This window comes from Pygocentrus nattereri, chromosome 1, assembly GCF_015220715.1.
Source record: "Pygocentrus nattereri isolate fPygNat1 chromosome 1, fPygNat1.pri, whole genome shotgun sequence".
NCBI classification, from domain to species: Eukaryota; Metazoa; Chordata; class Actinopteri; order Characiformes; family Serrasalmidae; genus Pygocentrus; species Pygocentrus nattereri.
In genome coordinates this window covers 19,310,834-19,433,169 of record NC_051211.1, presented here as the reverse complement: position 1 = coordinate 19,433,169, position 122,336 = coordinate 19,310,834, and the positions used below count along the sequence as shown (strand labels likewise).

Genomic DNA, 122,336 nt, shown 5'->3' with positions numbered 1-122,336 from the left:
CTTCAGTGCATGAAATCAGCCTATCACCATCTCATTTACATGAAGCACACACTAATTCATGCAAATGTTTCTGTAGCCAGTGTTTGGCATGAAAGCGAATGGGTGGAGTTTGATGTACAGCAGTGACATATCTCTGTAACTATCATAATTTTGGGGCTTTAATTGTTGTCCAATAGATTTTATTTGTGATTTAGCAAATTGATATGCAGTTTATTTTCATGTGTTGAAGTTGCGTTTAACAGTTTTTAACAGTGTTTGTAAGTCTTGGTTCATCAAGCTACAGAAACACACTGTTGTGTTTAAGGCTGAGACCCGGTGAGACAAATTACAGAATTTTGGAAACTGTGGTGACGGAATGAATTCTGTATTACAGCATGAAACAAACTGGAACTGCTACAATTAATGCAAGTTATTATTAACACAAAGGAGTACAAATGTAAGTGTAATGAAACAGTGTAATATAAGTTTGCAGTAGAAAATCTCAGAACAAGCCAACCAGATTTCTTTGACAGTTGGATTTGCTTAAACATGAAGTGCTAACACTTATTATAAAGAACACACATTACTCTCTGTACTGAATCTGCACTGGTGCACTGTGTTAAAGACTGAGTTCAGTTTGTGCTGCAATAATAGACTCACATCACCAAACCATGTCACCACACAGAAGCTTTAAATAGGTTCATTTTGGGCAGCCCACTCTCTCTCTTTCTCCCCCCCCTCTCTCTTTCTCCCCCCCCCCCCCCCCCCCCCTCTCTCTCTCTCTCTCTTTCTTTCTCTCTCTCTCTGTCTATCTGTGTCTCTCTCTCTCTCTCTCTCTCTCTCTCTCCTTTCTTTCTTTCTTTCTCTCTGTCTGCCTCTTTTTTTCTGGTGCATTTGTTTTACCAAAGCAACAGACTGAAATTTCAAAATGGAGAATCAACTATTTGGAAGAACATGCTTAAGAAAAACAAATAACTGTTAATCTTAGTGTCAAACTTTGCAAAATTGCAGAATTGTAATTGTAGAGTTGTTATTTTAAACAAATTGGATAAAATAAAAATAATAATACATTTTTAAAAAGCTCTCTTTTTCTGTCTCTTTTCCTCTGTGTTCCAGTAATGTGTTCAATGCATTTATTTATGAATGTTATCATTGTTCATTCAATTCTTAGATATTAGGTGTTTTCACACAATTAATTCTCTCTCTCTCTGACAGACACACACACACACTTAAGAGGAGTGTTCTATTCTGTCTCACACACACACACTGAGGAGTTTAGATTAGGCCCAAATCCAGCGTAGAGCGGTTCAGTGAATGTGGAGTGGAATGTGTGTAGGTGTGTGAGTGTGTGTGGATCAGAGACGCTGTAGAACGACAGAGTGCCGGCCCCCCAGTCCACATACACTCCCACTCTCTTAGATCTGATGAGCTGAGGGGGGATCACAGTTTTCTTATTATTGTGCCAGACAGAGTGACCTTCATCAGAGCAGTACAGACACCACGACTGATTATTTTGTCCAAACCCACACTCACTGTGTCCTTTCCTCTTTATTCCTCTGTAAGTCACTGCTATATCAGCTTCATCTCCACTCCACTCAGCCTCCCAGTAACAGCGTCCAGTTAAACTCTCCACACACAGAACCTGACACCACACATCAAATCTGTCTGGATGATCTGGATACGGCTGATGTTCTCTCACAAACAGCACCTTCCTGTTCTCCTCAGACAGAGAGAGGTACGTGTGTGCTGTGTTTGAGTCCAGAGTGAGTTCACACACATCTAAACACACAAACACAGATTAGAACAGAACACCAACACAGACACTGTGTGTGTGTGTGTGTGTGTTGGTGTGTGTATGTGTGTGTGTGTTGGTGTGTGTGTATGTGAGTGTGTGTGTGTGTGTGATCTTACATTTCCTCAGACTCGGTTTGATCCACATTTCCCCGTCATTCTCCACCCTGAAGAACACACACACACACACACACACACACACACTGAGTATATTAAACTTTTATCCTATATTCACTGAAAATCTGAAATGACACAGTGAAATAAAAGAGCTGTGAACAAATATGAGAGTAAACAGGAAGTGAAAGTTCAGTGATGTAGACTGTGATGTTAACATGATGCTGTTTTACTGCAGACAAGAAAACAGAGAGAAACACATTTAGTGATCTTCTGTCCCATAAAACACTCAGATAGACGTGTCTGATTTCTCTCTCTGTGTCTGTCTCTCTTTCTCTGACTTCTGCCTTTCTCTCTCTCTGTCTATCTCAAATCAAATCAAATCAAATCAAATCAAATATGCTTCACTGGCGTCACAGGACATGAGACCTATATTGCCAAAAGTATTAATACATGTTAAATTTAATTGTTATTAAAATATAAAGGAATAGAAATACATGAATAAAAATAATGAAAAAATTTCATTATATATATTATTATTATTATTATTATATTATTATTTCATTATATATATTTCATTAGAGTTTGTCTTTGTTTGTTATCTTTGATTCTGATTAGATAATTGGCCAATGATTATTCCCGACCAAGCATTCCATAACATTTGAGTTTATTTTGTTAGTAATTAGGTTTTTCCAGCTGTAATCTGCTCTACTATTGTCTTCAGTCTCTCTCAGTGTGGAGCACTCAGCTGTGGGGTTGACCTCTACATTCTTTATCTTGGCTAGCTGGTTTAGTGGGTGGTTTGGGTCTGTCTTGTTGCTGATGATGGCTTTATAGTGAAGGGAGTTTGGATCTGACCAGGTCAGGTGGTACCAGAATTTATAGCATCTTTTCTAAATGTCCAGAATGAACGGAAACCTGCCCAGCTCTGCTCTGCTGGCCAGATTGGAGACACCTCTGTTCACCTGCAGGACATCTTTGCAGAATTCAAGATTAAATAGTTCTTTGGGTGTTTTGTCCCAAATTTCATAATTTTGTGTTCTTCCTAGTCCCCAGATTTCACTGTCATATAACATGACGGTTCAATTACTGATTTAAATCGTTTTAACCAGATTGGAACGGGGGACTGAATTTGGAAATTGATTTCTAATCTTATAGTAAGATCTGCTTACTTTTTCCATCAGTAATGTATCCACTGGTTTCAAATTTCCTGCTGAATTTAATATCACACCTAAATAAGAGCAGTTGGTTGTGTGTGATATTACGGCATCTTTAAAAGTAAACTGGTATTTCTTCTCCTGTAATCTGGCTTTATTTTGAAAAATCATTCATTTAATTTTGTCCATATTCACTGTAAAAGCCCAATCTTTAGAGTAAGTCTCCAGTATGGATAGGTCTCTCTCTCTTTCCATGTCTGTCTGTCTCTATCACTCTCTCTGTCTGTGTCTATCACTCTGTCTCTCTATTTATTTCTCTGTCTCTATCTGTCTATTTGTCTCTCTCTGTTTCTCTCTGTCTGTCTCTCTATTGCCCTTTATCGCTCTTTCTCTATCTATCTGTTTCTGTCTGTCTCTGTTTCTCTGTCTATCTCTCTGTCTATCTTTGCCTGTCTTTCTCTGTCTATCTCTCTGTCCATCTCTCTTTGTCTGTCTCTCTGTCTATCTGTCTGTCTCTCTTTGTCTCTATCTCCCTCTCTGTCTCTATCTCTCTCGATCTGTCTCTGTCTGTCTATCTGTCTCTCTCTCTCTGTCTATCTATCTTTCTCTCTGGTTATCTCTCTATCGATCTTTCTATCTGTCTCTCTGTCTCTATCTATCTTTCTCTATCTATCTTTGTCTATCTATCTCTCTCAGTCTCTGTATATCTCTCTGTCTATCTCTGCCTATCTTTCTCTGTCTTTCTCTCTGGTTATCTCTCTTTGTCTGTCTGTCTCTCTGTCTCTATCTATCTCTCTCTCTCTGTCTCTATCTATCTCTCTCGATCTATCTTTGTCTATCTATCTCTCTCAATCTATCTTTGTCTATCTATCTCTCTCTGTCTCTCCGTATATCTCTCTGTCTATCTCTATCTGTCTGTCTCTCTCTCTCTCTGTCTTTATCTATCTCTCTCGATCTGTCTCTGTCTATCTATCTCCCTTTCTGTCTCTCCATATATCTCTCTGTCTATCGCTGTGTGTCTCTCTCTCTCTGTCTCTATCTATCTCTCTCTGTCTCTATCTATCTCTCTCGATCTGTCTCTTTATCTATCTTTCTCTCTGGTTATCTCTCTATCTCCCTATCTGTCTCTCTGTATATCTCTCTGTCTATCTCTCTGTCTATCTCTATCTGTCGGTCTCTCTCTCTGTCTCTATCTCTCTCAATCTATCTTTGTCTATCTATCTTTCTCTCTCTATCTCCCTATCTGTCTCATTGTATATCTCTCTGTCTATCTCTCACTCTCTGCCTGTCTCTCTTTCTGTGTCTGTCTCTATCACTCTCTGACTCTCTTTCTATCTCTCTGTCTCTCTCACTGTCTGTCTCTATCTCTATCTGTCTCTCTATCTCTCTGTTTGTCTCTCTGTCTCTATCTCTCTGTCTCTCTCTATATCTCTATTTGTTTCTATTTCTCTATCTCTGCCTGTCCCTCTCTGTCTCTCTCTCTCTGTCTGTCTGTCTCTGTATCTCTCTCTGTCTATTTCTCTGTCTATCTCTCTCTGCCTCTCTCTGTCTGTCTGTCTCTATCTCTCTCTGGTTCTCTTGCTCTCTGCTTGTCTTTATCTGTCTGTCTGTTTCTCTCTCTCTCTCTCTCTCTCTGTCTCTCTCTCTCTCTCTCTCTCTCTCTCTCTCTCTCTCTCTCTCTCTCAGTTCAACAGTGCTTCAATGGCATGAATGTAACAAAATACCTTGCCAAAAAAATAAAATGCCAAAGCAAACAACAAACACATGAACATAAATATGGGAAAGATAATTTTATAGATACAATAGCACATTTGAGTGACTGTATTAAGTACAGTATTGTCAAAGTATTATAACAACAATAATAATAACAGCAACTTTAACAGATAACAATAAAAAATGATAAAAACTATAATTACAATTATTCTGATAGCACAAAATATATAAACTTTTTTATATCTGCCCTTTTCTGTGGCCAGACTATGGTAACTGAGCATGTACTTGGTCAAGATGTCTGTTTTTTTTTCCTTTGTCAGTCAGGAGACAATCTTTCATTTCATGTTCTGTTTTTAGCTCCAGATGATATTCAAGTCTGTGTTGAGTTTTAATTTCATTTTTATAAAGTTTCCAATAATCAGTCTTACTGTGTTTGATGAGCTGATTAATATTTAGTTGAGGGTAAAGGGTAAATCAGTGCTGTAGTGAGGCTGCTGTGTGTTACTGTTACAGGGTTAATAATCCACAGACCCAGCAAACAGAACAAACTCATTTCAGGGTTCAGTTCTTGGCTCTGAAGCAGTGTTTCTCTGAGATTTGTGTTCAAGTGCACAAAAATATAGGAAACCTTTTGCATGTTTACTGACAGAGGAAATTACACCCTGCATGTATTAGTTGGTCTTTTTCTTAACACTGGTAGGATCATATGACAAATTTCTGCAAGCAGGGCTTTTGTTGGCTACTTGTCTCATCTAATGTAGCTGTGCTTATTGAGTGAACTCCATACCTCCATCCCATACAGTGTAATTGGCTGAATCACACTACTACAAATTGAAATGAAGTGTCAGTACTGTAAATCATCTTCCTAACTTCAGACAGTGCTCAGCCAGTTCCTTTACTGTATCTACTGCTAGTTATTGAAGTTATGAGTCTTTGACTCCAGATGTCAGGAGTACAGTCTGAACACAGTATGAGGTTGAATAATTTAAACACTGTCCTCTGCAGCTCAGCTGTGCTGTTTTTAAGTGCTCCCAGAATTGTATTTTATAGAAACTTCAAAGATTTGATGAGTTTTATTTTTATAGCTTGCTTTATTGATTTACATAGATTTGGATTCAAAATCAAACCACTTTTCTGTTTCTTTTCCTTTTTAATTTTGTACAATTAAAGGTTCAAGGTAGCTACTTTTTGAAATATGCTCTCTCTCTCTCTCTCTCTCTCTCTCTCTCTCTCTCTCTCACTCTCTCACTCTCTCTCTCACTCTCTCTCTCCATACCTGAGTGTGCAAGGTGCGCAGAGTGGATCAGAGAGAAGTTTCACTCCGGACTCTCCTGGCTGATTGTAGGTGAGATCCAGTTCTTTTAGTTTGGAGGGGTTTGATTTCAGAGCTGAAGCCAGAGAAGAACAACCTTCCTCTGTTACTAAACAACCAGACAGTCTGCAGAAAGGAGGACAAACAGGGAAATTATTTTTAGAAGTTGCTTTGTCAAATATAAAATGTAAAGTATGATTACTATGGCTGTGAAATAATTAAAATAATTCACCAGGATTAATCACATTCTTTTGTGTAGTTAATTGTGATGTAGAATCACTAAGGTGCTCAAAAGATTATAATCATTCATAATGATTAATCACATTCTTTTTGCGTTTAGTTGTGAATAATTTGTCTTATTACTTCAAATTTTACCCTAAGGAAAGATTAATTTAACAGCAGGTTGTTAAAGATACACAAATACACAAAATTAGCTTTTATCAAAATGTTTTTATTACTTTCAACAATTCAAGAATATTCATTTTAGTTTAAAATTTTCATCACTGACATTCCACAGTGCACATTCCAACTCCTCTGTGATTGTAGTATCTTACATGTTTTGTGTAGTTTTCAAGGGTATATACATATATATATATATATATATATATATATATATATATATATATATATATATAATTCCACTTTGCAAGGAGCATCACACAAGCTGAAACTCTGAGGGAATGATCCAATTTTCTACATTTAAAGGCTATTTTAAAACTCCACTCAATCAATTTTTGTGCAGTAATCTCACTCTTCACCCAAGGGTAAATATTGTGTATTTATTTAGATTTGTATGTCATTTATTTGTGCTATCATGATTATTGAAAATGGCACTTACTTATTCACTCACTTCTACACTAGGTTACACTGCTGCTACTTTTCTTTAAAAAAAGGCTAAATCTTCTCTGCTTCACCTAAAAAAGGGCATAAACTAAAATAATATAAATACTTTAACTTTAACTATAAAAATACTTTATCCACAATTAATTTATTAAATTAAATTATTAAATTATTAACTTAGAGAAACCTGATAATAAAGCCACAGATGAAAGGAACCTGCCAACATGGTGACAGCTGTATATAAAATTCACACAGCTTTTCTTTACTAATATTAAATAGGATGCTGTGCTATCACAAGTCACGACAAACTAGTGAGCCAGAAACCTAAGCAAATAGATTCATGGAGGAAATTATGACTATATTTCTCAAATGCACCTAAATGTGTATAATTGATTGCATGTCATTTCCCCATGTTTGAAAACCACTTCAGCAACATATTGTTCATCAACTGTTCAGAACAAATGTGCGCAGAGTGCCCTGAGCACCTGTACCTGCTGCTGTGAACCGATTTTATCAGGCAACTATTGAAAGAAACCACTATCATAGTGAAAGGAGGGTGTGCCTTAAGGTATGATCTATGATATAATTAGAAGAATAGGTTTGACTGATATTCTAAAATGACCATAACTACATATGCTAAAAATAATAATATTAAAATAAAATAAAAATATGAAAAATACAGATGCCAAAAATCTGGTGGGGCATGTACCCCTCCCCACAGCTCGAATGGGCATGGTGCCCCTGCACTTTACTATTGCTCATGTTAACTTCTCTCCCACAAACGCTGTCTAGTGTAGTTTGGTGAATTACTGATATTGCTGCATTACTGGAGTGTTTTGATGCATAAGTGGTGAGTTTGACTTGTAAATGATACTAAAGACATGATCTACTTTGGTCATAAACAAATTCATGGTATTGCAGTAGCTATCAGAAACACTGACACTGATAGAAACTGCATTACTACAACTGTGGAGTCATTCATAGTAACTGCGTGAAAAATACAAGTGCACAAGCAGCCTGGCTTCATGGTGGAATTATGAATAGTTCAAAATGTCAAACTAGGTAAATACACTAACATTCTAAAAACAACAATGGCATTATTTATCATGTTAATGCTTTTATTAATGTATTAGTTTTGACACCACTGATAGTTACATAAGTACATAATAGGTATGTAATTTACATATGATTTACATTCTGTATTGACAGGTTTAAGACAGGTTTAATTACTGCTGATGATTACTGATTTTTAAGGAAAAGTTAATAACATTTTTGAAAGCACTGAGACGAAAAATGAAAGTGTGCATGAAACTACCAGTGTTTCCAAACGTGCATTCCTCATATTCATATATTTAAGCATGAAAGCTGCAACTCTTTTATAGATAGATTATAGAATGTTTGAGATCTTTTTGAGAACTTGGTCAGAAAGGGCTCATTCTTAGGATTATGAAAATATTCATTATATGCACAGATGTTGATTAATTGTAGGATAATAATAATAATAATAATAATAATAATAATAACTAGAAAAGTGCATTTCCTGAAACGTGCAGTGGTTGCACAGCAGTTACTATGGAAGTCTATAGGAGGAATGAGGGAATGAGTGTTTAATAAATATTGCATAAGCAGTATTTATACATATGTACTATATATATACCTGACATTATGATATCACTATGGATGAATTATTAATTGGTCAGTACTAATTAATCAATCAATTGATTATTTAATTGATTCATTAATAAATATGTTATGGCAAGCCAAACAGGATATATTTAACAAACACTGCCAAGAGCAGCTCTATGGTCAGAAACCTTTGAAGGGCTTGAGCATGGCTAACACAAATAGTTGCTGAATGAGCATTGATCTATATTTAATAAACATTGTTATATTATTAATGAACATTGATATATACATAAATGAACAATTCCCTTTTATGAAATAATCTTGATTTTTAATATTTACAGAGACTACACATCTATGATTGCATAATTTTTCAGCAACCCTCAAATTCTATCCAAGGAATCATTGACTATACATACTGGCCACTTTATTCAAAACCTCTCCCTTTAAGCTCTGCCTGGTGTTTATTGATGGCCATTTGTTGTCGGACAGATGTTGTTAGCCATTCTCAAGCCCTTCAGCAGTTTCTGACTACAGAACTGCTCTTGGCTGATTATATTTGAGTGATGCAACATTCTCAACCTAGCAGGCAGTGACAATGACATTTGAAAACCTCAGCATATCTGTGTTGTGTTTGTGGTCACGACAACTTGCTGGAGTGCAGGCCGAGCATCAGAATGGGGGAAGAAAGGGGATTTAAGTGACTTTGAACATGGCGTGGTTGTTGGTGCCAGACGGGCTGGTCTGAGTATTTCAGAAACTGCTGATCTACTGGGATTTTCACACACAACCATCTCTAGGGTTTACAGAGAACGGTCCGAAAAAGAGGAAATATCCAGTGAGTGGTCAGTTGTGTGGACGAAAATGCCTTGTTGTTGTGAGAGGTCAGAGGAGAATGGGCAGACTGGTTCCAGATGATAGAAAGGCAACAGTAACTCAAATAACCAACCAGAATCTCTTTCAACAAGGAGTTTCCAACACCTTGTTAAAAGTATGACACAAAGAAGTTCTGAAGGCAAAAGGGGGTCCAACCTTTTACAAGCAAGGTGTACTTAATAAAGTGGCAGATGAGTGTGTGTATATATATATATATATATATATTCCCATTTTAATAACTTAATAATGAATTTAACGTAAACATTTACCTGAGTATCTCCAGTTTACAGTGTGAACTCTTCAGTCCATCACAGAGCTTCTGTATGCCTGAATCCTTTAGGTCATTCACACTAAGGTCCAGTTCTCTCAGAGAAGAGTTTTCCAATTTTAAAGCTGCTGTCAGATTTTCACAAGATGCTTCCCCCAAATTACAAAGAGCTAATCTGGAAAGGGAGAAGAAAAATCATGCATTTTATCAGATACTTTCTTACTAAAATATTTACTTTAGGATTTTACCTGAATTCACTAAAAAAAATAGATTGATAATTGATTATTTATATCTGTGTATAGACGGCATCACTGACTCCCCTGTCTATTTTATTTTATTAGGGTGTTACATAAAGTGACAGAAGAAGAGAACTGAGTTCAGACATGTCTTTATTAACATCACAAATGTGTTGTGTCCCTTTGAATGACAGAAGAGTAAATTTAGCAATAGGATGCACAAAAGTAAAGACTGGGCAAATTGAACACTGATATTGATGTTATCTTTAGTAGTGAAGGCTTCCGTGTACTTTTCTGTTAAATATATGCTTCATTATTCTGATAAAGGAAACAAATAATTTGTATTTAATAGATGATATAAATTAAATAAACAAAAAGGTGTGTCTCTGACAGTCCTATACATAAATAAAATGTGTTTTACCATTTAATGAAGGAGTAATATAACTGAACTGTAATTGTTTTAGATCATGAATGACTTCGCAAAACGTTTACCTGAGTATCTCCAGTTTACAGTGTGAACTCTTGAGTCCGTCAGAAAGTACCTTCACACCTGAATTCTGCAGGTCATTGTGAGTGAGGTCCAGTTCTTTTAGGTGAGTGTTTTGTGTTTGTAAAGCTGGTGTGAGAAATTCACAGGACCTTTCAGTGAGATTACAGGCAACTAATCTGCAAAATAGGGAGAAAATACAGTACAGAATTTAATTTAATCAAGTCAAACAGACTGTAATATTGTTCAAATCAAATTTATTTGTTATATATTGTTAAATATTATTAGTTAGTTTTTACTTTAGTCTGTATGGTTCAATTTGCATTTAATGATGAGATTTAAATGTGGAAGCTTCACGGTTCATCTTTAGGGAAGTGCTTCCCTTTGTTAGAGCTGAGTTTCTCTGGAACTTTACAGTAAAGACTTATGAAAATGTAGTTTTCAGTTCTGAGGCTTACAGAGCAGAACGTCCTCTGGTGATTGCAGAAGCATAGGTTTTATACAGTTCTAGCAAGAGCACCGTGATTAGGTATGACATAAATCACAAGACCATCTAGATCATTCAACAGTGAATGTGGTCTGACTGTAGACAAAAAGCTGTTCTGTGAGGACGGAGACTTCCAAATGGTTGATAAAACTATTACAATTATAATAAAGTAGTTCCTGATGTCCTGTATAAACATCATGTATCTAAATTAAATAAAGCAAAACATCTGATTAATTATAGTCTGATAATACAGAACCTACCAACTGCAGCAGATCTTTTTTGTCCCACTCCCTCTCTGAATACAAACCTGCTTGTGTGTATTTGAATTATAAATGAGATGCTCAGGTACTGCTGTACCTTAAAGGTCCTGCTGAAGAGTATTGTTGTAAATTCTGGACACGTTTTGTTGATTTTTTAATTAAAAAGAAGTAAAAAACAACTTATTTTGTACGCCTTCTGGTGTTGCAGAAACAGAATCTGTCTAGAATCTGTAACTGTAATTCTTCAGAATATTAGATTAGAATTAGTAGATACATCTGACAAATTTGAGTATGTACAATAAATAGGTGCTTAATAAACTGGCAATTCAATATAAATTTCTTACACAATGTTGTATGATGACTTTGGTAGAAGTCATTTTAGGGTTTCACTGTTATTGAAACATTTCACAATATTTTTGTTTTTATATAGCTTTATTTACCTGTTAAGAAAAATTATTGCATTAATTTAAATGACTTTTTATATCAAGAGTTGCCTCACAGATCTTTTTTAAAAGGCATGCATTCCCATGTGAAATACTGTGGTTACAACAACTGGTCAGACAGTGGCACTGGACTGTATACAAGGAGTGGACATCACACAAGAAAAAAAGTGGTCACGTTCAGGCTCTGAATCTGTGATAGCTGAGATGGGGCTCTTTTTCTGCAAACTACGCCACATACACCGTGGATCAGAGCAGGGTGCAAATCCACAGATACATTCTCCTCAGTATTGGAACTGCAAGGCCAGCTCTTTTGTTTTATCTGTAGACTGAAGACATTTGAGTTTAAGAACAAAAGATGAATATGAGACGATAGATCAGACTTTCACATTTTATTTCCTGATATTTATATCCAGATGTGTTAAACATCTTAAAACATGGCACCTTTGATGTAAATTAAATAACACTTAATACTTGGTTGACTATCACTTGTGCACAGTAAGTGCATAAAATTGAATTGGCTGACAGAATGTTTCTGTAAAATCCTGAATTCATTCTCCTGCTACCATCATGAGTTACATCATCAATAAAGATAAATGAGCCCATTCCAGAAGCAGGTATGCTTGACCAATGAACTTGACCAAGGAACCAATACATTTTAGATCATGAGCCGATTTTTCCTTTCTCCATACTTTGGCCTTTCTATCCCTTTGGCAGAGGTTTATCTCAGCCTCATCAGTCCATAAATCTCACATAAACATAAAACTTTTGTGGCATATCTCTGTATTATTCCAACTCTGCTAATTCTAATCTGACTGTCTGATTCTTTCTGCTGATAATGGTCTGTATCCAGTGGTATGACCTGCATATTTCTGCTCTCAAAGGCTTCTTCTAACTGTATATTGTGAAATCTTCATCTCTGCAATGTGGAGGTTGTTGATGATGCCAACTGTTGTTCTTGGGATTTTCTTCACAGCCTCACAATGTTTGTCATCAACTGTTGTTATTTTCCTTGGCCAGCCTGCTGAATACCTGGCTGTTGGTACATTTATTTCTTTTTCAGGACATTCTTAATTGTTGTATAGGCTATGACCAATGCTTATGTAACAGCTCTGAACAATTTTCTCTCTTTTCTCAGCTTCAAATTGGCAGGCTCTGACAGACAGCTCTCTGGTCCTCATGTTTATTTATGATTCCTAAGAACAACAGCAGTCTCCGCAGGTGAATCACAGGACTCAAACCAAGATTAGACATTCAGAGCTATTAACTATTTAAACAATCTATCTAACCGAGCACACCTGGGCAACAAGAAAAACCTGTGAGTCACATCTTTCAGTATTTTTGCTCACTTGAAAAATGGGAGGGTTCAAACAAAAGATGGCAAGTTGTCTAACACATGTAAATGTACTAATCAAGAAATAAAAGCTTACATTCTGATTTATTGTCTTATTTTCAGAAAGAGAGCCGAGTTATGGTTCCAATTCAAATCAATTCCTTGATTACAGTAAAGGGGCTGGAGCCAGCATAAGACGGCTCAGTCAGCATGAATATCATCTCTGCAACTAAGGAATAGATTCATAGAACACTTACCTGAGAACCTCCAGTTTACAGTGTGAACTCTTCAGTCCAGTAGAGAGCTGATTCACGCCTGGATCCCCCAAATTATTTTTACTGAGGTCCAGTTCTTTCAGAGTGGACTTCTCTGATTCTAAAACTGACCTCAGTGTATAACAGGATTGATTACAAAGTTTACACAAAGCAAGTCTGCAAAAGGAGAATAATTGAAATAAATATTACTATAAACACCTAAAAGAAGATTTAAGTACATTTAATTTATGCACATTTTACATGTTTCTAAAGTGTCAGTATAATATTCCAAAATTAAGTCAAATTAACATTAATACTAGCCTGAGTATCTCCAGTGTACAGTGTGAACTCTTCAGTCCAGTAGAGAGCCAATTCATGCCTTGATCCCCCAAATTATTTTTACTGAGGTCCAGTTCTTTCAGAGTGGACGTCTCTGATTCTAAAACTGACCTCAGTGTATAACAGGATTGATTACAAAATTTACATAAAGCAAGTCTGCAAAAGGAGAATGATTGAAATAAATATTACTATAAACACCTAAAAGAAGATTTAAGTACATTTAATTTATGCACATTTTTACATGTTTCTAAAGTGTCAGTATAATATTCCAAAATTAAGTCAAATAAACACTAATACTAGCCTGAGTATCTCCAGTTTACAGTGTGAACTCTTCAGCCCATCTGAGAGCTTCTCCAGCCCTGAGTCCTCCAGGTCATTATAACTGAGGTCTAGTTCTCTCAGGGAGGAGTTTTCTGATTGCAGAGCTGCATTAACAGTTATGATGGACAGTTCAGAGAGATTACAGCAAGCAAATCTACAAAAAGGGAAGAAAGAAATCAATTAAAACATTCCAAAACATTTGCTCCTGAAAAATGAAAATATGGAAAAAAAATGCAATCCATTCCCTTTTTCAAACTCCATACACAGCTAATTCACAGTCACACAGTCATTATGACTGATAATGTCTGATTTTGAAGCATTTGTAAAAAAAAAAAAAAAAAAGTTCAGCTTTTATATCAGCACATACCTTATTCCTTGTAAATCAGGGTTATGTGGGAATGTGAGTATTTTAGAATTAGAATTTAGAAGAAAAATACATTTTGAAAATAATCTTCTTCTTTCAGCTGCTCCCTTTAGGGGTCGCCACAGCGGATCATCTGCCTCCATCTTGCCCTATCCATTGCCTCCTCTACTTTCACACCAACCATCTCCATGTCCACCTTCACTACATCCATAAACCTTCTCTACCTCTTCTCCTTCTACCCGGCAGCTCCATCTCCAACATTCTTTGACCAATATATCCAATATTCCTCCTCAACACATGTCCAAACCATCTCAACCTGGCCTCTCTGTCTTTATCTCCAAACTGCTCCACCTTCACTGTCCCTCTGATCTGCTCATTTCTAATCTTGTCCATCCTTGTCACTCCCAACGAAAATCTCAGCATCTTCATCTCCGCCACCTCCAGCTCAGCCTCCTGTCTTTTAGACAGAGCCACAGTCTCCAAACCATACATTTTGAAAATAATAATCATTATATATTAAATTAGAAAATCATGCAAATTGAAGCAATACAACTAGTCGTCCCAGATTTTTGGACCCCACTGTATATCCAGTGACAGTTTTTTTGGCGTTTACATGCAATTCTTAAAATACCTAACACAACTCATAATGGGCATTTTAATGTTGGTTGTTGGATTGCTCTCCAGAGTTACTACACCCCCAATTCCAATGAAGTTGGGACGTTGTGTAAAACATGAATAAAAACAGAATACATCCATCCATCCATCCATCATCTTCCGCTTCTCCGGGGTTCGGGTCGCGGGGGCAGCATCCTGAGCAATGAAGCCCAGACCTCCCTTTCCCCAGCCACTTCCACTAGCTCCCTGGGAGGGATTCCGAGGCGCTCCCAGGCCAGCTGGGCGATATAGTCACGCCAGCGTGTCCTGGGTCTTCCCCGGGGTCTCCTCCCCGGTGGACTTGCCTGTGACACCTCCCAAGGGAGGCGTCCAGGAGGCATCCTAACAAGATGCCCGAACCACCTCAACTGGCTCCTCTCGACGTGAAGAAGCAGCGGCTCTACTCCGAGTCCCTCTCGGATGACCGAACTTCTCACCCTATCTCTAAGGGAGAGTCCAGCCACCCTGCGGAGGAAACTCATTTCAGCCGCTTGTATTCGCGATCTCGTTCTTTCGGTCATTACCCAAAGCTCATGACCATAGGTGAGGGTGGGAACATAGATCGACCAGTAAATCGAGAGCCTTGCCTTATGGCTCAGCTCTTTCTTTACCACAACAGACCGGTAAAGAGCCCGCATCACTGCTGACCCAGCACCAATCCGCCTGTCAATCTCCCGCTCCCTTGTACCATCACTCGTGAACAAGACCCCGAGATACTTAAACTCCTCCACTTGAGGCAAGAGCTCATCCCCGACCCAGAGAGGGCTCTCCACCCTTTCCCGCGTGAGAACCATGGCCTCGGATTTGGAGGTACTGATCCTCATCCCGGCCGCTTCACACTCGGCTGCAAACCGATCCAGTGAAAGCTGAAGTTCACGGCCTGATGTCCCCAATAGGACCACATCATCTGCGAACAGCAGCGATGTGACCCTGAGGTCACCAAACCGGACACCCTCCATCCCCTGACTGCACCTAGAAATTCTATCCATAAAAATTATGAATAGAATCGGTGACAAAGGGCAGCCCTGACGGAGTCCAACTCTCACTGGGAAAAAGTCTGACTTACTGCCGGCCATGCGAACCAAGCTCCTGCTTTGTTTGTACAGGGCCTGAATGGCTCGTAGCAAAGAGCCATGTACCCCGTACTCCCGAAGCACCTCCCACAGAATACCCCGGGGAACACAGTCGAATGCCTTCTCCAAATCCACAAAGCACATGTGGACTGGTTGGGCAAACTCCCATGAACCCTCGAGAATCCTGGAGAGGGTAAAGAGTTGGTCCAGTGTTCCACGACCAGGGCGGAACCCGCACTGCTCCTCCTGGATCCGAGGTTCGACTATAAGCCGGACTCTCTTCTCCAGTACCCTTGCATAGACCTTACCAGGGAGGCTGAGGAGTGTGATTCCCCTGTAGTTGGAACACACCCTCCGGTCCCCCTTTTTAAAAAGAGGCACCACCACCCCAGTCTGCCAATCAAGTGGCACCACCCCCGATGTCCACGCAATGTTGAAAAGGCGTGTCAGCCAAGACAGCCCCACAACATCCAGAGCCTTGAGGAACTCGGGACGGATCTCATCCACCCCTGCAGCCCTGCCGCCAAGGAGCTTTTTAACTACCTTAGCGACTTCGGCCTCAGTAATGGACAAGCCTATTCCCGTGTCCCCAGACTCTGCCTCCTCACTGGAGAACGTGTCGGTGGGATTGAGAAGGTCCTCAAAGTATTCCTTCCACCGCCCAATGACGTCTTCAGTCGAAGTCAGCAGCACACCATCTCCACTATATACAGTGCTAGTGGCACACTGCTTTCCCCTTCTGAGTCGCCTGACGGTTTGCCAGAATCTTTTCGGAGCCGACTTAAAGTCACTTTCCAAGGCCTCACCGAACTCTTCCCACACCCGGGTTTTTGCCTTGGCAACGACTGAAGCCGCAGATCGCTTGGCCTGTCGATACCTGCCAGCTGCCTCTGGTGTCCTACAGGCCAACCATGTCCGGTAGGATTCCTTCTTCAGCTTGACGGCATCTCTCACCTGGGGTGTCCACCACCGGGTTCGAGGATTACCGCCCCGACAGGCACCAACTACCTTGCGACCACAGCTACAGTCAGCCGCTTCAACAATGGAGGAGCGGAACATGGCCCATTCTGAGTCAATGTCCCCCACCTCCCCCGATATCTGGTCAAAGTTCTGACGGAGGTGTGAGTTGAAGATCAATCTGACAGGTTCTTCTGCCAGACGTTCCCAGCAAACCCTCACTATACGTTTGGGTTTGCCTGGTCTGACTGGCATCTTCCCCCACCACCTGATCCAACTCACCACCAGGTGGTGATCAGTTGACAGCTCAGCTCCTCTCTTTACCCGAGTGTCCAGTACACATGGCCGCAAGTCCGCTGACACGACTACAAAGTCAATCATTGAACTGCGGCCTAGGGTGTCCTGGTGCCATGTGCACTTATGGACATCCTTGTGTTCAAACATGGTGTTCGTTATGGACAAACTGTGGTTTGCACAGAAGTCCAAAAACTGAACACCACTCGGGTTCAGATCAGAGAGGCCATTCCTCCCAATCACACCCCTCCAGGTCTTACTGTCATTGCCCACATGAGCGTTGAAGTCCCCCAGTAGGACAATCGAGTCTCCAGGAGGAGCACTTTCAAGCACCCCTTCCAAGGACTCTATGAAGGCTGGGTATTCTGAACTGCTGTTCGGTGCATAAGCACAGACAACAGTCAGGACCCGTTCCCCAACCCGAAGGCGTAGGGAAGCTACCCTCTCGTCCACCGGGGAAAACCCCAACATACAGGCGCCGAGTCGAGGGGCTATGAGAAAGCCCACACCTGCCCGCCGCCTCTCACCATGGGCAACTCCAGAAAAGAAAAAAGTCCAGCCCCTCTCAAGGAGATTGGACCCAGAGCCCAAGCTGTGTGTTGAGGTGAGCCCGACTATATCTAGTCGGTATCTCTCGACCTCGCGCACCAACTCGGGCTCCTTCCCCGCCAGTGAGGTAACGTTCCAAGTTCCAAAAGCCAGTTTCAGCAACCGAGGATCAGAACGCCAAGGCCCACGCCTTCGGACACTGCCCGATCCACAATGCACCGCACCCCTACTACTGCCCCTCCCATCGGTGGTGGGTCGATGGGAGGGGGGACTCATGTAGCTCCTTCGGGCTGGGCCCGGCCGGGCACCATGAGTGAATGCCCGGCCACCAGACGCTCGCTGGCGAGCCCCTCCCCCAGGCCTGGCTCCAGGGTGGGGCCCCGGTAACCCTGATCCGGGCAGGGTACACGAGTCCTGCTTTGTTGTCCTCATAGGGGTGGTTATGGATCACACTTTGTCTGGCCTGTCACCTAGGACCAGTTTGCCATGGGAGACCCTACCAGGAGCTTTTGCTCCAGACAACATAGCTCCTAGGGTCCTTCAAGCACACAAACCTCTCCACCACGATAAGGTGGTGATCCATGGAGAGGAAAACAGAATACAATGATTTGCAAATCCTTTTCAACCTATATTCATTTGAATACACTACAAAGACAAGATATTTAATGTTCAAATGGATAAACTTTATTGTTCTTTGCAAACATTCACTCATTTTGAATTTGATGTATGAAACACATTCCAAGGAAGTTGGGACAGGGGTATGTTTAACACTGTGTTACATTACCTTTCCTTTTAAACAACTTCAATTGCTCAGCAGTCCGGAGTCTCTGTCGTCGTATTTTGCACTTCATAATGCGCCACAGGTTTTCAATGGGAGACAGGTTTGGACTGCAGGCAGGCCAGTCTAGTACCCGCACTCTTTTTCTACGAAGCCACGCTGTTGTAACATGTGCAGAATGTGGCTTGGCATTGTCTTGCTTAAATAAGCAGGACGTCCCTGAAGAAGACGTTGCTTGGATGGCAGCAGATGTTGCACCAAAACCTGTTTGTACCTTTCAGCATTAATGGTGCCTTCACAGATGTGCAAGTTACCCATGCCACTGGCACTAACTCACCCCCACACCATCAGAGATGCTGGCTTTTGAACTTTGCACTGGTAACAATCCAGACAGTCCTTTACCTCTTTGGCCCAGAGGACACAACGTCCATGATTTCCCAGAACAATTTGAAATGTGGACTCGTCAGACCACAGGACACTTTTCCACTTTGCATCAGTCCATCTCAGATGAGCTCAGGCCCAGAGAAGCCGGCGGCGTTTCTGGGTGTTGTTGATATATGGCTTTCGCTTTGCATGGCAGAGTTTTAACTTGCACTTGTAGATGGAGCGACGAACTGTGTTCACTGACAATGGTTTTCTGAAGTGTTCCTGAGCCCATGCGGTAATATCCGTTACAGAATGTTGTCGGTTTTTAATGTAGTGCCGTCTGAGGGATCGAAGGTCATGGGCGTCCAATGTTGGTTTTCTGCCTTGCTGCTTACTTGCAGAGATTTCTCCAGATTCTCTGAATCTTTTGATGATATTATGGACTGTAGATGATGAAATCCCTAAATTCCTTGCAATTGCATGTTGAGAAACATTGTTCTTAAACTGTTGGACTATTTGCTCACGCAGTTGTTCACAAAGTGGTGAACCTCGCCTCATCCTTGCTTGTGAATGACTGAGCCTTTCAGGGATGCTCCCTTTATACCCATTACACATCATTACACTCACCTGTTTCCAATTAACCTGTTCACCTGTGGAATGTTCCAAACAGGTGTTTTTTTGAGCATTCCTCAACTTTCCCAGTCTTTTGTTGCCCCTGTCCCAACTTCTTTGGAACATGTTACAGTTTATCCATTTGAACATTAAATATCTTGTCTTTGTAGTGTATTCAATTGAATGTAGGTTGAAAAGGATTTGCAAATCATCGTATTCTTTTTTTATTTATGTTTTACACAACGCCCCAACTTCATTGGAATTGGAGTTGTACCTTTGTAACATGAAATTAATGGAAATATGGCATGTATGAATGTTAATATATTTTTTTAAGTGATAGGCAAAATCCTGGTAAAGATCCTGGCAAAATGTGTAACCCAGAATTTCTAAATACTTCCATAAGACTGCGCAAAATTGCCTGAAACTAGCCTGTTGAAGTATAAATCCAGTACCTAAACAGCTGAGACAAAATAAATGCAAATAAATACAGAAAACAGGGATTTGCACATTTTTGACCTGGGTTCAATTTAAAACTGTACATAGTTTTCAGCTAATTAACCTCATAGTTTTTTGTTTAACTTTGTGGTCTTTTGGGCTTTTCTGGTGGTTCTGAGCTTAGCAGTCTGTTCTTTCATTTTTAGAATGTACGAAAAAGTGGATTTGTCCACATCTAATGTTTTTGCTATCACTCTGATGAGTTTTTTTTTTTTTTGACTTTGTATTGCATGATACACTATATGGACAGAAGTATTGAGACACCTACACATTACGCTCACAAGAGCTTTTATGACACCACATTCTAAATCCATAGGCATTAATATGGAGTTGGTCCCCCCTTTTGCAGCTGTAACAGCTTTCATTCTTTTGTGAAGCTTCCTGTGTGATTTTGGAGTCTGTCTGTGGGAATTTTTGCCCATTCATCCAGAAGAGCATTTGTGAGATCAGACACTGATTTTGTATGAGAGAGCCTGGCTCACAATCTCTGTTCTATTTAATTCCAAAGGTGTTTAATGGCAGGGCTCTGTGAAGGCCAGTCAAGTTCATGAAGTTTCTGATATTCACCAGTGTTTCCTTGTTTGGATTTGTTCTTAGGTACAAACAGAATCTACACACTCAAGAATTGTGAACAATTCTGTTGTTTAGGAACACATCATGTTTCTGACGTAGACTTTTTCTTAGGACCTTCCTCAAGAACATGTTTAAGAACAAACTGAGGAAGATATTGGTGAATGAGGTCCATTGCTTTTTTATACTAGGGGAGACTTTAAATGTACAGGGTGAGTCACAGGACACCGTTTTATCTTATTTTATTTTTTATTATATTATCAACTTTTATCTCTGAGGTCATCTCAAACAAATTGTGTATGCTGAGGAAATCCGCAACAAACACTACCTTCAGCACCGCATCGTGGAGGCTTGTGACAGCATAAAAATAAAATAAACGGTGTCCTGTGATTTGAGTCACCCTGTAGAGTCATTCTACAGGCTGCCAGAGAACTGCATGCCTAATGGAGAAGTAAGAAATAAAGGTTTAAAAGAAACCTCCTCCAGTGAGCAGCTGCGCTGTAATCATGTTTCAGCATCATCACCCCAACTGACCAGTAACATGGGTTGCTTCATGGTCTTTACAGTACTTCTCAGGTACTTATTCAGGACATGGTGCCTTTACACAGACATCCACATAAGAAGGTCTAACACCAGTGACACATCAGTACATGCGCCAAAATGACGCAATGCCATTTAATTATTATTCATATTATTTTAATGTAATTTGTATTTTAATTATGTATTTTGGCAGAATGATAACTCATTCATTGAAAGTGGAGAATATCTGCAACAATAAATTCAGACAGTATTATGTTCAACATGACACTGAATTTATGAAGTGATAGTTTAGCATAACTTGAAACAGAGCTGTAGACTACTGACATTGTTTTATTCAGTGTACAGTAGATCAGTAGATCATTAAATCTCCATGTACATAATCCAGGTAGAATATGTTTTCTGAGACAGATGATCTGTTTAGACAGGACTCTGAACAAAGCCATAATGACAATTTAGCTAACTAAGGATTTTATGCATTGAAATAAAAAAATTAAGAAGTTCAATATCATGAGTTTCTGTTTTTTCTTTTCTTTTAATGTCCGAAGTCAGAGGTAAAGTAAAAGATATTTACTTGTCTTGCAGGTTTTAATAATATAATATGCTCATTGTTATTCTTCCATCTGTCCGTTTAATAATCTTTAGATGAAATACTCACTGAGCCTTTCTGCAGTTTGTGCTGGCTGGGATGAGTCTCTTGTAACCCTCTTCTGATGTGTTGTATTTCTTCAGGTTTAGTTCTTTCCTCACCTTCTCTGAATGGAGACGCATGTAGGCTACGGCTGAGCACTGTGCAGGAGTGAGATCCTTTTTAGAGAATTTATCTGGAATTAGAGAGAAACAGTGGAAGGCTTTCAGACTCTGCTGTCATTCAGTGACTGTAACTTTCTTAATAAATGACCCTCTGAATGGACCTTATAGTGAACAGTGTTACTGAGAATATTAATTAATATTAATTTACTGTATGATTCTGATGCATATAAACTGTTGTTTGCCAGTATAATATAGGTAAGTACTAAACAATATCATGCTGTCACTTTTTTTCTTTCTATGTAGGTTTCTGTAATATTTTAAACAAACTTCTTGGAACAGAAAAAATAGTGATTGTAATTTTGTGTGAAAGAGATAGTTCACTCGTTTATTTTCTGATTGCTAGAGAAGACATTTTGCAGTGTTTAAAATCAGCCTCTTTTAGTGAAGTTCCTTTACCAAAAGTGTTGCTACAACTTATTCCATTAAAATGCAGGAGTTTCTAACAATGATACATAAATACAGAGTATGATCTGCACTTGCACTTGGATTTTAAATCTCGAACATTTTAACTCTCTAACATTGACACTCTGGATTATGAGGAGTGCACTTGTCTTACACTGAACAGTGTCTTCTCAAGTCAGGCTTTTTGTCATTTCAGCTATATACAAGCACACAGTGAAATGAAACAACATTCCTCCAGGACCAACACAGGAACACAAGTGTGAGACAATACAATACAATAAATAAATACAAACGAATTACAATAAATATAAAACAGAACACAGGTGGTACATGATACAGTATGTGGAGTTGTGCAAAGGATGATGTACTGTGACATATTATCAGCTTAGCAGATAGTCTAGCATATATGAGCATAGCAGTCACCAACGTAGCAAACAGAGTAGCAATATACAGTATACAGTATTTGGTTGATACAGTAATTCTAGCAGCTAACACTGTTAAAGTGAAGTAAAATGTACAAAAAGGTGAAGTCAGATATTGTGGAAATAAATCGTGCAAAAATGCAAGCATTCAGATCTACAGTCATATCAAGTTAAGTGTTTCAGTGAAATGCAGTAACTATATTTATACAGTGTTCCATAATTTGGAACTGCAAGAAGCAGGGAGTGAGTTAGTCTCATATTGTTATGTGTGTGTATGTGTGTGTGGGATTTGTGGAATCTGATGGCTTGTGGAAATAAACTGTTGCACAGTCTGACTGTGAGGGCCTGAATGCTGTGGTACCTTCTTCCAGATGGCAGAAGAGAGAACAGGGTGAACAGAAGATAGAAGAAGAGAGAAGAGAGAACAGGGTGTGTGGGGTCAGTAACAATGCTAGTGGCTTTTCAGATGCAGCGTGTGGTATAAATGTAGTATATAAATGTGGTATAGATGGAGGGAAGAGAGATCTTTTCAGCTATTCTCATTATTCGCTGGAGGGTCTTGCAGTCGGAGGCGGTGCAATTCCCAAACCAAGCAGTAATGCAGCTGCTCAGGATGTTCTCTATAGTGCCTCTGTAGAAAGTGGTAAGGATGGTGGGTGGGAGATAAGCTTACTGATTGAACTTCCGCAGGAAATAGAGATGCTGCTCTCCACAAGGGAGTTAATGGTGAGTGCTTACTCTGTGTCAACCACTATCTCTTTTGTTTTGTCCACATTCATAGGTTCTTGACTTTACACCAGTCTGTCAATCTCCGCATTTCCTCTGTGTATGCTGACTCATCATTCTTGCTGATGTAACCAACCACAGTACTGTCATCAGCAAACTTTATGATGTAGTTGGAACTGTGAGCTGCTGCACAGTCATGAGTCAGCAAAGTGAACAACAGTGGACTGAGTACGGTGCCCTGGGGGTGATGGTGTTCAGTGTGATGGTGTTAGAGGTCCGGACTGACTGAGGTCTGAATAAAAAAGTCCAGGATCCAGTTGCAGAGGGAAGTGTTCGGGCCCAACAGGCTCAGCTTTGCAGTGAGATGCTGAGGGAAGATGGTGCTGAATGCTGAACTGAAATCTATGAACAGCATTCTAACATAAGTGTCTTTTTTCTCAAGATTAGTGAGGGCCAGATGAAGAGTGTTGAAGCAATATGCAAACTGCAGAGGGTCCAGTGAAGGATGCAGCTGGGTCTTGATGTGCCTCATTATGAGCCTCTCGAAGCACATCATGATGGGTGTGAGTGCATGATGGATGTGAGTGCATAGAAGTCATTCAGCACATCTGGCAGGGAGGCATCACTGTCACAAGAGGTAGATGTTTTCCTATAGTTGCTGAGGGCCTGAATGCCCTGCCACATGCGTCGCATGTCACCGGTATTCTGGAAGTCTCAGTGGGTTTTCTAAGCATGTGCACACTTTTATGTCTCTGACACCCTGTGACAGTTTGGCCCTCTCTGTTCTTAGGGCTGCTCTGTCACCTGCTGTAAAGGCTGAGTCATGGGCCTTCTGCAGCGTGTGCACCTCAGCAGACATCCATAGCTTATGAGTTTTGTGTATGGTGATGGTCCATTATTAATGTTTTTGCAGATATAGCCATTCACTGATGTTGTATATTCCTCCAGGTTAACAGAATCATTCTCAGTGGCACCCTCCCTAAACATGGCCCATGCATTATGCTTGAAGCAGTCTTGAAGACCTGAGATGGCACCTGCTAGCCAGGCTTCCACCTGCTTCTGGACTGGTTTGGAGCATCTGACAAGTGGTCTGTACATGGGTATCAGCATTACAATGATGTGAACTGAGTAGCCGAGGTGGAGGTGGGGCTCCGCTCGATACACGTCAGAAATGTTAATATGAACAAGGTCCAGCGCGTTCACCCCTCTCATTGCAAAGTCCACATGTTGATGGAATTTTAGGAGCACTGACCTGAGATCTGCATGATTAAAGTCACCAGCAACAATAAACAGTCCGTCAGGGTGCTGTTCTGCAATTTACTGATGGCTTCATACAGTTCACAGACTGCCTCCTTGGTGTTCACGCTAGGGGGAATGTAAACCACTGCTATGAATGCATATTAAAATTCACAAGGGCGGTAAAACTGCCTGCATCTGACAATCACAAACTCCACCAGAGGAGAAGAGTACTTTGCGACAAGCACAGACTACTTACACCGTTCTGTGTTGATGTAAACACACACGCTTCCTCCACTTTTTTTTCCCGTCAGAGCTGCACTCTGTCGGCATGAAACAAGGCCAGCCTGTCCAGCTGATGGCAGCATAGGGAATGTTGTTGCTAAGCCACATTTCAATAAAAACCAAAACGCAGCAGTCTCTGAACTCTCTCTGTGTAGTCCGCTGGAGCCTGGTGTAGACCAAGCAAACATTTGTGGGAAAATGGCAGGTATAGTAGGTCGGCTAGGGTTAGCCTTTAGCCTAGCACGGACCCCAGCCCTCTTCCTATGCTTCTGCCTCCTTGCTCAGTGCTTTCGGCGGAATTTCCCCAGGCCTCCCTCATCAGGAGACTTTGAGGACTGAAAGGTGCAAGCAGGCCCCTGCAAGCTTTGTTCTCTTAGTAAACTGAGCTCACAAAGCTTGTGCAGCAGGTCGTCTTTAAGGTATGTCGGTGGAAAATAAAAGTTGCGATGGTTTCCATGTACTTGCGTCAAAAAGAACATGAAACAAACTAGTAAAACAGAAATAGCACCATTTGTCGGAAGGCCACAGTGTGCGTTACCGTACCAACATCTTGAGATTTCTGTTTAATGTCATTTTAAAAAATGCTTTTGAAAATTAGAGCTTTCAGAAAATAACTGAATTAACTAGGTATGCTATATAAATAATCTACATTCCAAATGTCAATGAATAAAATGCTGCCGATGAAGGGGGTAAAAGTGAGATGTAAAACTGAGAAAAGCTAAAGACTGCAGGGATCACTGCTATTCTAAAGGGTAACATCATGACAAATTTCATGCACAAGCTTTCTAAATTTTACCTACTTTTGTAAAGGTTGCAGACATTCCAGATCCTTGAATGTACAATCCAGTCTTTTAGATGTAAAAGTTACAAATAGTTGTTTAAAATTCTAAAGTTACTGACTCTTTACATGTTTTACAGTCATGGTGATAGGAACCAGGGGTTGCAATGTCTACAACACAAATAAACCCATGTTATTTCCTATCCACAACCACCAGTGAACCTTTACCTCTCTTCTGAGTGTTTATATATGTTCATAATGGCAAAATACTGGTATATATAAAAATAATATTCTTTGTGGACTTTTTTTGCCTTTTAATGCCCTGCATGTTCTTCTCTGCCATGATTGGAGTTTAAAAATATGTTTTTGATTATACTTATTTCAAAATTGTCATAAAGCAATGCCTCAGGGTTTAGGCACGTCATGTTTAAGCATTGCATGTAATAACTTTCTCATATTATAACTTGTATTAAGCATTGAACTTTCCAGATGTTTGGTTTCTATCATCACCACTGTAAAGAAATCTGAGTCACTAAATTCCTCTACATCTAAGCATTAAAATTTTAATCATTAATCATTTAACACTAATCTTCCGCGAGCTACGAAAATTTTCGTAAGGGAAACCAGCGACCATGTAGCCCACTCCCCTGCTGTGAAGCGATTAAAGCCCATTGTCTTGGTAATGATATGGAGTGCGGTGGAAGTGGAAACCCCCCATGCCCACAGAAAGCTCCTACAGCTCCCAAAGCACCTAACATGACACAACTTGAAGGTGAACTTCAAGTTACAACCCGAATGTATATGTTACCGATCCGACAGCGCGACGGAGAATCTGTAGAATCGTGTTTCAAAAGTTATAATTCAAGGGCGCGTAGTAGCGACGGACGGAGCAGTGGCGATTTCTCTAAGACTGCAAGGGAAGCTCAGCTTGCCCTAAAATGTCAAATATGTTCAGTTGTGTTAACTTTTCATTCACTACAAATGCGTTAAAAGCTGAGTGTCTTTTCACTTCAACAGGACCGCTCATTCAAACGGGACGTTTTTTTCATTGCTTCGAAACTCGCCGGTCATTGGATAAATGCCACGATTTTGTCCCGCCCCCGAACGCAGAGCGTCTCTGTGGTGACTGGAGCTGTGGGCGGGTCTGGAACGCGGAGCTTCTGCAAAATGATTGAAGGATCAGACGAAAGGCTGAATCCTGTTTTGATTGACAGCTATTTTTACCCATTTACGTCAAAAGACAAACTGCAACCCATTTCTTGGCGTTTACTTGGTGAAATTACTTGTGCGTTTCCGTTGTTCATTGTGTAAATAAAACACACTCCTAGTATTTCCTTGTTCCAGTTTAACATAATTTCAACATTTCCTTGTACGAGTTTAATTTCGTTTCGTTAGTTTGTTCAGTCAGTCGTTCATACTGTTGGCAAGGTCGAAGTGAACTAGCCAGCAAACAAGGTTCACACACAGAGCTGCTGTCTCAGTCCTCCTCTGTGAATTAACATAATAAAGGGTGATGTATGGTCCTGCTAATTGCTGGCAAGAAGGAGGGGTGATGTCCTGAGGATCTTGAAATCTCAGGAGGGCTAGTGTTAATTATGACAAAAATTTGAGAAATCAGTGGCAGTTTAACATTGTCGTAGTACAGTATCACGAACGAAGAAAAAAATCTGTAATAATTCCCTTTTTCTAGAATTCATGATTTCGTACTGACACAGTGAATGTATGTAACGTGTATGTTAACTTTTAAGTCCTACAATTATATAGTTGTTCTGGTCCTCTTTGAATATTTCTGTAGTTGTTTTCACAAAAACACAAGACAGATACAGCCTGACTTGATGGGATGAAGCAACAGGTAAACATGGCTGTAAATCAATTACCCAAATTAATGTAACCATGGATTCAGAGATTTTTCTCTGTTGTCCCATGACGACAAGTTAATTATTATTTGTTTACTCAAGATCTCGTCTGTAAGGCAGCCCAAACACTAACTTTATTAAATTAAAACCCTATTTTTTATGTCTCCTGCGAACAGGCTCATTTGAAGAGCAGAGGTGCTGAGACACAGATCCACTCAGAGTGTATTTCTTTAGATAGAGGAAAAAAGAGAACTTCTCTTTAGAAGAGCTGGAATTAATGGAGGAGGAAAGTTTCAGCTCCTAAAAGTGTGAACTAAATAAAAATCAGGGTAATCATATATCGCTCATTTCAGTATTATTGAAGGTTTATCTTGCATCCCACATACAGTGAGTCCAAGAAGTATTTGATCCCTTGCTGATTTTCTTCGTTGGCCCACTAATAAAGACATGATCATTCTATACTTTTAATGGTAGATGTATTCTTACATGGAGAGACAGAATATTAAAAAGAAAATCCAGAAAATAAATCTAAGGAATATATATTAATTGATTTGTATTTCATGGAGTGAAATAAGTATTTGATCCCTTAGTATTCATTAGCAGTTCTGGCTTTTACAGACCAGTTAGACACTCCCAATCAACTTGTTACCTGACCTGAAGCCACCTGTTCTCACTAATCACTTGTGTGAAAAACACCTGTCCACAGAATCAGACAGATCACACAGATTTCAAGTCTCCAACATGGGTAAAACCAAAGAGCTGTCACAGGACCTCAGAGTCAGAATTGTTGACCTTCACAAAGCTGGAATGGGCTACAAAAAGATTAGTAAGGTGTTGGATGTGAAAGTAACAACTATTGGTGCAATTATCAGAAAGTTTAAAGAGTATAACATGACAATCAACAGACCTCGGCCCGGTGCTCCAAAGAAGATTTCGCCTCGTGGGGTGGCAATGATGCTGAGAACGGTCAGAAATCGTCCTGCAACCACTCGGCAGGAGTTAGCAAATGACCTGAAGGCAGCTGGGACCACAGTTTGCAAGGAAACAATTGGCAACACTTTGCGCAACAATGGATTCACATCCTGCAGTGCCCGAAAGGTACCCCTGCTGAAGGGAGCACATGTGGAGGCGCGCCTCAAGTATGCCAATGATCATTTGAAAGATGAACCAAGTTATTGGGAGAAGGTTTTGTGGTCAGACGAGACCAAAATTGAACTTTTTGGCCTCAACTCCACCCGCCATGTGTGGAGGAAGAAAAATGCTGCCTATGACCCCAAGAACACTGTGCCCACCGTCAAGCATGGAGGTGGAAGCATAATGTTTTGGGGGTGTTTCTCTGCCAAGGGTACAGGGCTACTTCACCGCATCACTGGGAAGATGGATGGAGCCATGTACCGCACAATCCTGAGGGACAACCTCCTCCCCTCTGCCAGGGATCTGAAAATGGGCCGTGGTTGGGTCTTCCAACATGATAACGACCCTAAACATACAGCAAAGGCAACAAAGGATTGGCTCAAGAAAAATCACATTAAGGTCATGGAGTGGCCCAGCCAGTCGCCAGACCTCAATCCGATCGAAAATCTATGGAGGGAGCTGAAGGTCAGAGTTGCCAAGCGACAGCCCACCAACCTTCGTGATTTAGAGAGGATCTGCAAAGAAGAGTGGGCCAAAATTCCCCCTGGTGTGTGTGCTAAACTTGTGGTTAACTACAACAAACGTCTCACCGCTGTGCTTGCAAACAAAGGCTTTGCCACTAAGTATTGAGTGTGTTTGGCAAGAGGGATCAAATACTTATTTTCCTCATTGAAATACAAATTAATTAAAATATATTCTTTAAAATTATATTCTGGATTTTTGTCTTGATATTCTGTCTCTCCATGTTAGAATATATCTACCATTAAAAGTGCAGAAGGATAGTGTCTTTATTAGTGGGCAAACAAAGAAAATCAGCAAGGGATCAAATACTTCTTGGACTCACTGTAAATAAAACAATGTTCCTTATTTTAAAGATCATGAGAAAGAAACTTAAAATATGCATAATTTTATGTTTTACTTTTAAGTTTAAATCATGGAAAAAATGCTATTATTAGTCCTCACAATGCCTCATTCCAAAGATCACTGACTTGCTATTGTTATTGAGAACACTGAGAACATTACTGTTAAAAATTTATGAAGAAAATGATTGTTTAACCCAAATGTTTCTCAAAGAAAAGTCTAGCTTGACAATACAAGATCAATGATAAAAAGTAAAGTTTATGTTGTTCCATTTTGGGAATTAAAAAGAAGGGTTTGTTTTTACAAACCTAAAAGATAATAAAGTTAATTCTGTGATGCAGTATTTTCTCTGTTTTTGTTTTCTTGTGTGTGTTTAGTGCAGACATCATTTACAAATAACTTGCCTCCTTTTCCTTGGCACTAAAATTGCACTAACTAATGCAATTTTTCCATCAGTTGACATTAGTAAATTGCTGCAGGTTATTGGTTTGCATTGTCTCTCCCTTTATTTTTGTGCCTAAACAGTGTCACATCCTAAAACGCATATTCATGTACCTTTTAAGATCCAAGCTGTAAGTGCTATTGATGCAATGGCAAAAACTGAAATGCAGATGATAGCAATCTTCCAGGCATGAAAACCTTTTCCTGAAATACAAACAAGACAAACTTTAACAGCAGGTACTTCAATTTAACCTGAATCCAATCAGTCCCCTTATTCATCATCTTTTAATAACAATGGTGTGTCTACATTTTATATTTAGAGGAGATCAACGTAAACATAATGCTGGTTCTGTAAGCTAATGCTGCTCTTGTGAGTAGGTTTCAAACTATGTCCAGTCCACGTATTTTATACAGCAGAGGCACTCTGGAATTCAGCCACAGACACGTGCAAATGTTTTGTTGTTTTTCAGTAAACATGTTTACATCTTCTGTAAAATAGATTGGTGCATAGTATCTGTTTATTTGCTGAATAAGTAAGTGTATTAAAACATGCAGATGTCTGTTCTCTGGCACCCAAACCTTTGCATACCACTGTAAAGATACCTATGGGAAACTATAAAGTATTATTCATATTATCATAATTCTCCAACTCATATGAACCATCTGGACACTTCCGGTGTACAAAAAATGCTGACAACTTCCTCAGAATGTTTCTATTTTTTATACTGCAGCATTTATAGTTCCTGCAGTAAATATTGAAATTTAAATTCTAATTCTGAATATTACTAGATTCGTCTGTTAGCCAGTTAACATCTCTGGGTTGCATTTCCCGAACAACGGCAAACGCTGCTGAACTAACATTGTATATGAGTAACAAACATCCTACTAACGACTGTTTCCCAAAACCATCTCAGCTCAGTCGGACTTCAGTAGTCTGAACCATGTTAGTTGGAACCACCTTAATTTGAGCTGCAGTAGTTTGAACTGTGTCTTTGATTTGTAGCAAATAAACTCGCAAAATGCCTATGAACAGTAACTTAAGTTGTATAGATAAAGTAGATCTCATTATATTGTATACCTAAAATATGCATGCCAGTCAAGCCTACAGCATTAAGGTCAGGCTACATCCATTTAATTCTTAGTTTAAACCTTAGAACTACAGTGTAATTTTGCATTTTTTTGTTTGTTTTTGGCATTTTGGTCAATTACTATTACAATCATAAAGTATTTACATAAGACAGAAACACAGACCATATGTTGTTATTTTTTAGGAGACCATAGGCTACTCAGATATGCTATTTTTCAACATGTAAATGCTAACAGAATTTTGATATCTTTATGAATTTGGCTACTTTCTGAGCTAGAATTTGTTTAATACTTTTTAAGCAAAAGTTTACTTAGCTCTCTGTCATGTTAATCCACCCCCTCCCCAGTCACTTAGTGCAGAGAGCATGTGGACAGCACATAAGCTCATATGTGCCCAAGTCTGACTGTTTGTGAAATTGCCAACATAGTAATACAACTAAGCTTTCAAGAAATACACCCCTGTGGTGGTTAAATAAAGGTTTCCTACACAGGATATTTCTACACTGTTTTGGGGTCCCTTACTTCAACAACTCAAAACTTGCAAACATGCATGTACTAATTAGATCCTGCAATTTCTTTCCTCCTCCGAGCTGGGCTATGCTGGAGTATCTCACTTTATAGCTTCTATAGGTGTGTCTAAGTTTGTTTTACAGAGGAAATGCAGAGCCTATACAAAACTCTGATTATGATCTTTCATAACTTAAATGTTTCTTGAGAGAATGGTAATACATCTAAGAATCAAACATTTTTCCACCCCCTATTTATGACCATTTGTCAATCAGTGACTGTTACCATGGTAACTTCATTAACCAACATTGAGCACTAGGAAAAGCTAGTTTGTAGCTTACTGTAGGGAGAAGATCAATGGCCATTAAGGAATGTAATTTCTTTACACATAAATGATCATTTAACTTATGATCATTTAACTCATTTAACACTTAATAAAAGTGTATTATGATAGTGCTTACCTTTGACTTCAACATAAATAGTTACATCATCATTCCAGGCAAACAACTGAATGAAACATTTGTAAAATCCCTCATCAGATGGTTGAACTGCTGAGAGTTTCAGTGAGGCGTTTCCTTTCTGCAGCTCTCCTTTAAACAGACCTGTCCTCCCTCTGTAAGACTCCATCTGATGCTCATTGTTGTCTTTATTATCTTCATACAGATGCACTATTGTGTTATATTGTCCCAATTCCTGTCTAATCCACTCTACTGTCATTCCCTCAGCACTGACTTTGGGTTGGAGAGAACAGGGCAGAACCAGATCATCACCAGCTTCAGCAACAAGAGGAGCTTCTGGACCAACCACTTTTAAATGCACTGGAATGGGAAACAATGAGTCCAGTAAGTGTGTGTGTGTGTGTGTGTGTGTGTGTGTGTGTGTGTGTGTGTGTGTGTGTGTGTATATATATATATACATATACATATACACACTGCTCAAAAAATAAAGGGAACACTCAAATAACACTTCCTAGATCTGAATGAATGAAATATTCTCATTGAATACTTGGTTCTGTACAAAGTTGAATGTCCTGACAACAAAATCGCACAAAAATCATCAATGGAAATCAAATTTATTAACCAATGGAGGCCTGGATTTGGAGTCACACACAAAATTAAAGTGGAAAAACACACTTTCATCTGTGAAGAGCACAGGCGCCAAGGGCGAATATGCCAATCCTGGTGTTCTCTGGCAAATGCCAAGCGTCCTGCATGGTGTTGGGCTGTGAGCACAACCCCCATCTGTGGACGTCGGGCCCTCATACCATCCTCATGGAGTCGGTTTCTAACCGTTTGTGCAGACACATGCACATTTGTGGCCTGCTGGAGGTCATTTTGCAAGGCTCTGGCAGTGCTCCTCCTGTTCCTCCTTGCACAAAGGTGGAGGTAGCGGTCCTGCTGCTGGGTTGTTGCCCTCCTACGGCCTCCTCCACGTCTCCTGGTGTACTGGCCTGTCTCCTGGTAGCGCCTCCAGGCTCTGGACACTACACTGACAGACACAGCAAACCTTCTTGCCACAGCTCACATTCATGTGCCATCCTGGATGAGCTGCACTACCTGAGCCACTTGTGTGGGTTGTAGAGTCCGTCTCATGCTACCACGAGTGTGAAAGCACCACCAACATTCAAAAGTGACCAAAACATCAGCCAGAAAGCAAAGGTACTGAGAAGTGGTCTGTGGTCCCCACCTGCAGAACCACTCCTTTATTGAGTGTGTCTTGCTAATTGCCAATAATTTCCGCCTGTTGTCTATTCCATTTGAACAACAGCAGTGAAATTGATTGTCAATCAGTGTTGCTTCCTAAGTGGACAGTTTGATTTCACAGAAGTTTGATTTACTTGGAGTTATATTGTGTTGTTTAAGTGTTCCCTTTATTTTTTTGAGCAGTGTTTATATATATATATATATATATATATATATATATATATATATATATATATATATATATATATATGATATATATAATGTGTTTTGTAATAATAATAAGAAATAAGAAGAAGACATATTTAAACTGCCTCTCACCATTAACTTCTACATAAAGAGTGATGTCATCGTACCAGGATGTTGATTTGTCCTGAACAGAACACTTATAAGCACCCCTATCAAAAGGTCGGATTGCTGAGAGTTTCAGTGAGGTGTTTCCTTTCTGCAGCTCCTCTTTAAACAGACGTGTTCTTCCTCTGTAGGATTTAGACTGTTTCTCATTTCTGTCCTCATGATCTTCATAAAGATGCACTAGTCTGTCACTCAGATCTGGTCTGAGCCATTCAACTGTCATATCCACAGCAGTGATGTTGGGCTGGACAGAACAGGGCAGAATCAGGTCTTCACCAGCTTCAACAACAAGAGGGGCATCTGGACCAACAACCTTTAACTGCTCTGCAATGAAAAACAAAATACAATATGATGACCTCACAATTCAATAAATTGATTACAAAAATGTTAACCAGTTTTTCCTCTGCTCTTTTTCCAAATCTGTTCCAGTCTAGTAGGCTTCTCCCTATTATATGATATAGTTTGGTTTGATATATTAATATATATGCAAGGCTAATATTACATGAGTCTCCTACACTAAAATATTCTGTTGTATATTCCTATCTTCTTTTAATCAAATGCAGCCAGTGTGTCATCCAATGTGTGTTTGAACCACTGGTCAGGCAGCATCCTTGAGCACATAAATGCTCATTGTACTTGTTAAGTGTTTGAATTTCCCATGTCACCATGCAATGGAATGGTTAGTATATGAAATAACGCTGAGAATCTGTTGTGTCCTGGGAGATCATAAGAGAATACGAGCTATAGTCTAACCTGGTTTCAGTCATTTGTTAGAAATAGATAACAGCAGCAGCAGCTTTATGCCAGGACTCTTTACTAAACTTTGACATTCATGGCCCAAACTGACAGCCTAGGCCTCATAAGTAGTATTGGGGGACCTCTGGTGTTGGTGTTAAAGTTCAACCAACACCAGGAGTGTTAAATGCCCCAAAGTGTTAATTATGAACAGCACCAGTGTGTATAACTTTATCCACTGCAAGTGCAAGAAGTGTTCTTATTAACAATATTTAGTATCTTATTACCAGTGAAAGTTTAACATTATTAACAGTGTGATATTTACTCAGTTAACTGTACAGAAGAAAGTCAGGATACAAGAATTGTTGACCCTTGTTGAGAGTGATTTATAGTTTCTAGTTTTGCCCATTCATCCAGAAAAGGATTTGTGAAGTCTAACACTGATGTTAAATGGGAAGGCCTGGCTCACATTCTCCATTCTAGTTAATCTCAAAGTTTGTTTGTTGGGGTTGAGGTCTGGGCTCTGTTCAGGCCAGTCAAGTTCTTCCACACTAATCCCAACCATGTCTTTATGGACCCTGCTTTGTGCACAGGGACACAGTCATGCTGCAGGGGTCTTTCACAAACTGTTCCAACTAATTTGGAAGCATACCAATTCTTTTGGTGTGCTAAGGCATTAAGTTTTCCTTTCACTATAAGTCTAGGCCAACTCCTGAAAAACAACCTCATAACATTATCCCTCCTCCACCAAACTTTACAGTTGGCCCAATGCAGTCAGGTAGGTAATGTTCTCCTGGCATTCCCCAAAAACAGACTCATTCATCAGACCACCAGACAGAGAAATATGAGTAATCACTCCACAGAATACGTTTCCTCTTCCCAGAGTCCAATGGCAGTGTTCTTTATACCACTCCCCCTGACACTTGACAATGTGCATTTTGATCTTAGGCTTGTTTGTAGCTGCTCAGGCTTGGAAATCCATTACATGAAGCTCTTGAAAAGCATTTCTTTTGTTGCTTCCACAGGCAATTTGGAACTGTTTAGTGATTGATTCAACAGAGGACAGGCACTGTGCGCTTCAGCACTCGCTGGCCCCACTCAGTTTGCATGGTCTACCACTTTGTGGCTAAGCTGTTGTTGCTTCCATTTCACAATAATAGCACTTACAGTTGACAGGGGCTGATCTACCAGGACAGAAATTTCACAACCTGACTTGTGGCAGAGGTGGCATCCTACTACATTGCCATGTTTAAAGTCACCAAGCTCATCATTACAATCCATTCTACTGTCAGTGTTTGTCTATCAAGATTGTATGTCCATGGGCTTAATTTTTACCTCCTTTTAGCAATGAATGTAGCTGAAACACTCAAACTCAAATATACAGAAAAAAAATGATCAGATCATTCATATTAAATGAAACCTTTAAAAATTATATCGTTGTCATTTTTCTCTCTATCACTCTCTCTCTCTCACACACTCTCTCTCCCTCTTACACACAAAGAGCATTATCTGAAATTGTGCATACGTACCTGCTGTAGTCCCCATTAATGCAGAGAAAATCAGTAGTGTCACACTGGGAAACTTCATCCCTGAAAGAAAGTTTTTGGTCAGCTGAACCTCAAACTTTCTATTTATTAACTAAGCTTAACATAATAAAAAGAAATTATGAATAAAGCAGAAAGGGTGTAATTTGGCTACAGACCCCTAAACCTTTACATAAAGCTGTAATAGAGTACAGCAAGTAATTAAAAAAATGTCCCAGTTTGAATATTAAACACACATACATTCAAAAGATTCACTGTAAAAGGGGTCAGAGGTCCATGCGTGGCTGGCTAAGAATCTGCTTTTGATATCAGACTTTTAGCATTTAACATAATGAGAAATGGGGAAAACCAGCAAAGCTATATAATTACATGTAAGTATACATAAGTACAGATTTTGGCCCAACATTTAACCTCACAAGGAAGAGGCTAAACTGCTATGCTATTAGTATCAGATGTAGCACACTGCCTTGATGTTGTTATAGGAAATCATCAACCAACTGAGGAAAAGTTTCGTTTAATCCTGATCAGCTTATTAAAAGTATTCCAATCAACATTTAATTAGATAAACTGAAGCTAGAAAATCTTTGTAAAAATATTAAAAATATCAGCATGTCGGTTATTATAGCATTATTATAGTGATCATTTTTATTAATGGGCATTCAAGGGGAAAATTGGGAAAAAATAAATGAAGCAGTAACTGTGGAATATATTTTCATAGCTATACTAGGTCAATCTTCTTCTTTCGGCTGCTCCCTTTAGGGGTCGCCACAGCGGATCATCTGCCTCCATCTTGCCCTATCCATTGCCTCTTCTATTTTCACACCAAATATACTAGGTCAATCTGCATCACAATTATTGACTCATGAGTTTGGGGAGCCACTGACCCTTCTGAGCTTATGGAGCATTTTGCCTTACTGAATTTGAGGAGCCCTTCTCCTGAGAAACAGTGACTATCAGCAGTGCTGTCAGCAGTGGTAACTCCACATTGTTCACCTCCAGTTCAGCTTTTAATTTAAAGTCTAGTTTAATCACATTTATTTGTAATGGCTTTAACTTGTGAGGGTTTCAAGAAGAACAAAATATATTCCAGTTTGGTTAGCAGTACTAATCATAACAAGAGTTGTGTACAGTGCTACGTGGCCAAAAGCTTTAGTGTTATATGGTCAGTAGTTTCAGTGTCTCTGGTTACCAGGTTCAATGCTGATGGTCAGTAGATTCATTGTTAATCTGTCACAGTGTGTTCTGATAAGTATTTTAAAATCATACAGATCCAGGCTTTATGCACTGAAGTGACGAACAAATGCCAATATTGAACCAGCTCCACTTGTGTTAGGCAACATAAGTCTTTTCTAATACACAAAGTGTCATTTTCATACAAAAAAAATTGGACAACATAAAAATATGCTAGAATATCTTACTAACGACTTACAAGTGCAAAAATCACTGGGAATTTACAGATCACAACAGCCCAGCATCAAAATAGGCATCACACACATTGCTAGATGGACAAATGATCACATGATTCACTGAACTGAAAGCTCCCCTCTTTCAGTCTGACAGTGTGTTGAATATTCAGAAGCAGTAAAGCAGTAAGAATGTAAGAGCTGAGAGCAGCGTTACCTGTTTCTGCAGTCAGTCTTCAGAGTCTTCAGTTAGAAAAGTTCAGATTCAGTTTAATCAGGAGACCCAGAGCTGCAGCACAGAACACACACATCAGCTCATACACTCACACACAAACACACACACACTCACATCTCTATTTCAGCACTGCAGCTTCTCATTTTACATCACTTTACTGTATTACACACCTGTACACACTCTCTGCTTCTCCACTGCCATCGAGACTGAATGATCATCTGCTGTACTTTCCTTTTCATTACAAACACAAAACCAGCCTAAACTGGTTTACCTCACTTTATATCACAAGTGTATCTGAAGGCATATCAGATTACCTTCCTTGTAAGTGTGTGTGTGTATGTGTGTGTGTGTGTGTGTGTGTGTGTAAGAGAGAGAGAGTTTGTAGTGTTTATAACTTGTTTCACTCAAGTTCAAGCCTAAACCTGATTCCACAGAACAACAAGCCACATTCCACACACAGGAGTGTCTGAGCTCATTATTACTGAGAGTCTATTACACAAAGATCAGAGTATAAACACAGTGGAGTCTGAAAGAGTGAATGAATATTATTTATAAATAAAGTAGAGCACAAAGACTGAGACCACTGAGATTGCTAGTGAAAATGTTTCTATTTTTCATTCTTTTTTAATTTAATCCATTTTTCATTATACATTATAATATCAGCATAACCATTTAAGTGAATAGCAGGATATTTGAAACATTTACATATAACATTTCGAACTGTATGGCATGTCCCACTTTGCTTTAATGGGAGGATTTACTGCTGTTATGATCTATACAAACCAGATATTTTGAAACATACAAGAATGAATCAAATCACATACTTATTCTCACTTATGTCTCTTTGAGCTTTATTTTTAGAAACTACAACTTCCATGATGCTTTGCAGCAGCAGCTACTTAGATACTCCCAGGTAAGACCTCAGTGCTCCAAAGGGGAAATAATGATTATTGCAATATTGATGATGTGATCACTTATCCATCTACATAACAGTCTGACTTTTACGAATGCGATAATTTTTTTCTGTGAACAATGAATAAGGACATGTTAGGTCTGTCAAAACAAAATACATTCAACTGTCCAAAAGAACCATTCATTGGTGTAAATAGCGAAGCAAGTAGAGGCAAAGTTTAGTTTCACTTTTATCTTTTTTTTTTGCCATCTGCCGCTGTAGAAGCTTTGTTAATGTTGTTTTTTTTGTTTTTTTTACAGTGAGCTGAATCTCTTCTCTCCACAACAGCTGGCTGCTTTGTGCATGCTATTAAAACACACGCAGACTGAGGTTCAAAGAGGGAAAGTGTATGTAGAGCAGTAGGTCATTTTTCGGAGCCCCAGAGGGGACGGAAGTAAAAATAAAAATACATTTTCCAGCTCACTTTCACAATTCCATTAAAATGATATTTAACTAACATTATTGACAACAAAAATGCATACTCCGAAAACTCAGGGACCTCCAAAACATGTGGGAAAAGCATTTTATGGCATTTTATGTGAAAAGGTTAAATACAGAGTCTCAAAAATTCCTACTGTTGAACTTGGTAAAGAATTAGATAATGAGATTAGTATTACTCAGTGTATCTTTTGCTGCAACAAGTGGGCAATAGCTAAGGAGTAAATATGTTTTTGCATTTATAGCCTGTAAAGTCAAGACAGTCTACAATTGAGTTCACTAGCAGTCACTAAACATCCAGTAGTCTACTATATAACTGTGAAATCTTTATACTGTATATAAATGACCAGAGGCAGAGTATCTATCAAACAGTGACTGCTGTATCTGTCTACTGAAGACACAACTATGCAAATAGAAAAATAGCTTTTTCCTCCATGCCTGTCCTGTAGCCACTGTCCTGTAAGTTTCTTATACCCTACTATAGCTTGTATAGTTTGTAGCTGCAAAGCTGTGACTAGACTAAAACATGAACAATGCAGTCAACACATAAATCTTCAGCAGCAGCCAAACAGCACTGTAGAGTACTTACAAATATCAGACTCCATTTTACTGAAGATTTTTCCACATCCAGATGAAGATGTTAAATCATTTAACCAGGTGTGTGAGCGGGTATCGGGTGCTTCTCCTTCTGTGCCCTGTGCCAGAACTTGCTTATTTGAATAAGGTTCATAGTTTTACAGCAGTTCAAAGATCACTCTTGCTACACCCTTCATTCCCAACATAGAACAAATGTTACAATATTATAAAACAACATTTTAAAGTGTACACTTTTTCAAAATAATTTTATCAAATTTTAAATTGTTCCATGGCCCTTGCTTTATTCTATTTTGGGCCCCTTCAATCCCCTGATGAGGCAACAATGTTTTTATTCTCTACATCAGAATAAAACAACCTAAATTAATAGTTTACTATAGCACAGGTTTTTTTCAAGCTTAAATTATGCCTATGACAGCTGTTTTCATATTCTCAGTTTGACATCATCCAGTGGCATCTGTAAGTTATCCTTGAGCTCATATGCAAAGCTTTTGGACCAGACCCCCTTAGTGCAAGTAATAAAAAAGGCAAGTCCAGCATAAAAGCTCAAAATCCTCATGCAGCAGTGGCATAGCCAGAACTTTTACAGTGAAGTGGCCAGGTTAGACCTAGAGATTATATTGGGGTCTCAAAAGAATGAAAGAAAGAATGTATTATGTCTGTGCTACGTTATTAAAATAAGTGAATTTTCTCAACACAGTAATTGCTAAAATTGTGCTGATGTATTTGAATTTTTCATGAGGAAATAATGTACATATTTGAATAAATAATTTTCATCCCTTTTTCAGTGTATTAACATCAATATTTTATGCCATAGTAGATGCTCATTTAAGTTACCAGGTAGTATAATATAACTTTATGAGAGAGTAATCTTTGGCTGGGTGGCAAACTAACATATGATATTGGTTAAAATCCTGTGTTCCCCAAAGAGCATGACAACAAATTATAAGTAATATACCATTTTGGTGAAATAATTTATTTAGGTGCTTTTAACTGTCATTTTTGAATAGATTTTGTAGAAAAACAATGTTTTGCTGCCTGATTTACCAAAATGATGTAGGCCAGCATTAACGTTTTGACCAGAGTTCTTAGCAGTTTGCTTAGCAGTAGTTTATCTTTTACAGCTGATGGGTAACCGTCCTGATGACAGTGTTCCCACAGGTTTGGAAGGACTGATTTGTTGATGATGGTTGAGTGTTTCACTGTGTTTAACTTTGATGGCCAGAAAGGTGGTCATGCTTCACACTATGATGGCACTGGCCACACATTGTCTACCCCTTTCATTCAGGCAATGTTATTATCTTAAAATGGTCTGAATGAGTGTCTTGGTGTTGTACATTAGCACCAGAACCTGCATGGTGAACAAAAATGCAGATGATTATGCATTGATATCACAAGAAGCAGAGATTCCATGGAGCCCTAAAGGACTCATGAGCAAGTGTGTACTCTGCAAACCGAGACACTACAGCACTGTCCAGTAAGGTAAGTATAACTAAGTAAGGTCAAATATAACAATGTTACAGGTGTAAGTGTTCACTGTGAAACTACAGACAATCTAAAAGGACTTGACTTAAGCATATCTTCTAGTTGCATTAATTAAATCAGGGAAATCTTTTAGCCAGTAGGTGGTTAAAATGATGGAGGAACCAATGTATAGGGATGGCTGTGATTGACTGAGAGGCATGTCAATCATTATTTTACAATTGCACAGTCAAGATGTCTGAAGCACTTTGATACCAGTTTTCACTCTGTCTGTACTGCTACACCAGCACTGTGCTTTTGAAAAATAATAATTAGCATTGCATGTGATGATTTAGGCTTTAGATTAAAAACAGCAGCTCAGAAAAAAGGAAGTATACCCTAATTAGGGTGGTACCTCTCACATCACTGGGGTTTTACTCTCAATGGTAAGTCTTCAGTTTCTCAGTGGTAAGCGTTCAGTATCTTTAGCTACAGAACATAATAACACCATATTCCATTGCAAATATATATTTAAGGTTTATTAACTCTGTACACCTTAATCTTAATTCTAAGCTTTTTTATTGTTGTTTTAAAACAGTAGGTTAAGAAAAGGTGTGAATATATACATTTCCCCTGAAAAAAAACTATTGGACCTTAGGACCATTGTTATACATTTGACGGTACATTTACATTATTGATGCTCTTATATAGTTATTATTTAATAATGTTACATATTGTTATTAGAACAAACTATCACTACCATACTGTTCTAAGTAATTCAAAACAATCATTTTTGTTTCTGCATGAATATATGACATTTTCAGTTCCACAAGACAAAGTCCTAATGCTTCATAACAAAGTGCATGGAAGTGGTTCTGAAAAATCTTTGTGTCATTTGGAGTTTTTAGATGTTGCCTATCATTGAATAATTTGAATAATCAGTATTTATCCAAGAAAAATGAGGCTGTTGACAGAGTAAATCATGATGCATGATAGCTCTAGTTGAACATTTATCAGAGCTCTAGCAGAGAGTGATGCTTTTTTCACTGTGACTCACTGAATAAAATTGGACGTTTAATTAGGATATTTATCACACTTTGTTACAATGTTCACTAGATGGCAGTGTTTGGCAGTTCTTCACCTGACCAGTGCGTTGTCACAGAACTGTTTCTACCCACATACACACACAGGGAAGTAGCACTATGAGGTATATAGCATTTGAGGGTTAGGAAATTGTTTCTATTTAATTTTAATACATAGTTTTGTGAACTGTTCTAATAGCTTTTCTAATAATGTGGAAATGTACCTGTATCCCTTCTATTTTCTGGCCTTCTGTGAGGTGTTAGCAATTTTTATACCCTGTTCAGGACCTGCACTGAAACACTTAAAAGTTAAATTTAACCTCCTGCAGCATCTCTTAACCACCCCACAGAGAGTCAGTGACATTCTTCCAGCCTGTTCATTTTTATTGTGAGTCTACAGCAGGAGTGGAAGATCAGACTGTAAAAATATCTTTTTAAAAAAGCAGTTAAAGATCACGGATGATGGGGCTGTGACTTTAATGTGCATAGATTTTTAAAACAAGTGCATGTTTAGTCAGGACGTTTCCCACCAAAGGGAAAACACTGACCATAGACTTTAAAAAGGTTCAGAGGGGAGAACAATATCTGAAGATGTCTAAAATTGTATATCTGACATGATGAGTTACCTCCATTTCTGATCCAGTGCTGTTCCTTTGCTGAAATCAACTCAGCCCCCATTTTGTGCTCACAATATGCATTACATTACAGCAACACAAACATTTAGTAAATCTGGCCGTAAAATTGGACATCTGGGATGTGATGTAAAGTTTTTGTAATTTGTAATTAAATTGTGAGATGCAAAAAAATGCAACCAACTTCTGGATACAGTTTTTATAGCGACATACAGCAAGAAACAAAGTGATAGTAAACTTTGTATGTACTGCTGCTAGCCGCACATGTACATTATAAAAGATTACATTAGTTAGCACAGGATTTGCTGTGTGTTGTGGAAAGATTAATACAGAGATTTCCTAAGTGGGCAGACATTTGGAAATTTGCTGTGATTAGGTGATGGTTCTCTGTGTTGTTTTTTCGATTGCCTGAGACACTGACGTTATCATAACATTTTCTAATCTTAGATTCTTCACTAACTTGCTGTAGAATTAAGTTTTTGTTAAAACTTCTGATAACTTAAAATTCCTAAAGACCTATTTCAGATTTTCCATCATCTACATAGAAAAGCTAAATTCTAAATGTAGGATTTTCTCAACAATATAATGGAAGAACTACTGGGTTAAACATGATGAATAATAGCACAGGATTGTAGGGGAATTAAGAGGTTTGTACAAAAGTTTGACATTATCAAAGGATAAAGATATGTGGTTTAGGTGAAGGTGTCCTAAATCAGGTTTTGCTAAGGGCCTCGGGAAGGCAAGGTGCAGTACTGGCACTGCGTTTACATTGTATTGTATGTGTGTGTCATACAGTTTTAGATGCAACATCTAAAGTCTTACCTTAATTACTTCCACCAATGTGGTGCAATCAAATGCCCTTCAAAAAGTGGATGCTATGCAGGTGGGTGGAATGCAACATATTTCATGCTGTAATTATGACCTCTACAACATCATTTTCACCTTAATTCCAGCTTTCACAACAGTTAGCACTTCTTTCACTGAATGAGAGAATATAGTGTTCATTAAAAAATTGACGCAGTGATACTAATGAACATATTGTTGTGTTATAAACACATCAATAACATAAAGAAAGTAAAAAAAAAGTGACTATTTAAACCTGACTGGCAACAGAACGCTGATCTATTTAGTACTTAAGGAGCCTTGAATAAAGTGTTATACAATGATCTGACAAAATATATTAATCATTTATACATGTGTGAGTACTTTGGAAATTATTTCGAATACATATCTCTATAAAGAAGGACATTTGTATATTCTTGATAAGAAATATTTTACCAAAAAGTCAGCAACACCTATAAGAAAAAAAAAACAGAAATTAAAATAGAAATATGGTTTAAAATGGTTTTCTTGTGAAAGTGTTCTTTGGCTTCCTCTTCAGTATGGAGCGGTAGATTGATATAATGTGTCCATAATACAACACAATACAATATACCTGTTCAGTATAAATATGATTGGCCTTTGTTCCTCCAAGGAGATCCCAGGGCTTGTCATCATTTGCCTGGAAAAATATTTGTGTGTTTCTGTAAATCATATGTGGCAAGGTGCTATTGAACTGTAGTGCAGAATGAATTAAGTAAATCAAAGGGATACACCAAGCTTCTAACTAGGCTCAGGAAAAGGAGGGTTTTGAACACAGAGGTGAAATTTATAATTGTGTATTAAAGAATTGACATTTATCAGCAACCATAGTAGACATTTGAAGAAAATAACAAAAGGGAAACATTCATCTTTAGTCCATAGATGTAATGAGAAAACAAATAAACCAAAAAAAAATAATCACTACCCGGGTAGTCTTATTTTTCTACGTGCATGTTAAGTTCTATTTATCAAAAAAATTGGTCCGTATATACAAGTGTGTGTGTGAGGGTGTGTGAATGTCCAGCTGAAAAAAAACTTGCGCGTCCGTGGACATCTCGGTCTCTCTCTCTCTCTCTCTCGGTCTCTCTCTCTCTATTCCTCTATTCCTGCAGCTGCCTGTAGAGCTGCTGCACAGGAGGTCAGGATCACGTGGTTCACTGGCTCGCCATCTCTCCTTCTATCTTGCAAAACTTTATTCATGAAAATACCAGTCTGCATAATGCAGAAAACCTTGTTAAATATCAATCCTGTACTGAAACACTATGAAATACTGCTCCAGATCCAATACTTCGTGATACCACAAATACAAAGGCTCATACTAATGTATCTGGAAACCCCATGCCTTTAGGAACTTATTAAGCCTTACAATGTCATACAAAACAAACTCCTTACTGAAAAGAATTACAGATAAGTGCAATTAAACTATTTTACATTTGTACGTCTAAGAAAACAGCACAAAAGAAAGGCTTAGCCGCGTTAGCCTACATGCTAATCGGAACCAGTTAGCTCCAGTATCAGCGTAAAACATCACTTATGCGGCTAAATAAACTTTAGTCTCCTTCCGACTGGTTTTTTATAGTTACACACATTTAGGATTCGTCATATTTCTTAGGATACAACTCATTTTCAGCACGTTTATCTCTTAATGCAGCATCACGAGCTAACTAGCTTAAAATACGTTAGAGAAAACTCACCGGAGCTCTGAACTATAACGGCTGTAAAATGTTCGGCAAATAAGCTGGAATACTATGGCTTTCTCTGCTAAGAGTTCTTTGGTGGCTCCTATCTCGTGTAGTTAGTTGCAAAAAAGCATTTCTGCACGCATTTTATCTGCGAACTCCGTGAAGGAGCGGCATGTACACGAGAGAGAATTCCAAGCGTCTAGCACCAGGGAGAGAAATGGGGGGGGGGGGTCTTCTCATCTCGCTGAGCAGTAGGTGCTGTTATAACACTGTATTTAACCCCTTAGTGTACAGTTAAATTTAGGAGGGCTACACATAGATTTTTTGTAATTTAGCCATTTATTCCTAAGCTTTCAACTGCATCAATTTGAGTAAATTCTCTCCATTCATCAGGAATCTCCCCTGCTGACCATTGAAGGTTTTCTTAAAGTGCTTTCAAGGTTTTCCTGGAATTCACATACAAACCATTTCCAGTACGCTAGTTCAGAAAAATCAGCAGAGATACACCAGTTAGCATACTTTCCTCCTGCTGTCCTGTACTGCTTGTAAGGGACAGAAATGTCAGAGTCGTGGGATGGATAAAAAGACCTGTTACTGGCTGCTTTTGTTGGGCAAAAGTTTATGGACAATTGTGTTGTACATCTTGGATGCCATCCACGCATCCCAGAAGAGCGATGGAAATTGGCATTGTGATCTCCACTGTGCTTTTCCTGGCTGTTAGTACAGACAGCTCCACAGAAGGGGCACTGCACCCAGCAGCATCTGCAGATATGTTTGATCAGAATCTCATCAGGTCTTTCTCTGAACATCCTCATTTTTGAGTCTGGAAGCTTACTGAGGCTTCCCTTTTAGCTCTTCAATGACAATTAAGAACTCTATCTTCATAAAATCCACAAGAACATCACAGTCGGTGATATCTTCAGAATCATCACCACTTAACTGAACTCTAGTATCTCCTAACTCGTCTTCAAGGCTGTTGGAAAACAAAATCCAGCCACATTTTAACGTCTCCATTGAAGTCTTTCACTTTGTCTCTTGCCATTTCTGCCATGTTTATTACAGTTTCCTGTTTGTGTTCAATATGATCTTTGATTGCAGAAACTGCTTGAGGGTCTCCTGCTGCCATGCACTTTCTAACTTGGTCTTTGATGAAATTTTCAAAGTGGGACTTAGGATGATACATATATGTTAAGAAGTTATCAAACCTCTTACTTTTTTCCCCCTCCTGCTCTGCCAGTGACTTCAGAATATGCTTTTCAAGATCACCTCTGTTCCCATTAAATGGTGGCTTTCCTCTCATTTGTCCACAAATTAAGGTAGCGACCATGTTAAGACTTTGTATGATTGGCCCTTTTAGTCTATTACAAATATGGGCTCAAAGCACAGCTGCTGATGTTGCTCCCTCAAAGTAGCTTTGAAAGATTTTAAAGTACTCAGACCTTTTTTTCCCAAATAAATAAATGGATCATTTGCTTCCTTGAATTTACTGTGAAGTTCTGCAAAGTGAACTTCTGCCTGTTCACACACATAAAGGGAGAGATCTACAAAGAACTCTTTTTAAAGGAATCACCTGTAGATTTGAAGCCCTGAACTAGTTTTCTTACATCACATGCAATGTCTTGGATGTAGATTACATTATATCCCTGCATTGAGACTGGAAATGAATGCATTTTATGTTTTGTTTGTTCAAAGACCTTAGAAATTATCTCTTGTACTGACTGTTGGTCCTCTGGTTTAAGACACTTTTCCTTAAATTTGAGCATGTTCTTTTTCATAGAGACATAATCTTGGTAATCTCCAGCAGTGTAAATCCTTCTGTAGATGTGATCCTTTTCATTCATGTCTTCTGATATGTTAACATCTTCACTGTCTAACATATCTTCTGATATTTTAGCATTATCTTTGGAGCATTTTCAGTCAATAAAGAGATCCATTTTCCCCACACTGAACAAATTCAGCCTTTGGAGCTCTATTTTTTGTGCCAATTTCCTTTAAGCTTCAATGCAACCTCTTTGCTCTTTTCAAATAGTGTCTTTTCATAGTTTATCAGTTGCTGGTCCAGCTTTTTTGAAAGGTTTTTCTGTTGAATGTTGTCATCCCGTTCACTTTTTGCCTCATTTACAAGCTCATCATGGAGGTGTAGAATTTGCTTTTTAAATTTTCATGTCCTCTGAATCAGTGTTACTTTTTCAGTTTTCTTCAAAATAGACTTAAAATACTTTTTGGACATCATCTAGGGTTTTTTTTTTATAAAACTCTTGCTTTTCAATTCTTTCCACTTTTCCACTGGCTATTCTGTTTAGCACTTCAGTGCCTAGCATGGCACTGGTAAGACTCCAGGCCCATTTCTCATACTCCTCCTCCATCTTCCTGTACACTGATATCTTGTGTGTATTCTTGAAACTAAAAGTTTTTATTCAGTAGTGCATTCCACCGGTCATTCGCTTGCATTCGGAATTGTGATCATTTCATGCCACTTCTCTGTGATGCATGGGAAACAATTTGTTTTTAGCTACTAAACCCTGTAGCATGGGTTTGGTGGAGCCATTGGTGGGCTGCCCTCTCAGAGCTGTGAAAAGTACTTTACATTATTCTGTACATCAAATGCAGTGATGTCACTGAAAAGTTCTACATCACAGACTTCGTCTTTAACAGCTAACTAGGTCATTTCATCCAGGTTGTCCTGTAAACGTCTCCTTCCCTCCATGATTTTCTCTGTAGCTGCAACATTCTGATGAACAAACATTCAGCTGGGATTCAGCCTGACGTTCTTCATCTTCATGAAGGCCTGAACAACAATCTAAAGGATGTCCTGCGTTTCTGCTAGTTTCTCTGCAAATAGGTTTATTTTTACAAGACCTGCAACAAATGTTGCCATTTCATTAAAATGATGTATGATGTCTGTTCTTGCCAGCTCTAAAGCTCGAAGACCTTCAGTGTCAGCAACTAGAATGTAGTCACACTTCAGTACTTTCTTCATCTCCTCAGACACTTTGAAGAGCTGTATTAAGGCTCCTTTACTGACTGCAAACTGGAGTCCAAACATGGCATTGAGCGTGGTGGATTTCTTAGAGCTCTGAATCTCCATATTTAATCAACAGTCAATTCATTGCTCTCCATTTTGCTTCAGTCCAGATTTGTGACTAAACCTTGACTGAGAGACTAGATAATCATTGTTTTGCTTTAAAATGATGTGCACCTATGAGGAGTGTGCCATCATGCCCATGCATTATCTGGACTGGACTCTGCTGCTGCGGTTCCTGATGATATGCAGAAGTCTGGCTTTTGAGACCCGCTCAAACCTAATATGATTAATAATATAAAGATCTCCAGTAATCATGATTATAGTCCAAAGCAGGGATAAGAAAAAAGGCAGATAAAATTTACCTGGAGAAACTGGACCAGCAACAAACCAGGGTGGCAGAAACCTAATACAGAGGGCTTAGAACTACACAACAAAACTAGACATCAGCCCCAGCACAGGGTTGAGCAAAAAATTGAACACAAATTCCTGATTATTGATAAGAAATTGTTTGCAAAGAAGAAAATGGTCACTTATTACATCAGATCAACTACCCGGCCAACCCTCCACCATAGCTACATACACATGCACCCACACAACCATATAGTAGAGGTGGTTTTAAAAGCACTTAAGATGGCACACCAGCACAGTATTTTAGAAAAAATTACCCTTTTATTGAATTATTTACATGAGTGACACTTGAACTAGTACTCTTGCATACTGACATTTTAGAGCCATAAGTTCTAAGAAGAAAGAACATATAAATGAACGCTACAGAAACCAGCACAGAAAGTTTACATTGGACTGCAGCTGAGAGGATACATACAAAACTGAAGATTGAACACCTGCTGAAGGTTTTTAGTACTACACTAATCACTGTGTATAGTTTATGGATAAGCAGGACTATGAACTTGCACTAGGAGGCGCTCATTACACAAGGAGGTTCTGAAAATACGAATGTTTTTGGCTGTAGTGCTTGAAGAAGTTTAATGCTTAAAAGAACACATTGAGAAGTTGAAGTAAAAAGATCTAGCGTCTATCTGCTTATTTCTTCTGGATATTATGCATGTATAAAAGCTGTGTTTATTAACATTATCTTCAACCGCTTTCATTGTATTTGAAAAATGCATGTAGTATAAAAGACTAAATAACAACAGAGTCAGCAGTGCTCTCTGATCTACTACAGCTTCTTCAGGGTTTAAATGGAAGACAGGAAATAATCAAAAGAAATTGCATTTTTCCCAGCTATGCAAAAAAAAAATAGAAAAAGATTTTTTCTCTTACTCTAAATGTAATTCATGAGGCAAGACATGTTTGGTGTGTGATGTTTGTCTCTTTAGTTTCACATTGAATCTATGAGGCTAACATAAGCTAATGTAGGCAAACAAGAAAAACTATTAATAAAAAGGGCACTGCATAGCTGAAAGCAGTAGCAGCAGAATTCTTGACGCCTCAATTTTGTCTGTACGTTTGGGAAGGGATGTGTGTGATGATTTATGCATAAAATTTGCACAGTGCTAATTGATGAGGCAAAACTATTTATTATTAATTAGCTACATTAGCCTTTAGTTCCAGTGCAAAACTAAAGAAGCAAACTTCAGACACCAAACATGTGTTGGCTGGTAAACATTACTTGGGATAAGGGAGAAAATGTGTAAATTAGACTTTTTGCTTAATTATTGCTTTAGTGTACTGTCTACATTAACATATCTGTAATGTCTTTCCCTCCATGTTCATACTTTGATCTCCTCTTCCTCCTCAGGAAAAGCATACGGTGCCTTCTGTCGTCCCTTTATAACTCCAGACCCTCCGTAATGGCGTGCCAGCATGTTGGCTGCCTGCTGGAACCTTTCGGCCTCCATAGTCGGCTCCACTCTCACCGGGGACCACATAGAAGCATCCGGCGTCACCTGTGTAATAACGTCCCCATTCTCACCTGTTTCGGTGTCCTGCTGGGTCCAGTCGGGGCTGCTAGAGCGCCCCCTGCTGCTCACACATGGACTCTCCACTGCCATCTCAAACAATGAGCTTGGCTCCTCCTCTTCCTCTTCATCCTCAAGGTCCTGTTGTGCCCCCTGGAAATCACTGGAGCTGTCGATAAGGCCCAGCAATTCAGACATGAGGGAGGGTCCAAGGTCCACAGTGAAGGAGGTGAGGGAGTCGGAGCGCTGGAGCGTGGGGAAGGTGTCTGGATCTGAGCCACGCCGCTGCTGAGGCAGTAGCGGAGGTGATTCTGTTGAGTTCCTGTCGAGACGGGACAGACGAGGCAGCGTGACGAAACCTGACTGGACACCTGCAAATGAGAAACAGTCACAGGGTTACAACAGGTACAAAATGAAATAGGGCTTACAGTAGAGTATACATAAGCTGCATAAGTAAAAATCATTACTGTTGTTATTATTATTTGTAGTAGCTGTAGTATTAGGAATAGTAGTAATAGTATTATTATAGTAGATGCAGCAGGAATAATATCAGTAGTTGTAATTATATCATTACTATTTTTATTATCATTATTGTTGTTATTGTTAAAACAAGCTGTCAGTGATGTGTTCTTGTTACACAGTAGTTCAAAATAGCAATGTTTTTTTTTTATTCTACATGACTATATTGAGTTTTCAGTTCCCAAAAAAGAATATTAGTGCATATGTAAACAAGTACATTTTTAAAGTTTTTGAGTAATCTGGAGTCTTCTATGTTCCAGTGAAATTTTTTTAATATAAAATTCCCACATGAAGATAAACAAATATCAGTTCACTTCATGTAACCCTAAAAGTAATTTAGAGTTTTCGAACAATTTCAAAATGTTCAAAAAAGCTAAATGATGTAACAGTAGAGAGTAAATATGATACACTGTAGTTATAGGTGGTGATTAAGTACTTCCTTTTGACCTAAAAATATCCTGACCTTTTCACTGGCTAAATTTCTATTGACTTGATAAAATAATGAGAACAAAATAAAGAAAATATTTTACAAAGTAAATAAGTAATTGCAGCTAATCATTAGGGTCACACAGAGGCAATATTATCCCTGTAGTTCCAGCATTAATCAAAATATGCAAAATTTGGATGCCAGTAATTAGATTTAGATTAGATTAAATTAGGTTTTTTTATTGAACCATTCCTTTAAAACCCTTCTTCAAAACATTTAAAACCTGCCAACTGTACTTGACTGGTTATCAGAATGTTTACTGCAGTGAGTGCTGATGTCCACTGGATGACAGTGTTAAGCAACCCTATAACTGCACGGTGTTGTGAGAGTTTTCCTTTTTACACACACACACACACACACACACACACACACACACACACACACACACACACATTCCACCATGTATGAATCACCGTTGGCATGGCTGGCAAATAGAAGAGAAAGTAACATATCACTAAAATGTTTGGTTAATTAGAAAAGATTTCTGACCAGTGCAGCTTAATTAGTTTTAGTCCATAGAGCAAAATGCTCTACTGCTTCACTGGTAAAACTGTAATAAACGGTTCATACATTAAAGAGAACTACAACAAAGTCAGTGCACCCTTCATCATTTGTTTTCTAATATTTTGTATTTTCACCTTTGTTGCTCAAGTCTGATGATACTAATGCAGCACAATTGGGCAGATATTCCGCCATTCTTCACAGATAATTCTTATCAGCTCAGTGGGGGGTAGGGCTCTACTTTCTGCTTTAAGATTTCCCAAAGGTGTATGAATCAAGTGAAATACTTGGACAGGCAATGGTTTTCACATTCTTCTTCTTTAAAAACTGTTGTGCTTTTTATAGTGTGTTTAGGATCATAGTTGTATTGGAACATTCCTTTCCTACCATTCCTTCTTAAGAGTGGGAATCACCTTTTCCTTTTGGTGTATATACTTTATAAAAGTGTTCATGGTGTCTTTTATAAAAGTCACTTCGTCTATACCTGCAGAAATCATACAGCCCCATAATAACATAATAACAAAAGTCTTCAGCGTGTTTCTCTGCAGGGACTATAATAGTTCCGCCCAGGTCAACACCAGACATGCTGAACCTCATCTGATCCAATCAAGTTAATTTCTTACCAGATAATGTGCTTTCATGCTCATTTTCACACCTTAGTCTTGCAGTTTTGTACCAGTTTCTTAGTTACTGTTTTGTTTTAGCATTAAAACAAACAATCAAGCAGCCATAAACATTTTAGACAAAAGGTGCAACAGGGTCTAAATAATTAGCATTAGTTGGTAATTGCGTCACAGGTGTGCTCACGTTTGGTTCGCTTGCCTTCTACAACGGAGTCTGTCTAACTGACTTTTAATTCAACATAACAGCAGGTCTCCTGTTTTTCAAATTAAAGCGCTGCATTAAAGAGAGAGAGAGAAAGAATTGGACAGACTGAGAGCTTACAATTACATTACAAGTGAATGAGAGTGAGTATATCACATTGACTGCTCAGTACTGTTCAGCCACACACACACGCACACACACACACACACACACACACACACACACACACACATACACACATCATGCCCATTCTAAGCCCTCTCCTCTCCCTTTTTTTGGTGAATTCTTTTAGCATTGGGTAAGTGCTCCCAGGACAAGGGGAAATTCCAGACATCCTGCAGCGAATACTGTACACACACCGACACACAGACACACATACACACAATCCCATACAGCCAGACGCAGCCTTCTCGTTCTCTTTCATTTTTTCAGAAAATAAGACTGGGATGCTCTGTTAGTGCTCTGTGCATGTGTGTGTGTGTGTCTGTGTGTGTGTGCATGTATGTGTTCTATATGTCTTTAGCATACTGTAGGTGTGCGTGTGTTTGTGTCTCTGTGTGTAGCTGTAATTACACTCATCTGGATGACTCAGAAACAGGCAGAGTGTTTTTATTAGTTGTTTGGATTCTTACCACAGACAACCATTTGTGTATGTTTGTGTTTCTGTGTTTGGATGGTTCAGTGCAATAAGACATCAATACTAGATAACTTCTTGTTGTTTGGAGGTAAAAAATTGTGTATTTGCTATTTCCCACATTTTACAATAACAGCAAAAAAACTAAATAACATATTGAATATTGTGGTGAATAAATCCAAACTACCTTCTGATCTCATCTTTAGATTTTTCAAAGTGGCCTTCATTATATTTTGATGTAGCTTTCATTTTTGTACAAGAAGCCTCACAAGGAGACACCTTGGGCTCTTCAAACAGGACCGAAGAATGTGCATGCTGCCACCACACTAGCAGCTCAGTATAGTTTTTTTAATTACATATTTTTGTTTCGTAAATACCATCTAACATAGGCATCAGTTTCATTCTTTGCAATTAAGCAGAAGCTTTTAAATCAAAATGTCCTGAAGTTTATGAAAAACATCTCTAGTGTATACTAATAATATGCTAACCATTCATTCATGTAACAGTGTACATAATATCTGATGTTATTATTAGGTTTCAAAGTTGAGTATAATTGAAATGGTTTACTTTGTGAGCAGATGATTGATGAAGGTGGGAAAGAAGGAGCTACTTGTGGCTGGAAAATTTTTTAAAAAAATTCAAAATGGTGGCAAAAATAGCTAATACATTCAGGAGAAGATGCCGTTTTGTTTAAATCTAGTGCCCCCTAGAAGGTCACAGTTTAAAATGACATGCAATAGAAACATCACTTAAAACTTCCTGTTAACACAAAAAATTGCACTATGTTAATAATTTGCACACCAACCCGACAGCAATATATTTAATCTGGTGTTTCCAAACATTTGACTGGTTCATTCATTGCAACCCTTTAGTAAGCCCACAGTATCTCAACCAAGTGTGGCTCATATATTTAAGCAAATTCATTCATTCATTCATTCATTCAAATTAAGCATGCCTTAATAAAAATGTACAATTAGATGTATTATAGTGGGAACTTGTGTATAATATTGTGTATGTCTTTCTGTATATTGGACAGACCTAACAATATAGTTTTCTATTAGTGCACACTACTGTTTAAATAAGAAGAGTAGTACATTTGCAAAGTAGTGATTGACATGACATTCAACCAATCGCTGCTTGTCAGCTGTGTCTAAGAAATACTTTCTTCAAGCAAAGTAAACAACACAAGACAACAATGTGCAATGAGAATGGCGTTGGCAGTAAGTTAGCCAGAATAACTAGGCTAAGGGTAAAAATATTACTGTGAAACATTTCATTCAAACACATGCCAACCGGATCATCTGAGGGATGTTACTGATTTTATTTTTATTCTTAAGTTGAAAAGGTTAACCTCTGAGGAAGACCTCACTCATAGACCAGTGTTGCTAGAACAAGTAGTAACAAGCAAGGAAAGTTAACTAGGTTTTTGCTGACACTCACTTTAATATGATGTCTAATGACAAATAACATTAAAGAACAATGGGCCTCATTCACCAATAGCTTCCTAAGTTTTTAGTAAATTTGTTCTTGAGAAGAGTCCTAAGAAACAAATCTGTCATGTTTTTAAAGCTCAGGATTGTTCGCGCCTTTTTGCTCTTGAGTGCGTGTAGATTCTGTTTTTACCGAAGAACAAATGCCAAATAAGAAAACATTGGTGAATGTCAGAATCTTAGTGAAAACTGAGTTTTAAGAAGATATTTCTTCTTAATTACAGTTGGTGAATAATGTTACGATCATTAGTGAGCTGAGTTAGTTTTTTAATAACTTAGCTGTTAAAAGTAGACTTGATCAGTTAACTTGCTAAGACTAAACAGGACTGTCTAATTAAAAAAAAACATTATGTACAAAGATAAGTACTTATGCACCTGAATGCATTCGATTCTTTGCATTTCAAATAAATTTGACTAAAAAAACTCTCATGGATAAAACTTGTCCTCCACTGCGTACTGCAATAACGGCTCCCTCATTTGAAGGAGCTATTTCACTTAAAGTCTTCTTTTCTGTAAACCTGCTGCATTAAAGCCCATTTGAAAGATTCATTTGTGTTAAAATGGTTTCCACTTTGTTTTTGCTTGAACTGGTTTTATACTGGCTTACATTCATATTTTATATATATTCAAATCTCAAACATTAATCTGCCCTAAATTTTCTTGAAATCTGCTGACGGACTCCATGCTCTCTTATGCACCCAAATTTTTTGTCCCTACCACAGTGCTTCATACCCAGAATGGACAAGTAGCTGCCTCTGGCACTCTAATAATGAGCCAAAATGAAGCGGTTCTTGTCTGTTTCACATAAATCATTAGTATTTTCATAAATTAATGTTTTTAATCTGAAGACATTTGGGCTATGGCAGACCCATGAAAGCCAAATAAACGGCACTGAAATATTTTAGTTTAGTTCCATCAGCCACTGCATTTCATGTTGAAGAAATACATTCATATATGTTAACTCAGCTCTGATTTTTATGGAAACGTGTGGCATGAATACATTTATTTAAAGCAATAATTTATTTTTTTAGATGCCCCACCTTTTAACTCAGTCACTCAAACACAGACACTCACAGATGTTAAGCTGGTTGAAGATTCTCCATAAGGGGGCATTGTTTGCACTCAGTTTGCTTCTGGTGATTTATAAGTGGTGCCTTGTATCAGTGACCCTGTATGTCTTTGTTTAAGTGAAAAGAAGACATACACTTTACATGTCTGTGTTTATGTTCAAGTCTTACCGTAGGAGTAAAGTGGTTGTTCCAGGCAGCTGGTGGAGGTGGGAAGCATTGGCCCTTCCAGGCCTCCATTGGTCAGATTGAGCTGGGGCAGTGAGATTGCGTTTTTTATGATGGGTGAGATAGGTGGGGGTGGCGATGAGAGCTCTCGGGAGTCTGTCCTAAGCCTGGGCTGGGGGTTCCTCCTGACATGGCGGAGAGTGCGGGAGAAAAACCTCACTGGTTTGGAGTCTGGACTCTCCGGAGCGCTTCCCTGGCCTCCGTGCTCACTGAGGAATGATGTGTCTCCAAAAACGTCGCCTCCACGGCCCACATGCATGGTGTGGCGGAAGTCCCCCAGTGGCAGGCTAATCATCTCGGCAGAAAGTTCGGTCTTAATGCGCCGCCTGCTTTGGGATGTCGACACAAGGCCTTTAAATACTGGAAGCTTGGCCAGACTCATGGTGACAGAAAGTAGAATCCCTTTTAGGCCTGATTCTGCAAACTCCAATCAAATTCCTTTAATTCCCAGAGTGAGTAAATAAAAAGCGCAAAAGGATTGTTTTTTTGTGATTCATTAATCCAGATATAAGGAGATTCCTGAAAAGTCTGTCAGTCTTCTGACAATAAGATCCCTTTGAGGTGTGGCTTCAAAAATATCCAAATGAAATCCTTTTAACTCCAAGAGAAAGTCAACAAAAAAAAATGAGCAGCGGAAAGCTATTCGTTCCTCCTGATACGAGGTCAAAGCAAACTTGCATGAAACATGCCAAAAAGTATCCAAAGTCTCTGTAACACTGCTCCTTTAGCAAAACAATCTTGTCTTCACAGAGCAATACTGTCTACTTTCTCTGGAACCACAGATGCTTAAAGAAGCCAACTGTAGTATGGGTGTGTGTGTGTGTGTGTGTGTATGTGCAGAAGTTTGGTGTGTTTTTGAGATATAGCGGTCTTTACTCTATCTGGTTTTAACATCCAGTCGTCTAAGGAAACTCTGGGAGGAGAATTCAGCAAGTCCAACTGCTGGCAGGAACCCTCACAAGCTCAGATGTGTGTTAGCATACCTATACAGAAGCTTTACTTTCTTGCATAACAGGCACCAGACTTACTCCAACACCTACTATCCCCAATAACTTGTACACTGTTAGACTTAGTGAAAAAAGATCTATACTTAAAGTGACTCCATCATCAATAAGCTATTCTTTCAGTGACTAGTGAGTGAACTGAATTTGTGGGTTACTGAACTACCATGCAAAAAGTCTGACCAATTAGAAAAGTGCTGATGCCAAAATCAGCAATTTACTGCACAAAGACTGACCAATCAGCAGCTACTCAGCAAGGTACTGAATAAGTGGCCTGAACAGACCAATCAGGGAACCACCTTGCAAAATTGAGTGCAGTACAGCACAGACCAGGACTGGACTGGAACTGCTTTGGGAAATGTACTTCAGATTCCAACTGTTATAACATACTACTATTACCTTCACTCACTCCACCATCAAGATGTCTGGAATCAAAAATCTGCTTAAAAGCCCTCTGCTCAGTCACAGCTGTGCTTTTTATGCTGCTGGGTGATATTGTCCCCCTAGAGTAATGGACAGTAAGGTGCTTTGGGTCATGCCCTGACCTGGTCCTCTACACTCACTCAAAGATTATAAATAACCCTGTTAATGAAGTTTAATAGGATTTCAATGGGTTTTAAACACCTCCTCCCAGCCTGAGTGCTAACCAGTCCTTTTTCTATCCCTCTCTCTTTTCCTCTCTCTAGAAGCATTCACAACGACCACGTTCCATCTGCTTCCACTAAACACCTACATTCAGCCATTAACTCCTTAAACTGTAGACTTATTATTCCGTTAATAATCTTAACACATATTATTCAGGCATAATGACATATAAATATTAAGAATAAACCACTTAGGAACAACTAAGAAACTAATATTGAATCTGCAATAACACAATCTTTTATCTCCTAAAGGATAAATTTATAGGAGATGGATGAAGAGATCTTAAGTTGATGTGTGTCAGTGTAACAAGATCTTATTCTAAGTAAGTTTTAGGACATTTCTGTTGATCCATTCATCACGAAATATTCACACAGTGTCAAGAGCAATTTCTTAAATTGTTGAAGTAAAGAAATGGAGATATAAGGCTTTGACAGGTGCAATGATATGTAACTTTGTAGTTACGCCCTTTGTAGGAGTTTACAGGGTTATTTTACACATAATAAAATATGATAAAGAGCTCCAGTATGTTTAACTAAACTCAAAGCTCCATTAAACCACTTTACTATTGACTTATTTCTGTTGCAATGACCTCTTTAGGCATGAAACTTTAGACATGAAAGTTTTCCACAAAGCAAACTAACCAGGACTGAATGCTGTAATGCGTAAGTGCAGTGTTCTCCAGCACTTATTTTGTCCTCCTTCTCTAGCAGCCAAAAGAAATATCTCTTTTTCCTTCTGGAGGTTTCATTCCCTAGCAGTCCACAGGATGTCCTGCCGACTTTCCCCAGTCTTTGTTGTTTCTGCCGAACGTTCCTCAGGCTTCAGGCCTCAAAGTGAGTGAGTGAGTGAGTGAGTGAGTGAGTGAGTGAGTGAGTGAGTGAGTGAGTGAGTGAGTGTATCTGTGTAGGTGTGTGCGTGTTTTTCCCCAGCCGTAATCCCTGCCGCTGTGTCTCGCAGCGGACGTGAGTGAAGCGTTCCGTCAGGATTGGTCTGTCCTGGATTAGCCAGATTATTCTGTCTCTCTCTCTCTCTTGCTCTCTCTCTCTCTCTCTCTTTTGTCTCTGTACCTCTGTCACTCTGTCAGACTCTTCCAATCCACTTAGTGTCCCGTCACTCAGCACCCTGCATCCATCTGTGGCGTGCTCCTAAGGGGAGGCAAAGAGGAGTTCAGAGGAGTGCAGACATGGCAGCTTTGCAAAAGTACTAGAGATTGACATTGCACTAGTAACACATGGTCAGCACTCATTAGTTTGAATCAACAAGTAGGCAAAATGACTTACAGAGTACAAGGCATGGGTTATGTGACCAATAGCATCACCCATGCATACATACATACACAGACACTGACCCTGCCTTATCTAAGAAAAGGAGGGATAGATAAGAAGGAGATTAACAGGATTGACTGAATGATGGAAAGAGGCAGTGAATGAGAGCAATAAGTCCAAACTCTGCAGGGGGGCTGGAGTTTAGAGCTTTGGAGATGGAGGAGGATGTAGGATGAAGGGATTCTGTGTCGTTTTATCCCATAGAGGCATTCTACTCTTCTTGTACCCCCACCAAGTTCAGTCCTATTAGAGATAAAGCAGTCTGATACTAATCTCTCAAACACAAAGCTCTGCTGCAGGGCTGCCCAAAATGTGGCACATAAGAATGTTTGATTTGGAAAGTTACCTTAAACCACCTCACTCAGTGAGAGAATAAGCACATTTTTTAACTATATATAACTTAATAAATCTTTATTTTCCTTTTAAATTTGAAGTTCCAAAGAATTTTATTAGCAAAATATAGTGCAATGTTATAAAATATGTTTTTTACTCAATTTGAAACCTATCAAGCTTCTTTATTTGTGTTTTCTTTTGCCTTTTTGACCTGCTACCCACCACAAACATTGCACTTTGGCCCCCCAAGATAAAAAATGGTTGGGATAGTGTATTGGTTAACACCTCTGCCTTCTACAGTGTAGACTGGGGTTCAATCTCCACCTGGGGACCCTACACTATACCAATAAGAGTCCTTGGGCAAGACTCCTAACACCGCCTTGGCCTACCTATGTAAAAATAATCAAATTGTAAGTCGCTCTGGATAAGAGCTTCAGCCAAATGCTATAAATGCAAATGGGGACACTGCTGCTCTGCGGTGGCAGTATAGTTTGTGCACTGCTATACATGAAGTAATTTTCTTTGTCTCTGACCTTAAAACAAATTGATACCATTATGATTCCTGAAGATGCAATTCAGTGCATTATGAAAAATCAAATCACAATATGATTTGGTTATATTACATCAAAACATATACCAAAAACTCAAATGTGACTCGAGGACAATAAACACAGTAAAATTGATAGAACAGTCTATAATAATAAAGTTGAAGTTATTACTAAACAAAGCTTGTTTTGACATTTGAAAAAAGTCCAAGAATTTTTATTTTGGCCAAAAAATGACCACACACTTTATCTGATATAATCAATAATTTGAATGTCTTAAAAACAATATTGTTAAATCACCCCATTTACAACAATGCATTGTCCTATACTTTTACATTTCTTATACCTTCCACATTTTAGAAAAAAAGGGAAGGCATAAAAACTACATAACACGTATAAAATTATGGAGTGACATAAGTCCAAGCTGTGAAACCACTCTTCAGTTTTAGATTCTTCACTATAGCAGCAGCTTTGATTTAGCTTGACTTGCTCTTGGCATCTCTCAAGCAGCTCAGGACCCACCCGGGATGTTTTTCTAACAGGATGCCATGTTGCCTCAGAAACAAACTGCTACTGGTTTGGGGAGGACGTTTTACAAAAATGTTTGGATTTTCCATTCGTAAATGAATTTATAAATAGTAGCAAATATGTAAGTTTTATTTATAGAGCAATATTAAATGGCATTGCCCAAAGTGCTGCATTAAAACAGTAAATAAACTTAAAACATTAACATAGATAGAAAAAGGCACAAAGTCAACATGATATGAAAAGGAACATGACATGTGACACACTGAGCAAGACATCAACAGAAACCATGCACAGTGATGTTAAAAAGAAGAGTACTTCTCACAGGAAGCCAGGGGAGAGAACCAGGGTAATGTGTTCCCCTTTATGCATCAACTTTAATATTATGGTTGTCTTTGGACCAAAAGTCTGTTGATTAAAATGTCATTAAGACTAAAAAAAACATGTTCCGTGTGTTCAAACCTTTAACTGGTACTGCCATTGCTATGGGTGAAAGATTACAAGCAGGCAGACTCACACACACACACACACACACACACACACACACACACACACACACACACACAGTAAACACACTCAAGTCTGGGGGAGCTTCTCTACATGCTGGGTTTAAGCATACCTGCAGTGTGTATCTATAAACACATCTGCAAACAAAAAACAACAAAAACATTTCCCCCCTTCAGGCATGGAAAGGGCAAGAGACAATAATGGGAACAACATGCGAAGTAGAAGGGGAAGAAGTAGAAAGAGAAACAGACAGAGATAGAGAGAGATTCCATTGGACCACCTCTGTAACTGGCATTATAAAGGACCAAGTGTGTTTAAGATTGAACGCATTGGTGCAGGTGTCGTGTTACAGTGTCATGTTGTGTTGTCATGCCAAGGCTGTGTTACAGTGTCAAGATTATGGTAGGTAGGTAGCTATTGCTAACAAACTAGGCTACAGTACTCGTCATTTTAATTGAGGGGAGAGCTACAGCCTGCAGTAGATTACGAGCTTAATCACATTATCACAGGTAGCCTGCTTGGTTTACCTTACGTTTAAACATGCTTGAAGGTCCTGAACTTAAGAAAAGTGGAGCTGGCTCAGTCTGCTACAGTAAAGAAGCTTGAAAGATGCTGCCTGTAAATGGACTGTATTTCACACAAGTCTGTCTGTTGGGAGGGAAAGACGTGACATAAAATATGGATTTAACCCATGGTTGCTTAAAATCCTAAATATGGTTAAAACTACATATGTTTTTGGTCAAAAACAACCGAAAGCAATCACAGGATATTGTTAAAAAGAAATCTGGAATATGCTGATGTCTAATTGTTGGGCACATTGTTTTTTAAAAAATAAAATGCAAGTAATCATTAACTTATTGGGCAGTTATGAGTGGGGAACGGTGCAAAGGTGAACGCTATATTGTCTCTGCAGCCGTCTGACTAAAACTACGATACATTTGAACAAGATCTTCACACAGAATATTTTAATAGTAAATGTAAGCAAAAAACGTTTGCATTGTATATCCCTGCCTATGTTTATATTCTGTGCTCAAACTACACAATTACCCGCATGGCATTATCATGTGATTGTTGAAGTTATGATGGGACCTACCTCACTTTGTTTTTCAACTCTACAAGCAGTTCCGTGCTATTTTCAGTGTAGTTTCACAATAGTTTTGGATCAGATTCATTTCCTTTATTCTCACCAATATCTGATCCAGCATGTTCTGCCAATATAAACCCAGTACCTCTCCTGGATTGGTGCCACCTCTAGCGTAATATGTTAGAATAACCAGTAACTGGCAGTGAATTCAACCAAACATTTTGAGTTCCAATGAATGGGACTAATTTTGTGAGAAAAAACATCACTCTACAAAAACATACATCCTGGAAGTCTTAGATACTTCATGGACTGCAACTACAATCCCACAGGGCACTAGCAGGCATGAGCATAATCATAGAGGTGTTGTCTTTGACGTGTATAGCCTGAACTGAAGGCATAGCCATTATGTTCCAGTGCGATGTTATAATGTTAATGTTGTCTTACAGTGACAGTGTTCTTTTTACAGTGCCAGTGTTGTGTTACAGTGCCAATTTTGCACTGCAGTGCCAGCATTGTGCTGTAGTAATAGTGTTTCATTGCCGTTGTTGTTATACATTGCTAGGATTGTGTTGCAGTGCCAGTGTTGCATTGCAGTGCCAGAATTGTGGTTTAATGACAGTGTTGTGTTGGAGTGCCAGTATTGTGCTGTAGTTAGTGTTATGCTAATGTTTGAATTTTGTGTTAATCTGCCAGTGTTGTGTTGCAGTGCTAGTGTTTTTTAATACCAGTGTTGTGCTAATGTGTGAATTTTGAGTTAATCTGCCAGTGTTGTGTTGCAGTGCTAGTGTTGTGTTGGAGTGCCAGTATTGTGCTCTAGTGATAGCGTTGTGTTACAGAGCCAGTGTTGTGTTGCTGTGCTAGTGTTATTTTGGAGTGGCAGTATTGTGGTCTAGTGACAGTGTTGTGTTACAGAGCCAGTGTTGTGTTGCAGTGCCAGTGTTATATTGCAGTGCCAGTATTGTGCTCCAGTGACAGCGTTGTGTTACAGAGCCAGTGTTGTGTTGCAGTGCTAGTGTTGTGTTGGAGTGCCAGTATTGTGCTCTAGTGACAGCGTTGTGTTACAGAGCCAGTGTTGTGTTGCAGTGTCAGTGTTGTGTTGCAGTGTCAGTGTTATTTTGCAGTGCCAGTATTGTGCTCTAGTGACAGCGTTGTGTTACAGAGCCAGTGTTGTGTTGCAGTGTCAGTGTTATTTTGGAGTGCCAGTATTGTGCTCTAGTGACAGCGTTGTGTTACAGAGCCAGTGTTGTGTTGCAGTGTCAGTGTTATTTTGGAGTGCCAGTATTGTGCTCTAGTGACAGCGTTGTGTTACAGAGCCAGTGTTGTGTTGCAGTGTCAGTGTTATTTTGGAGTGCCAGTATTGTGCTCTAGTGACAGCGTTGTGTTACAGAGCCAGTGTTGTGTTGCAGTGTCAGTGTTATTTTGGAGTGCCAGTATTGTGCTCTACTGACAGCGTTGTGTTACAGAGCCAGTGTTGTGTTGCAGTGTCAGTGTTATTTTGGAGTGCCAGTATTGTGCTCTACTGACAGCGTTGTGTTACAGAGCCAGTGTTGTGTTATAGAGCCAGTGTTGTGTTACAGAGCCAGTGTTGTGTTGCAGTGCCAGTGTTATTTTGGAGTGCCAGTATTGTGCTCTACTGACAGCGTTGTGTTACAGAGCCAGTGTTGTGTTGCAGTGTCAGTGTTATTTTAGAGTGCCAGTATTGTGCTCTAGTGATAGCGTTGTGTTACAGAGCCAGTGTTGTGTTGCAGTGTCAGTGTTATTTTGGAGTGCCAGTATTGTGCTCTAGTGACAGCGTTGTGTTACAGAGCCAGTGTTGTGTTGCAGTGTCAGTGTTATTTTGGAGTGCCAGTATTGTGCTCTAGTGACAGCATTGTGTTACAGAGCCAGTGTTGTGTTGCAGTGTCAGTGTTATTTTGGAGTGCCAGTATTGTGCTCTACTGACAGCGTTGTGTTACAGTGCCAGTGTTGTGTTGCAGTGTCAGTGTTATTTTGGAGTGCCAGTATTGTGCTCTACTGACAGCGTTGTGTTACAGAGCCAGTGTTGTGTTATAGAGCCAGTGTTGTGTTACAGAGCCAGTGTTGTGTTGCAGTGCCAGTGTTATTTTGGAGTGCCAGTATTGTGCTCTACTGACAGCATTGTGTTACAGAGCCAGTGTTGTGTTATAGAGCCAGTGTTGTGTTACAGAGCCAGTGTTGTGTTATAGAGCCAGTGTTGTGTTACAGAGCCAGTGTTGTGTTGCAGTGCCAGTGTTATTTTGGAGTGCCAGTATTGTGCTCTACTGACAGCATTGTGTTACAGAGCCAGTGTTGTGTTATAGAGCCAGTGCAGTGCCAGTATTGTGCTCTAGTGAAAGTGTTGTGTTACAGAACCAGTGTTGTGTTGCAGTGCTAGTTTTGTGTTAATGTGTCAGTTTTGTGTTAATCTGCCAGTTTTGTGTTGCAAGGCAATGCCAGTGGTGTGTCACAGTGTCAGTCTTGCTATGTTGCTCCATAAGGTTGCAGTGGATTTGTGGGTGGCTTCCTGCCACAGTTAAATACACCATCATGCAACGTGGCACAGCCCAGTGTGTGTGTGTGTGTGTGAGAGTGTGTGTGAGTGTGTGTGTGTGTGTGTGTGTGTGTGTGTGTGTGTGTGTGTGTGTGTGTGTGTGTGTGTGTGTGTGTGTGCATCTGTCTGCTTCCTATTAAAATGTCTCGATCTAGAAAACCCATTGAGTTATTTCTTAATGAAACATTAAGTCCTTTCAGAGGAGAGTGAGCAGAAAGGGAGAGACCTTTTTGAGGCCAGTACAAATATCTCATCAGAGATATTCCACAAAGATATTTCAACCCCTGAAAAACAGTGTTCTGATTTTATTGGATTATGCATAAAAAGCTTCAACATGATTAAATTATACAAGCAGTTTAGATTTTTACATTTTTTTACATTTTTACTTTTTTTGTTTGTTTTTCCAAATGGCAAGAAAATGATAAAATCTGTTTACTTTTTACAATTTTACAAAAATCACTTATCAGACATATTTTCTGCTTATATTACATTTTTTCAGTTATCTCTATACATGTAATAAGATATTGTTTACTTCCTTCTCTTTTATGTAGACATGCACATGTTTAGTACATACATTTTAGAAGTGATGAAAGCATGCTTCAAAAAAACAAATACAAATTAGTATATAATATATAATTTTTTATAAGATATTATATTTCTGGTATCATTCTGATAACTCTCTTTTTATGAACTCTTTCATTTTAAAGGAGTGATGACCAGGCATGCTTATGATTTGTAAGGTCATGCATAGAAATGCATAATAGAGGGACAGAAGCAATGTGTGTGTGTGCGTGTGTGTGTGTGCGTGTGTGTGTGTGTGTGTGTGTGTGTGTGTGTGTGTGTGTGTGTGTGTGTGTGTGTGTGTGTGTGTGTGTGCGTGTTTGTGTGTGTGTGTGTGTGAGAGACAGAGACACATAGAGAGAGAGGACAAGAGAACAAGAGACAGAAGCGAGTAACTAATTTGCGTTGACAATGAGGATGTGTGTGGATGAACAGCTGGAAAATAACAGAAACAGATGCAGCTTCAAAGTTACACCACTGACTCTAGATTGATTTTGTCAATTACTTTAGATTGTTTACAACAACAACTTTAGATTAATTATGCCATGGAGTCCAGATTGTTTACTTTAATGACCTTGGATTGGTTGTGCCGCTGACTTCAAAGCAACTGTTTTATAACATCAGCACCAATGACATGCAGATGTTAGAAGATTTTCATCTCCCAGTGGCACAGGAACCACTCTCATTTATACACTCTCATACATATTCTCAATTTCTGACTCTGTACTCTTTACCCAGCATTATGCAGCATTTGTTGCCTTCTGATCACTTCTAAAACTATAATATTTTTATTATTCCTTTTTCACATCCTTAGGAATTTGTATAGAGGAAAAGGAACAATAATAGAAGCTTAATGCAGTTTATTAGCGTTTCTACTTGTTGCTCTGATGGTTTAAGGGGTGAAGACTTTTCCAGAAATGTGTACTGATGAGCAAATGTCGTTGGAATGGGCTGCGCTGGTCACTGTACACTAGTCTGGTGTATGAGTGAGGGAGACAGGTGATGATGTTGAATCTGCTAAAGTTCCCTGCATACATTTTGTGAGCTGCTGAAGCGTGTAAAACCCCCAAAGCTGCCCAACTGCCACAAATCATCACTTTTGGTCATGTAGAATAAACCTAAGCAGCTAAACGTTCAGTACATACAACAGATCCATTTAGTCTCGATTCCAGACAACTGCATTCATTTGTTTAACTTTCATGATGAATGGAGATTTTTGATTAATGTCCACATACATTTGGTATTTTTGGTCTTATATTACATTCAATGTTGTTTTAACCATTGACCTGTAGGGTTTCATGTTTAAGGAAAGAGAATTGTAAATGGAATTTATTATCAATGTGGAGAACACAGCCAAACAAATTCAGTGAAGTCACAGTTAAACTTGGCTTAGATCCAGATGTGGTTGAGGGATTGATAACTGGACTTGTCAGCTCAGTGAAAATACATACACAGGTGTGTTTGACAGACACAGGCTGTACAGTGTAAGTGCATAATGTAGCTTCAACCACTGGAACACAAACATTTCTGAAATAACACAAAACACTGCAAGTGTGAGATAAACGTCTACTGTACAAATGGATTAAACCAGGCAGGGTAGAGCAGTGGATTATAAAAGAAGTCACTAACTCAACCATTAGCTCTCTCTCTCTCTCTCTCTCTCTCTCTCTCTCTCTCTCTCTCTCTCTCTCTTTCTCTCTCTCTCTCTCTCTCTCTCTCTCTCTCTCTCTCTATCCTTCTGTCTCTATCTCTCTTTCTGTCTCTATCTTTCTCTCTCTCTCTTTTTTCTCTCTCTCTCTGTCTGAGAAGTTAGAGGCTTATAGATATGCTTTTAAACACTACAATGCCTTATAATATTGATTATAATAACAACACTATTCATAATAATTCTTCTTATTGTGGTTGCATTGTTGTTATAATTATAAATACATCACAGACATATGCATATACACTCAAAATATATCTGTGATGTATTTAGCATTGTATACAATGTTAACAATATGACCAATAATAACAATAATAAGAATTGCTATTCTAATGATTTTATTATTTTGTTGGCCTTTTAATGTCAAAGTGTGTCCTTATTGTACAGCATCCTTGATGTCCTTGATGTTTTTTTTTTCATTGTTGTTGCTTTGCCACTGTAATAATTATACATGTATCACTGTGTGTATATATGAATACTTATATGATATAACATTAATATTATTAATATTCTGTTGTTGTTATTGTTGCTACACTCTTAGAAACAATGGGTCTTTATGGGTTCTTTAGTAAAGAAAATGGTTCTATATAGAACCATGAACACTGACAGAACCCTTTGCATGATTAAAGGGTTCTTTGCACCAGTCAGTCGTTCTTCAGATTGATGGAGAATATGCTATAGGTATATTCTGTATGAAACCTTTTTGAAAATGGTTTTATATAACACACATATATCGCTGTTGTCGGAAGAAAACCTTGTATCTCCAAACTAGTAACTTTACAGGAGAAGGAAAAAACCTACTTCACTTTCAATGTAAGCCAATGGAACCAGAATTTTTCCCATGTCATTTTGGGTAATTTCTTTTAGGCCACTCATCCTAAAATTTACAAACAATGTAAAGAGTAACAGATACTTTCAAATTATGTCAAAAACTGAAAAATGCCAAAAATGAAGATATATATATATATATATATATATATATATATATATATATATAGTTCCTCTATTGTTATGATGTAAAGCCTGTAACAGTAAAAGAACCCTTTTTGGTGCTATATAGAATCCTTTTCTAAAACATTCCATATAGAACCATATAAAACACATTTTCAATCAATCTGAAGAACCACTGAACAATGCAAAGAACCCTTTAATCATGCGGTCAGTGTTCATGGTTCTATATAGAGTCATTTTCTTTACCCAAGAACCCCTGAAGAACCATCTTCTTAAGTGTGTATAATTATAAAGAACTGCACACATTAAATATAGTAAATACATATGAACACAGTCAGTATATATACACATTATACCAATCCCAGGTACACCCGCTCTTAGCTATGCCATGTCCACTTGCACAAAATAAATGCTTACATAAATAAAACCTTGCTTGACAATAATTATAACGTGCCCTCCATATCTGCCCAATCAGCATAGCGCAAGAAGTCGCTCAGTACTGACCTCCACACAGCGCTCAGCCTGTCTCCCTCACAGTCTGCACGAACTGCAGCCGCTGACCTCTGAGCAGCGTCCACTCGCAGCCTGTACTGCAATGAAAACACAGCTTTAACGGCGAACTCGCTGTCCAGGAAAGTCCAGTCTGTAACTCCCAGCACTTTCATTCCAGATGTTTTTCTCTGTTTATCTTACCGGCCAGACAGAGGGGGCGTCACGAGGGGTCAGTGACACCGCGCGCGCTGGAGTGTGGAGGGTTCTCTGTAGTTTGGAGTTTCTCTGTAGTTTCTAGTGTCCACTGCAGTTTCGGGTTTGTGAGCGAGCGCTAAGGCACGAGACTTAACGGAGCTGAAGAGGGAGAGCGGGGGGCGGAGCCAGCGCGAGCCTATGGGTTTCTCAGTGAACTAGCAAAGGACAACTGACCAATCAGAAGAGGAGCATGAGAAGCCTGACCAATCAGAGAAGAGGAGATAACAGGCTGACTAATCAGCGAACTACCCAGAGAAGACCAAACAAAAGGTGAATTATTGATAGATGACTGATCAGTTCTGAGGAAGCCACACTAATGACCAATCAGAAGGCTTGACTGAAACTACTAACTAACAACTAAGACAGTAATCAGAAGCACTTTATATATGAATTATGTTGTCCTTGATTGTCTATTATTGATTAGTGTTCAGTGAGCATTAGTTATTATTTAACAGCCGATTCCGTGATTAGTAATTAGTAATAAAGTCCACTGTCAACTGATAGTTTGTCATGGGTTTGTAGATTACTTGTTGTAGATTAGCTGTGAATGAGCTCATATGTATGCAGACCCACTGGTGACATTCTGGAATAAAAAAAAATAATGCATGGCCACAACTTAGTAAGGTGTGGGAACAAGATAATTAAGTCATGGCCACGACTTAATGGCATGGGAATAAAATCCTAATGGGTGGCTACGACTTAATAAGGCATGGAAATGAGATCCTAATGCATGGCCACGACTTAGTAAGGTATGGGAATGAAATCCTAATGGGTGGCCACAACCCATAGTTAACCATTTAAAAACCTATGAACTAAAAACAAACTCAGCTATCAGTTAACATAGTACTCAGTTACTAATCACTAAAGTCATACAGCTACATATAATAATCAGTGACTTGTTTACAGTGTTATCCACACAGCAGTTATTAAAAAGGTACTGACTTTCTTTAAAAACATTTTTAGCAGTTGTTTATTAAGTGCCAGCTAAAACTAGACAGAACATTACCTAATATGGCCCAAACACACTCATGAATAATATGTCCAGTAAATCCTTAATGACTTGATGAGAAATCATGCTTGCACAACAGTGACCGAACTGGACACAGTTTCTGAGAAAGGGCAGAACAGAAGAACCACACAGAAGTGTGTGTGTGTCTGTGTGAAGCACACACACTAACAGGCTGCATCTTTCACCAGAACACTGAAAGACTCCAGTAATGAGTTTCCAGATTTCAGGATGATTTGTGATTGGTCCAGTCCTGGAGCTGACCATGACCTTACCTGACTTCACTGACCTCTGAGCGGCCCCGAGCCTGCTTCATGTCACAAAAATCAGCCATGTGTCTCCAGGCCCTCACTGCCTCACACACATACACTCGCATGAACTCTCTCTCTCTGCCTCTCTCTCTTTCTCTCTCTCTCTCTCTCTCTCTCTCAGCTTGTCATTCCCACATCACAGTGCAGTACACAGCATTCCCAAAAATACTATCATTCCCAAAGAGGCATGTAATCACACAGTGTGACTGTCCATCTGCAGACGTAATGTTAGACCAGAGAGTGTAACTGAGTTTTCAGACAATAATAATAATAATAAAAAGAAGAAGAAGAAGAATAGTGCTGTAACAAAAAATAATACAGCACTGGGCAAATGTAAGTGACCACACTCTCAATTGACAGTCAAAATGACCACCGAGTGCAAGTTATTCACTTTTTATCATCAGAAGAAAGCATGCATGTAACACAGAAGCCCCAACAACTACATATGGCCTGAAAGTAATATTCAGTGTGTCCACTCTTTTGCCTTTACTACAGCTTTCATTTTTTCATTAGATTTGTTTTCAATTTTTCAAAAAAATCTGCAGGATTTTTTTTCACACTTAGAAAGTTCAGTGAGAATTTTAGTGCTTCTTGCTTTACTTAGAACAGCTAATATGAAAAATCACGAAATAACAAACTGTTCATTCCACCATTTCCAATAATGATATGCTGTCCTACCTCACATAGCTCAAAATAAGCATGGTCACTTTTGGTATGACCTGTGATCCACACTGCTGTAAGTGGGCTCAGTTATCCCGCTGTTTTTTAACTCAATTAGATGAACAGCAGTAGAAACACTTGGAGCATGAAAGCATTTTCTAGTGTTGGATTTTCTACAAGAACCAAAGAGTAACTTCACCTCAAGTTCAGGATTTTTTGGACACGTCCATTATGTACTGGAGTGACCAGCACAGTACACACCATGTTTTGAGCAAGTGGACTGGAATTGCAAAGTGTGGAAAAATGTCCTGAGCAGATGAAATGAGACTAAATGACCAATCAGCAAACCAAAGGCCTATTCACACCAAATCTTATTCTAAAAAATAAAACCCCTCATGTTTTGAAAATGACCACTGTCCTTCAACCTGAATCTGAAACTGACAGACTGCAACATTGGCCATCTCAGTTTTCTGTGTTGCAGAGCTGTATTAAAACCACATCTGTGCAATCAGTCAGAGCTCTGTTGATGCCGTTCTAGTCCAAACAAAAGCGCAGCACGATGGTGGCAGACACAACACGCTAAATATAAAGTGCAGAGGTTATGGTGAGTATAAGTTGGCCCATAGCTGAAAAGCTGGGTGAGTACAGAGTACAGTGAGTACAAGTTGCAAAACATCATTTTGTGCAGTTTCTATTTCTTTTCTGAGTTTAACATATAATAATAACATATTAAATAAGCCATAACTTCCTAACAAGCCACATTTTATGTTTTATTTTTTCCATTATGCTAAATAAACAGTGTATAACCCAGCAACTGGTAATAGTTCTTTTGTGTTCATCTGTGTGTATTGTAGTCTGTTCATGCCGTGTCTTTTGTAGTTTAATCTTAATGTAACTGAGGCTTTTATTTGCAGTGCTTTAGTGTAAATGTGTCACCACATAACTGCATGACCAAAAATGACCAATCAAACTAAATCGGGCGAAGACTGACCAAACTAGCTTGTGATCACTTTAGTGGCGTGAAGCTGTGACTGAGCATCGTCCTAAATGTTGAGTTGTTGCTGATTCTGTTCATTAAACAAATTTTGCTGTGTTTGTGGTCATGCTTTCTGTAGCGTTTATTTCTCCTTGCATGACCAGGGTGGTCAGTCTGAGCTCAACTTGCAGAAACCTGATCTACACTCATCTGTACTCTCTGGCTGGAATGGCACTTAAGGAAGCTGACCAGTGTCCACTGCAGAGCCTCAGAAATAGCTGCTTAAACTTTCAGCACAGTGAGGCTATAGAAGAATTTTATGACGAAAAGTCTGAGAGATTAAGACGCTTCTGTTCTCTGTCAGTCAGATAGACTTCAATATGCCACTTACAATAAAGCTGCCCTCTCTCTCTCTCTCTCTCTCTCTCTCTCTCTCTCTCTCTCTCCATGATTTCAACTCAGCGAGGCTCCTTTTTCTTTCTGATTTTGTCTTCTCTCTATTCCTCCTCTCTTCCTGTGCTGTCCATTTCCAAGTAAAACACTCTTGAGCTGAACTTCTTCAACTGTTCAAACGAAGAAAAGTTTTTGGACGCTACTCAGACGGCCCTGGAGGAGACGACGTTACAGTTTTTTTCTCCTTCTCTCTCTTGCACGTCTTCTCTCTCACTATTTCTGTCCTCTTCTCTCATATGCTCATACTTCATTTCTCTCTCTCTCTCTCTCGCTCTCTCTCGCTCAAATGTTTCTTCATGTGCCCCTCAATTCTCTCTCCCTGTCTCTCTCTCCTTCTCTCAAATGCTCCTTCTTCATCTTTCTTTCACTCTCTTTCTCTCTCCTCTCAGATGCTCTTTCTTCATCAGTTCCTTGTATCTGCTTTTCCTGGAAAACTTCTCTCTTCATTAATTCTCAAAGCTTTTCTTTTTTTCTGTTCAAACTTTGTCACTTTTTGCTTCTCTCTCTCTCTCTCTCTCTCTCTCTCTCTCTCTCGCTCTCTGCAGCTGCTGCGCTGCTGTTGGGTTCTCAGGGTTGGTGAGACCGCAGACACACCCAGAGTGCTTTTCTCATTCTCACCACTGTAAAACCAAATGTCTTGCTGACCTGTCTTTAAAGCAACGTCAGTGAAAATTCAGATTGATCTAATCCCCTCCTGCTCCAAATGGTCAATCAACCAAGACGTGTTTAGTGGCTGAAGTCTGCTTCTTTATTTCTACACTAGTGCTATGAGACTAATAATAGCTAACAAGCAATCTAATCATATACCCCACAAATTAGCATGGTGTAAAATGCATACCTGCATCATCCCACACTTGCCTCAGCCTGTGTGTGAGCTGTGAAATAACCTCATACAATCTCTCACACTAATCAAGGCAGCTGCTACTGTTGTATTTATTTTGTTGCACTACATTTTAGACAAAGAAGTCAGAGTTTGGGACTTTTGTTTAGTCAACCAAGCAGTGGGCTACATAAGTTAGCTAGCTAGCTGATAAAGTAGCCTGTAATAACATTAGTTAACAGTTTTTGGTGCAAATAAATTGTAAATAAAAAGTCTGTTGTACTTATATAAATATGTGTGAAATTGTATAAAGTTGGATGACTTAAAGTCAGTTTTTCAGTGTTTGTTAGAAAGCTCTCTATCATGGTTGAAGGTGCAACTAAATCTTATTCCAGACTCCAGTATTGCAGTACTAGAAGAAACTACCTATAACCTTAACTGTAAACTTATCTTGGGTAACAGTTCACTAAGAAGCTAGTTGACTCACCAACCAGTAGCTTCTATCATTTAAAAGGAATTGTGTTTGGGCTGCCTCAAAATTCTGAATTGAATTTTGAATATTAAGTTAAAGGAACAAGAATCTGTGTTTTATTCTATAACAACACATTTGAAGTTTGAATATGCTTTACTTTATATATATATATATGTGTGTGTGTGTGTGTGTGTGTGTGTGTGTGTGTGTGTGTGTATGTATACGTGTATATATATATATATATATATATATATATATATATATATATATATATATATATATATATATGTGTGTGTGTGTGTGTGTGTGTGTGTATGTATATGTGTGTATATATATATATATATATATATATATATATATATATATATATATGACATTTTTTACAGTGTGTATTCAAACTGAAGCTCAGCCCAGTGTGGAGGTCAGACTCTGAGGCTGCAGCAGTGTCTTCTGGTGTGGCTGACCACCAGATCATAGATCATACATGTCCACAGACAGCCTATACATACTGTTTTTTTAGACTCTACCCCTCAGCAGATCTTAGAAAGACACTAGGTCCTAGTCTTTTCCAATTATTTCCATCTCTTCTATGGATATTCTATGAATATTAGTGTTTAGGTAGCAAATCATTAAAGCTGTGCTGAGTGACAGATCAAGTCCTACATGTTTTGATGATAATATATTGTAGTGTTCACCACTATTTAAAAAAAAACAGCTTTTGCACAAGTTGTGGTGTTTTATTTTCCAGCCATTGTTGGCCACTGTACATAAGCAAAGCTTGGTCAGGCACGCTTCCACACACTCCCTTGGGTGGTCCAAGTCATGCACTTTACAGTAAGAGTCCTTAGCAAAATAAACAAGTGCATTAAATGCATTAAAAAGAACACACAACCTAGAACTAACCTGCAAAAGCATTTCTTGAACATGCTACAATATAGACAAGTTACGCAAATATAAAGGCCAAGGCCTGTATTTATGAAGCTTCACAGAGTAAGATTGCTGATCTTGGATTTGTTGTGGCCTGGGTTCCCCCAAAGGATCTCGTCACAAAGATGATTCTTAAATGGTGAAGTGAGCATCACAATGAATTCTCTCTCTCTGTACCAGTTAAGATGATCTTAAACACTAAGATGCTTTTGAAAAATCAGTAAAATCTTAGTCAATAAGAGAATAATCTTATGCTAGATCAGCACTCTGAGTGCTCTGAGAAGCTAAGGTAGTCATCCAAACCTACAGTTTAGTCCTGACACTGATATTCATCATAAATACTCCAAACACACACACACACAAGCAAAGCCCTCACATAGACTAAACAAACAGAAACAGCAGCATAAGTGTGTCCATCTGCTCAATGTCTAAAATGGGATGTGTGTGTGTTGGTCATCAATTGTGGTTGACTGCAGGGTTTCTTGGGCACATAAACACCCTAAGTGTTGGTTTGAGGACATTTTTTATATCTAAGGGTGTTTTTATTTCTTTGGCATGTTATTCTATGCTACCAGTCAAAATATGGATGCATTTAACTGACTGCATGATGTTATTAATAATAATAACAATAATTATTATTATTTTATTTATATAACACTTTTCATGTTGGTGGCAGCACAAAGTTCTTTACAGACAGGTTATAAAACATAGTCACAGAAGAGATCATTAGTATTTAATTAGAATCAGAAGAAAAAGAAGATTAAACTACAAAATAAACACCAGGAAACATTCTGTTTTAGTTAAATGCTCTTTTAAAGAGATATGTTTTTAGGTGATTCTTAAAAGTGAGCACTGAGCTTGACTGTCTAATAAAAGGTGGAATTGAGTTATACAGTTTAGAGGCATAATAACTGAAAGATGCCTCTCCATGTTTTCTGTATTTTACAGAGGGTATCTGTAGAAGGCAACTATCTGTAGATCTTAGATTACGTGGCGGAGCATAAACAGACACTCTGTGATGTAAGCAGGTGCTGGGTTGTTTTGAGCTTTAAAGTCTAGTAGCAGAACCTTGAAATCTGTCCTGAATGATACAGGCAGCCAGCGCAGTTCTTTCAAAACGGGAGTGATGTTAATAAACTTAACGACATTTTGATCTAAAGCATGAATCTGAAACTCAAATTATGTAAGGGCCACTAACCAGGTGGTCCAAAAAATTGGTGGAAAAATTCTGAATTTCAACTATGTTAAGATTGTTCGACTTATCAAACATTACCAAACGAAAATATGATACATGAACATTAATTTGAACTACATAAAACATATTTATGCACATAAATAGACAGCCTATTATTGTTATTATTAAAAGTTTAATTATGTTGTTTAAAAAGGTTGAAACTAGCTTAAATATTCTAAGCTTGCATGTTCTTAGCTACCAAAAAGCACAAAGTGGCCTTTAGAATATGGAGATGCAAATTGACTAAATGAAAACCTTTCTGCCTCTATTTTGAAGTGTTAGGGATTTGTTAAAATCTTATTAGTTTATTAAAGCAAAAATTTGGGTGATTTGTCCTTAATATCTTGTATAAGAATGTATTGGCAAAGTGTTTATTGTGCATTATTACAGCTAATAAGTCAATTATTGGAGATAAAGATGTGACTAAACCATTTAGATTTAAATGGGCTAATTTGGGCTTTAGTGAACAAACAACAGAACCTCAATAAATGCCCAAAACATGCCTCTCTATGGATCACCACCTTATCGTGGTGGAGGGGTTTGCATGCTTGAATGATCCTAGGAGCTATGTTGTCTGGAGCAAAAGCTCCTGGTAGGGTCTCCCATGGCAAACTGATCCTAGGTGACAGGCCAGACAGAGTGTGATCCATAATCACCCCTATGAAAACAAGAAAGCAGGACTTCTGTACCCTGCCCAGATCAGGGTTACTGGGGCCCCACCCTGGAGCCAGGCCTGGGGAGCCAGGCCTCGCCAGCGAGCGTCTGGTGGCCGGGCATTCACTCATGGTGCCCGGCCGGGCCCAGCCTGAAGGAGCTACATGAGTCCCCTCTCCCATCGACCCACCGATGGGAGGGGCAGTAGTAGGGGTTCAGTGCATTGTGGATCGGGCAGTGTCCGAAGGCATGGGCCTTGGCATTCTGATCCTCAGTTGCTGAAACTGGCTTTTGGAACTTGGAATGTTACCTCACTGATGGGGAAGGAGTCTGAGTTGGTGCGCGAGGTTGAGAGATACTGGCTAGATATAGTCGGGCTCACCTCAACACACAGCTTGGGCTCTGGGTTCAATCTCCTTGAGAGGGGCTGGACTTTATTCTTTTCTGGAGGTACCCATGGTGAGAGGCGGCGGGCAGGTGTGGGCTTTCTCATAGCCCCTCGACTCGGCCTGTATGTTGGGGTTTTCTCCGGTAGGCGAGAGGGTAGCTTCCCTACGCCTTCGGGTTGGGGAACGGGTCCTGACTGTTTGGCTTATGCACTGAACAGCAGTTCAGAGTACCCAGCCTTCCTAGAGTCCTTGGGAAGGGTGCTTGAAAGTGCTCCTCCTGGAGACACTATTGTCCTACTGGGGGACTTCAACGCTCATGTGGGCAACAACCGTGAGACCTGGAGGGGTGTGATTGGGAGGAATGGCCTCTCTGATCTGAACCCGAGTGGTGTTCAGTTTTTGGACTTCTGTGCAAACCACAGTTTGTCCATAACAAACACCATGTTTGAACACAAGGATGTCCATAAGTGCACATGGCACCAGGACACCCTAGGCCGCAGTTCAATGATTGACTTTGTAGTTGTGTCATCAGACTTCCGGCCATGTGTTTTGGACACTCGGGCAAAGAGAGGAGCTGAGCTGTCAACTGATCACCACCTGGTGGTGAGTTGGATCAGGTGGTGGGGGAAGATGCCGGTCAGACCAGGCAAACCCAAACGTATAGTGAGGGTTTGCTGGGAACGTCTGGCAGAAGAACCTGTCAGATTGATCTTCAACTCACACCTCCGTCAGAACTTTGACCAGATATTGGGGGAGGTGAGGGACATTGACTCAGAATGGGCCATGTTCCACTCCTCCATTGTTGAAGCGGCTGACTGTAGCTGTGGTCACAAGGTAGTTGGTGCCTGTTGGGGCGGTAATCCTAGAACCTGGTGGTGGACACCCCAGATGAAAGATGCTGTCAAGCTGAAGAAGAAGTCCTACCGGGCATGGTTGGCCTGTAGGACACCAGAGGCAGCTGGCAGGTATCGACAGGCCAAGCGATCTGTGGCTTCAGTCGTTGCCAAGGCAAAAACCTGGGTGTGGGTTTGGTTTGGTGAGGCCTTGGAAAGTGACTTTAAGTTGGCTCCGAAAAGATTCTGGCAAACCGTCAGGCAACTCAGAAAGGGAAAGCAATGTGCCACTAGCACTGTATATAGTGGAGATGGTGTGCTGCTGACTTCGACTGAAGACGTCATTGGGCAGTGGAAGGAATACTTTGAGGACCTTCTCAATCCCACCGACACGTTCTCCAGTGAGGAGGCAGAGTCTGGGGACACGGGAATAGGCTTGTCCATTACTGACGCCGAAGTCACTAAGGTAGTTAAAACGCTCCTTGGCAGCAGGGCTCCAGGGGTGGATCAGATCCGTCCCGAGTTCCTCAAGGCTCTGGATGTTGTGGGGCTGTCTTGGCTGACACGCCTTTTCAACATTGCGTGGACATCGGGGGTGGTGCCACTGGATTGGCAGACTGGGGTGGTGGTGCCTCTTTTTAAAAAGGGGGACCGGAGGGTGTGTTCCAACTACAGGGGAATCACACTCCTCAGCCTCCCTGGTAAGGTCTATGCAGACTGGAGAAGAGAGTCTGGCTTATAGTCGAACCTCGGATTCAGGAGGAGCAGTGCGGGTTCCGCCCTGGTCGTGGAACACTGGACCAACTCTTTACCCTCTTTGCTACGAGCCATTCAGGCCCTGTACAAACAAAGCTGGAGTTTGGTTCGCATGGCCGGCAGTAAGTCAGACTCATTCCCAGTGAGAGTTGGACTCCATCAGGGCTGCCCTTTGTCACCGATTCTATTCATAATTTTTATGGATAGAATTTCTAGGCGCAGTCAAGGGATGGAGGGTGTCCGGTTTGGTGACCTCAAGGTCACATTGCTGCTGTTTGCAGATGATGTGGTCCTATTGGGGACATCAGGCCATGAACTTCAGCTTTCACTGGATCGGTTTGCAGCCGAGTGTGAAGCGGCCGGGATGAGGATCAGTACCTCCAAATCCGAGGCCATGGTTCTCAGGCGGGAAAGGGTGGAGAGCCCTCTCTGGGTCGGGGATGAGCTCTTGCCTCAAGTGGAGGAGTTTAAGTATCTCAGGCCTGGGAACGCCTCGGAATCCCCCCCAGGGAGCTAGTGGAAGTGGCTGGGGAACGGGAGGTCTGGGCCACATTGCTTAGGATGCTGCCCCCGCGACCCGAACCCCGGAGAAGCGGAAGATGATGGATGGATGGATGGATGGATGGATGGATGGATGGATGTTCCTTAAAATAAAGTATTACCAAAAAGTAAAAACTATAATGGGATTTATTATTAATTCCTGAAGAAAGTTATCTCAATACTTGTTACTTCTACTGATTTCTCTAAAACCCAAATACACTGGAGGGGGACCCTCAGAGAAGGCCTAATGTTTTCATGGAAATACAGGTCTGTAGTTTTTAGTTCATTTTTATTTAAACAATGTGAGTATTACAGTTCTACTCAACAAAAACAAAAATTTTACAATTACTGAAGCAGGAATTATTTTTCTCTGTGGTATATAGGCAGAGCTTGTGAAGTGAGCTTTTCTATTGGTTAGAACTCTAAGAGTTGAAGGGAATGCCTATGCATTAGATTAACCATCAGCATATTAAGTGACATGTCAGTAATTCAAGCAATCAGGTTTTGAATTCCAACAGGCAGGACCAATTTCATGAGAAAAAACATCACTCTAGGCCTTCTCGGAGTTACGTCACTGACTGAAAATACAAGTGGCAGCCTAATCAGTGAGGTGTTAGAAATGGAAAACAGCCAGCTGGCCAGGCCTCTCTACTGAAAAAGCCACTGTGAAAGGTAATAGAAGCATGCCATAAAACTTTGGTGGCAGGCCCATGACCCATTAAAGTAGAACTGCCAAAAAGAGTCATGTGAATTGTTGTTTGCTCAACACTAACAAACTACTAAATCTCTATTTATGTGATGCTGGTGCTCTCTCTTATTTGCCGGTCTTCGGAAGTCTTTACAAATCAGTTTCATATTAATATGATTGATATAATGTTTGAACAAACTGTTTGGCATGCTTACAGTGCTTCTAGTGCTCACAATCTGTCAGCTTTCACAGGCAGTGTGTGCGCACACAAATTACTTACAGGCACGGATAATGTAAATAGAGGAATGTTATAACATCATCACACAAAACTAATAGCATTTTCTTAGAGACTAATGAGTAACACAAATAATTAAGTTCTTACTATATCAGTAATTGTGATGCAAGTACAAGATTTATAATGTGTTACAACAGTCTGTCAGGGGAAAAAGAAATCACATTACTGTAACACATTACTTTGCACCTCAACACTGTCTTTTATGTAGTTGTAAATTTTGTTGGGCAAAATGCTTGTGATGACTGTCAATACTGAACACACTGTCCTAAAACTCACACAATGTAAAGGGCAGCTGTTATGTTCATTAAGAGGACAATTAAAATCAAACAAAGTAGGGATACTTGTTTTTTTTTTACACAGCGACATTGTGCTCATGTATTTTACCATGGCCAGTGTGGACATGCTTGTGGTCCAACTAGGGCAGATATATTTGAGTTAACAAACACAAATAGTGCATGGTCTAAGGTCAAAGATAAAGACTGATCCTCTTTCTACACTTTCACTTTGACTGTTTTAATGAATGTTGTCGTGTGTTATTGTTCATATCAGTGGGATATCATGATATTGTTGGAAGTGCATAAGGGTCGTACATGTGTGAGTGTGAGTAACAGGATTCTCTGCTTTCCTGAACTGCAAGCATGAAGTTATGGTTAGGAACAGGAATCTGAGGAATTGGAGTAATAAATTGTGTGTGTGTGTGTGTGTGTGTGTGTGTGTGTGTGTGTGTGTGTGTGTGTGTGTGTGTGTGTGTGTGGTGTTATTTGATCCTACACCAGTGTACTATGAGTGTACATGTTATGGGAAACACAAGGCCCCCTCACACAGGGCACCAAAAAGGTTGAAACTGTGTTGAAGGGCCGATATGATGTCACTCAAATCAATATGCCCTAATGACTTTAACATACTATGTAGTCATTGTTAAAGTTTCAAAACATATTCATTCTCCAGTCCACACAGTCCATCTATGCAAACTAAGCTGCCTGTTTTAAAATCACTGTTTAGTGATGCCATAAAAGCCACATTTACATCAGGTATCATGTATTATATTGTTTTTATTGTTATGTGAAGTGATCATATAGAACAATGTCAAGACAGAAATCTAAAAATTAAACAAAGGGTAGAAATCGAGTGGTAAAAACATGCACATAGAACAGAAAAACTAAACTAAGAAATTAAAACAGTTGTTTTTAAATTATTTAAAAACATTAAATTATTTAAAAACAATTTAAATATTCTATCAGACCAGGCATTAATAGTGGATGGTTTTTGTTTTGTTAATCCTTAAAGCACTACACTCTACACCCGCTACATCCCACTTTATAAATAATATTAACAGTAATTGTGTAGATACACATTAACAAAACATACAACAACAATAAGTGCGCTTACAATCCAATAACTGCAGAAAATCAGATTTTGTCAGTAATCCGAACAAGACACTCTTGAGTTATTAGAAAATGGAAAATTCTGAGTCTACATAAGTCAGGTACTAACCAGAATTCTTCTTTGCAGTTAGCCAATATCACTCACAGAAAAAAACATTTAAACAACTTTTAAAAAAAACATTGCATATATTTATCTAAAATATGAACATAAATCATCTGGAAAATGAAGAATATTCAAATCCTTCATTTCCTCGAGAATGTAGCTGGTTTCAGTGTTGCTCTAAAGGTGTTTTGCTGCTTGTTTATTTCCAGTACAGCAGAGTTTTACATGCACTGAGAAATCCAATTACTGAGCTAAAATCTAGTTCTCTTTAGCAGATTTCTTAATTGGATTTCTAGATCAGAGTATGGCGTTTACATGGCCATTTGAATAACAGGATAACTGTAGAAAGGCAGAAAATATGATCGGACTATTGTGTGCATGTAAACCACGCTCAATGCCAGTACTGGTGTTCATTGTTACAGATGGATTATAGTAGTACAGCCAATACAAATACATGTCTTGATAGTTGTTACAGCATATGTTACAGCATATTTTCTTTTATGTAATTACCCATGTATAATAAAACCAACAGGATTTTTCTAGCTGGGGTACTGTAACAGTTTGTAAGGTGCTCAGCGATGTCTAAAGTCTAAAGTAAGAGTGCCTACTGGACGAACCGGTATTGCATAACCCATTGACAAGACTAGCTTGTTGTCCTCAGCTAGCTTGAATGCATGCCTCTTGGGGAAGGGGTGTACAAAGCTGGGGCACTGTATAGATGTTAATGGGTAGAAGTCAGCTACGGTACTCAGGGAGGGGACATGTAACTACCCATGTACAATAAAACCAACAAGCTTTCTCTGATTGTAGCAGGAGGTGCAATTACCTACACTATGTGATGACAAGAAATGGCAAATTTCTTAACATTTACCCAGCTGTGGTGGTACCCTTGTGTTGTCACATGTGACAACATTCTATAATGTAATGCTATTTATGCATCAACAGCAGATGTTTATTTATACCTCAAATATTTATCGTTATGTAGGTCCTGTGTTCATGTGTAAGTACTAGTGTTTGCTTGACTGAGTGATTGATTTGTTGCAGCTATCAAGGCTGCTATCAATGGCATTTTCTCATCTAGTGAGAAGCAGTAGGATACATCCTCATTTAACAGGAGTAAACAAGGATCTAGACCAAAAGTTGATCTCGCAAGACCATTTAATTCACTCACCACATATTTCTATAAACATGAAATATGGAGAAAGTAAACTTTATAATGGATTATGACTTGATTTGGTGCATAAAACCACACAAATGTAACATAGTGGGGAAAAAATACCAGAAAACATGTAAGACATGAGCCCTTTGAGATCAGTTTTTAGACCAGGCTAATTTAACTCAGACTGATTTCAGATCAGTCTCCAATGATTATTAGTGTAGGGGAATCCAAAACTAACACCTAAAGCCTTCACTGTATATAAAATCATAGCTCAGTTAAAAACACACATGCACACAGAGGCAGATACACAAACACACAAATAAATCCTAGCATATGAGAGATAAGTGACATGAAATCCTGGGAATGTTTACAGAGCCTGAGAAGATGAACCAAAGCAATGACACCAAATCCACTCACCCCTTCATCTCCACAACCACATGTTTATGGTCCTGAAATGTGTGTGTGCATTTCTAAGGATGAAAAAGTCTGACTAAAAAAGCAAGATATGGAGAAAATGATTTACGGGTTCTGGGGGTTCTTTTTTTCGGCCTTCAGCCAATTTTGGTTTTGTTGCTTTGTTTATTTTGAAGAAATTACGCTACTTTAAACATCCAAAGCATTTTCTCAGTTAATTTAGTTTTAAAAGCTGGGTATTCTGCATTCTGTGTGTGTGGGCGCGTGCATATGTGTTTGTGTGTGCGGCTGTGGTGTGTGGTGTGTGTTTGGGGGATTTATTCATAGATGGAGGGAAAAATGCCAGTTAGAAATGCCAGAATGAATAAAAAGGATAAAAAAGACGATGAACGGGGTAGAAAAACAAAGAGTGCTGGAGCAGGAAGAGAGAGAGAGGGAAAAGAGGGAGGGAGGGAGAGAGAGAGAGATGGATGGGAATAGGAGTGCTGGCAGGGTAGAAAGAGAGAGAGAGAGAGATGGGGGAAGGAAGGCTAGTAAAACAGGATGAAGGCTTTTTCAGACAGAGAAAGGATTTCTGCTCAGGAAATGACTTTCACACAGAAACTCAGCCCAGCCAAGAAAGCCAAAACCATCTCTCTCTCTCTCTCTCTCTCTCTCTCTCTCTACTCTCTCTCCCTGTCTCTGTCTCTCTCTCTCTTTCTTTGTCAAAGTAAACAGTTTGGAGATCGTTCAGACTGATGTGGGAAGGGCGTAAATGCTGTAAAACGGTTCCAGGCTGGTATAATCGTGTATAAGAGTTGATTTTGTTTTCTGTCTGTTAATATTTCTGGTTTTGGTGTATTAATCAAGGCTTTATTCCTGTTAATGGGGCTGTAATATTGTTTAATTGGTGATTTGATTTGATTGGTGATTTGACTTTTTCACCTTTCAATCTCTGGAAACTGGCTTCTTATCCCATTTTCTAAATGGTCCTTAAATAAAGGGGGTTAAAAGTCAAAGTCTCTCTAACTTTCTGTCTCTCTCTCTCACACACACACACACACACACACACACTCTCTCTCTTTATCTCTTTCTCTCTGTCCCTCTCTCTTTGTCTTTATCTCTTTCTATCTAAATACTCCTAACTATCAATGGTATGAATACTTAATTGTCTTTGTAAACAGTATTTAATATTTCTTTTTCATCTTTGTTGTGTAACATCTTTCATGTCTTATGAAAAGATAGTTTCTGTTCGTATTTATTTTGGTATAAAGTAAAAACAAAATAAATGATGTATTTTATGCATATTTGCAGTGAGTGAAAAGGCTACTTTACCAGTGAGATCTGCCATGGACTCAGACAGGCAGTAAAATCCTGCAGGGGATCTGGAGTATGACCTTCAGCTGTCCTGAACAAGACTGGCTGAAGTCAATCTGTCTGATTTTACACCTTCTTACCGGGTCTGGGGAACAGTTTGTAAGGTTCAGAGATGTCTAAAGTCAGTAAGAGTACTGGCTCGTTGTGCTCAGCTAGCCTGAATGCGTGCCTCTTGGGGAAGGGGTGTGCAAAGCTGGGGCACTGTATAGATGTTAATGGGTAGAAGTCAGCTACGGTACTCAGGGAGGGGACAAGACTTCAATCATTGTTAGGTTGCTGGAAGGTTGTGGCCCTTCCTGAATATATCCATTTTAAAATGGATCTATATTGATGTTAAAATAGTTGATGGCAGGGTAGATAAGAGTGGAATATGAATATCACAGGCTGGTATATCATGTACAGGAGTTTATTGCTATGTGGGGACAGCGTCATTGATTAAGTTTCAATATTGTTTTAATTGTATTAATTAGATCAGATATCCTGTTGTACGCAACTATATCAAACTATATCAAAATCTCTCTTTCTATCGTATATGAATTTTAATATTATATATTATATATATCTTATATATATATAATATATTATATAGTTCATAATACAACCCCAATTCCAATGAAGTTGGGACATTGTGTAAAACATAAATAAAAACAGAATACGATGATTTGCAAATCCTTTTCAACCTATATTCAATTGAATATACTACAAACACGTTCCAAAGAAGTTGGGACAGGGGCAACAAAAGATTGGGAAAGTTGAGGAATGCTCAAAAAACACCTGTTTGGAACATTCCCCAGGTGAATAGGTTAATTAGAAACAGGTGAGTGTCATGATTGGGTATAAAGGGAGTATCCCTGAAAGGCTCAGTCGTTCACAAGCAAGGATGGGGCGAGGTTCACCACTTTGTGAACAACTGCATGAGCAAATAGTCCAACAGTTTAAGAACAACGTTTCAACGTGTAATTGCAAGGAGTTTAGGGATTTCATCATCTACAGTCCATAATATCATCAAAAGATTCAGAGAATCTGGAGAAATCTCTGCAAGTAAGCGGCAAGGCAGAAAACCAACATTGAATGCCCGTGACCTTCGATCCCTCAGGCGGCACTGCATTAAAAACCAACATCATTCTGTAATGGATATTACCACATGGGCTCAGGAACACTTCAGAAAACCATTGTCAGTGAACACAGTTTGTCGCTCCATCTACAAGTGCAAGTTAAAACTCTGCCATGCAAAGTGAAAGCCATATATCAACAACACACAGAAACGGCGCCGGCTTCTCTGGGCCCGAGCTCATCTGAGATGGACTGATGCAAAGTGAAAAAGTGTCCTGTGATCTGACGAGTCCATATTTCAAACTGTTTTTGGAAATCATGGACATCGTGTCCTCCGGGCCAAAGAGGGAAAGACTGTCCGGATTGTTATCAGCGCAAAGTTCAAAAGCCAGCATCTCTGATGGTGTGGGGGTGTGTTAGTGCCCATGGCATGGGTAACTTGCACATCTGTGAAGGCACCATTAATGCTGAAAGGTACATACAGGATTTGGAGCAACATCTGCTGCCATCCAAGCAACGTCTTTTTCAGGAACATCCTGCTTATTTCAGCAAGACAATGCCAAGCCACATTCTGCACGTGATACAACAGCGTGGCTTCGTAGTAAAAGAGTGCGGGTACTAGACTGGCCTGCCTGCAGTCCAGACCTGTCTCGCATTGAAAACCTGTGGCGCATTATGAAGCGCAAAATATGACAACGGAGACCCCGGACTGTTGAGCAACTGAAGTTGTACATCAAGCAAGAATGGGAAAGAATTCCACCTTCAAAGCTTCAACAATTAATGTCCTCAGTTCCCAAACGGTTATTGAGTGTTGTTAAAAGGAAAGGTGATGTAACACAGTGGTAAACATGCCTCTGTCCCAACTTCTTTGGAACATATTGCAGGCATCAAATTCAAAATGAGTGAATATTTGCAAAAAACAATAAAGTTTATCCGTTTGAACATTAAAAATCTTGTCTTGTCTTTGTAGTGTATTCAATTGAATATAGGTTGAAAAGGATTTGCAAATCATTGTATTCTGTTTTATTTATGTTTTACACAACGTCCCAACTTCATTGGAATTGGGGTTGTAGAACCCTTTACAAAAAGGTTCTATATAGAACCATCTACAGCACATTCTCCATCGATCTGAAGAAGCTTTTCACAGTGCAGAGAACCCTTCACTCATGCAAAGGGTGAGTGTTCATGGTTCTATATAGCAGTGGTGGATGAAGTACATAAATCATGTACTTGAGTTAAAGTAGATACCCAGGGTAAAATATTACTCCAATGAAAGTAAAAGTTCCTCTCTTTAGACCTCCACTTGAGTAAAAGTCCAAAAATAGTTGCCTTTAAAAGATTAATTATGGTTCTAATGTCCTATTATCATTTTTGTAACAAGACTCTTAATTCATTACCTCATTTTAGGTGAAAATACTCTGGTTTCACTCTTTCAACACCAATATTTTAATAGAATGACATTAATTAGTCTGACACTGATGTCTATTAAAATTATCATAAGCACAAAACACCGAAGGCCAACAGTTTCCATTAGTGGCTATAAAATAACTTTTTGCAAACAAGCAAAGGTTCAGTTTAAGATTTATTTGCAACTTAGTTACAAGTTTAAATTTACTTTGTTTGTGCCCTGATTGGTGTTCTTGCTTTACACTTCTTTCACTTGCTGTTGCACTTTTATACACACATAAACCACAAGGAACAACAGATTTCACATAATGCAACGGAGTAAAAAGTAAGATATTTGACTTTGAAATGTAGTGGGGTGAAAGTAAAAAGTCACTCAAAATGGAAAAACATCAGTAAAGTACAGATACACGAAAAAACTACAGTACAGTAAGGAATTATATTTACTTAGTTACTGTCCACCACTGCTATGTAGAATCATTTTCTTTACTAAAGAACCCTTGAAGAGTGAATAGTTAAATTCATTTTTCATTCCTAAAAAAATCTTAAATATGGTGCTGTGCCAGCTGTGGTCAATATTACCATCTATGTTCTGTTTGTGTGTGTTTTGTTGGTGTTAGTTCATAATTTTGGTGTGGTGTGTGTGTGTGTGTGTGTGTGTGTGTGTGTGTGTGTGTGTGTGTGTGTGTGTGTGTGTGTGTGTGTGAGGGAGCTTATTTAAATGCGAATGTTACACCCAGTTATTATACTGTTAACTTGAGCTACACCACTCAAGAAATTCCAGACTGGTATTGAGGGAAAGGCATAGTCCAATATAGAAGTGCTTTACTCAAAAATCCAAGCTTTTCCTCTTTCTAACCTTTTTAGAATATGACGGCCCTGCAGCCAAATAATCTTGCTGAAATCTTGCTCCCTGCTAAAGAATCAAATATTTTTTCTCTTCTCTCTTTATCTCATTAAATCAGTAAAGGCTGATATACTCTCTTCTCAAGACCATGTTACCTCATCAATCTCAGTGATGAATTGTATCTCAAACTCTAAATATTAATTTCGAATCACTTTTGAATGACCAGCAGGCCAATGACCAGTGGTGGACAGTAACTAAGTAAATGTGATTCGTTACTGTACTTAAGTTGTTTTTTCTTGTATCTGTACTTAAGTTTTTCCATTCTGGGCGACTTTTTACTTTCACTCCATTACATTTCAGAGTCTAATATCTGACTTTTACTCCGCTACATTTTGAGAAATCTGTCATTCCTTTTGGTTTCTGTTTGTATAAAAACGTAACATGTCAAAACAAATAAAGTGCAAAGCCAGAGCACCAATCAGGGCACAGCGGTCACTTTGTTCTGAGCTTGTTTTGTTGGTCAGACCAAACCAGTGCAGCACACGGTTCAACATCAGCGCAGCAGTGTAAAATTTCGGGAGCACATATGTCGCCCTAAATAATGAACTAACCTAACTTTGTGTAAATAGACCACAATATAGAAATATGTCCACATAAGCAGTTTGACTGGCAGGTTTCTTTTTTTCTGAATTCATACAAACACTTTCATTTTATAGTAAATTAGTTTGGGTTAGTTTGTTTATGAACAGAGGCCTACAAGGAAAACTTATTTGTGATCCTGAGTTTAAAGACAGTTTTTATTCAACTTGTAACTAATTTACAAAGTAATCTTAAACTGAAACTTTGCTTGTGTGTAAAAGTGATTTCAGAGCCACTCGGTTCTCCCTGATGGAAACTGTTTACCTTCCGTGTTTTGTGCTTATGATCATTTTAATAGACGTCAGCATCACTAATTAATGACGTTCTACTAAAAGACTGGTTTACCAAGAGACACGCTGGAGGACTTTCACCTAAAATGAGTTCATGAAGCGAGTCTTGTTATAAAAATGATAACAGGACCAGGTCAGAGCCACAATTACTCTTTTAGTACTTTTACTTTATACTTAAGTACATTTGAAGGCAAATACTTTTGTACTTTTACTCAAGTTGAGGTCTAGAGTACTAGAGTGATATTTTACCTTGGGTGTCTCTACTTTAACTCAAGTACATTATTTGTGTACTTCGTCCACCACTGCCAATGACAGATCAGAATAAACTTGCTTTCTCAACTAGCAGTATATCTCTACATTGGCAAAGGGCCAAGAATAGAACCTTTAGGAACACATGTTGTTCCTGTTTGCTAAAGCCCTTTAAATCTTGAGGAAAAGTGATCATTCTAGCTAGGTATAGTTTAAAAAAACTTCCAATCTCTCCACTCATTCCCAAAATAAAGGCACGGCCACGAAAAGAACCCTGAGAACCTGAGGAACACCTCTCTGTTTCCTGTTTACTACGACTCTTCCTGTCTACTGCCCAGGGTGACGAGCTGTTCTTTGAGGAACAGCCTGTATGTCTCCAGGAAACTGTTATTCTTCTCTGGTGTCTGCTGCTGGCGACACACTGACCGGATGAATAGCACAGGACGATGTGCATTTCTAAAAACCTCTCACAGTAAGAGCTCAGGGATCAGTTTTAAACCTGGACCAAGCTTAAAGCCAGTCGTTGTTGTACTAACGAAAACTATTTATTTTTAACACTGTTGGAATATGTTAATGCACAGCAAAAAAATAAAAAATAAAAATCTTAGCAAGTAAATTATCTCATGCAAAGGCAATGAATTAGAAACTATACCTTATTTTATGGTTCAAAACAAGCACAAATAGTCACAAATTACACTCACTGAGCACTTTATTAGATACCCTTACCTTGTATTTACTCTACTAGTCCACTTCATCAGCTCCATTGACCACATAGGTCTACAATTAAAGACTGTAGTACATCTGTTTCTCTGTGTAATTAGTCTCCTTTTACCCCATTCATCAATGGTCAGAACTGCCATGGGACCACCACAGAGCAGATATTGTTTGGGTAGTGGGTCATTCTCAACATAGTAGTGACAGTAGTGATGTGGTGGTGATTTGTTAGTGTGTGTTGTACTGGTATGAGTGGATCAGACACAGCAGTGCTGTTGCAGTTTTTAACCACTGTGTCCACTCACTGTCCACTCTATTAGACATTCCTACTTTGTTGGTCTGCATTGTAGATGTAAAGTCAGACACAGTTTGTGTTGGTCATCTTGTAGGCCTTCATCAGTGGTCACAGTACACTGCCCACAGTCCTCTGCTGGCTGGATATTTTTGGTTGGTGGACTATTCTCAGTTCAGGTGGTGGCATGTTACTGTGCGTAGTGATTGGATTAGTGTGTCAGACACAGATGCTGGCGTTTGTAAACACACTCAGTGGACAGTGAGGGGACAGTGTTTAAAAAACTCCAGCACTACTGCTGTGTCTGATCCATGTGTAACACCACAACACACACTAGCACAACACCACCACTTCAGCGTCACTGCAGTGCTTTATTTATTATTTCTTTTTTTCTGTCTAGTTCCGCTGTGAGGTTAGTGCTGCTCTCTATCCTGATAGTCTTTAACTGTTTCCATATATTACATCATCAAAACCACATTGCACAGGACTACAGGACACATGCTGGATTAAATGTGGCCAGTAGCATTGCAAAATACATATGATTTAAGTATCATCACTGCTGGGAAGAGCAGTCCACTAACACCCATCTGGAAAAAGGAGGGATCTAACATTCTTGTTCAGTGGGTTCATTACTGGTATAGACGCACTGCAGTCTGTGCCATAAAGCCACATTAAACATCAAGGTTTAGATCCCTCATCACTGCTTATAGCTGAGCACTACTACTCTCAGCCCTCAGAATTCCAGAGTTTTGAAGTGTGAATTGGAGGATCCATTATCTTGGAATTCTAGAACATTCTCAGAGACGTCTTGGCCATATTATGTTACATATTTACATACAGTGTTACCACAGAATTCAGTTTATTTTACATCAGCCTATTATTCAGCGTTATATATTATAGCTATTATTATTCCTATTATTCAGTCATAACACACACACACATGCACACACATAAAGACACATGCAGTCACCCACATGTGTATGTGCAGGTAACTGCATATGTGCTATCCTACATGTATTAACAGTATTGTATGTTATATATTTAATTGTGTAATGTACATGGCACTATATCTCTCTCTCTCTCTCATTCCATTTTTCTATCTCTTTCTCTGTCATGGTCTCTATCTATCTATCTATCTATCTATCTATCTATCTATCTATCTATCTATCTATCTATCTATCTATCTATCTGTATGTCTATATGTCTATGATGGTCTTCTCTTCTCTTCTCTTTCTCTCTTCTCTTTCCTTTTTCTCTTGCGGTCTGTTTCCCTTCATTTCCCTTTTCTTTTTTTCTGCCCTTCCTTTCTCACCTACTTGTTTTCCCTCCCTCTTCTTAATAAACTTAATAAACGTAATATTTTGTGTTGTTGTATATAGTGTTTTTCCAGTTCAGAATTCCAGGATTGTTGGAAGTATAATTCCAGATTCTCAGATCCAGGGGTGGATAGTGATTCCTGAACTGGACATCCCGTCTGTGGGGGATCCACACTCATGACCCCACAGTGGCAGGGCTTTGTTTGAGCACCCGTCCCATCACGCCCTCCAGCACCATTCAGCTTCTGACTGATGTCACGGCACTCTAAATCTCTCTGCATCACCCTGCGCCTTTCTTTCCCCATTTCCACCCAAAAACACAGTAAGAAAGGCTCATTCTTCAGTGGGACAGAGCAGTGATTATGCTGCCGCTCCGCAGCCGACAGGACCATGTGATGGGGGCAGTGGGGGGGCGGATGGTTTGGGTTTGGGCCGGCTCTGTCTCACTGGGATACTACATTCCTCTTCTACAGCAACGCACACTGCAATCTGATTTAAATCATATCTCTCCCTCTCTCTCTCTCTCTCTCTCTCTCTCTCTCTGCATAATATATACACTATATTGCCAAAAGTATTTGCTTGTCTGTCTTCACACACATATTAACCTGAGTGACATCCCATTCTTAATCCATAGGGTTTAATATAATGTAGACCCACCCTTTGCAGCTATAACAGCTTAAATTCTTCTGGCAAAGCTTTTCACAAGGTGTAGGAGTGTGTTTATGGAAATCTTTGACCATTCTTCCAGAATTTGTGATGTCAGACACTGATGTTGGACGAGAAGGCCTGGCTTGCAGTCTCCATTCTAATTCACCCCAAAGGTGTTCTGTCGGGTTGAGGTCAGGACTTTGTGCAGGCCGAGCCCAACTCCTGGAAAACAACCCCACACTATACTCCCTCCTCCACCAAACTTTACACTTGGAACACTGCAGTCAGACAAGTACCGTTGTCCAGACAACCGCCAAACCCAGAGTCATCCATCGGATTGTCAGACGGAGAAGCAAGATTAGTCACTCCAGAGAACACATCTCCACTGCTCTAGAGTCCAGTGGTGGCGCTTTACACCACTACATTCGACACTTTGCATTGCGCTTAGTGATGTAAGGCTTGGATGCAGCTGCTCGGCCATGAAAACCCATTTGATGAAGCTCTGTACACTGTTCTTGAGCTAATCTGAAGGCCACATGAAGTTTGGAGGTCTGTAGAGATTGACTCTTCAGAAAGTTGGTGACCTCTGTGACTATGTGCTTCAGCATAGTGGTCTACCACTTCTTGAGTTGCTGTTGCTTCTTCCACTATGTTATAATATCACTGACAGTTGACTGTGGAATATTTAGTAGTGAGGAAAGTTCACGACTGGACTTGTTGCACAGGTGGTGTCCAATCACAGTACCACGTTGGAATTCACTGAGCTTCTGAGAGCGACCCATTCTTTCATAAATGTCTTTAGAAGCAGTCTGCAGGCCTAGGTGCTTGGTTTTTATACACCTGTGGCCATGGAAGTGATTGGAACATCTGAATGTTACCGCCTGTCTCTTATTCTCTCTATCTCTCTATTTCTTGATGTTTCCCCTTGTCTCTGTTTCTGTCTGTCTCTCTATCTCTCTACCTCTCTTTGTCTCTCTCCCTCCGATTCTCTCCCTCCTCCTTTCTGTCTCGCTGTTTCCCTTTTACTTTCATTTTTTTTCAATATCTGTCTCATCTCAAGTTCCAATTAGCTTTATTAGCATGACTGTGTTAAGCATTGCTTGGTCTCTTTACCTCTGTCTGTCTTTCTTTCTGTATCTGTCTCTCAGTATCTTGTCTTTCTTTTACTCACCTTGTTGTCTCTTGTCCTCTTCCCTTTCTCTCTTCCCTTTTCTCCTGTAATTCTTTCTTTCTTTCTTTCTTTCTTACTCTCCTTGTCTTCTATTCCTCTCTCTCTTTTTCACTCAACCATCCTCCTTCTGGCTGTCTTTGTTTTTGTTCTTTTTTCTTTTCTCCTTTCATTCTATTTCTCTAGTTGTCTTTATCTTTTTCTCTTGTAATCTCTTCTCTCTCTCTCTCTCTCTCTCTCTCTCTCTCTCTCTCTCTCTCTCTCTCTCTCTCTCTCTCTCTCTCTCTCTCTCTCTCTCTCTCTCTCTCTCTCTCTCTCTCTCTGCGTTTACAGTTCTCACACCCTGTTGCACTACTGACTATTTAAAGATAATGACGTACTAAACTCTGTAATTTCTCCATTGTCCATGCCAGGCTTGCCTGTAGCTACATGACGAAAGCAGAGTAGGGAATTCATTTGTATATTAAGAAGTATGGAGTATGGAAATACATGTGGGTGCGTGTTGTGTTTCCTTCTGTTTGGGTGGCAACTTGTTATTAAGGAAAGACTTGGGTCAAACAGGAGTGCATGGGTAGTGATGAATCACTGTTCAGTGTAGATTGACTCACTGAATTAGCTGGAGTTTGCTGGGTGACACACTCACTTGGGTGACCCCCAGCCACATACTTCATCCTTGAATGAGTCCCAGGCCAGTCTTGACTGGCTCAGTCAGGAAGAAGAGCTCCTACTGGAGGTTCTTTAGGCTTACTGCAGCTTCAAATCAATAACAGCAACCTAAAGAGCAAGCCAAGGGAGAGAGAGGCAGGAAAAACTCCCTAACATAAGTATGACTTGTTGAGAAGAGACCACCCTTCATTTATTTGATTTTTAGTCTTTAAATACAAGTCCATCTTTTTTTTTAGATGTTTCAGAACATCTCCACTTCTGTAAGGAAGGAGACAGTTAAAGGAAAAGAAGTGACAAAACCAGAATTTCCAAAATTGGAGGTCAAAAACGTATAAAACGTTATAGAGAAAATGGGATTCCTAACTGTGCGAAACCTAAACTGTCCCTAGATAAACAGATAAACAGTACTGAAAGCTTTCATCTTTGAGAGGAGAAAATCAAGCTCCAGTCTTGCTTCAGATCGGAAAGTCCCCAGGTGTTTTTGTCTGTTCTCTATGGGTCTTAAAGGACGTGTACCTGTCAAGAAGCCGTTAATGAGAAAAGAAATAGACAAATCTAAAGAAAATGTGCAAATCAAACAAAGAAGCGGCTGGTGTTCTCAGAACAGTGGACTGACCACCCCTGAGTCCAGACATCAACATCACTGAATGTGGCATTACTTGGATTATAAGAAGTAGAAAATTTAACCAACTTCTAAGACTGAACTTTGGATGTGTGGACAAATAGCTCTTCAGTTTTCTTTAAAAACCTGTCCACAAAGAGTAAAAGCTGTAACAAAGGCAAAAGCTACACACAGTGAAATAAATGATAGTTTATTTTGAGGATTCTGTGTAATTTTCAGTCAAAATATACTTTCTGCTTTTTTTCCTGACACTCAAAAATGAAAACCTTGTATGCAGTGGCTGTTTTGACAGGATATGAAATGATTTACGAGTTTTTTGTGACTTCTGATAAAGGATAAAAATAAACATGCACTTTTACATGCTTGATGGTGTATAGGCTCTCCAAAAAGATGTAAACGTTTAAGCCATTTTCTTACATTAAGACATAAATACGTTGGCTCATGCTGTCCTCAGTGGCATACAAAGTCACTCATGCATGTTATTTAACCCTTTAAATGGCCAGGACCCACCAGCGGCCCAAAGTTTTATTACACACTTCTAAAGGATAGCTCAGTCAGTTTGCACTGAAGTGCCTGTAGTTACTGAACAGTAAGCCTTAGTATGTAATAAACCTGGGATTTTAGGGGGTTAACAGGTTCGACAAGTGTCACAGAAGTGGCACATTGTCATTGTGTCAAAGGTTGCACTGACATAGACTAAAGTGAAAGGTTCTTAAGTATTTAACGCTGCAGTATTTTGACCAGTGTCCTATGCAACACTGGTCGGAATCCACATGTAAATGAGGTCATACATATTAAAGCCTTATAAAGTGAAGCTGTGGTTGGCTGCCAAAGTGGACCTGGTAAACAAAAATAAAGAAGAGAATTTGGAGAACCAAAAAGGGAACTTTTAAGGGAAGAAGTTCTGACAAGTAACAGTAAACTGTTTGGTAAAAATGCAGTAAATATTAAACAACAGAAAAAGATATTATAGACGATTGTAGAACCACATAAATATGATAGCAAATGTAACATGAACTGCTGTTGCAGGGCAGAAAGAAAAAAGAAGTGTGAAAGAAAAAGCATCCAGATATAAACCATAACTTAAATCAAATATCAAAGGTTCTTTATCAGAAAAGGTTGTTGATGGTACAAACAAATGACACTTACAAAATATAGAATTACAACAACTTAATATTAAGTTATATAAAATATTAACAACTTAATATTTTAGGAATGACATTTTAGCATGTTCAGCATGTGTCATTTCTCAGTGGTAAGAATTCAAGTCTTACATAGTTGTATCAGTTCTAATAAATATAACAATAAAAAATGTATATTAAAATGAATTAAAGTTTAGCAGAACCTAGCCCAGTGTGCTTAACCCTTCATTTTACTCTATGCTACAGCAAGCTTTAGGAAATAATGATGTGAGTCAAGTGACAGTTGTATAATATTAATACAATACATTGTATATACATTCATACATTCCTAAATATCTTCCTGAGGAAGTCCAGTATTTACAGTTACCACCCAATGCCTGCTTCAGCTTATCAGCCCTTCATTAAATTAATCAGGTGTTCTGGTAATGAAATGTAACAGTTCCATGGCTGGACTTTTTTCTAGCTGTATTTTTCTAAATAACATAAATGACAGAGTTACTGGAAACAAGAAAATTGTGGCACATTGCTGTTATAAAGTGTTTGGAGATGCAAAAACACAAAGTAGTTTTAAACAATTTTCTTGGGTGCCTAAGACTTTTGCAATGCATTGTATTATATTATTATATATTGTACACCAACTGGTCACTTTATTAAATACCCCTACTTTGTACCACACTTTGTCCATTTGATCAGCTCCATTTACCATGTAGACCTTTGTAGTTCTACAATTACAGACCTTAGTCCATCTGTATCTCTGCATACTTTGTTAGCCCCTTTTCACTCTTTAGATATCAGGACCACCACAAAGCAGGTTTTATTTGGGTAGCAGATCATTCTCAGCACTGCAGTGACACTGACATGGTGGTGGTGTGTTAGTGTGTGTTGTGCTTGTATGAGCGGATCTGACACAGCAGTGCTGTTCAAGTTTTTAAACACTCACTCCACTCACTGTCCACTCTATCAGACACTGCTAGCTTTAGTTGGCCCACCTTATAGATGTAAAGTCAGAGACAGTAGCTCATCTGTCGCTGCTCAGTTTGTGTTGGTCATCCTGTAGTTCTTCATCAGTGGTCATGGGATGCTGACTACAGGACACTGTTGGCTAGATATTTTCGGTTGGTGGACTGTTCTCAGTCCAGCAGCACTGCTATGTCTGATCCACTTGTATCAGTGCAACACTGTACGTAACTCCTACACAAATAACTTTGTTTGTCTTATTTAACTTCTGGTACTCGGACAGTAATTGCAACCAGTCTAGACTCTTATCAGACTGAAAACTGGGTCAAAGGGAAATCAGTGATAAAAATCAACACAGCTTTCTAATTATTCTGGATTGACTGCGGTCTAAAAGCAGACTTAATACGATTTAATCAGTCTTGGACTGTGTCAGGAATTTGATTGCTTTGTTAAGTCTTCTCACAGTTTCCCATTACAAGAATAGGTTTGAGAGAAAGGCTTTCATGCTGTTCCTTGTGCGCATTTCCTTTTTCCCTGCCACTCCCAGCTGGGAATTTGCCAATGAACCTTTGTAGCAATATTTAAGTTAAATATTAACCTGAACGGTGTAACGTTGAGATGTTAAAGATTTAATCATGCTTTATGCGTAGTCTATTGTGACCTGTGATCCGTTCAATTCAATTTTTTCGGAGGTCTCCAGTTATCAACACAATAATAACTTGAATAGATTGACCTTATTGATTTATTCAACAGAGCACACTGTTTGCGTTCCTAGAGGAGTGAAGGTGTGTGCTCTGTGGGAGGGTGGAGACATGTACAGTGAGCGTGAGTGTGTGTAGAGAGAGAGGGAGCGAGAGAGAAAGGCAGACAGAGAGAGGCAGGTACCTGTGTGGAGTAAGCTGAACAAAGAGGCAGCTCCAGAGCTCTTTTCTTCTGTCTCAGACGTGACTTCACAAGGAGCGTTCTTCCACTTCAGCCTGAGAGATGAGTGGTAAGTGACTGCTGTTCTCAGTTATTTTCCTGTAGAGCTCGCTCCACTACTATGTGCACTGGGTCAGCGCAGAGTTTCACTGGCTGTCAAGGCTAATCTGAAAAGTGTTTATTGAGTGAGAAACTGCCACAAATGCTATTTGACCTTCAAAGGCAATACTCCGACAGGACTCTCAAGGTCTGTTCACTTTTTTGTGGGTTAATTCTACAAGTATGATTCCAAAGGCAGGTGAATCTTTGCACTGCATTTAATCATCTCTCAACTGGACTGAAAATGACAGGGGTTCATTCAGTACTGGACATTTTAATATTACTATAAGTCTTGGACCAGGCTTTGTCTGCCTGTAATACTGTTTACATTAGTACAATGTAGAGATGTTTTGGTGTATGAGCCATATAACCTGAGAGGCACTGAATGGCAGTGACATACCTGTGAGACGCTGGATCCCAGCAGATTCCAGCATCCTGCCCTGACCTGCCTGGTATCTGTGTACAACACAGAGGGAGAGAGAGAGATGTGGGTGTAGGGTCGACACCTGAATCATTTCCCTCAGGACAATTTGCCATAAAAACATATAATTTGATTTTATAATGCAAAACACACTGTTGAGAAAGAACTTTACACATATTGTACTTTGATTAACTATATATTAACTATATTTAACTATATTCTACACCAAAAACGGCAGAACTACAAAATGGAGATACAAGGTTTTGTTCCAATAGCAGATGTGTGTGTGTGTATATATATATATATATATTAACATATATACATCCAGTTTTGGATGTAACAAGTTAACCCATTTTATATTCATATATAGATAAACTTAACTTATTGTTGTTTATTGATCCCTTTATTTTACATACAGCACATCAAACAGTGCCATACCATGCTTATATGATTTTTACAAATAATGTCATGTTATTAATCGTTACAGATGATTGTACAGCATTTCAGAATCAACCCCTTTCATTGCAGAATTTCAAAATTGTAGAATACGTACCTCACCAGTCTATGAGCAGTTTTATCACAGGTTTATCCTGGTCCTTCAGATCTTCTTACTTTTACTTATATGAACTTTTGCACACACCACATTTTATATATATATATGTGTGTGTGTGTGTGTGTGTGTGTGTGTGTGTGTGTGTGTGTGTGTGTGTGTGTGTGTATCGCTGTTGTCAGAAGAAAACCTCCATTTTTGACATTTTCCAGTTTTTGACATAACATGAAAGTACTTGTTGCCCTTTACACCGTATTCAATTTCATGATGAATGGGCTAAAAGAAATTACCCAAAATGACTTAGAAAGAATTCTGGTTCCATTGACTTACATTGAAAGTAAAGTAGGTTTTAACCTTCTACTGTAAAGTTCCCATTTTGGAGATACAAGGTTTTCTTCTGACAACAGCGATATACAGTATATAGCTATACATATATATATATATTTAATATGTAAATACAACAAATAAATAATCATTGAATAAATGTGCCATATTTAATTGTGTTCCTGTGTTCCTTGCAGAGGTTGTATTAACCGTTTTTCACTTACTATGCGCTGAACACACATAGTTAATGTTCAGGCATAACCATTTATTTACAACAAAGCCCAAACTTCATCAGATGTTGCAAACTTTCTTACATGTCTTGTTGCATTCTTAACATTTTATGTATGTTATTTAACTGACTATTTTCCTTTTTTAGACTGTTTTTACTGCTCCATTCATCATGAAATGTTTGCACAATATAATGCATAATATAAGACCAACTGTTAATTTCAAAATATGTTTAAAAAAAAAAGATTTGTCACTAACGATATGCTGCATATCCCTTTAGTATAAAAAGGTGCTGTACATTTCAATGGAGATCGGAAAATGTAAGACTAGCACTCTAAAGCAGGTGCTTGTGTGCAGGCAGTGAGTGTGTGTGTTGGCTGTGCATCAGCTGGGTTACTCTGGGTATGGGGTTGCTCTTTCTAAACCCTCCACCTTCCCATCCACCACCTGAAACCAAGCCATCCAGTAAGGCAGACAGGCAGTGTCATTGTCAGACAATTTTTATCAGGCCAACATTTAAGGCTTTGCATGCCTAGGCCATGTCATACAGTCTCAGATGTTCCCTCTTGAGCAGTATAAACACAAAGATCTCTACTGTTTCGTACAGCCAGTCCATCTCTCCCTTCTACTCTCTTTCTTTAACCCCCATCCAACATGAAGTCCCCCTCGTCCACTCTCTCTGATGTGTATCAGGCTGTGTGTAAGGGAGGTTTCGATGGTGCTGTTTGCATTCCTCAGTAGTGAGACAGAAGTCCTCCCTGCATGATGAGCTCCTTATAAATTACAGGCAAAACACAGTGCTCAGCTTTATTCCACATTCTGCCCATCTGTGAGGCTTGCACATCTGCTCAGGATGAGATAATGGGAAGATCCCCCCAGGCTTAAAAAAACTTTCCTCAGAACAAACCCTCTGCTGATCCTAAAGCCTTATCAAGGAATCCACAATATCTGATCATCTGTCCTGTATTGCTAAACATGCACCAGCACTAAGATATCCCTGTTGTTGGAAGAAAACCTTGTGTCTCCAAATTGATAACTTTACAGAAAAAAGGAAAAACCTACTTTACATTTAATGTGAGTTAATGGAGCCAGACATTTTTTCAAGCAATTTTCGGCTGTTTCCTTTGGTCCATTCTTCATGAAATGTACACACAATGCAAAGGGCAACAGGCATTTTCAAATTATGTCAAAAACTGAAAAATGGAAATAAAAGCTACACTATCAGAAAAAAGGTACCAAACTATCACTGGTATACATATACACTTTTCCTTAGAGAAAATGAATGTTTACCTTTAGATTTAGTTTGTACCTGTACAACACCTTTTTCCTGACATATTCACAATATATGTAGACTTCATAGTTAGAAGTATGATACCAGTCATTTAACAATTCCTCTATTGTTGGGTGTAATGCTGTACAAAGTAGCGCATCAATATAATTACTTTGCTTGGAATAAAGCAGTGTAATGCGTTATAGTTACTGCCTTACTCACAAGAAATGAGTTACTATGTTACTTGTGTCTCTAAGAGAAACATTAATTACATGAAATGCAATTAAAACACAAATTTCATTGATATAGATTATCTGTGCCTGTGCTTTCACATAATTTGCTCACTTGTACTACTTGCAAAAGCTGACTACTATGCTAACATAAACCTGTGAAACTGCTGAATAAAGGAAAAAGAGTTCTGTCAGCTTTTAATAGATTTTTTTAAGAAGCTGTTTTCACCAACTAATTTCTGGGTTTTCAAATAGCATTACCCATTAATGACTTGAATCAAGCATAACTCGCTATGTTTTGTTCGAGGCAAAGGCAGAGATGGTGACGTTTTTAAGTTACATTGACTCTATACACCTTTTATATCTTGCTATTAAAGTGTCAAAGGGACTATTGTGCTTTCAATTGTAATAGTGTAGTGAGATCACGTTTTTCAGGAAGTAATTAGTAAAGTAATCCCATTATAGTTTGAGAGATGTAATGAATCAGTTTTAATGAATTACCTTTTTTGTGTAGGTGGCCCAACACTGCCGATCCTCAACTATAGCTCAGCAAACAAGACTCACTTACAACTTCACCAATCACAGTCTGTCAAGGGGCAGACAGTGTGTTAACCAGTCAGTGTATTACTTCTTGTTTCTCCTTGCACGATAAGACTGGGATCAGTAATGTGTTTTTATCCAGACCAGCCCATCACAGATGGCTAGATAGATGTACCTCACCTTCATTTGAATACTGCTAATAATGCTAGGTACAGCCAATGCCCTAATTAACCTCTTGGACCCACTGATTGTCCCTAAGATCACACTTCTGGAGGTTTCCTGAGATCTGCTAGTGGAAAAAATACTCAAATACAGATTTAGGGAAAGGTCATTGTTAACCTGCTTCACCTGCTTCTGTCTTTAGTGTTCTTATCCACTTCAATGGCCGCTGGCAGGCCCAACGTTTTACTACTAACCTCTATAACCTAAAAATTGCTCAGTTAGTTTGCACTGAAGTCCTTTTAAAGGGTTAATTAACTAGAGATGCAGCACTGGTCAAACTCAGGGTGATGCTGTAGCAAATTAGTTCTCCCGGGGTGGTCCGTTATAGCCTAGCAATGCCCAGGACACTTCTGAAAAACTATTTAATATGCCTCATATTTGTAAATCTGAAAACTTTTCCCAACAGATTGGTGGAAAGATTTGTTACTCATTTCTCAAAGTGAAGATGAAAGAGGAGATGTGTAAGATCTTCAAGTGTAGAAGAGCATTTTCAAAAGAAGAACTGGTAAACCAGATCTTTCGTGGGCATAGCAGCTAGTTTCAGCACCACTGTGGTAAATGAGTTAGCAGCTAGCCAATGTTGGAGTAGTCGACCAACATGGGACTAATAGCAGAGAGTATTTCATACACTGGGGTCTGCTGACACTTATTTAAATAGATAATATTAGTGGTAACTAGCAACCAAGTGACAAGCCATTTAACCAGATCAACTTACCAACTAAAGTTAGCAGATGCATTATAGCAACACTTTACATAACTAAGCTAGCAAGTTAATGAACAAAAATGTAGATTTTTCTTTTTGCTCTTCATTGTGAGGGAAACAACTATCTTTCGAGTAACTATGTAGGTAGCATCACCTTATTAATTGTAAAAGTCATTGTTATTTCTTAAGTCGCTAACTAACTACTCTGAAAATTGATTTACATCAGCTCCTCGGTGTTTGTTTCAATAATAAATAATGTTAACAATTGTAAACATTCTGCTTCTACACTGTGCTGCAATCTGTGGTTTAGTGTTTCTATTAAAATGTTTGGTTGTTGGTGATGGGAGGGGCTTGTAGTCGATGAATGTGATGGAATATGCATGCTGATAATACCGTATATATGAGCAACTCACACCACATCTTACAACCTCCTTCTCTTTCTCTTTGTGTGAACTAACAGCAACAACAGCTCACCCTGTTGTCATTGATTCTTGATGTGGTAACCTTCTCAAACACAGTCATTTATAATCCTAATTTACAATCTAATTTATAATCCTCATGCTGTCTCTCTGTGCAGGTATAAATGAGTGTCTGTTGCTGGATGCATGTAACTCTGAGGTGCCCCCGTGGGATGCGGAGCATTGTGAGGAGTTGTGGGAACGAGTGGAGGGGGTCAGACACAAGCTGACCCGCATCCTGAACCCAGCTAAACTTACCCCGTATCTGCGGCAGTGTAAGGTCATTGATGAACAAGATGAAGATGAAGTGCTGAACTCCACTCAGCTTCCACTGCGGATCAGCAAGGCTGGTTAGAAAACTCTGTTGACCAAACCCCCCCCCTTTTTTTTTACTCCTGTCCTGCACCCACCCATCCTTAAGATGCTGTTTTATGTGAGTGAGTGAGTGAGTGAGTGAGTGAGTGAGTGAGTGAGTGAGTGAGTGAGTGAGTGAGTGAGTCAGTGAGTCAGTGAATCAGTGAGTGAGAGTGACGGACTGAGAGTGACAGACTGAGTCAAAGAGACTACATATTGAATATGTATTCAGTATGATTGGTGGTTGATGGTAATGTACTAAGTAGTTTGGAATGATTCGATTGGTTGGTGTGGTATTTTCCAGGTCGTTTATTGGATATCCTGAGAGGCCGTGGTGAACGGGGGCTGCAGGCTTTCATGGAGTCGCTGGAGTTCTACCATCCAGAGCAATACACACAGCTCACAGGCAGAAAGGCCACACAGCGCTGCTCTATGATGCTTGGTAAGTGTGTGTGTGTGTGTGTGTGTGTGTGTATGTGTGCTTCCTCATTGTACTACACTAAAGGCCAAACATGCACATAGATGCATGTAATGATTTCAGTCCCAAAAATATGTAAAAATGAACTCACTCTTTTAACACCACATCTGACATTATTGCTGTGCACATTAAAGGGGAACCCCTGATTTTTTCAATTTCTGTCTAAAGAAATGGTTTACATATAAACAAAATCATTCAGCATGATGGTGCTCAATTCTAGTTCAAATTCTATGAATACACTGCTCGATGTCTATCAAACTGTTTTATTACTGTTTTACTGCAATCAAAATTACATATTTAATTTCAGAAGAAATGTGTAGGTTCACTGAAGGATTTGGATAGTAAAGAAAATGGCTTTGCATTGTTCCTATCAACACCACTGTAAGGAAAGGTGCAGTCAGTAAATGTCTCTACAAATGAACCATTTCACATCAAAAAAATCTGAATGACTTTGTTTAAAATGCAACCAGTAAATTAGGCAGATATTTTGAACAATCTGTGCAACTTCCCTTTAAGGCTAAACTCATTACCAATCACTTGCTGTAGGATAATAACAAATAGACCCTTTCATTTTTTTTCTTCATTTTTTTTCGGTTGCACATAAAAACCTGTTGTGCCCAGATTAAAATTACTTTTTGTTAATTTGTCAATTAAATAAATGATTGGCGAATTATAATTTTTTATCATACACAAATGCTAATTGTAATATGTTTAGTTTTAGGTTAAAGTACAGATCCCTTCACTTTGCACAGAAATACAAAAACTTGTTTAGTGTTACTGAACATATTTAGTTCAGTATAGAAATTTAGGGAATACATATTCAGAACACAGAAATGTTTTTTAATATACACTACTTGCTCAAAAATATGTTGACACCCCAATAATTTATTAGTTTCAGCCCCATCCATTGCTAACAAGTGTATAAAATCAAGTACATAGTCTTGCAATCTTGGTAGACAAGCACTTACAGTAGAATGGTTCATACTGGAGTGCAACACTTACTCTATTCTTAGCAAAAGGGCAACTTCATTAGAAATTTCTGCCCTGCTGGATTTTGCCTACTCAGCTGTTTTTTTTAAATGGAAACATCTAGGTGTATCAACACCTCAACCACTAAGTGTTAGACCACCCAAACTCGTAGAACGGCCTGTCAAGTGCAGAAGCACATACCTCTGTTGCAGCCCTCACTACAATGTGGTTGGTATAGTGTTGTGTGTGACACCTTTGCCTTCTACACTGTAGACTGGGGTTCAGTCCCCTACTTAGGCCAGCACCCTAAACAATACCAATAAGAGGCCTTGAGGAAGACTCTGAACACTACCTTCGCCTACCTGAACAAATTGTAAGTCGCTCTGGATAGAAGTCATAAACGTAAATGTACACAGTTCCAAACTGCTTCTAGAGGCCACAACAATGCAAGAACTGTGTGTTGAGAGTGTCATGAAATGGGTTTCTATGGCTGAGCAGCTGCACACAGGGCTAAGATCAGATGGAGTGGTATAAAGCATTAACAAGTTGGAGTGATGAATCACGTTTTATTACTTGGAAGTCTGATGGATGAATCAGAATGACAGTGTGGATGCCAGGAGAATACTGCCCAGCAGAATGCATAGTGCCAACGGTAAAGTCAGGGTGGAGGAGGAATAATGATCTTGGGTTGTTTTTCAGGTTTTGGACTCCACCCCTTTGTTTCAGTGAAGGGTAATGTTAGTAATACAGCATATAAAGACATTTTAGACACTTCCAACTTCCAACCTTTCCTGTGCCAGTACAACTGTGTCCCTGTGCACAACCAAAGCTCCATAAAGGCATTGTTTGATGAGTTTGCCATGGAGGAACACCAGAAGCCTGCACAGAGCCCTCACCTTAACCCTACTGAACATCTCGGGGATAAATGTTTTTGGCCATTTTTTGTGTCTTACTATGTTGTAGTACAGGGCCTTACTGTATTGTTCAGGAACTTATTTACACCGGTTGTTAGGATTTGAAGCACCAGAGGTGTATTTTCTGCCATAAATAACTCAATTGAGACCAAATCATGAGTGATAGAAACACCAAATTTGGCAGAGAGGTGGAATATGTCACCCACTGTTTTCTTTTAAAATCATGAAGTCTTTAAGACTGTGCATGTCTACATTTGGGCAGATGAGGAGGGTCCGGAGGGTCTGACACAATTCCTGCTGGTGGAGGTGAGAAAGCTGAGGGAGCAGCTCCGTAATGCTCGGCTGTGTGAACGGAGGCTGTCTCAGCGCTGCAGAGTGGCTGAGGATGAACGCAACAGAGCAGAGAGAAAAACACAAGACCTCAGACAAGACAGAGTACAGCTTGAGAGGTACACACACACACACACATACACACACACACACACACACATCACTTGAGTATGTCAGTAACTTGCCAAATGCCAGGTGCATGTGTTTGTCCTCATCTCCATGCACTGGAGCAGATTCATCAATTGCATGAAGATCATTGATTGTGTGTCTTACGACAGTTAAATCATGAGTGGCACATAAAAACCATGGGGGTGCAGATGGGGGTGGGTTTCCACCTACAACAAAAAAATTAGATAAGCAGTCACAGATTATTTACAAGAATCGGCAAAAGAGTTACATTTCCAGCAAACCACCAAACATCTACATTTTAGGAAATCTGCTATTTTCCCATAATATAGAGCGATGCATTCAAAGACAGTTGAAAGAAATGTTAGTCAGACACACGTGTCAAGCAGAGGCAGCACAAAGTTTAGTTCGCTTTGAAAGTTTTTACTGCCTGTCACTGTGGAAGCATGTCCAAAACATGGGTTTAGTGGGTCATGATGCTTAGTTGGTGGGGCATTGCCCCACCAAATGTCCCCCAAATGCTGGAGAAGAGTGAAAAGGAGAGTGTATGACATATAGTCAGTCTAGGCTGTCTAGCTACATTAATGTTTAACTTGGCTGGCTATGTTAATCACGTACTCCAGATTTATTACACAGCTGATGTTAATGTCTGTGAAAAAAATACCCAGCATTACACTAAGTAATAAACACCATCCAGTAAATTTATTGAGGATCAAAGCTTAACAATACATTGAGAATTGCAGCATCCTTTAAGAATGCATTGGCCTCTCTCCCTCTCTCTCCCTCTCTCTCTCTCTCTCTCTCTCTCTCTCTGTGTGTGTGTGTGTGTTTGTTTGTCAGGCTGAGACAGGACTGGGAGGCGGGTGCTAGAGAGCTGGGCAAACTGAAGGAAAGGCATTTGGAGCAGGCAGTGAAATACTCCAGAGCGCTAGAAGAACAGCGTAAAGCCTCCGCCCGCGAGAGAGAGCTACTCATTCAGGTCATACACACAACATTCATACAGGCATTCACATACTGAGCAAGGGTTATAAAACAGTAAAACATCATAAATCTGAGAAGTAATGTAACCGACGATGTTCCCAACACCCACACAATCCCACCATAAGTGTATTTTCCCAACATAAGCTAAGTAAGAAGAGTACTTCTCAATGCCTAAAACCAGCAAATGAATTACTATACCTGAGCATTCTATAACAGTAATCCACATCCTTAGAATAAAGTGTGTAGTTAAGGTAAATTTTTGTTCTCCAAAGCACAGACAGTGTAAACATATCCTCAAAGTTACAGCATGGTCTTTAGGGTTCACTGCCTTAAATAGGTTTCAATGCTACACCAAATTCACTTTCCCAGATGAAAGTTTGAAAAGAACTTTGCACTTCTCTGTGATAGAGTTACACTAGTGTCAGCATTAGGGAAGTGATCATTACGCAGCATAAACCTCATCATGTCCATTTACTTTGTATACTCACCTGATTCAGTTCAGACAGCACCTGATGAGTCAGATGAGGTGTGTTACAGCAGGGAAAACCCTAAACATGCTGCACAGTGGCTGCTCTGTTCCATGACTTGGAAAGTTTAACAGCAGAGTGCCAATAGCTAAAGTACTTTAGACTAGCAATTGCACAAGAGGTTATGGACAGTTAAAGGTGGAACTGTAAAATGAAAACTGTAAGTGAGCACAGACTGAAACATGCTCAGTAATGAAGATACCTTTAATGATAGTGTGTTAGTCTTCACCCACCCAGCTTGGTAGCATTGTGCAATAGGGGGAGACCTAGCTAGCAGGTGGAAATAAACTAACTAAATTGGGTAACTAACTAAAAAAGATCACAAACAAAAAAATAAATCAAGAAATAAAAAAGAAAAAACAAAAATACAAACATTACTTAGCAGTTATCATTTAAATACAGCTAAAGTTTTCACTCTAGTCTAGAAAACACACTGCTTGTTTTTGTTTATTTTAATTTCCTGTACTGTTTCTAATTTTAGTTCACAAGTTATTCAAGGAAAATAGTTAACCAGTCATCATTTACCACAGTTACAGAAAAAACAAGCACAATGTTATTGAAGGCAATGGGAATGCTACTATAAAATGATGAAGATTCAATTTGGAAAGTACTCATTCTACAACTTCAACATCCTACTTAAATGTTTCTTTATTCACATTGTTACACATGAAAATGCCTTTGTATTATAGGTAGAGCAGCTGAAGAACAGACTGACAGAGTTGGAGAAAAGCGCTAATGGAGACTTCACACCCACTGTCTCCATCAAAAGGGCCAGTGCAGTATATGTGACAGCAGAGAGTGCCCCTGATGGACAAAACACAATACTGCAGCCCACAAATGCACTGAGAGACCACGTTACTGGAACTCAGGTAAAACACACTCATACACACATATAAATACACTCACTCACATTTCAAATAATATCCTCATTGTCATATTTTTAAAGCTTTATTTCATTTGGAAAAAACTTCAGCTTTCATTGTGTGAACTTTTCTTAAAGAATACACCAACACAAATTATGGAAAGTCAAAAGATTTTTTGTAGTTTATTTATGTAAGTGTGTGTGTGGTCTCTGCAGGCTCTGCTAGACATTCTGCAGCAGGACCGCAGAGAGGCAGCTGAGCAGAGGCAGGAGCTGTGCAGTACCGTGCTCAGACTGCAGGGGGAGCTTGAGAGCGCTGAGGCAGCCAGAGAAAAGGTCAGTGAGACAGAAAGTGTTTTTTTTTTTCAGCTGGCCCTAGATCAGCATTTTTACGTGTTTACCTGTGTGCTGTGTGTGCAGTTGGAGGCCCAGTGTGAGCAGCTGCAGCTCAAGGTGCGGACACTGCAGCTGGACTGGGAGGCAGAGCAGAAGAGGAGCATGTCCTACTTTAATCAGATTATGGAACTGGAGAGAGAGAGAGACCAGGTAACACACACACCCAGATGCACACATGCTAATGCACACACAGCATTTATCACACTGTATTACTATCATTGCCAGGTTGTCTTGTTTTTGGATGTAACAGTCAAGCTTCAGCATCTGTGATTCTGTCTCACTCTACATGCATTCCATTTGCTGAAGATTACGTGGTCTTCTAGCCTTGCATCTCAAAGTATATGTACCCTACCAAATATGGTCTTTTCTTCTCATCATAACTTTATGATCGATTCTACCAGGTAGACTAGAAGGGCTCTTTTTCTCTGCCCTGCAAGGCTTCACTACTAGAGTTCCTCAGGGTTCAGTTCTTAGCCAACTTCTGTTCTATTTGTAAAGTAATTCTCTGGGATCCATGCTAGGCTCACATAGCTTCCCTTATCACTGCCACACTGATGAGACCCAGCTGTACTTCTCAATTCCACCAAACACCTCCCACATCTCACAAAAGATATCCTGTTGTCTTTCTGATATCTCTTCATGGATGGAAAAAAACAACACTTTAAAATAAATTTGGACAAGATAGAATTTATCTACCTACCCACAGGGCACTCTCCTACACTGGACATTTCTATCACTATTGACGCCACTGTCCATCCGTTACGCAGGGCTAGAAGCAACCAGCTTCATTTCTGAGGCTGTTGTCTGCTGCCATCCTATGGACAATAAAATACATGGCTTTTAATTCACAGTTTGAATGGTGCACACTTGCTGACCCCCACCCCCAACATGTATACACATCACCACATTCACTTATTCATAAACTCCATAGACACATGTATGCATGCTATATATAAGACATGGATATAAATGCTACAAATGTATGTATACTATATATACTAGAGTTTTAAAAGGGCCTAAAAGTTTTGGCTTGAGTACAGCTCAGGAATTTTCTTTCTGACCCAACCCACCACACAGCCTTGCGTTTTGAGTCCAAACCCAACGCAAGCCCAACAAAATTCTGTTCAAACCTGACAAGCCAAACCAAACCACATCATCAAGTCCGAACCCAACGCAAGCTCAACAAAATTCTACCCAAGCCCAACCTGAGCCAAACCTCATCGTCAAGTTTTGAGTTCATCAAAATTGGTTTGAAACTGACCTGGACTGGCCCACCATCACCACAGTGTAGAACAAAAACTGGTGTTTCTAATGATTAAGCAAATTAAATTATACTTGTGAGGTCATTTGTGTGTGTTGTATTTGTGTGTGTGTGTGTGTGTGTGTGTGTGTGTGTGTGTGTGTGTGTGTCTCAGGCTCTGCACAGTAGGGACAGTCTGCAGCTGGAATTTACGGACTGTCTGCTGGATAAGAATCGTCTGCGTAAGCGCATAGCTGAGCTGCAGAGCAGTCTGGAGCAGCAGCAGAGAGAGCTGGAGAAAGAGAGAGAGAAATGTGAGAAAAATAGAGAGCAGAATGGCACCCCCTGCAGGCACGGAGTGAGTACGGCACTTCACTGACACACATTCCGATCATTAGTGATGGCAACAAAGTTGTCTAAATCAGTAGAGCTTACATTTAAAATATACTGTAAAGGGAATTCATTACTCATTATACATTACCAGTGGTTAAAAGCATGAAGAACAGCTTGTATCTGTTATTAACATAATAATATTATATAGTTTATTAATCTTCTTTATTAATATACTAGTATTAATAGTCCTAGCACATGCTGAGTCTTGTTTTTAGGTTAAAAGGCTCTTCTATTGCTTTAAAAGCATGTTATTTGTTCTTAAATCAAGAACTGACAACAATTGAGTTCATGTAATACGTTTTCTTTATGTGCGCATTTGAAAGCTAGGATTTTTTTCAGTGTATTAGCCTTTATATGATTTGGCTGTAGAGGAAGATATAGAAGACTTTTTCTGTTTTGAGTTGATGCAAACATATATGATACACTTCATGGTTAAAAGTGTAAAGTTATGAATGTTCCGTACATGAAAAGAAGGGACTGTCCTGTGTATATGCAGAATATGTATTGTCATTTAACAGAATTTCCCATTAAAGGGGTGATGGAATTGTCTGTTAATGTTTTATGTCTGTAAAAGTAGATTTTGTGTTTTTTTTCCTACATTTTCTTTCTTTATTTATTTATTTTACTATGTAATATAGCAAAAATGAGAGCCCTCAGACAGCTGTGGGTGCACATAAGAGCTGTACTTCAGAAATAGAGGGGTACAGGAAGAAAACGGTACAGATGCAGTAATTTTACAATGATGCCTCAAAATGAAACCATATTAGTATCACTACACATCACCGTAGAAAGTTTGACCGTGCTTACTTAATCTACAATCTGCTCTCTTGTTTGTCTGTGTCTCTCTGTACACGTGTGCAGTCTCATTTCTCTCTGCTCAGTGAGGACCAGTGTTTTGGTCCCTGCTGTTCTCTCAGCCTGACCCACCATGATGGCACACACCAGCTACTGAACAAGGTTAGACATACACAAACACAGTTGTCCAGGACATGATGCAGCACATTCCTCTGCACACTGTGAAAACAAAGAGGCTGCTTCCTTGTTTCCCACCGCTCCTCTCCTACCCCAGAAGAACACTGAGGAGTTGATGAGAGGAAAGGAGCGGGTGGAATGGAGACAATGAGCATAAATAGGGGAAATGAGACAGCAGATTCCTTTCAGTGTCATTGAACTTGATGATGATAACTTATGAACTGAGCCTACGACAGCGCTCACCTGAAAGCTCTCCCCTCATTCACCTGTGTCCAGTAACAGCTTCTACAAAAGGCAGTAGCTTTTAGGCAATAACTTTCTGGATGCAGCTTTCCTGATGTAAGGATAATTACTGTAATAGGTTGTACTTATTTATTCATGGATTGATTTCATTTACTGTTTGTTCTCTGCATTCACAGTCGCCCTCTAATGGCCAGAACAGTGAACAGTCAGAAGGTAAGAGAGACCTTTTTACCTCTAAATATGTAGAACTTTTACACTGATCAAACATACACTCTGTATTTTTTTGTGTACATTTTTCTTCCCTTTTTCTATATTATAATCTTATCATTTTCAACTGTATATTCTGTTTTTCATAGCAAAGGACAGTTGTATGTGTCGTGTATGACCTATAAAGCTTGATTTCTTTACTGCCTTTGCCTTCAGTGTCAATAGACCGTCTATAAAATTCTGACAACTCCCACCTCCCTTACTTATTGTCCATCAAACTTTCAGGTTCAGCACCTCATAGCATTTGTAGCACTCGTGCTAACAGACTAAAAAGTTTGATAGCACAAAAAAAAAAAATCAGAAACATGCATTTGTGTAAATTGGCTTAACAAGATGTTCAGCGCAGAAATGTCTGAAAATAGAAAAACTTACAAAATAGCCAAATGGATACATTAATCAAACAAGGGAAATCTTTTTTTACTGGGGTGAATGAAGGAAGCTACCCCTTCAGATGAGCCAACACTAGAGCTAACACTAACGTTTTAGTGAAACAATACAAATAACGGTAAACATATGAGTGCATTATTATTTATCCTTACACAGAATCTTTGTACACAAACGCAAGCAAAATATAGTGTAAATACAGTTAGGTTGAGTTTTTGCCAAATGTCTATAAAGCTTGTTCACCCTCACAACACCAGCGCACTGCATTTGTAGACAGAGCATGGAGAGCAATTGAAGAGAACAGATGTTTACCTGTCTCAGAACAGGTGTGTTCAGGTGACTTAGTGCGGGAAACTCCCAGTCCTGCATACTTTAGTGTTTTTCTGCTCTAACACACCTGCTTTAACTTATGGGCTCATTAAAGCCTACATGAGGGTGAATGTGTGAGGGTAAATGTGGTTTGGGGGGTTAAGAGTAGAATTAGAAAACACTTTTCTAAGTCAGTAATTTCTGTCTGTGTGTATGTGTGGTTGTATCTCATAGGTTCGCGCTCCAACTCTGAGGAGAATCTCTTCAGCCCGGTCAGTATCCAAAGCCACACACGCGATCAGGGGTTGAAAATATTTGTTAAAGACTTAGTTTGGAAGACTTGTACAATTTGTATTATTAAAACTGAGCACTTGTAATCACTTTTAACTTTTGAGGCCACTGGGTCACAAAAGCTGGTGAGGAAAAGCCCCGCAGGCCCAGCCCGACACTTACATTTTAAGGAGGGAGTTTAAGGAACACTACAGCAATCAAACAGTGCTGTTTTTGCCCCTGTACAGCCATAGTCTGGCATGCTGGTCTTCAGCAGTGTCCAGCTGACTTGTTATACCATTTTATTGTTACCATTTTATTTTAGTTTTACATTATTTTCACTTCATAACGATATCATTTGAATGGCATCAGAACATTTTTAAGAAACATGGCTAATATTGTCAAGTTCCACATTTTCTCACTACATGATCTGCTTATATAGCATTACAACATATGACAATAGAGCAAATAATGTTATCTTGTTTATCTTAGCTTGCATATAAGCCCTTATTGGTAAATTAAAGAAAAAAATAAAAGGCCCTGGAGTGAAGAAGGCTTAAAGCCATTTTTGTAGCCAAGATGGCAAATAATGAGGGAGATGAAGTAAAACTGAGCTAAAAAGGGTGCAGTTTATTAGAGTGAAGGTGCACAGCATGCAGACCATGTTAAAGCTGAACCTGAACTGACAAGAATTACTGCCTGTTAGTCGCTACATCACACTTGTGGCCGGGACATGCATATGAGGTAAAGCATTTATAAAAACTAAAAAGCAATGCCATGTTGCCACGATGATGCAGCTTGGTAAAAAGTGATACACCATTGTGAAACAGAAAATCCACAGTTAGATTGAACTAAATTTAAAGTTTCCCTGGCTAAACCAGACATCCTGCTTAGTGAGACAGGCCCCAGACCAATGGGCTATTTCACAAAGCAGGATTTCTCAGTTTGGATGGATAGTGTGCATCAGAGGTCCATTAGAGGACTGTCCATTAATTCAATATTCCTGACCTCTTGTCGAACAGGATTAAGTATAAAAGTATTGAAATATTATTGAATTTAACAAGAACCCCTGCTTTTACTATGAAAACCATGCTTTCTGATAAATATAATCTCTGTCTACTGTTATCATAAAGCTGTCTCTTCTTCAATTTGTGTACGTAGCCGTGTGACAGAGCAAAGGAGATCAACAGGCTGTCCACATTCCCGTTTCCCCCCTGCATGAACTCCATCAACCGCAGAGTCAATACTGAGTAAGGCACACACTTACACCCTGCACACTGACAGTCTGCACACACACACACATACAAACACACTCTCAAATCAGCATATAGAGATACATAGACTACATGTGCTAGGCTTGTCGAAATGACTAATTAATAATCACTTGATTATTTGAGCTAATTGCATTTATTTTAGCTGACTGCAATTATCTTCTACAGTTAACTATCATAGGTTTATGTTATCAGTTCTGATGAGTCTTTTACTTAAATGAATATAAACAAAAGAAAGCAGATCAGCCAATTTAGCCATTTTAGGCTTGTGCTTTAATACTATTTAATTGTTCCAAAAAAAGGACAAAATTTGTTAATCACAATTTTTTATATAACAATTAATTGCTTAAATTTGAAATTGAATGGTTGTGACAGGCCTAACATGATCATACACACAAATATATAAACACCCTGCATACTAACGCTCTGCACACACTTTAAAGACATACAAAAAACATACAAACACTCACACTGTGTACATACACACACCCATAAACACCCCCTGAGTGTGTAATAGTGTGTGGTCACTGTGTTTCAGGTTTGATCTGGATTCGTGGGGCAGTGATGAAACCGACACCACCACAGGTTTGTTACACACACACCCAGCTGTAGCAGTGTGCCACACCATATACACTCTATAGGCTGATATACAGTACTGTGTACTGTATTTTATTTACCCGATAAATAACTTTTTCTTATCTGGGCATATAGTAAGTATAATAACGACTTATCTGGGCATTAAGTTTACATTTACGGCATTTGGCAGACGCGCTTATCCAGAGCGACTTACAGTTTGATCATTTACACAGGTAGGCGAAGGTGGTGTTAGGAGTCTTGCCTAAGGACTCTTATTGGTATAGTGTAGGGTGCTTACCCAAGTGGGGATTGAACCCCAGTCTACAGCATAGAAAGCAGAGGTGTTACCCACTACACTATCCCAACCACATCCCAACCACAAAAACCATTAAGTATTTTATTTGTTCAGAATAATAATAATATTAGAATACAAACAACATTAAGATGATATATAGGGATTTTATGTTTTTCAGAGTGTTCGATTAACCCTTTACATCTCTCGTCTTGTGGCAACCCAATATTAATAGTAGTTACCTTCCAACACCTGGTTTGACTACTCAGTGCTTAACAACATGAACACAAGTGTGCTGGGGGTGGAACTGTACAAACCCATGTGATGCAACTGGGGTGTCCAAGAGCACCATGGAACCAAACGTTTTCGTCAAACTGGCTCACAAGATATCAACTACTTTTCAAAATAAGTTCTTGTTAATTTTTTCCATGTTTATTGGCAGCTATTCTAATGATATATGGTGTTTTCAGTGATAAAAACACACTTACTGCTAAAATAAATGGCTTTAAGCAATGTGCTTAGAGCCCTAAGACTTTTGTATAGTACTGTAGCTGTACAGGTTACAGGCTTGATTTTGTTAATTAACACATTCACTGTATGTACTTACCTAATCTGTGTGTTTGTTTGTATTTGTAGATGACTCTGAATCGTCTCTATGGGCGTCGTGTGCTTCTCTGCAGTCTCAGCTTTTCCCTTCTGATCTGGTGAACAAGCTTGCATCGAGCAAAACATCACTGCAGTGAGTGGACAAACAAACTGTGCACACGGTGCCAGCGGGGAACCATTGGGTTCTTCTAGACCTTCAGAAAAGGCCTAACAATGGGCGCTAAAACATAAACATCTGTAATCTGTAGTTTTTAATTTTTTTTTTTTTTAATCATCATGCTTGTTGTATTTATACTCTGCATGTATAATCTGATTCCATTATTGAAGTCTTGGTTGAAAACAAAAGGTTAACAGCCCAAAAAAAGATCCAATCAGGAATCTTTTCTCTGTGGCATCTACGTAGATACAGCCAAGTGGGCTCTGCCCTTGGTGATGCCTTTAGGAGCTGGACTGAAGGCTTTACACATTAGGCTGTGTTCACAAGACATTTTGATATGTTTCGGGTGTATTTGTGGATGTAGATGGATGTGAGCGTGTAAATTATTCAAACAAGAATGCTTGTAGGTGAAAACCACTCACAGGTGTCGCTCTTTTTGAGAAAGGCAAACAAAAAAGACGTGTGTGAGCTTTAATCAACCAATCACTGCCCTTCTATATCTTAGAGCTGGATATTACAGTGAGTGGACTAGAGTGAACATTTTCCACTCCATTTTATTTACAATTTATGTGACTCTCTGAAGTACTATGCCATTGCCATAGTGCCATAGCCAGAACAGAATGATTGTCTGTAATACTAAGCATAGATTAAAACTTTACACAAAAGCAACATATAAATGTGATTTTGTGATTATGATAATTAAGCGATTCTGTGTCAGAGTCATCCTAATTCAGATCATCTAATTAGAAACAGAACATATTTTGAAACAGAATAATATCATCTCTTTCACAGCTCCCTCCCACACTATACTTATAATTACATTTTTTTTCTCTCCCACTATTTCTTTCTCTCTTTCAGTCCAGAGCCCCTGCCAGTAGTCCCCTCGCCCCCCTCTCCACCCAAGAACGTGAGCCTGGCTAATGACATCACTATTGTTGGGGGCAACCGTACGGGAATATTTGTGCAAACAGTGAGGTCGGGGTCAATGGCGGAGAAATGTGGCCTCAAAGAGGGGAGTGAGCTCCTGGAGGTGAGAGAGAGATAGAAAGAATTAAAGACAGATTGGAGAAAAGCAGTTCCTTCTTTATGTTTATTCCACTAAGAATCGTATGATATATGCACAATGCAGTGTGAATATATCATATGTTTTCACAGTCTAATAAAGACAAGTCACATTAATCTAATGTCTAGTTAATATGTGTTCTAAGGCCTATGTATTGTAGTTAATCTACAATCAGTGTGCTTTAATCACAGTTAGTCTCTGTGCTGTAATGTCTGTGCTGGTGTTAATTTGTGTGCTGTAATGTCTGTGCAGGTGTTACTTTGTGTGCTGTAATGTCTGTGCTGGTGTTAATTTGTGTGCTATAATCTCTGTGCTGGTGTTAATTTGTGTGCTATAATCTCTGTGCTGGTGTTAATTTGTGTGCTGTAATGTCTGTGGTGGTGTTACTTTGTGTGCTGGTGCTAATTTGTGTGCTGTAATGTCTGTGCTGGTGTTAATTTGTGTGCTATAATCTCTGTGCTGGTGTTAATTTGTGTGCTATAATCTCTGTGCTGGTGTTAATTTGTGTGCTGTAATGTCTGTGGTGGTGTTACTTTGTGTGCTGGTGCTAATTTGTGTGCTGTAATGTCTGTGCTGGTGTTAATTTGTGTGCTATAATCTCTGTGCTGGTGTTAATTTGTGTGCTATAATCTCTGTGCTGGTGTTAATTTGTGTGCTGTAATGTCTGTGCTGGTGTTACTTTGTGTGCTGGTGCTAATTTGTGTGCTGTAATCTCTGTGCTGGTGTTAATTTGTGTTCTAGTGTTAATTTGTATACTGTAATGTCTGTGCTGGTGTTAATTTGTGTTCTAGTGTTAATTTGTATACTGTAATGTCTGTGCTGGTGTTAATTTGTGTTCTAGTGTTAATTTGTATACTGTAATGTCTGTGCTGGTGTTAATTTGTGTTCTAGTGTTAATTTGTATACTGTAATGTCTGTGCTGGTGTTAATTTGTGTGCTGTAATGTCTGTGCTGGTGTTGATTTGTGTTCTAGTGTTAATTTGTATACTGTAATGTCGGTGCTGGTGTTAATTTGTGTGCTGTAATGTCTGTGCTGTAGTTGGAGCAGGAGCTGTTTGTAGGTGGCCATGTTGACCTAAGGCAGTGTACAGGGGAAGTGGCTCATTTCTCTTTGCAGTGGTGGACAGAACCAGCTTCTCTCAAACACAAGTTTAATGAGGAGGGTGAGTCTCTCTAATGTACAAACACAGGGAAAAAAATGACACTTTGAATTTGCATGGCTAAAATGTGTCAAGTGGTTGCAAATAAAAAAAGTCAAATCAACACACTTATTGTCAATAAAAACTTATAAATGTCAATAGTGTTGATCTGACATATTTAATTAGTGTGCAACTACTTGACACAGTTTAATTATGAACCATTTTTAGTGCACACATTAGTCTATACACACCTTACTTCAAGGTTATTGTCACGATTGGCCCCTCCCAGTCCTGTCCATGTGTTCCTGTTGTTTTGGTTTCCTAGTCCGGCCCCTTGTTTTGATTGTCTCCAACCTGTGTTTCCACCTGTCCCTCATTTACCCTTATGTATTTAAGCCCTGTGTTTTCCCCTGGTTACTGGTCTTTGTTTGAACTGTTTCGATGTTTGATCGTATTGATTGTTTATTGTGTGATTCTGGTTTGTCTGTCATGTCTGCCCCCCGTTCAATCTGTGTTGGCTTTACGAACCTGGACTGTCTAGGCTAGGACTCTGAATTTGCCCTGATTAATAAAAGTATCACTTAATAAAAGTTGCTTATCCCCGGCGTTACAGTTATCCAGAAAATGAATGCATTATGTAAGATGGATTTGTTTTGCCAGGGTAGGTTGTGTGGTGTAATGAGTGGGATTAGACTGGCCTACACACATTTTAATTGGGATTGAAATCACAGTTATTACTGTTAGAGTGACAAAACTACACATGCTGCAAACTCATACTGGATTAAGGTCACTTCATAACTATTACTTTGAGACTGTAAAAGTAGATTCATACTGGATTAAAATCACTCCTAAACTAAACACCACTCTCTCTCTCTCTCTCTCTCTCTCTCTCTCAGGTTACTCTCATTTGAGCAGTGAACTCTCCTCTCCCTCCTTCACTGGTGCTGACTCTTTTTACGTTCGTGTGAACCTTGACCTCTGTCCCTATAGTGACCCGCCCTGTCTGCGTGTGAGCTGTAATGACATCCTGCATGTGACAGACACACGATACAATGGAAAATACCAGTGGCGCTGCACACATGTGGTTACACACTCTGCTAAACCACTACAGCCTGGAGCAGTGCCAAACTACAACAGGTAAACACACACACACACACTCTCTCTCTAATACACTGCTGCAGACAGGGCCACCCAGCATTAATATGCCATCAAACATACACACCCACACGTCACACACACATCACGCTGTCACAAACGTAAAGTGGGTATGCAGGATATTCAACACATGGGGGCGCCAGGCAAAAAGGCACACAAACCTCAAGTCCAGAACTTCAAAGAAAAAAGGTTACTCTGATAAATTTAAATAAATGCAGCCCATAGATAACCCTAAGCACAATTTTATCTACTGATAAGAGCAATGAAAAGATAAATAGAGTACAGTATGTAGAATACAGCATATTTTATTTTTTACTTTTCTGGGTCTGTTACCTGTACACCAGAAAATATATCACTGCTGTGGGAGCAAATGACATCCTGCACATGATACACACAGAGTATAACCCCGTATTTCATGCAATTCAAGCAGAATAGCTCAAAAGAAATGGAAAGTAGTTTGGTTATAGTGACATAGATTAAAAGTAAATTTTCTTCCTTCTGTAAAGTTATTCATTTGGAGATATGAAGTTTTGTTGCGACAGCAGTGATACTGTATGTAACCACACGATTCCATGTTGTGACTATAATGACACATCAGAAGTAGGATACACATGTAAGAGATTAATTAAACTTGAGTTTTACATTATTTAAGAAAAACAAATAAAACTAGGAAAAACAATAAAAGATTCAAAGAAGACCACAAATTGAGTAGGCTGGAGGCAGAGATCTAACGAAGCCTGATAAAATGGGTCTTGCAAACTCCCAGAGAAGTGGGTAGTTGTGCCCCTGGTCACAATCATGATCATACACTCATGCTAAGTGTGGTCTGATGGTTGTGTGTGCTTATGTGCTGTGTTGTGTGTTAGGGCACAGCAGTTGATGTTGGTGAAGCTGCGTACTATGGCACTGGAGTATAAAGACAGCAAGAAGAAAGTAAGACTTCACCTCTCTGTCTATTACTCTACATTTACTATCATTTGAAATCGCTTTTTATATTATGCACAATCTGTGTGTGTGTGTGTGTGTGTGTGTGTGTAGTTTTGTAAAAAGGGGTCTGATCGTCTGCGGTTGGTGAAAGCAGCGACTAACAGCCGCAGGATTGGTTCGTTCTCTCCGGTCCTCTACACACTTAGCAACCGTAAGCCTCATTTACAGTCTAATACAAAGCACAGTCAGTGCCTTCACAAAGCAAAGAAAAAAGAAATCAAATCATGTTCAAAAACTATTCAGCCCTTAACAATTAATAGTCTTCATATCAATATTCAGTTAACACGTTTAACTGTTCTTAAATGACATTTACAGATGAAATAGTTCAACATAAAATCAGATTTACACAGACATCGTTGATGTCTTTAATGAACATCTTTAAAAAAAGAACCAAATTTACACTATTTACCCTAAAGATATTCAACCAGCCAAGACATGTTTGGTATCTGAAGTTTCCTACGTTAGTTTTTCACTGCAGCTGCAAGGTAAATATTGTAGATTTTGGGTGACATAGATTTCTGTCATTATGTAGCTACATTGGCCTCATAGCTCCAGTATATCGTTGCTGTCAGAACAAAACCTTGTAGCTCCAAAATGGTACCTTTACAGGAGGACTTGGGGGCAGTCGTGGGCTGGAGGTTAGGGAACCAGCCTCGTGACCGGAAGGTCACCGGTTCAATCCCCAGAGCCGACAGCACATGACTGAGGTGTCCTTGAGCAAGACACCTAACCCCCAACTGCTCCCCAGGCGCTGCGGATTGGGCTGCCCACCGCTCCGGGCAAGTGTGCTCGCTGCCCCCTAGGGTGTGTGTGCTCACTAGAGTGTATGTGGTGTTTCACTTCACGGATGGGTTAAATGCAGAGGTGAAATCTCCCCATTGTGGGACTAATAAACTTAATGTAAGTTAATAAAAACAAAATTTGTCTAGGTCATTTTGAACCATTTCCATTGGTCTGTTCATCCTGAAACAATGAAATGTAAAGGGTAACTGGAGTTTTCAAATTATGCAAAAAAGTATAAAATCACCAAAATGGAGATTGCACAACAGCACCAATATACAGCTATAATTTCTGCTTTTAAAATTTACAATATGTTTTAGTTTGGCAAAAAATAATATTGGCAAAAAATAACTCACACAGTTTTTCCCCCTTACCCTAAATGCAGCCTATCAGCCATATTTTAGTTTCTGAAATTTGCTTTTTTTAGATTGGCCCTGCAGTTGTGAGGCTAATGTAGCAACAACTTTCAAAGAAAAACACACAGCGCTGAGACCTCCCTCTGACTACATTTGGTCTTAATGTCTACATTGTTCATTCTGTGAAATTCCCTTGACTGTACTTGGTGCACTGCATGGTCAGCTACATTTAGGATACATATGTTTTTTTTGTGCCAGCCAAACTGTTCCTTCAAAGAAAGGTTATGTACCCTGCTTGTTTTTGTGTGTTTTGTGTGTGCATAAGCATGCATACATGCATATTTGTGTGTGTAGGTCACGAGGAGCACCTGATCCCCTACAGTGTGGTGCAGCCAGTGGAGGTTGAGTGTAAACGGCCTGTGGTGTTCTCCCCATCTCTGCTGTCCCACCGTCTCATAGAGAGATTACTGCAGCCTGCAGAGTCGGGATTACACTTTAACACCTGCCAGCCAGGTACACACACACGCACACACACAGAAGAGTTATCAGCTAGAAACGATTTTTCTGAACACAGTAAAGGTAAAGGAAACAATGTATGTTCTATAACATACCATGCAGTCTTAATGCTCATTTATGCTCAACATTAAATACGGATATGGATACGGATGGAGCCTTCTGTCCGTACTCAGCATTCATTTCATCCGTATTTGTGCACATTCTCTGAAATTCTGTGGATATACAGAGCAGACGAAACTGAGCAGTACTGACCAGAGAAGGATAGGTGCCCCCCTTGTGAGCCTTGGTTCCTCCCAAGGTTTCTTCCTCAGTTCTGAGGGAGTTTTTCCTTGCCACTGGTGCCCCTGGCTTGCTCACCTGAGTGTGTTTACATTTCATGTTAAAACTTTGTCTTTACTGGAATTCTGTGAAGCTGCTATGCGACTACATCAGTTGTAAAAAGCGCTATACAAATAAATTTGACTTGACTTGACTACTACTGGGAGCTGTGGTGGCAGTGTGTTCAATAGTGTAGTGTTCAGCTTTTAGTTAACAATACCTGGGTATATGATGTGTATTAGACAAATATCACATCCATCAGTAAGTAATTGACATTATCTCCTGGTTTTATCATCAAATGTTTTGTTTAAAACAGTAATAAATGACCTTCTAGTTATAAAATTTTACAGGAATTCATAAGAATGTTCTTCGATTCTCGTGGGGTCCAAGGGGTTAACAAAGACAAAGCTTCTAAAACGATATATTTAATAATATTAATAGTAAAACTTTTCAGGCCGGACATAGTTTGTACTTGGATGTTGTGTAGAGGTGCTGAGTGTGTTGTATTTGTTTCACTTTGTTGTTATTTGTTTATTGTTTTGAGGGTGTTTCTTTTCTTGCAGAGCCAATCGCAGTATGTGAACAGCAGGATAAGAGCGTGTTCCTGTTGGACTCTTCAACATCAGAGCAAACGCTGGGAATTAGACTACAGAGCATTCAAGAGGTTATAAATCAGGTACAACACAAACATCTAATGCTAAATGGATACTACACTACAAATCTGGCACCAAACTATGCAAGAATTTTTTAAATAGGAAATTTTTGTTTCCTTTGTCTGTATCAGTTCCAATAATATATGATGGTTTTACAGCAAAAACACACTTACTGCCACAATTAGTGGCTTTAAGTAATGTGCTGAAGTGCCTAAGACCTTTGAACAGCACTTTACCAAACAGAGAAAAATAATATCCATACACTTAAAATCAGCTTTTCTGTGTTTGTGTGTGTGCGCCAGGACAAGCACTGTCTACTGGAGTTGGGAGTGAACCGTGTCGAGTCTCTCCTAAAACAGGGACTGTATCCCATCGTCATCCACATTAAGCCTAAAGACAAAAAGGGCAGGAAGTTCCGGTATGTCGCTTACTGTAAATTTCCACTATGATTACCAACATGACAATTACATTTACAGTAATTATTTGACAAAAACAACTGGCATCATTTTACCCCCTTTTTAAACCCCTTCCCCCGAGACAGGTTTGGTGTCTAAAGTTTGCTTCATTTGTTTTACAT

The 122,336-nt window shown here is 39.2% G+C and overlaps 3 protein-coding genes, 1 long non-coding RNA gene and 1 pseudogene across 8 annotated transcripts in view; 1 reads left to right on the top strand and 4 right to left on the bottom strand.

Annotated features, from left to right (window-relative positions):
• Positions 1-763: 763 nt before the first annotated feature.
• On the bottom strand, positions 764-39,692 carry LOC108438283. 3 transcript variants are annotated; one of them, XM_017716011.2, is made up of 15 exons: positions 39,577-39,692; positions 37,580-37,651; positions 35,945-36,004; positions 33,648-34,004; positions 32,088-32,444; positions 30,148-30,237; positions 21,738-21,903; positions 13,811-13,984; positions 13,492-13,665; positions 13,174-13,347; positions 10,402-10,575; positions 9,675-9,848; positions 6,031-6,192; positions 1,891-1,937; positions 764-1,758 (listed from the first exon to the last, which is right to left on the bottom strand). In XM_017716011.2, exons 3-15 carry the CDS (start codon positions 36,000-36,002, stop codon positions 1,223-1,225), a joined length of 2,643 nt encoding a protein of 880 aa, XP_017571500.2. In that variant the 5' UTR covers positions 36,003-36,004; positions 37,580-37,651; positions 39,577-39,692; the 3' UTR covers positions 764-1,222. The 3 variants fall into 3 exon arrangements, with proteins under 3 accessions (XP_017571500.2, XP_017571499.2, XP_037396303.1); XM_017716010.2 differs by lacking the exon at positions 39,577-39,692 and adding an exon at positions 37,768-37,786; XM_037540406.1 differs by lacking the exon at positions 9,675-9,848.
• Positions 39,693-47,268: 7,576 nt separating this feature from the next.
• On the bottom strand, positions 47,269-48,387 carry LOC108438315 (annotated as a pseudogene).
• A 583-nt stretch (positions 48,388-48,970) lies between these two features.
• On the bottom strand, positions 48,971-68,564 carry cdc42ep1b (CDC42 effector protein (Rho GTPase binding) 1b). 2 transcript variants are annotated; one of them, XM_017716022.2, is made up of 4 exons: positions 68,418-68,564; positions 68,229-68,314; positions 55,938-58,785; positions 48,971-50,614 (listed from the first exon to the last, which is right to left on the bottom strand). In XM_017716022.2, the coding sequence occupies exons 3-4, from the start codon at positions 56,374-56,376 to the stop codon at positions 50,055-50,057; spliced, it is 999 nt and encodes a 332-aa protein (XP_017571511.2). In that variant the 5' UTR covers positions 56,377-58,785; positions 68,229-68,314; positions 68,418-68,564; the 3' UTR covers positions 48,971-50,054. The 2 variants fall into 2 exon arrangements, with proteins under 2 accessions (XP_017571511.2, XP_037396343.1); XM_037540446.1 differs by having other exon boundaries at positions 68,229-68,309; positions 68,418-68,557.
• Positions 68,565-96,580: 28,016 nt separating this feature from the next.
• zmp:0000000896 (caspase recruitment domain-containing protein 10) overlaps positions 96,581-122,336 on the top strand; it is a 29,847-nt gene continuing 4,091 nt past the window's right edge. Inside the window, exons 1-23 of one of the 2 annotated variants that reach the window (XM_017716014.2) lie at positions 96,584-96,900; positions 101,995-102,225; positions 102,534-102,671; positions 104,853-105,039; positions 105,887-106,025; positions 107,244-107,423; positions 107,633-107,752; positions 107,837-107,962; positions 109,228-109,410; positions 110,307-110,402; positions 110,837-110,873; positions 111,855-111,892; positions 113,052-113,140; positions 113,700-113,746; positions 114,666-114,768; positions 115,651-115,822; positions 116,895-117,018; positions 117,891-118,131; positions 119,016-119,082; positions 119,188-119,287; positions 120,627-120,785; positions 121,670-121,782; positions 122,062-122,177. In XM_017716014.2, coding sequence (XP_017571503.1) covers positions 96,894-96,900; positions 101,995-102,225; positions 102,534-102,671; positions 104,853-105,039; positions 105,887-106,025; positions 107,244-107,423; positions 107,633-107,752; positions 107,837-107,962; positions 109,228-109,410; positions 110,307-110,402; positions 110,837-110,873; positions 111,855-111,892; positions 113,052-113,140; positions 113,700-113,746; positions 114,666-114,768; positions 115,651-115,822; positions 116,895-117,018; positions 117,891-118,131; positions 119,016-119,082; positions 119,188-119,287; positions 120,627-120,785; positions 121,670-121,782; positions 122,062-122,177 — 2,813 coding nt within the window. In that variant the 5' untranslated portion in view covers positions 96,584-96,893. Of the gene's footprint in view, positions 96,901-101,994; positions 102,226-102,533; positions 102,672-104,852; positions 105,040-105,886; positions 106,026-107,243; positions 107,424-107,632; positions 107,753-107,836; positions 107,963-109,227; positions 109,411-110,306; positions 110,403-110,836; positions 110,874-111,854; positions 111,893-113,051; positions 113,141-113,699; positions 113,747-114,665; positions 114,769-115,650; positions 115,823-116,894; positions 117,019-117,890; positions 118,132-119,015; positions 119,083-119,187; positions 119,288-120,597; positions 120,786-121,669; positions 121,783-122,061; positions 122,178-122,336 lie in introns of those variants that run through there. The other variant, XM_017716015.2, reaches the window with a different exon arrangement.
• Positions 107,653-108,667, bottom strand: LOC108438294. The gene is made up of 3 exons (XR_001858677.2): positions 108,513-108,667; positions 107,818-107,941; positions 107,653-107,732 (listed from the first exon to the last, which is right to left on the bottom strand). It is a non-coding gene; the product is annotated as an uncharacterized LOC108438294 (long non-coding RNA).

What these genes read in the sequence shown, in the direction of transcription:
- cdc42ep1b (XM_017716022.2), bottom strand. Translation starts at nt 56,376, where the DNA reads ATGAGTCTGGCCAAGCTTCCAGTATTTAAAGGCCTTGTGTCGACATCC. An exon ending in ACAACCACTTTACTCCTACG is followed by an intron (nt 50,615 to 55,937) that starts GTAAGACTTGAA and finishes TCTCATTTGCAG; the next exon opens with GTGTCCAGTCAGGTTTCGTC.
- LOC108438283 (XM_017716011.2), bottom strand. Translation starts at nt 36,002, where the DNA reads ATGAAGTTTCCCAGTGTGACACTACTGATTTTCTCTGCATTAATGGGG. An exon ending in ATTAATGGGGACTACAGCAG is followed by an intron (nt 34,005 to 35,944) that starts GTACGTATGCAC and finishes TTTTCATTGCAG; the next exon opens with AGCAGTTAAAGGTTGTTGGT. An exon ending in TGTACACTGGAGATACTCAG is followed by an intron (nt 13,348 to 13,491) that starts GCTAGTATTAAT and finishes CTCCTTTTGCAG; the next exon opens with ACTTGCTTTGTGTAAACTTT.